The 103,369-nt window shown below is 45.4% G+C and overlaps 6 protein-coding genes across 8 annotated transcripts; 4 read left to right on the plus strand and 2 right to left on the minus strand.

Annotated features, from left to right (window-relative positions):
* Positions 1 to 8,487: 8,487 nt before the first annotated feature.
* Positions 8,488 to 17,636, plus strand: CLEC18C (C-type lectin domain family 18 member C). The gene is made up of 12 exons (XM_016197753.2): positions 8,488 to 8,721; positions 9,325 to 9,416; positions 11,528 to 11,767; positions 12,819 to 12,916; positions 13,336 to 13,457; positions 13,637 to 13,744; positions 14,336 to 14,428; positions 14,799 to 14,905; positions 15,494 to 15,623; positions 15,971 to 16,067; positions 16,996 to 17,087; positions 17,599 to 17,636. The coding sequence occupies exons 1-12, from the start codon at positions 8,583 to 8,585 to the stop codon at positions 17,634 to 17,636; spliced, it is 1,356 nt and encodes a 451-aa protein (XP_016053239.2). The 5' UTR covers positions 8,488 to 8,582.
* Positions 17,637 to 22,233: 4,597 nt separating this feature from the next.
* On the plus strand, positions 22,234 to 26,929 carry LOC148091030 (uncharacterized). Its single transcript, XM_087827409.1, has 6 exons — positions 22,234 to 22,304; positions 25,692 to 25,745; positions 25,828 to 26,040; positions 26,072 to 26,202; positions 26,545 to 26,684; positions 26,867 to 26,929. The coding sequence occupies exons 1-6, from the start codon at positions 22,234 to 22,236 to the stop codon at positions 26,927 to 26,929; spliced, it is 672 nt and encodes a 223-aa protein (XP_087683535.1).
* Positions 26,930 to 29,504: 2,575 nt separating this feature from the next.
* Positions 29,505 to 30,518, minus strand: EXOSC6 (exosome component 6). Its single transcript, XM_087827140.1, has one exon. It carries the CDS (start codon positions 30,501 to 30,503, stop codon positions 29,685 to 29,687), a length of 819 nt encoding a protein of 272 aa, XP_087683266.1. The 5' UTR covers positions 30,504 to 30,518; the 3' UTR covers positions 29,505 to 29,684.
* A 1,141-nt stretch (positions 30,519 to 31,659) lies between these two features.
* Positions 31,660 to 56,981, minus strand: AARS1 (alanyl-tRNA synthetase 1). Of its 2 annotated transcripts, none has more exons than XM_016196500.2 (21): positions 56,823 to 56,981; positions 49,581 to 49,745; positions 46,507 to 46,695; positions 45,997 to 46,142; positions 44,083 to 44,274; positions 43,418 to 43,562; positions 42,928 to 43,073; positions 42,308 to 42,416; positions 42,005 to 42,155; positions 41,344 to 41,468; positions 40,765 to 40,909; positions 39,528 to 39,706; positions 38,799 to 38,912; positions 37,043 to 37,249; positions 36,333 to 36,517; positions 34,895 to 35,003; positions 34,115 to 34,228; positions 33,369 to 33,488; positions 33,161 to 33,247; positions 32,617 to 32,730; positions 31,660 to 32,207 (listed from the first exon to the last, which is right to left on the minus strand). In XM_016196500.2, the coding sequence occupies exons 2-21, from the start codon at positions 49,722 to 49,724 to the stop codon at positions 32,022 to 32,024; spliced, it is 2,907 nt and encodes a 968-aa protein (XP_016051986.2). In that variant the 5' UTR covers positions 49,725 to 49,745; positions 56,823 to 56,981; the 3' UTR covers positions 31,660 to 32,021. The 2 variants fall into 2 exon arrangements, with proteins under 2 accessions (XP_016051986.2, XP_016051979.2); XM_016196493.2 differs by lacking the exon at positions 56,823 to 56,981 and adding an exon at positions 53,312 to 53,348.
* Positions 56,982 to 58,837: 1,856 nt separating this feature from the next.
* On the plus strand, positions 58,838 to 78,046 carry LOC107524522 (ATP-dependent RNA helicase DDX19B). Of its 2 annotated transcripts, XM_087827362.1 has the most exons (13): positions 58,838 to 58,955; positions 65,570 to 65,653; positions 66,310 to 66,358; positions 67,248 to 67,301; positions 68,249 to 68,384; positions 68,715 to 68,807; positions 69,620 to 69,722; positions 70,586 to 70,700; positions 72,566 to 72,743; positions 73,120 to 73,357; positions 74,121 to 74,283; positions 74,774 to 74,965; positions 75,383 to 78,046. In XM_087827362.1, exons 1-13 carry the CDS (start codon positions 58,899 to 58,901, stop codon positions 75,442 to 75,444), a joined length of 1,524 nt encoding a protein of 507 aa, XP_087683488.1. In that variant the 5' UTR covers positions 58,838 to 58,898; the 3' UTR covers positions 75,445 to 78,046. The 2 variants fall into 2 exon arrangements, with proteins under 2 accessions (XP_087683488.1, XP_016051958.2); XM_016196472.2 differs by lacking the exon at positions 65,570 to 65,653.
* Positions 78,047 to 83,851: 5,805 nt separating this feature from the next.
* Positions 83,852 to 101,312, plus strand: LOC107524510 (ATP-dependent RNA helicase DDX19A). Its single transcript, XM_016196448.2, has 12 exons — positions 83,852 to 83,975; positions 86,223 to 86,271; positions 89,491 to 89,541; positions 90,240 to 90,375; positions 92,896 to 92,988; positions 93,797 to 93,899; positions 94,246 to 94,360; positions 95,512 to 95,689; positions 96,066 to 96,303; positions 97,960 to 98,122; positions 98,613 to 98,804; positions 99,221 to 101,312. Exons 1-12 carry the CDS (start codon positions 83,919 to 83,921, stop codon positions 99,280 to 99,282), a joined length of 1,437 nt encoding a protein of 478 aa, XP_016051934.2. The 5' UTR covers positions 83,852 to 83,918; the 3' UTR covers positions 99,283 to 101,312.
* Positions 101,313 to 103,369: the final 2,057 nt, after the last annotated feature.

The following is a 103,369-nucleotide window of genomic DNA, read 5'->3' on the forward strand; positions in this document are numbered from 1 at the left end:
GGCAGCAGCCCCGCGGGAGCGCGGGGGGCGCAGGGGTTCTCTCCACCGTCGAGGCGCGACGAGGGGCCGCAGCCCAGAGCCACTCTGTTCCAAGGCGTTAAAAGGCTTCTTGGCATAAAATAAATTCCTTCAAGAGCAAGACAACAAATAAACAAAAAGGCTTCTTGAACTCGCAGTGACTTTGTTTCTTGGAATCTTTCACGTCTTCCTGGGCTAGACTAACAGAGCCGGTTAGAAAGCCAGTCCGCTGCCCTGCGCCACCCGGGAGGCAGGGTCTTGCTCTGCACCTTTCCAGCCAGAGTAAGAGGAATCCTTCACTCCATCTTTCCAGAAGCCCCACCCCCACCCCTCCCTTACCATCACATCGCCCTGTTTTCTTTCCTTTACTGATCTCATCACTATGTAAAGCCTGTAAGTGTTTGTTGACTGACTCTCCAACTAGTTGCAAGCCCTGCCCTCCCACTACAGACTGTTAAATATATTGCATGGCTGTATTCCCTTCATTTGAGTGGACGGCGATCTAATGGTATAGCCACCCTGAGTGTTGGGCCGCACTCTTCTGTTCCCATTCTTTGGATTATAGCCCATCTCACCGCACAAGCCAATCTTGTTTTATCGGTGTCCTCTTGTGGCCAGGCGTTCTGGTTGGGTGATGGGATTCAGCAGTGCACAAGGAACAAAGGGCTTCTGCCTTTACAGGGTGTCAGTCAAGTTCCGGGGACCCCTGTGCCAGCATGCCAGCCCATAGCCGACACTGGCCAGTTAACTCACACAAGACAGCCCACGCAAGGTCGGGCTGCGTGAGAGCAGAAACCATGGCTCTTGTTAACTCTGCTTCATGAAAAGTTCAAGCCATTCTGGGCTCCTGCCCTAGATAAATACTTTAATATTTTAGCTAAAGGCTTAAGGCCCAAAAAAGAAGAGGGATAGACTAATGAATCTGAGGTATATTCTCCAGGAAGCATTTCCTGATGCCCAGAAGTGCACGCTTTTTTTTTTCAATCCTCACCCAAGGATATTTTTTCTATTGTTTTTCAGAGAGAGTAGAAGGGAGAGAGAAACATCGATGTGAGAGAGACACATCGACTGGTTGCCCCCCACACTCGGGGATCGAGCCTGCAACTGATATACCTGCCCTTGGCTGGAATCAAACCCGGGACCCTTCAGTCCTCAGGCCGATGCTCTAACCACGGAGCAAAACCGGCTAGGACCACAGATTTTTTTTTGATGAGCCATTTGACTCATGCTATTTCCAGACATATAAATTTGGGAGAAACCTAGTTGTCTTGTAGGAAAAGGTGAATGAAATGAAGTGATATTTAATGTGTTGATTACATTCTGTTTACACGCAGTAAGTTGTGAACAAGCTGTACAGATTTCTGCCTGCTTCCTCACCTGTCACCATTTTTGGCCTCCACTTTAAAATGCTAAGTCCTAAAGCTTCTTTCATTGTCAATGTTGACTTGTACTTTATAGGCTCTCATAACCACCAGTGCACTATTTTAAGAGCATTGAGTGTGTTTTTGGTTTTTCTTTTTTCATAAAATGTCAGTTATTCCTTGTGAGATTCTAGACTTCTCAGAACAGAATTATACATTTCTCCTGGGCCATTTTTCTCATGATATTTATTTATTTATTTAAAAAATATTTTTATTGATTTCAAAGAGAGGAAGGGAGAGGAAGTGAGAAAGAAATATCAATGATGAGAGAGTCACTGATCCACTGCCTCCTGCTGGGGATCGAGCCCACAACCTGGGCATGTGCCCTGACAGGGAATCGAACCTCAATCTCCTGAATCATAGCTCAGTGCTCAACTGCTGAGCCACACCGGCTGGGCTCTCATGATATTTAGCTGCAGCTATTTTTATCCTTTGCAAACCTTCTGCCTTCTCGTTTTTCTGTCTCTCAAGGACAGTAATTACAAGAGGTGGGAAGGATATTTTTAGCATCTGTTTCAGAAAATCTAAGCCAGGAATTCCTTTGCACATCAAGAACTGGGGCTTGGAGCACGTCTTTTCTCCACACCAGTTCTTGTGCCTTACACTCCAGTGTCCCATAGTGGGTGGAGAGAGGAAGGGTGAAAAAGTAACTCCATTTCAGGCTGAGGGTTCCCATCACCCGCTCACCTCTCCTTCCCCAGAACAGATGGTGTGGGGTAGAAGGCTGCCGCAGCCCATCTCAGTGAGGGGTTTTCTAACAGCACAGTTCACACTTTACTCTCTGGTGAACTCTCAGGATGTGTCAAAGCATCACTGTAATTATTGTAAAGTGCTATATTCATTATTCGCATCTGTAAATGTGCAGTTCTGTTCAGCCCCTTTCTGTCCCTGTGCAGCATTAGCATGTGGTCTTGAAGACATTCCAGGCACTTAGGTAAATGGGATACTCTCTCAAGAGCCCTGGTGACGTTAGGCCCACAAGGTGACCGAGCATTTCTGCCTCCCACGAAGACGGTATTAACATTGTACACTGTGTTTCTATCAAGCCAGCTTTCAATTAAGATTTTCTTTTCATGTTACTAGGTTTGTGAATGAATAAATAGACATTTTAATTACTCTTGTCATGTCTGCTTGAGAAATATTCTTCATCTGTAGTAAGTCAGCATATGTATTTGTCATCACAAAAGATAAACATCATACATAGCTGTTGATTTATGTCTTACCAAGTGTAAAACAGAATTTGGAAACCGAGGTAAAGTAGATACAGGCATTATGTTACCCTTCATGCAGTGGTGGCCTGGTTGGACAGAGAAAGTCTCCGTTCCTCCTTCTGAAGTTACTGTCACTGGGTTTGACATCCTGCCTTACAACTGACTTCATACTATAAACCTGGCACTTGATGTATCACTCACTTGTGTACCTGTGAGCCCATGTTTATGTGGGAAACAGGGTGGGTGTGTATTCTTAGTCACACCTGTGGGGAGATTTCAGAACATTATCTATGAGAAACAGCCAGCGGCAGCCAGTGCTCTCACTACACCAACTTCCATCCACAAATTGTGGTGTATTTATGCAGTAAAACACCTCCTAGGGACTCAGTACTGTGCTGGGCGCTGTAGAACTGTTTCCCAGAGTCCAAGTAAGACAGAGTAATACTGCAACTAACTACTGTGCCAGGCACTGCGCCAAGTGCTCTAACTGCATAACCTCATTGAAACTTCACCAAAGTCATAGAGATGAGAGTACCCCTGATTCACCCACAAGGAAAAGGAGGCTTAGAGAAGTACATTCTTGAGTTGCAGATAATAAAAACCAGGACTCACATCTAAGTCTTTAACACATGAAATAGTGAACTATTCAAGTAAGTGCTAAGTAATGAAGTAGAGACTTTAATGCATTAGAATCACCTGAGGAAATTTAAACCAAGAATCTCAGAGTGAAGTGAAATAAAAAAGGCTGAAGCACAGATCAGTACTTCTAAAGACCTTTCCAGGAGCTTCTCTTGTATATAGAAACCACTGGATGCCAACTATTTAGAAGAAGAAATGGTGGTCATTTAAAGTTATGTGGATAAGAGAGAACTTAAGCTGGTTCTTAATGTGTGCTTTACACAGGGCAAGGGTTTCTCTTATACAGCATCCCATTTAATCTTTATGACAATCTTAAGAGGTAAGTTTTTAGTGGATGACATAGACTCAGATGTAACATGACTTTTTCAAGATCACACAGCTAATGGGAAGATCTGAATATGGAGCCAAGGTTGTATATCTGAATCCAATGATCTTTGCAGGTTACCATAGAACAGGTGGCCAGGAGGGCATTTGAGGCTGAGATAATCCAATGACTGGAAACAGAGACAGAAAAGAGCAAACAATGTAATAACTCAACTAGTTGTGATACATTGGATATTGTTTTCAATTCCTCATTCCACCTACCACATGCATGCAGAGCTGTAGTATATTTTTGTCCCACTGACATCAGTTGGCTTCTGCCATATGACTTAAAAAAAATTTTTTTAATTGATTTGAGAGAGAGAGGAAGAGAGAGAGAGAGAAACATCAATGTTGAGAGAGTCATTGATCAACTGCCCCCTGCACCCCCCACACTGGGGATGGAGCCCGAAACCCGGGCATGTGCCCTGAATTATAGGTTGATGCTCAACCACTGAGCCATGCCAGCATATGACTTTAAAACTGGGCATAAACCATAGTGTGCAAGTATGGAGCTAAGCCTTAAGAAGGAATTGTGCATTTTCACTAGCCCTTGCAGACTCTTGCCATTCACCAAAAGAAGATCAGGGCATCATATTCAGGTCACTGTATCATGGAGGATGAGATGTGTGAAACTGACCTGAAATCTGCCTGAAGCCAAGCCCGCTGACCCACACCCTGAAACAGAGCTGCTCAGCGAAACTACAGTCACCTGCAGGCTCATAAGGATGAGACTAAATGCTTGTTGTAAGGCACCATGGTTTTGCCTGGTTTGTTATGCAGCCTTTTTACGGCTCACATAAAGGGTCTTTGAACAGTATCGTTATACAGGAATTACGAAACCAAGGCCTACCTCTCCTAAAGGAATTCTTCACTTACTGCAAAATTTGAAGTCAGTCATCTTTATTCTGCTACATGTGAGAGTCCCACAGGCTAACATGTCAAGAACAATCTCACCTTCCAAATCTGCTCCTTTATTATTTCCAGTATATGCATGGCCAAGAATCCTGGGAGTCACCTGGCCACTCCATTCATTTCTCCCTGCACCACCAGTTCCCCTAGCCAGACAGAATTGGTCTCCTCCATTTCTCCTGTCTCTTCTAACCTCTCTTTCCCCACTACCATTGCTGGAGTTCAGAGTTAGCATCCCTTTCTTTGATGACAATCTCTTAAATAATTTTCCTGATGCTCAGGTCACCCTGTCCTCACTCTGTGGGGTTATTTTTCTAAAACACAGCAGATAATTTACTAGCTTAATACCCTCATGTGACCCTTTGTTGGGGAGATAGTTTTCAGACTCCTTTTTATGGCAAACAACGGTCTTCACAGTGGGAAGGGAGGAGGCGCTCCAGAGTGATCATGGACCATGCTGTGAGCGGTGCTGGAGCCTGAATCCTAGGTCATTCTCCCCCCGGTGCAGCTGTATCTCCACTCACACTGAGATCTTTGCCATGCCCACCTTTTCTCACTCAGATGCCCTTCCTGGCACCTGTTGTGCTGTGCTTGTGGAACAATTCTGAATTTAGAATCAAATGACCCCCCGAAACCCTTCCAGGCAGTCTGGCAGACCCCTCTGGAATTTCAAAAACTCAGTCCAAGAAAACCACCACCTCCTCAGTGAAGCTTTTTCTTCCCCAAGATGGTTGGCCTCCCTCTGGTGTCCCCACTGTACCCTTTTCAGGGACGTATGTTGTTTTTCTCCCCTACTGGTTCTGTAAATCCTCTGATGAGAACTTGGCTTCTTCAAAACCCCAACACCTAACATTGTGCCTGGCATTTAAAAGATGATGAAATGAATTGGGAAAAGTAAAAAGCAAAAGCTCTGTTTGCCCTTCTGTGAAATGGGGCTAATGCTGTAGCCATCAGATGTGATTAGTTTGCTGCCTTTGGCCATATTAGCTGACCAGTAGGTGGCGCTGTGGCATATGAATTGAGGTTTCTTGGGTCACAGGGCCCTTCCTGCGCAGTGCACTCCGTCAGGATTAGTTAGAAACCTAGGTCAGACTAATAAAATCTCCCCTGAGAGGTGATAACCCAGCAGGGCCCTTGTACACAGGGCGGACTGAGAAGAAGCTCTTTTGGTGCAGCCTTGAAAAGAGGGATGTGCCTGTCCCCTCCCACTGTCCTTCCCATGAGAGGCTCTGTGGAGTTAGGGACCCTCAGGGACTTGGATCTGGGGCATCATTGGACTCAAGCCCCTCAGAGTCCAAGATGAAAGGGTTTGTCAAGTTTGGTCAAGAACATGAGTTTGGAGTTGAGCTGGCCTGGGTCTGAATGCTAGCACTCAAGTGTTCAGATATTCCCTACTGACCTGGAAGATGATTGAGCTCTCACACCACACATACCCTCATTCCCCCAACTTACCACCTACTTTTATTAACTTTGTTTTTATTTCCCTTTTTGGATTAAATCATTATTATTTACGTTGTTTGACCTTATAAAAGTTATTCTCTACTGAATCATGTCATGCACCGTAATTATATTTTTTCCCACTTTCTTTTTTAAAAATATATTTTTAATGATTTCAGAGAGAGGAAGGGAGAGGGAGAGGGAGATAGCAGCATCAATCATGAGAGAGAATCATCGATTGGCTGCCTCCTGCATGCCCCCTACTGGGGATGTACCCTGACCAGGAATCTAACCGTGCCCTCCTTCGGGTTCATGGGTCAACAATCAACCACTGAGCTACACCAGCTGGGCTCCCATTTTATTTTTAAAGATTTCAAATATACTGCAAATTTGTAAGAATTTTACAGTGAACATCTAAACATCTAATGCTAGATTCTACCATTTTACTAAATATCCTTTATCACAAATTTACTCATCTACTCACCCCTATATCCATTCATTAATCTATCTTGATTTTGGTCCATTTCAAAGTACATAGTAAACATCAGTACACTTCACCCTAAATACTTTTCTTATACTATTTTTGGTCTTGGTATCAGTGTACTGCTGGACTCATAAAATGAGTTGGTTAGTGTTTCCTGTGTTTGTTTTTAAACAGCTTCACTGGGATATATTTTACATGCCATGAAATTCACCCATTGTCTATGCATAGTTGAATGATTTGTAATCCATTTGTACAGTTGTGCAACCATCACCACAATTCAGGTTTATAACATTTTTATCACTGCAAAAAGTCCCCTCTGCATTTTTATAGTCAGTCCCTACTCCCAGTCCCAGCCCCGGACGAACACTGATCTACTTTCTGCCTCTAGAGATTTGCCTTTCTAGAAATGTCCAAGAAATCGAATCATACAATATATCATCTTTTGTGTCTGACTTCATTCCCTTGAGCTAAAATCATCTGAAGTTCATTCATGTTGTAGCATGAATCAAGTTTGTTTCTTTTTTGTCAATTATATCTGAATACAGCTGGGAGAAAAGTTTGTTCCTTTTTGTTGCTGAATGGTATTCTATTACATGGATATACCACAGTTTATCAGTTCAACTTTCTGATGGACACTGGAATTGTTTCCAGCTTTTGCTATTATGAATGATGCTGCTATGATCATATATGTACAGGTCTTTGTGTGGACTTATGTGTCTATTTCTCTTGGGCAGATCACTAAAAGTGGAATTTCTGGGTTTTGTATTAAGTACACATTTAACTTTTTAAAACACTGCCAAGCTGTTTTCCAAAGTGACTGTACAATTTCATATTGTCACCGGCAATATATGCAGGTTCCAGTTCCACATCTCACTAAAACATGGTGCTATTGGTCTCCTGAACTATAGTCATTCTACTAGTTATGTAATGGTATCTCATTGTGGTTTTAATTTTCATTTCCTTAGTGACTAATGACGTTTAGCACCTTTTCACGTGCTTATTCTCCATTCATGTACTTTTTGTGTGAAATGTCTAGACGGAGGAAGTAGTCAGCTTGCAAAGCTGTCCTTTGGCATGGCTGAATAACCTTTGATCTGCACTGTGGGGAATGTGGACATTTGCCTGTGGCCTTCAAGACAGCCTTTAATTTTCTAAGAAATGTGAGCCATTGTGTAGATCTGCTTCAACTTACTCCGGTGAGATTGTGTAGGCCATGGCCAGACCCCGAGCATCATGGCAATTCGCTGCCCCCTAACTATACTGCCTGTTTGTCTAGGGTCCAACTTGTTCCCAGCAGGACTCAAGTCAGCCAAGGGTGTCACGTGCTCTCCTCCAGCTTTCGTGGCCCTATCCAGGCCAGTAGTCACATGAGAGGCGGAAGGGGGGAAGGGATGGAGTGGGGGTGGGGGGTGGGAGGGGAAGCCCTCCACACTGCCCAGACAGGCTGTCCACAGCACTCTTTTCCTCCCAAGGTGCAGCCCCAGGCCACTTCCCTTAAGCCTATAGCCCCAGTGCCCCCACCCACCAATGGCACCTGTCTGGTGTACAGTTACCACCTGCCCATGTTTAATTCATGGCTGGGGGTTGGGACCAGCTTCCCAAGAAAAGAAAGAACTCCCTTGGGGTCTTGCCCAGTTCCTGCCCTCACGCAGGGCACATGGCTGAGGCCCCAACCTCCTGCCTGGGCTTGGAGCTGGGAGTGGAAGCCACTGATGAAGGACACTGTCCCAGCCAGGGCACCGCCATCATTTGTTAATCCGCAGCCCTGGAATGTCTGTGGGCCAATCAGCAAGGGCTCCAAGGGCTCCCTGAGGGCTCTAATAATCCTGCAATGATTAGCAGGGGCCACGGGGGTCAGTGCACACCACTTGGTTGGTAGGTCGGCTGTTGGAGGGGCGGCTGGGATTGCAGCTATCTGTCTTTTTTCATGCCAGCCCGGATGGGAGGCTGTTTGGACACAATGATTACTCACCAGACTCCTCCTTTTGTCTGCCAGCCCAGCCTGACTCCTCAAGATTGTGAATAGCTCCATCCAGCCTGTGAAGCAAGCTGGACACTGGACGGCTGAACCAGGCCGCTCCCGGATCGCCCTACAGACCCATGCTACTGCTGGAGCCCTCCTCTGGGGCGGGGGGCCGCTGGCCTGGCCTCCTGCCCATGCTCGTGGCTCTCCTTTGCATGGCCTGGGCAGAGGTACGGCCACTCCAGCTGCAGGAGAAGCAGGCTCCAATGCCCGGAGGTAAGGGGCCCGGGGTGAGGAAAGGTGGAGGAGCTATGACCACCACAGAGGAGTGCTAGTGGCTTCTGGAAGCTGGTTCAAGGCCTGAGCCCTGGCCATGGTGGTATGGTTTAAAGAGCAACACACAGTCAGTCCCGGAGCAGAGATGCATGGGGTGGGGAGGAGGAAGAATGAAGGGGAGTAGGCCCAGGCTTGGGGGTCAAGGAGGAATAGGGTCTAGAGTTTGCAGTTGGGGCCCTAGGAGAGACAAAGTGGCCAAGAGGAGCTCCAGCCAGGGGTCTTCTGAGAGCCCAGTGCTGGCCCCTTCTCACACCCAACCCCAAGTCCCTATTCCCCTCTATCTCGCCCACCCCCCAGCTCTCAACCCAAGCGCTCCTTTACACCTCTCTCTCTCACCCTGACTCTTCTCCACCTCTTAGTCTCCCCCATCTCTCTGCTCCAGGTCCTCCCACATACGTGCACCATCCTCCTGTCCCACTTTAGGCCTTGTTTCCTAAGGGCAGGATTGCATTCTCATCTTGACATGGTGACCCCCCACCCAAACCCAATCACCCAGGAGGCGGGCCCAAGCACAGGTGGGCCTGACCTTGTCTCCCATCCCAGCCCTGAGCACAAAGGAGAGTTTCCTGCTTCTCTCCCTGCACAACCGCCTGCGGAGCCAGGTGCACCCCCCTGCAGCCAACATGCAGAGAATGGTGAGTACCCCGGCCTGGGCCCACAGTTGGGGTGGCTGGAGGGGCAGCCATGAAGAGGGCTCAGAAGGCCATGCCGGCACCAGGTGCCCTTCCACCTGGGCAGGGCAGAAGGGGCAGCCAGTCACCTTGCCTGCAGTGGGGACCCAGCCTGGTTGCCGGGGGCTCCACAGCTTCCTGCTTCCCAGAAGGGCAGTCCTTTGGCCTTCCCTCGCATCCCATCCCGTTGTCCTGGAGACCAGGAGGCATGGAAGGAGGAGCTTCACAAAGAAGTCCCAGCAGGATGGAGGGGTTGGGGAGGGGAGGGAGAAGCATCTTGCTCAGGGGAGGGGGCTTGTGTGGGACTAGGACCCAGTGTTTCTTCATGGGTTTGTCTGGGCAGCTAGGAGGGGCCCCTCCAAGTTCCCTGCTCGTCACTCACTGGGGCTGGGGTAGGTGGCGTAGGGTTTCCCATCACCCCTGATTGGGGCTTTGGGGTTGGAGGTGTCTTCCTGAGCCCAGAAACTCTGCCCCAATAGTGTAGGACCTCAGCTGCCCCAGCCCCTGTTAACAGGCCAGAGAGCAAGGGAGGGACTGGGTGGGGGCAGGCACGGGTTCCCCATGGCTGCCTCCCACAAACTCCTCCTCCGTGGCTGAGCAGTGGTGACCTTGAGAGCTCCTGGGTCAGTTTCCCAGGAGGTGGGGGTGGAACAGGCAGATGGGAGGGGGTCACTTCTTCCCCTTTCTCTGCTCTGCAGAGGGTCTGCCCCTCCTTCAGGCCCAGGTCCTGGTTCCCATCCCCACTCCCCACATTCCCAGCCCTCAGCAGTTTCTACACTTTTCATGCCCCTTTAGCCAAAGTCTTAGAAAACAGTATTTCATAAAAGGTGCAAATGAAGTCCCCACTCAGTTTCCATCACACCTATGGCTTTGGCCCTCTGGCGGGCTTGTAAGGCTTTTGTCCACTGGGGCTGAGGCCCTTGCTCCCAGCTCCAGCCACATCAGCAGTAAAATCACTGTGGCCCCCTGCCCAGGGCCTGCTGTGGGTCAGGCCCTCAGCACAGCACTCTCCTCCCTGCATCCATTTAATCCTCATGACAATCTCAGCCTATAGGTACCGTTAGTGTCCCCATTTTACAGAGAGGACGTTGAGTCTCATGGAGGATTAGGGGGCAGCTGTAATGAGGTGGCTAGGCTGGACCAGGGCATGGTGACTGGGTGATGCATATTATCCTGACTACAGAGGACCTTGTTTCATGGGAGGGGGTCCTGCTGGGTGGGGGGTGGGGGAAGGTCACCCAGTGCCTGGGTAGGGAAAGCAGATTACACCTGCTCCAGAAAACTCTGCTCTCTGGGACCAAAGCACTGGGGCCCAGGAAGCTTCTAACACCCTTGCTGGTCCTCTTTCCCTGTTGGTGTCCTACCCACTCCAAGGCCGGGTGGGGGAATAGGACCCAGAGGTATGGCTGCTACAGCGTTTGGCATCACAGAAGGGAAGCCATGTGGGAGCAGCTGAGCCTTTCTGACAATGGCCAAGGCCAGGTGTCCCTAAGGGCAAACACAGAACCCGTGTGAAAGGCTTGGAGCACTGCCCAGGGCTCACATTACCAGGTGGGAAGAATTACTGCAGAGCCCATCCCATCGCCTAGGCTGGCACGTCTCCCTCCAGAGCACCCACCCCTCAGGGTGGTGGTGCCATGGTCTGGGCCTAAGGGTGCCCACATGAGAGTCAGGAGGGTGGAGGCTCAAAGTCCTGGGTAGAGCAGGCTCTGGGTTGGGGATCCAGACAGCACTGGGGCTTCTTCCAACACACCTTGGAGAACTCCATGCAGGTCCTGTCTGACCTTCCCTGGCCCCAGAGAAGTGGGTAAAACCCGCTCAGAGCAGTCAGGCAGCCAAGCAGGACAGAAGAGAGGACCTCCAAACAAACACTGGGAAATCCCCTGAAAGAGGTGTGCTTCGAGGAAGAGGTGTCTGAGGAGACTCCACATTCTGCATGGCCAGGATCGTGGGTGCTGCCACATCTGCACCAGATCCCTCACCCGCTCTCTTCTCCTCAGGTCTAGCCACTGGGAATGAGTGGGAGATGGCAAGGGAGGGTCCCCTGCTGATGTCTCTGTTTGTACCGCATCCAGGATTGGAGTGAGAGCTTAGCCCGACAGGCTCAGGCAAGGGCGGCCCTCTGTGGTGCCCCTGCCCCAAGCCTGGCACCCACCCACCAGGCCACTTCACATGTGGGCTGGAATGTGCAGCTGCTGCCTGTGGGCTCGGCATCCTTTCTCCACGTGGTGGGCCTGTGGTTCGCAGAGGGCCAGAGGTACAGCCATGCTGCGGCCGAGTGTGCCCACAATGCCACCTGCACCCACTACACTCAGGTGAGGCCAGGGTACTGGCTCCGAGGCCCCTGAGCTGTGGGGGTCAGCTCAGAAGGGCTAGAGTTTGTCCTAAAATTAGTGGTTGCTTTTCCTCCCATTTGTGTGGTTTTACTTTTTGCAGGGCACATACCTAGGTTGTGGGTTCGATCCCCGGTCGGGGCATGAACAGGAGGCAACTGGTCAATGTTTCTCTCACATCAGTGCCCCCCCCCTCTAAAAATCAATAAGAACATATCCTCAGGTGAGGATTAAAAGAGAATGAATGCTGGGCACAGTAGGGGGCTAAGGAATTCTGCTCCTGCCCAGCATCTGTTTTGATTGGCAAGTACCTATGCCTACTGTTTGTTAAATACTTTGAGTATCTGCCTACTTTGCATGTCATGTGATGTGAAATGATGTGATGGAGTGGGCATTGTTTTTTTTAAATTCATTGCTGGATTTGGTTTGCTAAATATTATTTGATAGTGAAATTGTCTTCTGATTTTCTTTTACTGCCCTTACCAGGGTTATAGCAATGTGATACTGACCTCATAAAATGAGTTGGAAGCTTTGCCTCATTTTCTATTTCCTGGAATAATTTCTATAATATTTGCTGTAACTCTTGAAAAACTATTTGGGCCTTGTTCTATTTTTTGGTTGGTTGTTTTGTGCATGTGTGTGTATGTATGTGTGGATTTATAACTACTGATTCAACTTTTAGAAGTGGTCACAGATCATTTCAGATTTTCTGTTTCTTCTTGAGAGAAGGTCAGGGTTAGATTCCCGGTCAGGGCACATGCCTAGGCTGCAGGCTCGATCCCCAGTAGGGGGCGTGCAGGAGGCGGCCGATTAATGACTCTCATTATTGATGTTTCTATCTCTCCCTCTCCCTCTCCCTTCCTCTCTCTGAAATCAATAAAAACATTTTTTTAAAAAATTTTTAAATAAAAATAAAAATTGTGTTGCAAAGTTTATATTATGAGTTAGTTATAAAGAAAATGGCCATTCATTATCTGGTTGGCTTCAGGTTGGGGGTGGCACAATAGGATTTTTGAGATACTGTCTCCCACAGCTCGTGTGGGCCACCTCAAGCCAGCTAGGCTGTGGGCAACATCCCTGCTCTGGGGACCAGGCCGAGATGGAAGCCTTTGTCTGTGCCTACTCTCCTGGGTAAGCCCCCACCACTGCTGGGCTGTTGGGGCTGGGGTGGGGAGGATACTTTCACCCTTGGAGAGATGCCTACCCACTCACCCAAAAGACATTTACGTCTAGGTCTATACCCTTGTGGGAAAGGGAAGAAGGGGGTGAGGGATCTGGTGCAGATGTGGCAGCACCCACGATTCTGGCCATGCAGAATGTGGAGTCTCCTCAGACACCTCTTCCTCGAAGCACACCTCTTTCAGGGGATTTCCCAGTGTTCGTTTGGAGGTCCTCTCTTCTTTCCTAGGAAATCTCCCAGTCTCACCCAGCTCCCTGACTCTCTGGCTGAGCCAGAAGGAGCTGAAGGGGCGGGTGAGGCAGGCAGCAAGGCTCACCCTGGCCTTGCCCAAAACCAAGCCCTTCCAGCCCTCTGATGCTTGCTCTCACAGAGGCAACTGGGAGGTCAACGGGAAGACAATCGCCCCCTATAAGAAAGGCGCCTGGTGTTCGCTTTGCACAGCCAGCGTCTCAGGCTGCTTCAAAGCCTGGGACCATGCAGGGGGGCTCTGTGGTAAGCGCCCACCTTGCCTGCTTCCTCCTGGGGGAATGGGTATGTGAGAACTCGATCTGGTGATTAGAGGAAGGTGGCAGCATCCTGAGGGGCTGTCCCAGAAGTCCTGGGCCTCAGCACCCTAGAAAGCACCTGCCTGGAGGAGGTCCCCTTTCAGAGTTCCCTCCTTATGTGACCAGAGGTCCCCAGGAATCCATGTCGCATGAGCTGCCGGAACCATGGACATCTCAACATCAGCACCTGCCACTGCCACTGTCCCCCTGGCTACACGGGCAGATTTTGCCAAGGTGAGGAGCACCTGGAATTCCAGATCACAACGGCCTGAGAGACCCAATGAGTGGAGTCACTCACTAGGCCAGGCACACATGCAGGTATCCCCCATCCTGGGGGAGTGTCCAGGGGCTGCTTTGCACTCACTGAATTTCAAGGGAGTATTAAGTGTGCTAGGGGTGCTGACCATGTACCTGCTGATCTGCAAACTGCATGTAATCATTCAACAAGCATTCATTGAGCTCTGACTGTCTGCCAGACTCTAAGCTGTGCAGAAGATTCTAAATGGAGTCAGATATGGCCCCATAGGCCCTAAGGTGGTGGAAGACAGAATTAGGACTCAGATGTAGATCCTTCTCTCATTGTCCCTCCTCCCCAGCTCTGTGACCATGGGCAGGTCACCTCCCCAAATCCCAATTTGCTTTTCTCTACAAGATCAAACCAAAGATGCCAAGTGTGGCAGCAGTTGGAAGCCCTGTGGCTTCCATCCCTGAGAGGTGTGATCTCTCTGTGGTTGGCCAGTCCCTGCATGTCCACAGCCTGTGAGGGGCAGCATGGGGTCCAGGGGCTGCGGCTGAGCACGGTCCTCTCCTGCACCATCTTGGCAGTGCGGTGCAGCGTGCAGTGTGTGCACGGCAGGTTCCGGGAAGAGGAGTGCTCCTGCATCTGTGACATTGGCTACGGGGGAGCCCAGTGTGCCAGTGAGTCCTGACTCAAGGCCCTCAACAAGCCAGGCCCCTCCCAGGACCCCCTCGATAGGGTGTTGGATCTGGCTCAGACCACCTCACAGTTGCCCATTGTATACATCTCTTCCCAATTCCAATGTTCAGTGACATTGGTAGCTTGAAATGGGCCATGGTATGGGTATTTACACCACAGAAATTGGCAAATGCTATAAATTACAGATTTTTTTTAAGCAGAGAGCTGGTTGTTACACATTTACCAGCACATCACTGACTCCACCCACTCTTCAGTGGGTGGTACCTTGAGATCAGCTCCCTAGCAGGGTGGGAGGGGTAACAATTCTGACAGGAGATCCCCACACACAAACTCATGCTCCCCTCTCCCCAGCCAAGGTGCACTTTCCCTTCCACACCTGTGACCTGAGGATCGATGGAGACTGTTTCATGGTGTCTTCAGAGGCAGACACCTATTATGGAGCCAAGATGAAATGCCAGGTGACAGTTGACCCCTGCCTTCCCAGGGACACCTCTAGGGTCTCAAGTGAGAGTCTTAATGGAGGGACCATGGACTAAGAGATGGTTCCTTCAACATCTTCTGACCTGATTGTCCTCATTAGCATAAAGCAGGGGGTCCACTCAGCGGCCCATGGAAACCAAGAGGTTATTTAATGAGCTGAGGGACCAGGGACAAGGTCCCACTCAACCATCATCTAAGGAGCTGTCTTGACTCAGCTCCAGCTGCTGGCTGCCAGCAGGAATATGAGTTCTGGGAGGCCAGAACTCAGGATTTTTCAGGAGAACCAGAAATCCAGATGTTCATTGGCACCTCTAGACTTATTAATGTTGGAGGCCAACCCAAATATACTTAAGGCACTGATCAGATAAAACAAAACCCTTCTAGTGGTAGGGCCCTGCCAGTCTGGGTCCATGTGCAGGCAGGGGAGAGGTAGAAGGCTGTGGGGTGGGGAATGACAACAGCACAACCAGCACACATATTTGTTATTCATGGCCATGGTGGGGTGGCAGGAAGGACTGGCCTGAGCTCTGGGTCTCTGCCAGCATGACCCAGAGTGGGGGTTACAGGGAAAGGGCGGGGTCCTAGCCCAGATCAAGAGCCAGAAAGTACAGGACATCCTCGCCTTTTACCTGAGCCACTTGGAGACTACCAACGAGGTGACCGACAGGGATTTTGAGACCAGGAACTTCTGGATCGGTGAGTGTGGGGGCTGGGATGCCACACAGTGCTCCAGGAATCTGGGCCGTGGAAACCCAGAGCACCTACCAGCAGATAGTAAGGGTGTGGTGAGGGCTCAGAGCCTGAATGGGGCCAGTAGTCAGACTGGCAACCTCCTTCCCTGGGGAGAGGGCTGAAGTGAGAGAGAACCATCAGGCAGATGGGAGAGCTGGGAAGGGGGTGTAAGGGCTGGGACCAGAGAGGGATGAGGCAGCAGGCTCCCAGAAGCCCCATATACAGGATAGAGGCTCTGAGGCCTCTTAGATGCAGGGCTCAGGGCCTTCCTTTCTTGGGTCATGGGGCCAACTTTGACTGCCCCGGACCAGGGCTCACCTACAAGACCGCTAAGGACTCCTTCCGCTGGGCCACTGGGGAGCACCATTCCTTCACCAGTTTTGCCTTTGGGCAGCCTGACAACCAGGGGTGAGTCTGGGGTGCCTGCTTTCTCCCTTGGGCCCACCTTCTCCCTGGGGCTTGCTTGCTAAGTCTTTAGACGCCAGTGAAGAACCTCTACCCAGCCTGCTGCCTGGCTGAGCCCTCTGAGGGTCTGAACCTCACCTGATACCCAGGTGCCCAGGAAGTCAGAGCACAGCTGGGTGTGGGCACCGTGCTGAGGTGAGGCATGTCTCAGACCTCCAAGTGTTCATATAAGGAAAGGGAACCCAAAAAGGCTTTGTCCATCCACCTGTCCCCATGGTTCCCTCCATCTGTTATCCATTCCCCCTCCCCAACCCTCTTCTTGTATCAATACACTAAATCCTGAATTCTGTAGCTATCCACCCACCTGCATCCATTCACACAGCATCCACCCACCAGCCAGCCTGCACTGAGGGCCTTGTGGTTATGTGGCCCTGCCCTGGTCTTCATAGCCCAGGAATACCCAGGGCAGTGGTGATGGGGTGGAGGTAGTCAGGTTGTGTGGCCATCCAGGGCTCCAACTATCTCGCCCAGCCCTCCCTCGACCTCCTTCACGACAGCCAGGCTTGTGCCCCTGGCCCATCACCCAGAGGAAGTCAGCCTGGTTGGGCTCCCAGGCACACCTCTCCCTGCTGAGAGGGAAGACACGGGCCTGTCTGTTCCAGGCTGGTGTGGCTGAGTGCCGGCAGTGGGTATGCGGAGTTGCTACCCCAGGTAGGGGGTGTGCCAGGACCTCCCGGCTCCCCTAAGAGCTGCAGAGGTCTGGGCAGCAGGGGTGGGAGGTTGGGTTGGACCTGACTCCCAGAAGCCCCACATACAGGAGAGAGGCTCTGAGGCCTCTTAGACGCAGGTGGCCAGCTGGGAAGGAAGATTTAAGCCTCTCCCAGACCCCTAATGTCATTTCTCCTGAGCACCTGACATCGCGGCCCAGCAGGTTTGGCAACTGCGTGGAGCTGCAGGCCTCATCCGCCTTCAACTGGAATGACCAACGCTGTAAAACCCGAAACCGCTACATCTGCCAGTTTGGTGAGGACCCTCCCACAGCTCCCCTCCTGTGGTCCCTGTCCCCTGGGTAGCTGCTGGTCCAATCCAGGCTGCCAGGATATCCAGATCACAGGCCTAGAGAGTGTCCGATCACACGGGGCCTTCGAGAATGCTCTGCTCAAGGTGGGCATCTGAGAGGCCCAGAAGGGAAGATGGGCCCAGCCTCACACAGCACATCCACACAGCGGCAGGACTGAAAGTAAAGCCTGGTCGGGGATTTCTCCAAGGTCCCTTCCTCCTGTCACTAAAGTTGCTATTTGGGGATCTGTTGGGTTCCTCAATGTTACCTGATTCTCTAGAGCCCAATGAACTCTGGTGGGGGGCAGAGGTGAAGCCTAGCCCAGAACTGGCTCCCAGCAGCACCTGCTAGAAGAGTCTAGAGCTACACATGGGACCATGGCCATGGGTACTTCTGGACCAAGTGCAACAGGGTCCCCATCCCAGGACTTGCTGGACTGCCATTGACCCTCACTCTGTTCTGCTTCCTTTTCAGCTCAGGAGCACATTTCCCGGTGGGACCCAGGGCCCTGAGACAGGGCCATGCCTCTCTCCTGCCACTGCTTTGGTACACCAGCCCTGCTTGCCTGTCTGCTCGTCTGCCCATCAGTCTGGAACAAGGGCCAGGCCAGAACCCCAAGCCCAGCATCCAAAGAGGTCCCAGACCTTGCAGGAAGTTGGGCAGGGCCAACAGGAAGCCTGGCATAGGGAGAGGGGAGCCTGGGGCTCCTCAGCCTGCTTTTGATTGGGAAGATGGGCCTCAATTAGGTGCTGAAACAGGAGCCAAGGCCAGGGGTCAGACAAGACCCCCTCCTCCATCTGGGCTGGACCTTCTGGGGCAGATGGAGGTTCCTTGCTGCCCAGGATACAACCCACAAAAGATTAAACTAAGTTATGAAACAGCTAAACCTGTGAATGCTCATTTTGAAGGGGAATTCAGATGAGCCAGGAGGACCCTGGGAGACCAGAGAGTGCCTGAGGCTCCACTGCAGTTGCCTCCTGCCCACCCTGGTCCTTTCCCTGCTCCCCAAGTGACCCAGGCCACCCTCTGTATGTTTTCAGGTTCTTAGTCCCTGAATAATGCATAGATTTAGAAGCCTCATTTGCATCCCTAATTTCCTGCTCCAGCTCCTCTCATCACGGCCTCTGTCGTCTTTATGTTTCTGTTCACACCCTCTCCCTTTATGCTTTGTCTCTGCTCCACGTGCTTCTTCTTTCTTTGTGATTATTTACACTGAGGTCTGTTATGGCCCCCTATCCCTCCTCTTCCCACAGTGGTGAGAGGACCCAGGCAAGCACTATCATTAGTGTCCAGAATGTACTGTGGCCCACTTGCACACAGTTGTGTGCCCAGGCAAGTTGCTTTGCTGGTTAGAGGTGGAAGTGTGGCCTGGGACCATGGGATGGGGAGAAGTGTATCAATCACAATTCTTAGTTGCAACCAATAGAAAAAGCTCTGGCTCATCATGGCAGAAAAAGAATTTATCCTAAGGACAACGATTTAAAAACTGGCAAAGGACTTGAATAGATAGTTCTCCAAAATGACACACAAATGGCCAACAAGCACATGAAAAGATGCTCAACATCACTAGTCCTCAGGAAAATGAAGATCAAAATCACGATGAGCTACACCTCACACCCATTAGGACGGCTGTTTTCAAAGAAACAGGCAACAAGGGCTGATGAAGATGTCGACCAACTGAAAGCCTCATATGCTGCTGGTAGGAATGTGCCACGGTGCAGCCACTGTGAAAGATACTTTTAGCAGTTCCTCAAAAAGTTAAACACAATTACCATATGACCCAGCAATTCCACTCATAGGTATGTACCCAAGAGAACTGAAAACAAGAACTCAAACAAACCCCTACACACAAAGTTCACAGCAGCGTTATTCACGATAGCCAAAAGGCATGATTCCATTTATATGAAATATTCAGGACAGGAAAATTCATTGAAGTAAAGCATATTGGTGGTTGCCAGGGGCAAGAGAATGGGCAATAGCTGCTTAATGGGTACAGGTTTGATTTTGGAATGATAAAATGTTGTAGAACTTAGATAAATCGCCACACTGTGAATGTACTAAATGCCACCACATTGACATCATGCTCTGAAAATTTCACCTCAATTTAAAAAGAAAAAAGGATAATGGTTGGTCAAAGGATCCCGGGGAGAGTCAGAAGCCAGGCTGAGCGCCTATGTGGCCAGAAATAGTGGCCCAAATTCTGCTGCAAAGCCAGTCTGGGTGGACTTCCATGTCACTGGTGGATTCCCATTCAGCTGCTGCCTCTCTGGTCAGCATTCCTGCCACTACCACATGTCTCTCATCAGTGTATTTCTTTTTTTCTTTTAAATATGTTTTTATTGATTTTTAGAGAGAGGGGAAGGTAAAGAGAGGAAGAAACATCAATCTGCTGCCTCCTGCATGCCCCCTACTGGGGATGGAGACTGCAGTCCTGGGGAGAGCGTGCCCTGACTGGGAATCTAACCAGTGACCTCTTGCTGCATGGGTCGATGCTCAGCCACTGAGCAACACCAGCTGGGCTCATCAGTGTATTTCTCAAGGCCATAGCAAAGGACACGCCTCTGGGGCTGTCTCAGGATTCATGGGTGGAGGTGGCAGTTAACAGGTCTTACCCGATATGTCCATTGCAACCTTCTTGTCTAGAGGCAAGTTAGCATAATGTCTTGGTTCTCCATGGTGGTCTGCCGACCAGTAGCCCTGGCATCACCTAGGAATCTGTGAGAAAAGCAAATTCTCAGCTGCCCCAAATCTAGCTTTGTCCAGGGAAAATTCTGAAGGTGAGACGGGTTATATGGGTTTTAATAAGACCTCTAGCTGCATCAAATGCAGGCTCTGGTTTGAGAACCACTGGCAGAGAGAGTCAAAGAGTTTCAGTCTATAGTCAGATGACCTGAATTTGACGCCAGGCTCTGACACTTACTACTGTGTAACTTTTGGCAAGTTGTTAAATAATGAGGGGGACCAGTTTTTCCTGGAACTCTCCCAGTTTTAGTATTCAAAGTCCCACATGCTGGGAAACCCCTTCTTGCCAAGCAAACCAGGGCAGTTGGTCACCCTAAAACACCTCCCCATCCCACCTAGCAAGAGTGTGAAGCCACAAATGGTGTCATTTTATAACCATTGGTCAAGCTTTAAGTTCGGTTTACTCTCTCAGCCCTGTAGTTGCAAGTTATAAAAATTTCCTGGTTTTCTAACCATGCCTTGAGCTGAGAATTTGGACTCAGCGTTCTTTCCTTCATTTGAGCTGTGTGGTGCCATTAGCACAACACCCTGCCCAACAGCCCTTGACTTCAGGGTTATCTTTATACTCTTCTACGGCAGGAGCACCAGGCCCCCAAAGCCATGCCTTTGATGGGTACTTTGTTCTGGGGGATCGTAGGATTAACTGCCTCACCATGCATGCCATGGGCTGCTGGTGTCCTGTCCCTTAATATGAGCTGGATTTTCACTGTCCTCTGACCACTTGCCAGCCTTACATCATCCCCTCTTTCCCTCAGGGCTTCTTGCTCCATCCACTCCTAGTTCTATTTTTGTATCAATCAAGATTCTTAGTTTTAAGCAACAGAAACAGATTCTGGAGACTCTAAGTAGAAAAGGAATGTGTTGAAGATATTGGTTAGTTCCCAGGAGATCCAGAACGTTGGAGGGTCAGATCTAAGAGAGACCTAATGCTCCTGCTGGGAACCGATGCCACAGTCAGAACCACCAATGAGGAATGGAGGTCCCAGCACCTTTGAAAGCTGGATGTAGCTGCTGTCACTGCCACCATCAATTCCTGAGATGTGCTTCTTCACATCAGCAGCTTTAATTCAAAGCTGGGCATGCGGGCCTGATTAGAGAGGCCAAGCAATGTGCCCAGGCCCTAGCTGCAAGGGAGGGAGGCAGAAAGGGGCATTTTCAGCTTGTTTCATGGGAGGCAGGTTCTGCTTCAAAGCTGGGGATACCTCTAACACAGGAGGGGGGGTCAGATGTGGAGTGGACAAAAGAATGACTCATGTATACTGCGAGAAGTCACCTGGTGCAGCCAGGACTCCAGCCTACAGCGCTGGCCTTGTCAGCCCCATGCTCTAACAAGGGGCCGCACCAGCCACTGGGTTCTGTACAGGGTAGAGCAGGTAACGGAGCAGCCCTGTGCAATGGCAGCATGAGCGTGACCTGGCGGCACCAACAGAACCAGGCTCTGCCTGTGGCCGAGTATCTTTGAGTAAGTCCTCTAACTTCTAAGAGCACTGCAGTGGTTGTGAGGCAGGGGGCTGAGATCTCATCGGTCTCCTAACTTGCTCTCCACGTGATCCTGGACGCGTACAGGAGCCTTTCTACAAGATGGGGGTACTGTTAGCATCTACCCTGGGAGGTTGCTGTGAGGATTTAATGAGATGACAGATGTAAAGTCAATCATGAGACCAGCATTTGGGTTGAATGGGAAAAATCACTCATGGCCATTGGGTTGCCAATCAAGGCTGGCTGCTCACTTGGTTTCTCACTCGGAGCACCCAGCCATTTCAGACGCAGCCGGCCCAGGGGTTTATTTAGCCCAGAGGCAGCTGTGGGGTGTGGCCCTGGCAGCGGAGCAGGCAAGTGTGTGGGCAGACAGGCAGCAGGAGGACACTCAAGAATTAACGTGGACCAAGGCTAGGCGTCTCCTCGGAGGACGTGAGGATCGCAGACATTACCCCTCCTGCCTTTTGATGATACCACCCCTAAATTCCAGGGCCTGGGAGATGGGGGTGATACCCACGGTGTGGGGTCTCTTTTGTAATTATCTGTCTGGTGGGAGGTAAGTGGTTCTCTCCCATGGTTCTCTCACGTGGTTGATACCCAAGGGTGGGGTTTCATCTCAGCACCATGGTCCTCTGAGGATGAAGGTGGTCCCTCTTAAGCCCAAGCCCAGCCCTGGGTAGGCGGACCCAGGGTCCACAGGAGGCCAGGCCATGCTACCCATTACTGTCTTTCAGGGTGCACTGCCCACCTCAGAGCTGAAGTGCAGGGAAGGGCCAGCCCAGGAAGCAAGCTGGAGCCCACGTGCACTTGGCCCTTCCTCCTGTACCCCTCCCTCTCTCCCTCTTCTCATGCTCTGCCTACTCTCTTGTTCTCTCTTCAGATTTAGACATGGCTCGAGAGCCCACACTCAGCCCTGCCCAGCCAGGCCAGAAGAGGCAGTGGGACACAGCCATCTCCTGGTGAGTCTGCCTGCCAGGGGAAGGAGGCTTGTTTGGGGCTCTGGGTTCCCCTGGGATGGAACAAGGACCCCAGTTCAGGCTGCCTGTCCTAGCCACTGTGGCACCCGAGGAGGTCCTTTCTCCCTAGGCCTCAGGTTCTGTCTGTACATTCAGGGAGTCAACCCAGCTCATTCCAAGGCCCCTTCTCACTGATGTAACCCAGCCACCATTCTGCTGGCAGACGAGGGTGCCCCCTCCTCCCAGGGGAGCCTCACCTGTGGGGTACTTGGGGGCTTTTCCCAGATAGATATGTTTGAGAAGTAACAAATAAGACTTTTCTGGATGAAATCTTGACTGTAATTTGGGAAGCTTACAGAAATCTTCAAGAAACCTTTACACGTTTTCAGAAAGGTCACCAACCTCTGGCAGCCAACGTGCCATTTTCACAGGCATAAGGAGGATACGTGTGAACACGGTGTCCGCTTTGTCCCTTGGCTGGGCATTTGTGTTGGCCGCGCTGAGCTCCGGACCCTTTAGTGGGCAAGTGGGTGCTTTCCGCGCGGCGGGAGAGGCGGAAGGCCGTGGGCAGGTGGCTGCTCTTGGGAACAGCATCCGTGTACAACCCCGGTGCCAGCCAAAGGTTCCGGCTTCTTTTGGGTTTTGCTTGGCTCATATCTTGGGAAGTGGGATGGCAGGGCTGGCCTGGGGCTGCTCGGACAAGTCTCTGCACCTCCAGGTTGACCAAGAGAGAACAGGCCAAATCTGTCCCTGCCGGTGGCAGGCTGAGGGTCTGAGGCACCCTGCGAGTAGTGCCAGTGTGGGCAGCTTTTTCACTACGTTTGTTTGGGCTATGAGTAGATGCGTACTTGTGGGTCACCTGGTTTTTTAAACTTGCGCTTCTCCAATGATACAGAAATGCATATGTGATGTGTTGGTTAGCTGCGTCATGTGGGAGACTTTTATCTAGGGGTGTTTGTTGATACGGTTTTGTAATTATCTGTGATGGAAGGTAAGTGGTTCCCTCCCACAGGTCTCTCATGTGTTTTTTAACATGGCCCTTTGGAGGCTGAGCGAACCCCTTACTCAGTTCTTCAGTCCCAGTTGCTGTCTTCAGATTTCATATTTTCCCACCACCACCCCCTTGCCCAGCAGGCTTGGACCCAGTCCTGTTGGCCCTCTGAGGGGTGCGGGGGCAGGTGCAGCAACAGGGAAGCAATGGGAAGCAATGACAGCTGTCCCGTAGGGGCTCAGACTCCATTTAGAAGTGCCCCAGCATTCAAGGTCAAGGCCTGGGATGGGTGACCTCCTTCAGACCCATAGGTCCCCAGGGGACTCTAGTGGGGAAAATGAAGCACTTCCCCAGGGTTTGGGGCAGCAGTGGAGTGGGTGGCTATGACTCTGGCCTCTTGAGATACTGCCCAGAGGAGGCACAGGTTCAGGATGGGGTTTGGTGGCCACTGAGCTGCTGGATGACCTCTTCATGAGAGCTGGTCAAGTCCTGGCCACGTGATCGGGGGCCTTAAAAGGGAGCTTGTCAACCTGGAGAGAAAGGTTTGTGGTAGAAGAATTGCCCCAGTTCCCCTCCAGTACCCCGCCTACCCCCAGCCCACCCCTACCCTTGCCTCTGACCCTGAGGACACTTGAGCAGGTGGCTTGACCTCTGCCCACTGCACCATTCTGAAGGTGCATTTCATTTATCTTGTGGGAAGCCCGGGCTTGCAGACTGCAACCATTAGCCCAGGCCAGGGGGACTGATGCAGCCACTACCCCTTAGGGAGAAAGGGGCAAGGCCAAAAGCCCAGGGCACAGTCCTCAGCCCTGGCTGATGACTGAGTGAAGGTGAGGAGGTAGGCAGAGCAGGGAGACCCCCAGGTCTGGAGGGACAACCCCTGTCTGCAGCAGATGCTGCTGTAACAGTGCACGTGCCTAACCCCTAACTCTGAAACCCATCCTGTCAGTTTCAATTTGGGTAGTTCCCAAGTCTATGCTCAGCGGTCAGTGAAATACCATTCCTTTACCACTCAATTAAAATGTCACTTTAGGAAAAATGTAATAAAGGGGGGAGAAAAGAACTAACCTTTGCATTGGCCAGGGATCGAATCCGGGCCTCCCGCATGACCGGAGAGAATTCTACCACTGAGCCACCATTGCTACTACGAGGTGAATTTTGCGTGGCGATTCAGGTGGTGGGCCACAGGCCCCACGCCATGTCTGACCCAGTCCAAGGAAGGGAGCCCCAGTCAGCCCAAGGAGGCCCGGACAAGCCAGAATTTTCCCCGAAAGATGGTGCTCTGCTGAAACTTGTCACCCTGAGTTCTGTCCCAGCTGGGTTGTTCCTAGCTGTCAGGGGGCTGCCTGTTTCCTGCACCACTCCCAGGACCCAGGTCTTGACCCCGCAGCCTACCCCGAACTCAGCTGGCTCTGGCTCACTTTCCTTCCTCCAAGGACCGGACTTCCCACCGCAGGAAACAGCATCCCTGCAGTTCTGGGGCCGCCCACCCTGACTGCTGGAAGCCAGAAAGCAGGAGCAAGGGTGACCGGAAATCTCACCCGCAGGCCTGAGGACCCTGCGGGATGAAAGGGAAGGCCCACTTCACCCCCAATGTCCTCCATTCCACCTCAGTGACTGCCACAGGCATTGCCCCTCGTGGGCTAGGCCTAAGCTGGGTCATGGGGCATAGGACCAGAAAGTTATTTCAGAAACTGCTGCCTCCACACTTCCCTAATTCATCACCCACCCCAGCTTCAGGTGCAGGCAACTCCTGCAGCTGTGTCCCCACTGGGCCTTTTTGCCCAGGCCAGGATCCCAGTTGTCCCTCTCCACCAATTTCCCCATCCCTCCTGGGGACCAGTTCCCTGAAGGTCATTGAGAGAAGAGGGTGAGGTCAGGCAGTGAAAGCCTGGGACCTTCCAGGCTCATCCTCTCTCCCAGGACCTGGAGTAAAGGACAAAGTGGCCTGGCCACACCCCCATCCTGCCTGGATTGCCTTGCCCATGCTTGGCCCAGCATCCTGGCTGCCCCCGCAAGGATTAAAGGCTCTCACACCCCCACCATGGCTGTGGGCCCCGACTTAACTTTTTCCTTTCATCCCTCGCCAGACTAAGATCCAGGCTGTCAGCAGTGCCCAGAGGAGCTTTTCGAGGGCCTAGCTCTGGCCAGCCAGAAGCCTACAGGCAATTGTCCCCTTTTGCCACCTGGAAGGTCCCGCTTAGCAGAGGCCAGTCATGGGGATGCTGATTTGCTATGGTCTCCCAAAGTGACCTTGATCAAGTTCCTAGTGGCTCCTCCAGTGGAGAATCCTGGGATTCTAAGGAAAAGTTTCATACCTATTTCCCCAATTAAACTGTGGTCTGGGCAAGGACTCTGGCCCAGGACAGTGACCCCTTCCCCATTTGTCTCTGCCACAGCAGCAGTAACTATGATCTGGACTATGAGCTGTACAGGGAAGATGTTCCCTACAGGTGAGTGGGTCCTGCCTCCTTGGTCCTCTGGGCAAACAGGTGGGACTGGTTGGCCTGACTCCCTCTCTTTCCTATCTCATAGGATGTATAAATACCAAAGGATCCCTCCACTAGTCAACCCCGTGCCTACCAAGATCAGGAGGACCCACATGGGCATGGGGGTCAAGAGAAGCTTTAGTCCCCACAAGGGCCCCAGGAAGAGCCACCTGCCCCCAGGGCAGATAAAGAGTGAGTGTAAGGGCACAGCCCTCATCTGCAAGGCTAGGGAGGTGAGGGCAGGCCCGGGAGCCCTGGCAGCACTACCTCCTGCCTCCTGGGCCTGGTGGTGCACCAATTCTGGGCCCTCTACCAACAGTGCAGGCTGAGGAGCTGCACTCCATTAGGGTGGAGCTGAGCCAGATCAAAGCCCAGGTGGACCGCCTATTGGAGAGCCTGGAGCACATGGACCAGCTTCCAGGTGAGACCACCCACACCCTTAGCAGTGTCCAGCTTTTCCCACTCCTGAAGCTGCTGGGGGCACCTGGTATCCTGCCTTGGGCTCTCCCTATCTGCATGGGTCCTCCCGCCCCCACTCCCTCTGGCTATTCCCATGGCTATAGGATCCTGTGGCTTCTAGGTTGCCCTATGATTCCCCCCTCTTCACTCAGTAGATACCTGGGGCCAGAAGAATGTCCTAGCCCAAACCCATTTGTCCTCTCAAGCCCTAGACACTCTAGATCAGTGCTGGGCATCGAGGGGCCTTCTGGGGTCAGCCGGGGCCTCCAAACCCAGCCATTAACTGGTGACTCTCCCTGCACAGGGACAGAGGACAGTGAAGAAAACAAAGGCCCTGAAATTAAGGGTTCTTCATGCAGAACCACTGAACCCCAGCAGGAGCCCAGGGGCCAGAGGGCCCATCCAGAGGCAGGCAGCTCCAAGAAGAGCAGAGACCCAGAGGAGGCAGTGAGTGACCTGGTGCCTCGTCCTTCCTCTTTCTCGTGTTTAGGTCGTGAGGCCTCTCTGTGAGCAAGGGAGGGACTAGGGTTTGTGTGGGAGCCCACAGTGGTGGTTGGAGGCATATCATCCACCACAGGCATTGCCTAGAAAATGGCCTGTGCCCTGCTTATCCCCTCTCAACTCAGGCTTGGTTGCTCAGCTGGGCCAGTTCTGGGCTGAAATACTGTCTCCTCCTGGAAGGGGGTTAAGGGTGGGGTGCGGGTGGAGCTTTGAGTATTGTAGAGAGAACGTCACAGGTATCTCTCATGGTCCCAGACCCCTCACCTAAGAACCACCTGGTAAGCTTGTTAAAACCCAGATTTCTGCCCTTTTCCTGCCCCCGCCCCCACTTGCTGCCCCCATCTTTAGGCTATCTTCATGATACCATGCTCCCCAGGAACGCTGTGGAAAACATACCTTCCTGGATGGAGAATACCCAAGCCTAGATCTAATAACCACCCTTTGTGCAGCATTAGAGAGCCCGAATGTTCCCTGCCCTATCATACCCTCCTCCCATATTGGTGGTCCCTGAAGTGCGCCAAGCCCCCACCACTATTTGAGTCACCTCGGCAAGACTGGGGCTGCTCAAGAGGCGAGAGTGCCAAGCCTCCCTTCTTCCACCTGCTCAGCTCTACTCTATGGCCTGCTGGGCTCCAGAGGGCCCTTTGCTGCTGCCCAGGCTGGGTTGCATCTGGGAGGACTGGGCTAGATGGAGAGGATGCTTTTTTTTGTCTGGTGGTCCTCAGTTCCCAGGACTCAGGAAGAATCTGAGCTGCCAAAGCTGCCAAAAAAGGGAGGTGGGGGTGGGAGATTGAGATGTTAGCAGACGGCCCCCCCTTTCCTAGCCATACCATGCGTGTCAGCCCTCTGGGCCAGAGTCCTGCTTGTTTTTCCTACAGGTGAAGAACCATGCATCGGTCCAGGAGGGCAGCCAGTAGGTTAAAACCCCTCCAAAGCTCATCTGCTCCAGGAACCTTCCCAGATGGCTCCCCTTCCTTGCCTTGTATTTTTAAGGCCTCCTAGTGGCACCTTGTATTTTTAAGGCACCTAGAGGCACCCATTCTGGAGCGAGAACAAAGTGGAGGCAGAGCTCCACCAGACCGGCAGGGAAGCCTCTCCATAACAGTGTCTTCAGCTTTGGAGGTCATGCTTCCAGATGATAGTCCAGGAGCTGGCAAGCATGGGATGGGGAACTGCCCAGCACCACCTCACCATCCTCATGAAGCTGAGGCCATCTTGCAAGGGGCAGCTGGACAAGGCCCCCCTGGAAGCACCACCATCAGCCCTCTCTGACTGCAGGTACTGCTTCAGATGCTCCTCCCCTCAAAGCCTATCAGTCCTATCTGGATGTGGAGCATCCCACAGCAGTGGGCCCAGACAGCTTTCTCCAGCCACAGTGTACAGGAAATATCCTACAGTATCCCTTCATCTGAAACTGGGCTTTAAGGTCCTCAGCATGTGCCCCACATAACCCCTTCTGGTTCCGGATGCCCCATCCATCTTAACCCATCCTTCAGAATAGGGGTGTTATTTTATGTCCTGTTTTTATTTTATCTCTTGCTGGTGTGTCACTTTTATTTCAAATCTGCTCTGGACATGTCAGAAGGGGAAAAATAAATTTGTATTTTTCCCTGGTCACAGGTTCTTGGTGTGGTCTCTGAGTCTCATTCTAGTCCTTGGGCTGCTCTAGGCCAGCCCTTCCTAGAGAAGGTAAGCAGACCCAAGACACTCAATTTCAGAAGCTCAAACCAAACCATGGCAGAGAGGGGACCAGGCTGCCTTCCCTTCCTCCAATCCAGACCTGAGCACAAACCTATGGGGCTCAGGAACCACCCACGGAAGATCCCACCCTTGTGGTCAGTCAGCCAGGCTGGCTTTGCCCTACGGAATGGCCAGGGTGCATCTGGATTCCCAACATCCAGCTTTCCTGGCAGTTCATATGCCCTTTCCCAGGACTGGGACTGGATAAGGGACACCAGCTAATGAAGCCAGTCCAGGCCCCCACTTCCTATCAGCAAGCAAGGAGGCCTCTGGCTGTGCTGCTCTGAACAAGGCCAAGGAAGGGTGGGAACTGGCTTCTACTGAGAGCCAAACTGTTTCCAGCTACCCAACCCTGAGCTGAGGTCTTGCCCAGCACCAAACCGGAGGCTTGGGGTGCACCCAGAATGCTCCTGGGGCCACACAACCCTCTCCATACTCATCAAACCTCAGCATTGGCCCTGACTTTGGTACCTGAGGGGTAGCTCCTCTCCCAAAGCTTACATTTCCCTACATGAACCCCTGCACCTCCTTCGTTTCAGCCTGTCTCTTCTGCTCATGTTACACTAAGGGAAAGAACACATTTTAGAAAATGTTGTCCCTAGCCCTTGACACCAGGAGTCTAAGAACACACTACCCAGCTCAGGAGAGCCTTACTCCTTTAAATCCTGTACCAAGAAGAACCACAACAGAAGGCTTTTTCAGATATAAAAGAGGCTTTGTTTTAGCTTAGCTGTAAGTGAGAAGGCACAGTCCCCTTGTCCATTTTCTCAAAGGCAGCCCAGTTACACAGAAGGGAGTCACTGGCTGGCCTGCACAGGGTCCGTCCCTCACAAGACAGGAGGAGCTTCAGGTCCCACTTCCCACATAAGCCCAGCTGAAGTCCTTGCTTTCTAACTTGGGAGTCAGACAGCTTCAGGTCCCGTTTTCCAGGTAAACCTGGCTGAAGTCCTTTCCAACTTGGGTTGGAACTAGGAGCTCGTTCAAGTAGAAAAGTATCTTTAACAGAACAGTTAGTAAAAAAAAAAAAAAAAATTGTTCCAACATAGCTGTCCAGTGCATGTTCTGTGCGCGCCTCCCCGGATCCTCTCACGTGCTTTGAGTTCTCAGGGTGGCAGTTTGAAAGCCAACGGTGCGGGTCCTTTCAGGGGTCGGCGGCAGCAGCAGCACGGGTCCTGGGCGTCAGTCATTCCTCTGGCTTCCGGTTCAGGGCGGGGTAGCAGCGCCCCTCCGGCGGGCAGCCCGCACCAGGCACTGCTGCAGTACAGGGTAGAGGCGCTGGCAGCCCTCGAGACCCATGCGCACGGCCTCGACCCAGCTCTCGGTCGGGCCTCCCTCCCCACTGCCCAGCAGCCCCGCCACCTGGTTTAGCACCGGCATGAGCGCCACAGTGAGGCCGGCGGCGGCGCGCTCCTCCTCGAGTCGCGTGGGGTCCAGCAGCCAGGTGGGCGCGGGCCCCGGCGCGCGGCTCAGGCCACAGCCCACCACCAAGTCGTACATCTCAATGCCCGCGTCCGCCAGCGCGAGTGCGGCGGCCGTGAGCGCGGCGGCCAGAGCGGAGCCACCATCCTCCAGCAGCAGAGCTGACACCTCGAGCTGCGCGCGCGGGTAGAGGCCCAGGCGCACGGCCGGCTCAAGAGCCTCCTGCAGGGCCAACGACAGCTCGCGTTCCTCGCTGCCGCCCTGGGGCGCGCGGCGCCGGCGGCCCGCGAAGGGCGCGCGGCGGAAGTCACAGAGCAGGCGTCCCCGCAGCGCGGCCGGGGTCTCGCCTCCCGCTCCCGCCGGGCCGCCGCCGCGCTCGCCGCCCTCAACCTGGCGCGGGCCGGACACGGCGCACAGCACCTTAGTGCCTCCCGCCTCCAGGTAGGCCGAGCCCTTGGCCTGGCTCAGCAGCCCGGCGCGCGCGTACACTGGCCGCAGCCGCGCGGGGTCGCGGGCGTCGGGCACTTCCTCCTCGTCTGCCGCGTACAGCTGCGGCGGCTGAGACTCCTCTGGCCCGCGGATGCGGCGGTGATCCCCGGGCATGGCGGCGCTTGGCGTGCGAGCCGCTTCCGCCGTGCGCCCTCGCGAGGGCTGTCGGGATAGTGGCGAGCGGCGCCGCCCCGCCCCCTACCCTCCTGGAGGGCGAACGGTGAGCTCTGCACAGCCCTGGGGCCTCAGCAGAGGCTGTCCAAGGCTCCATGGGTGGACTCACCTGGCAGGCCTCCGTAAATGGGACGTGAGCTAGCCCCGCTAATTTCCAGACAAAGGCAATCCCAGGGCGTATGTCTCCTTCCTTTCACTTGTGAAGATTGTAATTATTTTAATTCTACACTTATTACTGTGACTGTTTATGTGTTCCCCACTGCCTTACCCAAGAGAGCAATGATTTTGTCTTGGTCAGTCCTGTACCCTCAGAATTCTGGCTGCCATAAACGCTTGTTGAATGACTAGAATTATCTTTCTGCTGCCCTGGATTGTGTAAACTCTTTGTATTCCCAACACTCCTCACCTGGTATGTGCTTCAATTCAAGGCTTCAGCACCCTCTCTCTCCCTGACAGTTGGCCTCTGCTGCTCTTCTAAGCACAGACCTGCTTTTTCTCCTTCCTCCCTGTCAGCCAGTCTGCTATACCCAGGGGGCACGAAATCAGCTGAAGCCACCATAGGTAAGCAGTACCTTTAACCTCCCAGCACACTAGTTTCCAGACCCAGCTGTCTTCATCAAGGCTTGGGTGAACTGGTTCAGGGCCAGGTAGGGTCTCCATGCTCATTGTCCACCTTTGGGTCAAGGAAACAGGAATGATGGGGCAAAGGAAGGAGGCAACTGATATACCCTAAATACCTCCTGTATCAGAGAACACCTCAAAGGGGAAGGAAAGAGGGACATGAGACAAAGAAGTAGGGAGTTTCTCCCACAAGAGGCCCCAAGGAAGGAGCTTCTCTCTGCTTCCAGTACCTGTGATCTTCTATTGATTAATGCCTCTCCATCTCACTCCTGCTCTGTTCTGTGGGCAACCTCCACAAACATCTGAGGCTGTCCTAGGGGTCCATTCCCAAAATTCAGGAGTCTGGGGCTGGACTCTGCAAGGGCTGTAACCAGAGCCACAGTATTTATTCTTCACCAGGGAGCCTTAGGCTGTCACACAGGGTGCACATATTGTGGGGGAGAGGTAGTAATAGAAATCACAGGGTATCATCATCAAGTATTGCACATGGTCCTTTTATTCTCTGCAGCAAAAATGATTCCTTCCTGCTGACCCAGAGCCTTAGGTCCGCAGAGAACTATCTATAGACATGAGCATGACGATGATAAATAGCAATCCTGGGATAGTGGTTCTATACAGATAGTGCTGTGGTGTAGGGCTCCAGGCAGAAATGTAACGTGGGCATTGAGTCACAGACTGGCACCCAAGTGAGTTCCAGTTACTGCTGGGTTAGAAGGAGAGATGGGGTTATTTAAAGGTCCCAAGATTCAAATGTCCGTGTGGCAGATGGCGACCTCCTGGCTAGACAGATACATCCGGGTATGGGGAGATGCTTCTGAGTGGAAGCCACCCCTCCCCTCAATTCTTCACATCTCCCAGGCGGAGCTGGGCAAAGGAAGTGGCCAGCTGCAGGGCCTCCTGCAGGCAGCCCACGTTCTTGCCTGTGGCCTGAGCAGACACATCTTTGCCACCACCTTTGCCATCCATCAGGCCTGACACCTGCTGCACCCACTCACTGGCTTTCAGGCCCCGGTTGGCTGCATTCTGGAAGACAGGAAGGTGAAGTGGGAATCAGGACAGAGGATGGGACTGAGGGAGGCATGGAGAGGGGAGGGAAAGAAAAAGGATGGGGGAACCACAGATACCCACTCCTGCCCTGGGTGATGCTGCCAGAGGCTGAGGCAGACCCTACACCTGGTACCATGGTTAGGACAAGGCATACTGAGTGAGAAAGCCAGGTATCAGGCAGCACAGTTAAACACATCCACCAAGGAGAGGGCCTGAGGGTAAGGGGTGCTGGAGGTGACGAACAGGTGGGCAGAAGTGCCATTTCTAAAGGGGGTTGCACAAACACACATGGGGGTTGGGCAAACAACTGTAAGAAGACCTGGGCTCCCTCAGAAAAGCTACAGACACCAGTTCCCACTGGCACAGGGCTGCAGGGTATTCTGACCTGGGGAACTTGACACAAACATGTGATCTTGCCAGCCTCATTATCCACTGTGAAGAGCATGGCCGATGTCTGTGGGGAATGTGTCTTGAAGAGCTTCAAGGCTTCATTCAGGGCCTGTGGGAGAACCTGGTATCAGGTCATGGCCCTGGGGGAGGGACCATGCTCTCCATAAGTGCAGTGAGTTTGCAGAGCTCAGTTCTCAGAGTACTCCCTGTCCCCCACCCCTACCCCCCTTCTTAGAAAGCTGGTTCTAGGAGCCTGCACGAAAAAGGACACAAGCACAGGGCCCGATCACACTCTGCTTCTCTAAGGTTTGCCTCCCATCTCCAGGAGCCACAGCTCTCCAGCCACTAGATCTCTCCATGGCTCAGCCTAACCTCAATCCCAGAGAGTGGGCCCTCAGGTGACCACTCCACTCAAAGCCACAAAGCTCAGACTTCAGCCACCAGAGGGCTGATGAGCCTCCGAGACACCTCTCAAGCAGCAGAGAGGCCCAGAGCAATGCCTGGAGCCCTAGCCCCTGGAGCCCCAGCCCCTGGGTTGCCTTGGCTGATGCACCACTCTCCATCTCCAGGATGACAAGGGGCTGGTTGGGGTTGCTGTCAATGAGCTGCTTTGTCTTCTCCAACACCTGCAAGGAAGGAAGTCCAGAAGAGAGGTCTCAGGTCCAAGGCCCAGCTGAAAACCAAACAGCAGTCTGCAGATTTTTCTGGGTAAATCCTCTTGGTTCCCTTCCAACCACCAACACTCACTCGCTTCTGGACATCAGCTTTGCTAGCCCGGTCTAGGTCATCCATGATCTTCTTCAGGGACTTGAGATTCTCCCGGAATTCATCCTTTTGCCACTGGGGGATGACTGCAGTGGCCAGGGCCTGAAACCAGAACCAAAAAACCATTCAGATATGGACCACAAGGAGCTAGGATGTGAGGCTCTAGCCCAGTTCAGCCCACCCCGCTCTTCTGGCATTGAACACTAAAGTCCTCCCTGATTAGTGTCCAGAAGGAGAGAAAAAACAAAAAGGTATCCACTGGCCTTGAGACCAGTCATTTTATGAGTAACTACAGCAGTTTTAATGAGCAGGGCTGGAGAGAAAGAGGTAGAATAAAAAGATGGGAACCCTGTGAGATATGGTCCCTTACCAGGCAGTGAACACAGCCTGTGAAGGGCTTACTGGAAGTCCCTGAATATTAACAAACACCACAAGGCCTAGAAACTGGGAACCCACAGCAACTCCCTCAACACCAGTACCCACTTATGCTTGGGACGGGCTCCCCTGCTACTGGGAATGGGGGCAGCAGGCAGGTTCCAGGGGTCGGTGGGCCAGGATCCATGGACTCCCTATTGCAAAGCTGCATGGCAACAACAGTTAGTCCAAAGGCCCACTGCACTGAGAACCAAGACTTGAGGGTTCTTCAAGAGCAGGGTGTGTCTGATTCATCAGGCCTAGCTGGGATCCAGCACTGAGCAGGTCCTTAGGAGAAAGGGAAGCCACCCTACCTCACCGAGGTCAGCGATCTCCCTCTGCACATCCTTGTTTGGAGCAGTCTGGGCCTTCACTTTGGCCTCCATGACAGAGAGAGATTTCTTCAAGCTCTCTGCTTTCCTGAGGGCCTGGGAGGGGGACAATCAGAGTTATAAACTCCAGGTAACTTTCAGCTTCACTATTCTGTCTGTAAACTGTGGCCCAAACTGATGGCAGGCTCTGGAACAACACATTCCTAGGATACCGGAAGCTTCTCTTCCTTCAGGGAGCAAGTGTTTGCAGCCTCTTGACCCAAAAAGGAGCACCGTTCTTAAATGCCTGGCTGAAAGAAAGGCTGCACTAACTCAGGTTCAGGGGTAACCAAGAACTCACGAGTCAGAGCCTTTCTCACCCCATCAGGCTTCAGCACACATCAGGCACAAGCTACAGTCCCCCACCCAAGCAGCTGTTCCCATCTCAAACTAGGCACATACCCCCAGGGAGACATGGGTAAATGCTGGGGGCACTGGAAGTCACAGCAAAACTATGGCTTACCCTCCTAGACACAGATATATTAGTAGGTAAAAAGCAGGACTTACATATATTTTTAAAGATTAAACATAAGATAGCTATAAAGTATTCTGCACTGGAGGCTTTCTTCTGCCATATAGGGGTAGCTGGGGGACATTTGGGGGGCAGCCCTGTACTTCTGCTTCTGACTACAGCAGCCACATAACCATCTGCAGTATGGATTTGCAGATCAAGCGCCTCTTGCCTTGTTCAAATTAAGCTGTGAACCAGCCTGATCTGCTCACCTTGTGGGCTTCAGTGCCTGTGACAGCCACAATCCTCCGGATGCCCTTGGCGATAGCTTCTTCACTCACAATCACAAAAGCTCCCGCATGACTTGAATTCTGCAGGTGACTGATGGCAAAACACAAAGTCCATGGTCGTGAGGAATCCCAGGTGCCCTGGTCCCCACTGCACCCCAGGAACCCTTGGCTCAACAGCCCTGAGCCCTCTGAGGTAGTTGCTCTCAGGGAAGCTCCCTCAAGGGGACACTGGGAAAAGGCCCTTCATGTTTAAGGGAATTTCAGAATCCAGCTCTGGCCAAAAAGGGGACGAGAAGACCTGGGGCTGAAAGCATTGTTGACACTGAGCAAGATGCCATGTTTCTGAGACTGTTTTCTCATGTATGAATGGGTGTTATGCTCCCTCTCACAGGGCTGTTGTGAAAATCAAATGAGATCAAATGAAAGTGTTTGTAGTATCTAATACCCAATACAATATTACTGCATGCAGGCTCTACATTCATTCAAGTTTTTGGTTCTCTCTGGTGGAACGTAAGTTATTCTTCTATCTCAGCTCACTAGCTGAGAATATTGGAGATTACCTTTAAAACCCTACCACAACCTTTTAACAAACAGGTTTTATTCCCCAGTTGCTCAGAGAACCTCAAATGCTCATCATCTCTCAGTCATTCTGTGAAGGTGGCATAGCCATTGAAAGCCGTTTTCTGTGCTCTAATGTGCAAAGTATGAAGGCAGAAGTAGGCCTGGATCCTGGTACCCATATCCCTACCCCACCCTCCACACGCCCTCCTGCTCCATCTGCCTAAGACCTGCAGAAGGCCCTGGGTAGGCTCTACCATGGCCCTAAGAATGTTTTCACCAGGCTTCCTTCGAGAGCAGGGATTTCCCAGGTCACTATAGCCATCCCCAGAAAACCCCATGGAGGTTCCAAGTGCTATAGAGGAATTCAAGTTGGCGGAAATAAGTGGCTGTCCCAAGCCAAAGTGAGCTGGATCTACCATGGGGCCTGACTCACGCTCTGAGACAATGGGGTTAATTGCTCAGATGATGTTCAAAGTGGCAAAGGGAGTTAAGTGAAGCCCCAGGAAGGGAAAGGGGCTGGGACCAGATCAGGAGCTCGATGAGCACTCCATGGCCTTGCTGAATCCTGAATTGATAGGTCAAGAATCCCAACTGCTGTTAGGATCAGCTCAGGAAAAAAGAGCTAACAGTTGTGTGGTAAGTGCTTCCTTCTCCCAGGAAAAACATTTCATCACAACCCCAGGGAATGTTAATGTCAGACACAGAGCACTAGGATGCTAAGTTCCTAGGAATGCTGTTTGCCAGCTGCACTTCTGAGGACTGCATTTCAACCTCAGATGATAAACAAGAGTTGGTCTAGGACCCACATCCTCCAAGGGTAATGCCATGACCCCATTACTGCTCCCCCTGAGGTACTCACGTTCCCCCACAGAACTCAACAGAAGTGAGTGAGCCAGCAGGACCGGAGGGGTCGTCCAATAATTTGGACACTGGGATCCCAATGGAGACGACGCGCACAGGGTCAGGATAAGTTTCATCAAACACAGCCCGCAAGCCCTGGATGGCTTTAGCTGCTGCCAGGGGACAATCCTGGGTATACACGGGCTGCATGGAAAGAAGACAGAAGAAAAGCTGGGAAAGGTCTCTGGAGGTGCAGCAGAAAGCACTAGGGAGAGTGTGAACTTACAGGCAGGACTCTGGGTTTCTAATCCTAGCTCTGCCTGTCATGTGCCCAGAGCCTCTTGAAAGAAGGCACCATGTATAGTTGAGGGGATCAAAATAGGAATTTCCAACAAATATTTGGTTAAACTGTGAATCAAATCTTATGTGAAAGTGCTATATGTAAAACAGACATAACTAGAAGAGCTCTGGTTGTCCTAAGCAGGGAGTGGCGCAAAGACCTCTCTCTGCCCGCTCCCCAGAGGCCCTAAGGCCCCTCCACTGAACACCATCACTGCCCCCTACCCAGCACAGTCTGAGAATCACTGCTTTAAGCAAATCTGTGTGTAGGACAGAATGTGGTATGAGAGAGTGACAGCATTTGGGCTGCTGATGCTCTGGGGACAGAAAGTGATGGTGCGGGAAGGAGTAAGGTTCATGACCCAAGAGCTTACATATAATCCAACCTACCTTGGCTGCCTCAATCATCTCGTTAACAATCTGCTCAGCCTTCTTGATCTGTTGGGTAGACATGGCTCCCTTGGCAGTGAAGTCAAACCGAAGGCGGTCAGGTGCAACCAGGGAGCCTCTCTGGTCAGCTTCCCCAAGCACAGAGCGTAGGGCAAAGTTCAGAATGTGGGTAGCTGTATGGTTGCTCATAACAGGTCTCCGTCGGGGCTGTAAAGAGAGTCAGCTGGTGGAGGGGTCTGCAACAGATTGCTAGCTGCCCCCCAATACTTGCTCTCCTCTTCTTCCCAAATACTAGAATTTTTAGTTGGACACATGGCTGTCCAGAATAAAGACATTTCCTAGCTTCCCTTGCAACTAAGTGTAGCCATGTGACTAAGTTCTGAACAATGGGTTGTAAGCATACCCTTAAAGAGAAAGAGCATGCTTAACCCTTCTTCCCCCCTGCCTAGAGTAGGAGTTGGCAAACTATGGCCTATGAGCCAAATCTGGACTGTCATACATTTTAATAAATAGGTTTATTTGGACACAACCACATCCACGTGTGTACATATTGTCTATAGTGCTTTTGTGCCACAATGGCAGAGCTGAGTAGTCGTGATAGAGACCGTATGTTCCAAAGTGCCAAAAATATTTACGATCTGGCCCTTTCCAAAATAGTGCCCATCCTTGACCTAGAAAATAAATCTGACAGCTACCTTTTTGGACCATGAAATCAAGGGCAACACCCCAGAAATGATGGCAGAACAACAAAGGAAAAGCTGGGCCCAATGACTGTGGGGCACAACCTCCGCATCAGCTTGGACTTTTAGGTGAGAAACACATTTCTATCTTGTTTTAAGCTACTGTTATTTTGGAGCTCTGTCACATGCAATAGAATCTGTTTTTTAATTAATACGGAATCCTTGGCTCCTGAAGACATATTTGAGGTTAACCTGGAGAAAGGCAATCCATGAAAACAATTCTGTAGGATCTCAACTGAAATCACTGTGGTCTAACATGGGAATATATAGATTTAACTTTCAGATACATCCCTCATAAAACTTACTCTACTTATAATAATCTAATTATAATTTTACTTAGGCGTGACAATAATGATGGACCAATTTAAAGCCAAGGAGGAGATGGATGCTTTTCACAATGTATTGTAAGTACGTCAAATCACCATGATGTACGGTAATGTGCTGCACAATGTTCTGGTCAATGACAGAAGGCACATACAACGGTGATATACCATGTAGCCTAGGTGTATGTATAGTGGGCTGTACCATCTAGGCTTGTGCCCTCCATGATGTTCACACAGTGATGAAATCACATAACGACCTATATTCATTTCCCAGAATATATCCCATTATTAAATGGCATATGACTGCTACTTTAAATATTACCATTTTTTTTGGTTAATCTTCACCGAGGATATTTTTTCCACTGATTTTTAGAGAGAGTGGAAGGGAAGGAGGGAAACAGAGAGGAAGAAACATCAATGTGAGAGAGACACATCAATCAACTGCCTCCAGCACGCACCCTGACCGGGGCCGGGGATCGAACCGGCAACCCAGGTACATGCCCTTCACTAGGAATCAAACCCGTGACCCTTCAGTGCTCGGGCCAACGCTCTAACCACTGAGCACACCGGCCGGGCAATATCTTATAATTTTATATGCCAATCGTACCTCAATAAAGCTGAAATTAAAAAAAAAAAAAAAAAAAGAGGTGGTTACTAACCAGATCCAGTGCTCACCAGCATAATTCTACTCACCTCATCAATAAAGAGTCGGACCCGATCCCCAACTTTCAGGTTGCCATAGATTGTCCCTATGTGTAGCACATACCCTCCTCGCACCTGAGTATTCTTCACTGTCAACTCAGTTTTCTAAAAGGAGTTGAGGAGGAGACCAATAAATAAACCAATAAATGTATATACATAAATTCTCTTTACACATAAAATTACACATACACACATTCTCTAAGATGTTCCTTACTGGCACGTGTATATATATATACATATACACCATTAATACCTCTATCCATAATATATATATACACATGCACCATTATGTACATATTTACTGTTATACAGACACACACACCACTTTATATATGTACACACATATTTGACTAGGTCACTCATCCAAGACCACAGAGTCAACAGTGGCAGAGCTAGAGGCTGAGCCTTGAAAAGGATGTCTGTCCTTCAGAGAGGTGCCTCTCCCTATTTATGAGGAAAGCATGGAGGAACTGAGGATCAGCCCATGGAACCTGGCTGCAAAGATCCTGCTACAAGGGGTCCAAATGGCCGTGAAAGCAACATGGTGCAATAAGCAGCTCCCTTGGCTTCAGAAACACAACCATGGAACACAGCCCAAAGATCAGTTGTGTCTGCTCCCCAAGGCCCGGAGTGCTGAGGAGCCAGGAAAGCTACCCCAGACCAAGCCTGGCCCCTTGTCAGAGCCCCCTCTCTGGATAACAATGAAGAATGTTGGCTCACATCTTCACTGCTGTCATCAACCTTCACCAGATAGCCTTCGTCATAGATCTGCCCTCCTTGCTCAGCATAGAAACAGGTCTTGTCCAGCACCACTCCACACTCCTGGCCTGTGGACACTTCCTCCACGAACATCTTATCCCTGCGCAGAGCCATCACTGTAGCCACTGTGCTCTCGAATGCTGCATACAACGGGGGTACAGGGTCAATGACTTCAGTCACACACTCTTACCTGGCTGTTGCTGCATTCTATTTCTCAAACTCCCTTTAGGGCATAATTATCTAATTTTGTTTTGGAAACAAACTCACTAGACTCCATGAAAGGGCTTAACACGCTGGCTTTCCACCAGAGAATGCAATACTCAGCAGGGTGTCCAAACTGTCCTGGTTTGCTTAGATCCAAGGGTTTCCCAGGATGCAAGACTTTCAGTGTCAACACTAGGACAGTTCTGGGAAAACTGGGACAGTTGGTCACCCTAACTCTGAGCTACTGAGCACAAACTTGATGAATCTGATTAGTTAATTCACAAAGAATATACTTTCCTGTGGGCTTGCTTGGATAGATTTAGGTATCTCTGCTGGAGCAAAAGAGCAAAAACATGTAGTGCCTGTTTATTTCTTTTGATTCTTCCTAACTTTATTTATTTTTAACTTTTTTTTTAATCCTCAACCAAGGATATTTTTTCCATTGCTTTTGAGAAAGAGTGGAGGAGGGGGGGGAGAAACACTGATGTGAGAGAGACACATCAATTGGTTGCCTCCCACACACATCCCAACCAGGGCGGGGGATGGAGCCTGCAACCGAGGTACATGCCCTTGACCGGAATTGAACCTGGGGCCCTTTAGTCCACGGGCTGATGCTCTAACCACTGAGCCAAACCAGCTAGGGCTGATTGTTCATAACTTTAGAATGTTACTATCCCCAAAGCAAAATTCAACAGCCACTGCTGAATTATAAAATGTCTGTTTCCTGATTTCCTGTAAGATGTTATAATGAGAGGCAACTGGGTGAAGAGTATAAGGAATCTCCCTGTAAACTTAAACACCCCCCCACACACACACCAAAAAACTCCCTGTGAATCTATAATTATTTCAAAATAAAGAGTTAAGAAAATCAACCAACACGAGTCTCTATGAAATTACACAACATACAGCACTAACGGAGAGGCTACCATAGCTACCCCAGGTACTTAATCTTGACAGTCTCTTGAAAACCCCCCAGATGAGCACAGTAACATACCATAGCTCCCACTGGAGTCCGAAAGGTAATTATACTTTGGAGAATCATCTGTTGCCTCCAGACTCTTTCCCCGGAGCTCTTCAATAGCATAAATGTCCAGCATAATGTGGTCTTCCCCACCAGCTCCCTTGCCCTGCGATTTCAGCTGCCAGTAAGAGAAACAAGTATAGTTACCCTGATGTAGAAGAAACAGAACTCTGAAGAACTCCAAACTGCTAATCTATGTCCAAGGTAAAGCTCTAGAACAGGATTTTTCAAGCTCAGCATTACTGACATTTAGGGGCAGGTAATTCTTTGTTGTGGGGGCTGCCCTGTGTATTGTAGGATGTTGAGCAGCATCCCTGGCCTCTACCCAATAGGTGCCAGTAGCATCCTGCCCCCAGTTGTGAAAACCAAAAATATCATCAGACATTATTGCCATATGCCCCCTGGGGTGCCAAAATGCTCCCAGTTGAGACCCACTGGTCTAGGGAAAGCAGGATTTCAAAGACTTTAATGACAGGAAAGTCTTGCTTGCTTTGCAGTCAAGTCCTGCCTTTGTAGGTGTTGGGTCTGCTGTTCACTCCCCAAACTCTTTACCTGGGCCAGTTTCCTCTCCTCTTCAAAGCCATCCATATCTACCACCAGGCCCTTCTCTTCAGCAATCAGTCCAGTGAGATCCACTGGAAAGCCATAGGTGTCATAGAGGAGCCAAGCAGTGTCCCCTATACAGCACAAAGGAATTATGTCATGTAACATGGATGGACCCCTTCTATTCCACCCAAAGTCCTTCCCAGGAAGAAAATGACAGTGACAGAAGGGATTAAAGAGACAAGGTAAGTCAATATTGGTTCTATGCGCTTGTCAGAAAATCCATCAAATCTTTGGGGAATGACTTGGAGGAAGCAGGAGAGGTCTTTCAGAATCAATTAATTAAATTTTCAGAATTAATTTGTCCTGTCTGGTAAAAAATAAAGCAGTTTCAAAAATCAGTATATACTATATGTTCCCATTTTTGCTTGAAAACACACACACACACAAATTTGTATGCAAATAGAGCACTTTTACTTCTATGTTGTTTAAATACTTTACCATAATAATGTATTTTATAATTTTAATATAAACCCCATTTTACACCACAAGCCAAGCTATGCTCAGCCTTTGGAGGCATGGGAATCCACTGTCACTGGTGAAAAAAGGGCTTGCCTCTTCCAGAAAGATGTAACAGCCTAGATGGAGAAAGGAAGAAACTGGTCCTTACCAGGAATGGTCTTGCTATCTCCCAGGCTCTGAATTTTCCTGTCCAGGATGCGACGTCCTCTGCTGAGAGTCTTGAGAAATTGCACTTCTTCTTCATTAATGATGTCCTTCACCATATCTGGGTCCTTCTTTAGCTCAGGAAATGCATCTCCCTGGCAAAGGAGAAACAGACATATGGGCCCAATGAAACCAGGGACTATTCCACGAACCCTCTAAAACTTTTCATTAACAGTATGCTACCTCCCACCCAAGCCCTCTTAAGGTGTATGCTTTAGTACAGAAGAAAGCAGGGAAATAGACCTACCAGGGACTGGACGACAACATCTACTAATGTAGCAAAGAAACCCTTGCTGGCATTGAGTTTCTCATGGGAGTATCGCACAGCCCGGCGGAGAATCCGTCTCAACACATACCTGTTAAGAGGCAGAACCCAGTCCCCATTAGACACGTTCCTAGCTCAATATTTTGCAGTAGTTCTTTGGAATTCAACCCAAAGCAAGATGACCAACTTTTGTCTTTCTCTTTCAAAAACTTTTTATTATCCTATGACTGCTTCTTTTTGCATTCCCCAAGGATGACCAGGGGTAATCATGGTTTGTTTTCCAGACCCCAGAGATAGAGGCAAGAAGTACAGACCAAATAATGGACTTGATGCCCACGATCTGATCTCAGGCCCTGACTGTCAGTAATGAAGCTGCCTGGAGCTAGTCAAGACCTACCCCTACCCTACCGCTGCCAATATTCTATCAGTCCTTATCATCTTAGCAGCAAAGAATTAATATAGTGACATCTCTTTAGTGTGAGCTGAAACTCCCTTCATCCCTAAAAAAATAAAGCTTCCCTCCAAATACCCAGACAAAGAAAACAATAATGAAGCACAGCTTTAAGATCCAGAGTCCTAACATTGCCCCATATGTAACATACCCCCGCCCTGTGTTGTCAGGCCGGCCGCCATCGGCGAGTGCTACAGTGATGGTCCGAGCATGGTCAGCCAGCACCCGGTAGGCCATGTCAATCCCATCAGCATCATCAGCACCAACTTTCCCAGTGTATGGCCGGGCACCTGTGCCCTACAGATAAAATCCAGGAGGCAGAGCATGAGAAAACCACCTTTCTGGCATTGCCTTGCCCTAGGAGGTCCCGAGAGGACTGAGGCGCATTGGGAGAAAGAACGGTCCTACTGCCAAAAAAGGTGAGAATAGTGGGAGTCAAGAGCCTTCAGCCAGCCCTTTGCCCTCCACAAATTATAGTGCCTTGTGCCTAGAGACTTATGTTATTAACAGTAAAGTTAGCAGATGGTCACAGGTACCCTCAGCTGGCAGAGCATCTAATTATTCTACTTTTTACAGCACTGCTAAGAATCCAGCCTGGAAACTTCCACAGAAGTTGGCAGTGTTTGCAAAAGAACCAGTACCTTCTGAATGGCTTCAAAGTAAGGGACAAAAAGGTCAGTGTCATAGTTGGACATCTTATTCTGCAGCACAGACACCAGTCGCTCCAGGCCCATCCCTGTGTCAATACTTTTCTTAGGAAGAGGTTTCAGAATTCCATCGGTTTCCCTGCATGATCCAGAGAAAAAGGAAGTTGAAGCGAGGACTCAGGCTGCTATCTCTCCCTACTGATTAAAACTCATTTACACAGCAGTTTGCAGACTGTGAATTCTTGCCATTTGCCCTACCTGGTTTGGTGGGAGGAGGGGAGTGAAAGGAGAAAGATTAGGAGAAGTACTTTGGGGTCCATTTAGAAGTGGAGCAAAACTTCAAAAAGCGAGGCTTTAAAATAACAGTCCAAATCATAGCAAAAACGACATTACAGAAATAGCCCTTAAGAAAGTATTATGGGGAATAAAACTAATTTATAAAAGAACAGCCCCAGTCCTGACCAGAGATCGGAGGGAAAACTTGAGAAATAAAAGGTGCCACAAGATCCCCTGATGCCTTTAGTGCCTGCTTTAGTGCAGCCCCACTGTCCCCAAAGACCAGGATAAAAAGACAGCTATGTGCCCTAGTTCCTCTCTCTCTGTGCAGCTCGAGGACAGGTACTGCTCTCAGCAGGAATGGTTCAGGACCCCAAGGCGACCTGTTATATTGGATGAACACAAGGTTCCAGATCTCCAGCACGTTGGGGTCATCCTGGTTGACGAGATGTGCAGCATCCCGACCACCGATCCGATCATAGTGGATCTCACTGCAGGGACCGCATGGGCCTGTGTCACCCATCTCCCAGAAGTTATCCTTCATGTTGCCGGGGAGGATTTTGCTGTCATCCATCCTGCACACAGCGGGGATCATAAGCTGTTATAGCCACTGACAAGGATTTAGCACAGACTTGCATCCACCACAAAAAGAGATCTTTGGAAGTTTCTACAGATGGTCACTCTTTGGCAATTAGTAATGCTAAACCTGCATACAGACCCTGCTAAAGAGGCAGAACGTGATTCTTCTCAAGGGCGATAACAGGAGAATACAAAATATACATGAGCTCCAATCATAACTAAATAAAGACATGCAAAGACATGATAAAGCCTAGAAAGGAATACATTAAAAATGAAAATGCTTATGCTGAATATGACCAAAATTTAAGCAAATATTTTCTTGGCAAATGGTCCTTAATTTTAAAAAATGACTATATGACAGTATGTGTTATTAAAAAACTGCTGATTAAAGTCACCTCTCAATACTCCAATCTAGTCAGTTATCTTTTACCTTAAAATGATACCAAAAATAATTTAATCAGATTAAAACATTTCCAAAAGAACTGGCTGCAGAAAGCTGCTAGATAATAAAGCACAAAAAAGACTGTGTTTACTTAATAAACAAAGCACAGATACCGATGAAGCCAAGCAAAACAGAACTCAAGGCATCAAGATAAGTATTTAAGTTTCACATATGTTACTCCCCAAAATGTCCAAGTACATTTAGACTATAGTCTAACCAAGTAGGGGTCTCAGGCCAAGTATAAGGGGAAGCTGGATTGGAATAATATACTAGAAGTTAAAATAAAAATTTAAAAAAAGGAAGGCAGCATTGCTTAAGTGTATACTAAAAAGCTACCAACTAAAGGACAAGAGAGTTCAGTAAAAAGAACAAGAGGGTGGGTGGGACAAGACGTCACGGGCATCCTAGCTGTCTACAGGGTACAGCTCCCTATAGTCAGGTTTTTCTTGATGCGGTGCTTCACAAATTCTATTCAGTCTAAACACAGAACACATACAGCTCATCATAATGTCACCTTTTATGCTACATGATTTTACTTTAGAATTATATTTTTTAAAAAAACCCAAGTGGCTTTTACTACTCCTCTCCCAGCTCCCTCACCCAGCTCGTCCCCTCCCCTCATTCCCACAGCCCCCAAGTAAAAAAGACAAAAACCCAAACTTCCTTTGTCCTAGACCTGTTTGACATCATTACATTTCCATAAAAAATAAACTGGGTGGGGAGAGATTAACCAAAGAATTTATATGTATATATGCATAACCCGTAGACACCCACGTGAGTGTGGTGAAGGCCTGGGAGGGGGGCGCGGGGTAGAAGGGGCCAATGGAAGAAAAAGGAGTCATCTGTAATACTTTCAACAATAAAGATTTTTTTAAAAAGATACAGGGCTACAGAAATATGAAAAAGGCCTGGAAGACTGTATATGGGGTATCAAACTATTAACCATGATTAATCTTAGAGATCTTCTACTTCCTATTTTTACATTTCTATGTAGTTTGGGTTTTTACAGCGTATACATTATATGCACAATTTCTAAAATATACAAATATCAAAAAATATGAGAGATTCTTTATGTTGGCTTTCCAAAACAGAATGACCAATCAAACCTACTAAGGAACAATGTGCATACCAAAGGATAATTACTCCAAGTCACTCCGCCTCCATCACAAAAAATGGGAAATGGCAATGCACTCCAAGTCCTGAGGGCCCACTCTGGCACCAAAGTTAGGAATGATTTTATTCCCCCATACTCTCCAAATGTGAGCAGCATTCTTACCCCAAGTTTTGCCAGATCTGTTTACACTCCAAGTCTGGTTCTAAACCAGCTGCTTCATCCCCACCAAAGTAAGTAACGTAAAGTCTTTCAACAGGAATGCCAAACTCTTGGGTGAGAAGTTCCAGAGCCATCTTACATGCCAATTCCTACAAAAATAAACAACAACAAAAAAAGATGTGGAACATGGCAAAATCAGTGTTTGGTTTATTCTACTATTTAGTATGAGGACAAAAATTCCAGATCCTGGGAACATGGATATAAAACTACAATATCTTCACCATAAACTCAGCGGAATTCAGGACTGATTATCGATTTATGCAAGAAATCCAAATGTGAACTGAAATCATCAAATTATAGGTATTGCTTCCAGGAAGTCTTAAAATATCATCATTTAGAAGATTCACTCCTAAGTGGTATTTCATACTTTAAAACAAGCAAAATTAGAACCCACTTCCCTCATCGGTAATGACTGTTTTGCTCAAAGCCCCAACAGATCTGCTCTGATCTTACCTTAAAGTAATCTCCAAAAGACCAGGAGCCTAACATCTCAAAGAAGGTGTGATGATAGACATCCTTGCCCACGTCATCCAGGTCATTGTGTTTGCCCCCAGCCCGGATGCATTTCTGGGTATTGGCAGCTCTGCTCAGTTTTGCCATAGGGTGAGATGGGTCAATAGTGTTCAGGAAGATGGGTTTGAACTAAAAAAGGGAAGAGCACATTTCAACTTTCAAACAGCTGTAGGTATATCAGGTGGCCACACACTGGCAGGAAAAGAGCACACACAAGCTGTTCAAGTGGTGATTTAATTAGCCTGGAATACAGAAACTTCTCAGAGGCAGGTGGCCCTACAGGGCTGCAGCTGAGGGCAGCCTATCTTGGAGCAGCTTCTCCCTGGTCCTAGTTCTTTAAAGGTCCCCACCAGTGACAGCACCTGTGCAGGGGAAAGGCCTGCCAGGTCTAAGGTAATAGCCAAAGGTGGATGCGCCGAAATGTGTGCCTCGTCACAAATTTGACAGTCAGGGCTTATATCATCTTTCTGAAAGAACTTACTCTAAAACTGATGTGCCGGTCTGGTAGTAAAGGTGATAAGGAAGAAAAAACTTGAGACCTTCATTAAGGAAGTAAAATCAGCATGGCTGGATGTGTAGGGAGACAGTATTACCTTGCTTTGGTGCATCACTGTTAGATGTGTAACTTTGCCTTATTTTTCCCACTAGACCTGTACAATTTGGTAACCGCTAGTCACTTGTGAATATGTAAAATTAAATTAATTAAAATGAAATAATCAGTAATTAATTATATTTTTTATTGTTGTTGTTGATCCTCACCAAGGACATTTTTTCCATTGCTTTTTAGAGAGTGGAAGGGAGGGAGAGAGGGGCAGAGAAGGGGAGAAAGAGAGAGAGAAACATCGATGTGAGAGAGACACATTGACCAGCTGCCTCCTACACTCACACCAGCTGGGGCTGGGATCGAATCTGCAACCCAGGTACGTGCCCTTGACCAGGAATCGAACCCAAGAGCCTTTGGTGCTCGGGCCAACGCTCCAACCACTGAGCCACAACAGCCAGGGCAATTATAATTTTTTAAAAATGAAAAATTCTTTTCCTTGGTCAGCTCAATAATTACACATGGCTGGTGGCTGCCATATTGGGCAGCACAGATACAGAACATTTCCATCATTGCACAAAGTTCCATCAGACAATCCTATGCTAGACCATAATTCCTTAAAAACGAAAGCTATCTTAATTATCTATGTATATTCAGCACCTAGCATAGTACCTAAACAAAAAAGAGCAGATGCCTAATAAATACTATTTCTGAAAAAAGCAGACAAAAAAGTCAAAGAATTTCTGATTAAGAGGTAATATAACACAAAAGTTAAGCAAATGAGAGCCTGGGTTCAAATCCACACTCCAGCATTTACCAGCTATGTGAGCTGGGGCAATTTACTTGAGCTTTCAATATCTCAGTAGGATGGTATAGCGTAAGGATTAAATGAGTTAATACATGTAAAAGACATAGAACAGTGCCTGGCATATAGTAAGTGCTACATGTAGGGTAACAGCTAATGCTATTCAGAGATGTCTATAAACATTGGACTCCCATGGTTCTTCTACCAAGTATAGTCAGTATTGCGGGAGAAGACAAGCCTGTGCCTAGGCATACCTATATGGAATAGAACCTTTCCAGTACCCAAAACTCCATCACCTAAAATTAGTGCTCCCAATTCCAGGCGTATGCATAGGACTCACAAATGTAACTGAAAACATTTTCCTTTTTATAATTCCACAGTTAATGCTATGCAAGATGGAAAATGTTCCTACTGCCTCTAATTGAGATAAAAAAATGTCAACTTATCCCAGAGTAACATGCCTCCCTAGGGCTAGTGGGTCTGCTGGGCTAAGCAGGGCTCCAAGAGAACCACCAAAGGAAAGCCCTGAGGGTGCCACCAAACCTGAATCCACTTCCAGTCTTGGACCAGCCTGCATAAGTAGTTTTCAGCACCACAGGCATACTGAAAACTTCTTTTAAACTCCTTTATAAGGTTGTAATGCTCCCATTATTTCAAGAAAAAACCTGTTTTTTCTAGCAATAACATTTTCAAATATATTTTATAGTTCAACTGCCTCAAACACAAATCCTACTTCTAATAAAGTTTCTCCAGCAGTGGATCCAGATTGGCATTGGTGGCAACAGCTTCAAGAAAGAGGCTAAAAATAACCCTCAATAAGCCTGGCTGGTGTGTCTCAGTGATTGAGTATCCACCTATGAACCAGGAGGTCATGGTTAGATTCCAGTCAGGGCACATGCCCAGGTTGCAGGCTCGATTCCCGGTTGGGGGCGTGCAGGAGGCAGCCGATCAATGACTCTCTCATCATTGATGTTTCTATCTCTCTCTCCCTCTCCCTTCTTCTCTCTGAAATCAATAAAAACATATTTTAAAAAAAACAACCAATAAAGCTGTGCATGTCCTAGAACGAGAATCAAAGCAAAGTTTTGAAAGAATCCTGAAGAACTAACTTGTTTTATAAAGAAAAAGCAAAGATAATGAAGATATGAAGGAGAATAGTTAACAAGTCTCCTCAGGGCTCAGCAAAATTAACCCAGCTTCTGATTCTAACAAAACAGGTTTTACCTTAGAGGGGTAAAAGGCAAAACTTTACAGATTAGACACAGGATCAAACTGCTTACCCATGTCCTGCTTTGACTCGGCCTGACATTATTTTTATTTGCATTTTTCTTGAGAGGCATACAAGTCTTATCTGTGGATATCAGGGTCTCTCATGACAACTAAAAATAATAATAGCTAATGTTTGAGTACCTACTTGAATACTGTGCTAAACATTTTTAATGCATTAACTTTACTTACTCCTCACTGCAATCTAAAGGTAAGCACTATTATTATTCCTCAATTCATAGATAAAGAAACAGAGGTTCAATGACAGACAGTAGGTTGCACAAGACCACAGAGTGAGTGGCAGACCCAGGATTCTGTCTGACCCTGAGAGCTTTGCTTTTATCACTGCTCTGCTGCCTCCTATGTGAACAAATAGCCAAGAGGAAGGAGAAAAAGCCTTACCTGGTTCATGCCAGCGTTGGCAAAGAGCAAAGTGGGATCATCCAATGGGATGGTAGCAGATGAGTGAACATAGGTGTGCCCATTTCTCTTGAAGAAATCTATAAATCGCTGCCGGATTTCACTTGCTGTGAGGGTTGAGTCCATTTTGAAAGTAACCCTACAGAACTAACCAAAGAAAAAAAATGAGGAAAAATTAGGGGAATTGAAACTAAGAGATAAGTAGGCCTTACACAAGACTCCTGGCTTCTCAGGCCAAGTCAAAGCAGGACATGGGTAAGCGGTATGATCTAAAACCTCTATGTTGTAACGTCCAAGGCTAAAATCATCATCAAAGCAAAACGTGCTGTACCAGCAGACAGTTGCCCCATCTGTTCTTCCTTCCCATGCCAACCTCAATAGTCAATACACCATCACACTAACTAGGGCAGGAGGTGGTTTCTTCCTATATTCATTCACTCCAAAACAGGTAAGGTGCATCCATTCTGTGCCAGGACCTAGGCCAGGAATTAGGAAATGGGAATAAAAACACTCATAATTTATAGTCCAGCAGAGATGCCCACTGCGGGGGAGGGGGCTCAGGGTACGGGGTTCCAATCCTAGCTCCAAGTCCTTGAACTACTTCACTTCACCAACAAAGGAAGGGTCCACACTAGATGAAGTCTAAGGACCTTTCCAGCTGTGTTAATCTCATGTTAATTCACATTCTGTGAGAAGTTCCATTATCTCCAAAGCCAGGATCTCTAGAAGAGGCTTGATATCTTGGGGAGGCTGCTGTCAGCAGCAGTGGACCTGCGGGTGGGTTTATCTGCACAAGGCACTGCCTGCAAGTAGCAGCATGCACCTACCTCCACCTAGCCTGAGCACCCCCAGAATCACAACTGGTAAACTGCTGTTTCCCCAGCTATTAGACTACTAGGGAGTGAGAATGTTGTAGCCATAGTGAGAAGGTAGAGAGTTCAGAGTCAGTGAAAGAGAGTCAGAAGAGAGGGAAATTAGGAAATAAAACAGCTTTACAATTTCAAGTTCTTCCATATATATTATGATTTCCCTGAGAGACAGATTGGGGAGAAGTGACAGGACTTAGTGGAGAGTAACAACCACTAGCATAGGGTTGCAGTACCATGTAGCACTGGGTGTCTAAAAAAAATGAGAACCATCTTATTCAATACATTATTTAAAGTCTCTAGAATTTTTGACCCAACTCTAAACCTTAAATAAGTCACTTTGTTGTTTCTTTTTTTGTAAAAAAGTAACATCTACTCTGCGTACTCCACCTGGGGGGTAGGGGTGGGGGTGTGAGGATCAAAAGCCATCCTGTATTAGGAAGTAATTTGTAAACTAGAAAGCCCTAAAGAAATAGAGTGAATGCTATTAAGTCATGTAGCTCCAAGTTTTCTTCCTTCTGATAAGTGACAAGAAAAAAAAAAATCTGAGTTATACTAAATTAAATCACAGCAGGCCAGAGTGTGAGAGAAAGCAGGGAGCAGTTAGGCTGTTAATAGCTGGGGGCCAGCTCACAGGACTGCTCACATTCCTGAGTGTATGTTGGAACTCTGAATTAACCAATCCAAAGGAGCAAACACTTTTTCCTTTTGGACTCTTCCCCTATCCCAGAACTAGCCCCCTTTCACCTTCTGGCACCCCCTTTACCTACAGCCAATGTAAATTCTTCCATAACAACTAATCTTTCTCTCCCCATCCTTTCTCCCTCACCACTCCAGGACAGCAGGCATGTTGTCTTTTCCACCTGACACTGATGCTGGTAGTTTAGACTTCATGCCCCAGGACCTGGTCTCTTTTCTTGCTAGCAATGGTCCAATAAACCCTCCCTCCCTCCCTCTCTCTCTCTTTCTTTCTTTAATAGAAATTTGTGTCTTTTTAAAAAAAAAAATAAAAAAATATGACTTTATTGATTTCAGAGAGGAAGGGAGAGGGAGAGAGAGAAACATCAATGATGAGAGTCATTGACGGGCTGCCTCCTGCACGCCCCGACTGGGGATTGAGCCCGCAACCCCGGGCATGTGCCCTGCCTGGGAATCGAACCATGATCTTGGGATCCTAGGTCGAAAAGACGTTCAGCCATGGGTGTTAAATGTTTTGTTTAATATCAGGAAGATAAATAAAGATGTATACAGTGAACATGAAACTCTGACTCTGATTTTGTTTTAACCAAAACTGCAATTGATTTATTCACAACTCAACCAACTCATTATTCAAACAAAAACCCTCTGAGCAAAAAGATGGTGAAACACTGGCTGATAGAGCCAAATAAATAGCTGACTGAAATTCCCACAGACGAGGACTTTGTGTCCATGGTAAGGAGTCAAGGCTAGGGTTTTCAGAAACTTTGTCACACCATACATCCTTCCGTATCCCTTCTCACTGTGGCCCTCGGTCAATTTCAATAATGGTGACAAAAATGAATTTACGGTGGTAATTCTGAGCAGCACCATTTTAGCTGTTTTACAATGTTTCCACTGCTCCTCCTCTATGTGGGTTACCTCAGGCAAATAAGCAGTTAATTCTGAGACACACAAACTTTCCACTTATTGAATGCATCCTATGGTTACTAGAAACCAAGGTGAATGGGTCTATGTCCTTAACGGGGAGACAGTCATATAAGAAATAACTGCAGCATGATGTAAAAGAATCTAATATATTGACAATAACAAGCCCATTGAAGGCTGGGGCTATTAAAAACTGTGTCACCACCACCACTCATTCCTCCGCTCAATATAAATAAACTGGCAGGCTGTATGGGGGAACCTGGAGCAGCACAAAGGAGGGCCCTCAGGTGCCACTTCCCAGCATGAGCTGCTGGTCTTGAGTACCCTAAGTCACAATGGCCTTTCGGGTTTCAGGACTTTTCAACAAGCTCTTCGTTTGCCAGGTAAGCTGTCTACCCTGCTCCCACATTTCCCCTCTTCCTAGTTAATTCCTCATTCTTGCTATCTCAGTTTCAAAGAGTCTTATTTAAGGAAGCCTTCTCCTTCTTGATCAGCTTCTATTTTCTTCTCAAAGCCCCGGGTGGTGCCTTTCTTCACAACTGCATGCATTTGATGGCTGGTGTAACGCCATCTCCCCATCAGGCTGTAAGTTCCACACCAGTGGAAACCGTGACTGTTGTTTTTTTTTTGCTCACCTTTAGGGAGACATCCTCAGCAGCTAGTACACTGGCTGCTAACCATTTCATGACTGGGTATTAATAATTCTATAAGAGCAAAACCTGAGTGAACTTAAAAGTACACCGGGAAATGCAGACCGAGAAAGTAATAGTTGAACATGATGGGGCCTGGACCCGTATCAGTTATTTAGCTAATTTTAAGATTCAGAGAACGGCTCACAGAGATGCCACCCTTGACCACCCCACGTTCCGTCCACCCCGAGGAGATAAAAACCTGGGTTAATAAAACCTCAGCTTTGGGAGGGTAGTCCCTGGCAACCGTGATCCTCCCAGGGCCTCGGTCCTCATTAAGGTCACCGGAGGCCGCTCCACTCCCAGCGCTCGGCTCCCGCGTCCGCCGGCGGCTGCGCTCGCCCCGGCTCCTCCAGCCCAAGGTCCAATTCCAGAGGCCTCGCGAGGCCCGGCCCAAGGGCCCGCTGCGGCCACTGCTTGCAGACCCCGGGCCCTGCCGCTCCGCCCGTCAGAGCTTCGGAGGCCCGCCTACTTCCCCCGAGGGTCGCCGTCCCTCGCTCGCTCCCGCGACCCACCGCCAGCAGCCCGCGGTTACCTGTCCCCGCAGACGCGCAGATGCACCGGCCCCGAGCCGCCGCCCGCCGCGACGCGCACAGCCCCGCCAATAAGAGCGCGCCGACCGAGAGTGCCCCGCGGGGCCTTTACCTCTGCGAGAGTTTATTGGTCGAGAAACATGCCAATCAACCCGGGCTTCCAAGTTGGTTTCGGAAAACGCCGCTCGAAGTTGGCTGATGCAATGGCCGGGAAAGAGGAAAAGGGCGCGTCATGTGACGGAGTAGGATGTGGACCCCTGGAGCCCAACATTCGGGTGTACATAAGAAAAGTCCTAATAACTGACATGGTTAATAAGGGCAAACGGGGACATGTTTCGGCAGAGGTCACACAGCTCTTGATACATAGTTTTGTTCATTTTAGTTACAGAATAGTATGCAGACCTGAAAGACTCTCTGATGTAATGTGCCTATGGATACGCTTGTCCTCGTCAGACCTTGGGTTTAGTTGTAGAAGAAATAATTTAGTAGTTGAATTTGACATCTGGCCCTTGATTTGCCTTTGAAAAGCAATAGTTAATATTTATATGCGAGGTATTGTATTAAAAATTTCAGACATTATTTATTTTTTTTTTATTTTAAATACGTTTTTATTGATTTTAGAGAGCGAGACAGAGGGAGAGGGAGAGAGAGAAACATCAACCAGCTGCCTCCTGCACACCCTCTACTGGGGATGGAGCCCGCAACCTGGGTATGTGCCCCGATTCCGAACCAGCGCATGGGGCGATGTTCAACCAACTGAGCCACGCCAGCCAGGGCTTCATTTACTTTTTAAACTGTATGAGGCTGGTCAACTGGCATGACCTTTTTAATGATGAGATAGCTGCCTTGTCCAAGTTCACACTGAAAAGTAAGGTGCAGGGCCAGGATCTAAACCGACGTCTGATTCCAAAGCCCATACTCTATGCCTACATCATCTGAAATATCGAAATAAATTGTGCTATTATTCATAACAAGGTTAAGGATATTGAAGAAAATGTTTACTTTTTAATGTAAAATAGCATCCTATACAAATAGATGAAACTCAAAAGCCAGTAAAAAATAAGTCACACACTTCCCAGTACACAGTAACTAAATAATCATCACATCTAACATTTGTTGAGCACCCACTGATCTAAGCTTTTGCTCCTCATAACAACCTTATAATGAGTTACTATTATTATCTGCTTTTAACCAAGGTACTAAGAGGTTAAGACAGCCAAGGGCAAAACCAAGAATGACAAGTGTTTGTTCTGACCCAAATGGACCCAAAAAGATTAGGCATATTTAACCTAAACAATCTGAGAAATGGGGCAGATTTACATGCCGCCACAATATGAAAGCCAAAACTATACAAATTGCACTTTCAAAATAAAATAAAGTAATATAGGTTGTAGTCTCAATAACTTTGCTATGTTGCCAGAGTTGTTATTGTTACGATAGCACCTTCACTGATGAAAGAATTAGAGGCAGATTTTTAATGTTGTTTTTTAATTTCAGAGAGAGGAAGGGAGAGGGAGAGATAGAAACATCAATGATGAGAGTCATTGATCCACTGCCTCCTGCACGCCCCCTACTGGGGATCCAGCCCACAACCTGGGCATGTGCCCTGACCAGGAATTGAACTGCGACCTCCTGGTTCATAGGTCGACACTCAACCACTTAGCCACACCAGCAGGCCAAGACATTTTTATTTTATTTTATTTTATTTTATTTTATTTTATTTTATTTATTTTATTTTATTCACTTAATATAAGAGAAGGGCATGAGAACTAAATAAAGTCAAACAAAGTTAAGTCAGGGGCCTGCTATGTGTTGCCTATCAGGGAACTTGACTGACCAGAGATGCAAGCAGACCATGAGGAGCCTCCAGAACAAAGAAAATCCCTGAAAAGATTGATTAATAGCTATTCACTCATACCTTATCGTTTACCCGTAACCATAAAAAGAAAACTCAAGGACACAAAATATACCTTGTAAAAGTTAATGTTAATCCCAACTTATTTTTCCACTCTCTTATTTCCCCATACCAACAATTTTCCATAGAAACAACAAACAGCTATAAACTCAACCTCTAGAGACAAGTTAGGGTCTCTCTTCCTTCTCTTGTGAGGAGAATCCAATACTCTGTCTGTGGAGTGGCTTTTCTTGCTTATCCTCTCTGATCAATAAACTTGCTTCCGTTTTAACGGCCTGCTTCTTGAATTCTTTCCTGCTTGAAGCCTAGAACCCTCCTGGCTCGGGGTTTGAGTCTCCCTTAGGGTCTTGCCCCTCTGGTATCACATCCAGTGGCAATGAGGAGAAATTGTAATTGAGGTTCCGAAGTCACATTCTTCTAAACATGAGTTTTCTACATGAATTATGCAGATGATTACCCACTTCTCTATGATAATTTTCTCTTGTAGATGTCAAGCACATAATAGAAGGAAAGCTATCTCAATGCAATGTTCAAATTGTGTATTTTAGGAAACTTCTTATTTTGAGCTAAGCAAATAGGCCTATTGGTGGCAGTAAGCACTATACACATGGCTTGCTCTGCAACAGGACATTGGTCGACCCTCCCCTTGGGGCATGAGGAAGATGACAGAGGCTCAAGGTAGTTCAACTAAAATACTTAGTTTTGTAAAGACTAGTCCTTGATTTTGACCCTGCCATGGCACCTAAGCTACTTTTAGCACCTATAAAATGAACTTAGAATGTTCATTTATTTGCTGTCAGATCAAATGGGAGTGCTTGAATAGTTGTTTTCAGACCTTAAGATGCTATAGGGATCAGCTGGGATCTTAAAATGTAGATCCTGATTTAGTAGATCTGAAGAGGGGCCTAGCGTCTACATTTCTAATAGGCTCCCAGGTGATATCTATACTGCTGGGGGATCACACTTGGAATAGCAAGGGCCTAAAGTCCATAATGCACTTTTTCACCTGTTCCCTCAAAGATGAAAGTTTGATCTCCCCAGGGGGTGTGCATTCCTCATCGATTTATTTACCAAATGAGTGTCTATTACACACTAGTCCCTTAAGATCAACATTAAAGAAAACATACTGTCCTGCCCTGGGGCGTTCCCGGGCCTCCCTGGCAGGGGTACGTTTAGCAAAAAGTGACAGAGCTCCCGCAAAGGCGCCCCCTGCAGGAGCCTGGGCTGGGCCAATGGCCTCGAGGGCGCGGGGGCGCTGATTGGCTGGCGGCCGGTCCCGCCTCGGCCAGCGAGGCTCGGGAGGCCGTTGGTGCAGGTAACAGCCATGCTGCCGCGCGATGGCCGCGGCTGCTGCCCTGCGCCCAGGCCCCGCTCTGCGGCGCCTTCTGCCTCCCTGCCCGTGGGGGACGTGAGTATTTCAGAGGGTAGAAGCGAGCCCCTTCCCCCCACATTTGGGTGTCTTCCTTGCCACTGGGGGTAGGGCATGGATAATAATGGCAGCCAGTGCTTATTGAGCCTTCGCGGTAGGCCAGGCGCTGGACCGATGGCCTTGACCTTGTGATCTCGTTGAACGCTCGGACTGTGAGACAGGTACTCACCGTGATTTCAGAGGAGAAGAGGCTGCCCCGGGTCACGTGGGACTAAAGGCAGGAGACTGAGTTCAAATCCAGATGCTCTTTATTCCTCTGAGCCCTCTCTCCGCTTGGGAAGCCAGATTCCTCCTTAGCAGGAGGCTCACGTTGTGCAGGTGTCTAGAATCCTGATGCTTATTTTTAAGTTTTTGTGTGTTGTGCTTTGTTGTGGTGGTTGTTGTTGTTTTTTTAATAGAAAAAACAACGTATGCTAAAAGCGCGTATGGGAAGGATGAGCTCCAAATTCAGGAGAGCTGCTGTCTCTTGGGAGGGCTACGCAGGGGACTTCAATTGAGTCTTAAATTGTTTCATTTCTTAAGCCCCGAGGGGGGAACCTAGATGTTTGTTATATTATTCCCTTTCTTGTTTGTCTGAGATACAAATTTAAAAGGAAAACAGGCACACGGAAAATAAATCTCAGAGGATCAAATGTACATAACGGAAAGGAAGTCTCTCCCACCCCAGATTTCTAGAGTCCCTCACTAGAAGCAGCCCCTGATACCAGTTCTGTGCGCCTTAAACATTTTGTGTAGTAGGGACTGGAGGGTATTCGAGTTTGTTTTGCTTCGGGGTGTGTTTTTGTTTTTTTTGCACAAGTGTATCCTGTTATATACAGTCAGCACCTTAAGATGACTTAATTTTTACCTCATTAAACTTTTTTTTAAAAAGTTCATTAACCTCCTTTAGCCCTATGATCATTATAATTTCTCTGGTAAAATATTCCCAGGGTTGCTCCTAACATGATGAAGGTCATGGCTTCCTGGGCTGTGTGTTTGCCTTTTTCTTTCTTTCTTTCTTTCTTTTTTTTTTTTACATCCTCATGTGTAGGATGAAAAAACAAAACAAAACACCTTCTCCAATTAACCCCCTAAAGGTTGCAGGAGAAAAGGAATCCTGGCAGGTCCAGGATTGCTGGGAACTGCGTTATCCTTTCCCAAACATTTTTACTCATTCTCTCCATCCACAGAGAGTCCACTGCTGCTTGAAATTAATTTATTGTGGTGGAATACTGGCAAAGCGAAAGAAGTGGGGACTCATTTTCTCAGGTTGCAGGATAATGCCCGGCTTCTTTCTAGTGAAGTAACAAGGGCAGAAAGGCTTGTGACTCTAGTTAGCAGAAAGCATCTGTCACACTTAATCCTTGTTTTTACCTCTTCTAAAAGCACAAGGTATTTTTAAAAATTCCCTCGGTCCCACAGTCCTTACGTGGGAGAGCTGGGGTCCCGACCCAAGCGCAGTTAACTTCGGAGGCGAGCCAGATGGGAGGGGTCCCCTGGAGTGGACTCTCTGGTTCATGAAGCTGCTCTGCCCTGTAATCGACCTCCCACCAACCTCTTCTTCCTGGGCTCTTGTCAGTCCCCACAGAAACATTGTGTCTGTTCAGCTCCACAAAGTCTTGCGCTTTCCTGTCTCTGATGCTCTATCTGAAGCACGTTGCCCTAGCACCTGTTCCTTGAGTATTTTTCAAGGTGAAATTCCTGTGGGTGGTGTTGCCCCGGGACAAATTTTTAACCTGAGGGTGTTTGAGAGAGCTGGTTCCCAGCACCCTGGCTAACACACCTGGACATTTGCAATTACCAACCTGACTAGCGAGAGGAAAGCTCTGCTTGTTTCGGCGCGCACGGTGGTGACTCTCCGTAACGGTTTTGTGTTTCACTACCTTCCGTCTGTGTGGGCTTCTTCCGAGCCACTGTCCTGAGCGGCAAAGTGGTTTTGCTCTTCGGTTGGACAGCCAGTTGTCAAGGGCTTGGGCACTTTCAGATAACGACCTCAGCCTGCGGTTCTGGATGTTAAACACGAGAGCGTGCGCTAAGCTGGAGCGGGAGCGGGGGTCTGAAGGCGACGCAGGGGCGGCCCCCGGGCCAGGGCCGGCGCGGGCTCCGACGTCACTGCGGCGCGCCGCTTCCGGTCCCCGGCGCCCGGGCGAATGACTTACCCGGCTGTGGGGCCGGAGCCGGGCGCGCCGCCACCCCGGCCGCCCGCGATCGCGCCGCGCCAGCCCCGGGGTCCGCCAGCGCCAGCGTCCCTCCCGCGCCCGGGACCATGGCTACTGACTCGTGGGCCCTGGCGGTGGATGAGCAGGAAGCGGCGGCCGAGTCGGTGAGTTGGCTTCAGCCGTAAAAGGGTCCGAGGGTCAGTTTCGGCCGGGGATCGGATCCTGGGAGCGGACGCTCCCGGGGTTGGTGAGGGCCGGCAGGGTGCGGGCAGGGACGGACCCTGAGCTGGCTTTGTTTACCGGCCCACCTCCCGTGTTGCGTAAGCGCAGGTGAGCGCTCCCGTCTCTGAAGAGCCCAGCCACCTGCCTGTCTTCCTGGAATCAGGATTGATCCGAGATCAGTCAACACCTTGGATCGTAATCGCGTTTGTTGGTGTTATCTTCCACTCCCGATTCTGAGCTTTTTGGGCGTAAGGACCATGGGTTACTCGTACCTGTAGGCTCCCTCACCTTGCTTAGTGACGATGAATGAGCCACTCGGTAGGCCTGGCAGTCAGTAAATCCTCTCCTGATCTGCTTAACTTTATTCTGGGCCTGACACCCAGGAAGCAAGATGATATGTGTTAAACGTTAACATGTAGAATTAATTTCTCTCACCTAGACATTCTTAAGTTCTGATACTGCTTTGAACCTACTTCTGTTAGTACTTATTTCCGTGAATTTGAGAACAAGGACTTTGTCTTATTTTTTATAACTGATAAGTAATATGCACATAGTTCAAAGAGTCAAATAATTTTAAACACTGGTTCCCACCACCACCACTTTCAGTTTCTCTTGAAACTGATTTACCATATTGACCTCCTTGTGCCCTAAATAACATGTTTGTTTTCCTACTTCTTAAATTTGCAGTCTTAGGTATTTATTGATCTTGACTTTTTCCTCCACCCTCCTTTCCCCACCACACATGCACACCCTTTCATTCCCTAGCTTTTCATTATCATAATGTAATTTTAGTTAGATCATCAGTATTTTAAGTTTATATTATTAGTAACATGAATACTTTTACTTTCATATAAAACTTTGTTTTTCCTTGGAATTTATAATTGCTTTGTGTTTTTGCTTTGTATTCTTTGTACTTATCACCAATTCAACCCCAACTCTTTGCTAGTTGTCTATCTCAGGATGTGCAGACACATCAAGTATTATCAATTCCATTTTTGCTGGGTCTTTTAGCCTGATTCATACTGAACTAGTTCCCCCTATGTTTAGAGTACAACTGATTTGGGGGGATGGAGGGGAACAGGGCAGATTTCCCTTTGCCTCCATTCTGGGGATTTTCTCTTCTCTTGTATTGGATCCTGTCCTTTCTGTATCCCCTCCCTTCATCTTTCTTCATTTAGTGGAGCTATCCATCAGCTTTCTGGAGGTACATGGGAAGTAAAGTTTTTTTTATTGCATTTCCAAAAATATCTTACTTTGCCCTATCATTAGGTCAACAACAGTATGGCTGGGCGTAGGATTGTGGTTGGAAATTACCTTCCTGCTCAATTTTAAAGGCATTTTTCCCCCTTGCCTTTTAGATTTCTGTATTTGTTGTTGAGATGTCTGAGACCATTCTGACTCCTGATGTGACCTGTTTTTCCCTTTCTAAGCTTGGAGAATCTTCTGTTTATCTCAAATATTAGAAAATTCATTATGATGTATCTTGGTATGGGTCTGTTTTCATCCATTTTACTGGGCACTGGATGGGTCTCTTTCAATCTCGCAAATTCTGTCCTTCAATTGAAGTCAAGTTTATTGAGGTATAATTTATATATAGTAAAACTTTCCCTTGTTCTGTTGTGTAACCACCAGTTGTGTAACCACCACCACAATCAAAATATGGAACATTTCCATCACTCCCCAAAAGTTCCCTTAAACTCCCTTCTCCCTACCCTTCTCTGGCAATTGCTCATTTGTTTCCTGTCACTATAGTTTTACCTTTTCCAAAATGTCATATATATGGAAGCATACAATATGTGACTTTTTGAAAAATCTGGCTTCGTTCACTTAGCATAATGTATTTGGGATTTAGCCATGTTGTTGTATGTATCAATAGTTTGTTCCTTTTTATTGCTGAGTAGTATTCCATTGTATGGATGTACCACAATTTGCTTATTCTTCTGTTGATGGGACATTTGTGTATTTTCCAGTTTTTGGCAATTATGAATAAAGCTACTTTGTATTAGGATACAGATATTTGTATGAAGTTATGTTTACATGTCTTTGGGGTAAATACCTAATAATGGGATTTGGTGGATTATATATTAAGACTATCATTAACTTTATAAATTAGTATGTGCCAAACTTTTTTCCAAAGTGGCTGTACCATTTTGTGTTCTCATCAGCAATGTATTAGAACTATAGTTGCCTCACATCTTCACCAGCACAGCATAGCCAGTTTCTTCTCTATTCCAATAGGTATCTAGTGGTATCTCATTGTGATTTTAATTTACATTTTCCCTAATGACTAAGATGTTTAGAATATTTTTAAATGCTTATTTGCCATCCATGTAACTTCTTTGAAGTGGCTTTTCAGATCTTTTGCCCATTTAAAAAATAAGATTGTTTTCTTGCCCTTTCCAGTGTGGCTCAGTTGGTTGGCACCATCCGTGCACTGAAAGGTTGCTGGTTCAATTCCTGGTCAGGGCACATGCCTGGATTGTGGGCTCGATCCCCAGTAGGGGATGTGCAGGAGGCAGTAGATGGATGTTCCACTCTCACATTGATGTTTTTCTCTCTCTCCTTCTCTCTTCCTCTCTCTCTCAAAATCAATTAAAAGATACTTTTTTAAAAAAATAAAAATCATATTGTTTTCTTATTATTGAGTTGGGAAAGTTCTTTATATATTCTGGATACAAGTCCTTTAATGGATGTGTATTTTGCATATATCATAGTTCCCCCATATCCAAGCGGCATACTTTCCAATACCCCAGTGGATGCCTGAAACCACAGATACTACCAGACCTATATATACTGTTTTTTCCTGTACATACATACCTATAATAAAGTTTAATTTATAAATTAGGCACAGTAAGAGACTAACAATAACTAATAATAAAGTAGAACAATTATAACAATATACTGTAATAAAAGTTACATGAATATGGTATCATTCTGTCTCAAAATATCTTATTATACTGTATGTACGGCATGGACATGCTGGACAAAGGGATGTTTTGAGGGACAGAGCGGGATGGTATGAGACTTCATCATGCTACTCAGAATGGCATACAGTTTAAAACTTACAAATTATTTCTCTAACTTCCCATTTAATATTTTCAGACCACAGTTGACTGTAACTGAATTCTTGGAAAGCAAAACTGTGGATAAGCAAAACCGTATATTCTTCCAGATTGCAACAATTTTCCCCCCACTGCTTTTCAGAGAGAGTGGAAGGGAGGGAGGGAGAGAGAGAGAGAGAAACATTGATGTGAGAGAGACACATCAATTGGTTGCTTCCCACACATACTTGACGGGAGCCTGCAACCGATGCTCGATTTGGCCGGAATTGAAGCCAGGACCCTTCAGTCTGCAGGCCAGCTCTCTAACCATTGAGCCAAACAGGCTAGGACCTTTTTTTTAAAAACAGTTTTATTGAGATATTTACATACCATATATTTTATCCATTGAAAACATACAGTTCTCTGGTTTCTAGTATATCCATAGAGTTGTGCAGCCATCACCACAATTTTAGAACTTTCTATCACCCCGAAAGAGACTCTGTATGCCTTAGCTGTCACTCCCATTTCCCTCCAACCTCCCATCCCTAGACAACCACTAATCTATTTTCTGTCTGTTGAGATTTGCCTATTGACATGTCATATAAATGGAATCATACAATATGTGGTTTTTTTTTTTTTAAAATACATCTTTATTGATTTCAGAGAGAGGAAGGGAGAGGGAGAGAGAGAGAGAAACATTAATGATGAGAGAGTCATTGATCGGCTGCTTCCTGCACACCCCCGACTGGGGATCGAACCTGCAACTCGGGCATGTGCCCTGACCGGGAATTGAACCCCAATTGCCTGAATCCTAGGTCGAGTATCAACTGCTGAGCCACACCCAGCCAGACAATATGTGGTCTTTTGTGCCTGGCTTCTTTCACTTAGCATAATGTCAAGTTTCATCCATGTTGCAGCAGGTATCTGTATTCATTCCTTTTATTGCCAAATAATATTTCATTGTATAGCTATACCACATTTTATTTATCCACTCATCATGTCCACTGATGGCATTTGGATTCTTTTACTTTTTGGCTGTTATGAATAATGTTGCTATGATCATTTCATGTACAAGTTTTTGTGTGACCATATTTTCAATTTTCTTGAGTGTGTATCTAGAAGTGGCATTGCTGCATCGTATAGTAACTGTATGTTTAACTTCTGAGGAACTGCCAGGCTGTTTTCCAAAGCAGCTGCCCCTTTGTATCATCCTTATATTATTATTTTCGTTGAGATTAGTATTATCTATGAGAGGCACTATTGTATAGAGATTAAGACCTCAGACTTTGTAGCAGGACTTGCATTTGTATTCCAGGTCCCTCACTTACTAGTTATATAACCATGGGCAAACTGCTTAACTTTTCTGTGCCTTGGTTTTGGTATCTATAAAATGGGGATAATCACAGTACCTACCTCATTGAGTTATAGACATGCCCGATATAAGTGCTATGTAAATGATAGCTATTGTTGTATTGTTGTTATCTATAATTGACAGTTTCTTTGCAGGAACATTTTAAATTACTTGTCTGTATTGTATGGATTAGTTAGTTGACCCCAGATAAGATTTGTGAATCTACTTAACCATGCACTGGTAAATTATAATAGATCACAATATTCTAAAACTGAACAAATGATAAAAACACCTTTGTTACCCTCTGCCTTTATGGAACTCTCACTGAGGATCCCCACAGGCATCGCATGACCATAGGTGACTATGACACGCACAGTGCTAGGTTACTGTATTTTAAATATTCATTAAGCTTCATTTCTTATTCATTTTATATAAGAAAATATTAGATTCTATTTATATTTATTTCCTCATTCCCCAGTGGCTCCTGTGTTCCCCTTTGTTCCATTGGATAATTCTTTTCCATTAGAGGAGGGCAAACGGGTTAGAGAACTGATGTGTAAGACTCCTCCTTCACCATTTTGCCTAAGGCCCTTCCTATTCACTTTCCATTAAATCTTCCTTCTTATTTCTCAAGAATCCTTTCTCAGAAAGCTTTTGAATAAAATACAATGTGTAACTATAGTTTTCAGTGATCTTAATGTACCTTAAAAACTAAAATATTAATTAAAGGCATTGAAAAAATGTGGATATTATAAAGTGGGTGTTTTTGCTCTTTTGGTTTATTTTCTGAATTTTAAAGTAGTTTCTGATGAAGACACAAGAGAAACTGGTTTTTCATTTTTGGTCCAAATAGAGCAAAGGAAGGTATCTGAACTAATTGCTTTCACCATAAGCTTCAGTGTTCAGTTAACTCACACTGCAGTGGATAATACAAACTTTACTGTCCTGCTGCTTTTACCTTATGGGCTTTGAGATCCTTATAGCCAAATGAGGGCTGAGTGTGTTTTTAGATTCTGCTGGAACTTCTCCAGAATTCTGACACATTGTATTAAAACATGTTTCATTTACATTGTTGCTGCCAACTTTTCCTACACATTGTATTTTCTTTTATTTTTGTCACCCCTACACACTGTATTTTAGTTATTTTAACTACTTACTCTTAACTTGGATTTGAAAAATCTATCAACAAATAAATGGCTTGTCCTCTTGCCATTGAATATTAAAATACTTTACAGTAATGGATATTTCTAACTCTTTTATACCTCATTAACTTATTTAGACCTCAGCCCTAACATATTATTTTAAGTAGCACTTATGACCCTAGGAGTGAATACTATTAACCTTACTCTTATAAATATTGCCAATAAGTCAGTCTCTCTCTTTTTTAACAGCCCTGAATACTATTGGACTTAAACTAGGTTCACTGGCAGGATGTGGAGGAGGAATACTTTAGTGAAGACTAAAATCATTGAACAACTAAACTACTTACATATCATATACTGTGCTGGTTGCTTCATACTCATTATGTGTTAGTGTGGCCCCTATTCTTTAGAATAATGAAGATTTTTACTGCTTTATGATGATTTTTATTTATTTATTTATTTTTGGCCAATTTCCTTTCTTGCTATTCTCTCCAGTGTGTCCCTCTGGCTCAACACCAAAGTAGACAGACACCAGAAACCCCCTTTTCAGTTTCCATCAGTAGAAGTTCCTCCACTCCTAACCAACCACCCATTAAAACAAACAACTTTTTCATTCCTTCCTCCTCTTTCTCCCTCCTGAGAAGTAGAGGAAAGACAGAAATGAACCTCAAGACATTAAGAACCTATGTGGGTGGTGCTTTAAGAAATACCTATTTATTATGATTTTCATACTTTTACTCTGGACTAGATTGTGCGTGGTACCACTTAGTATTTTAAGATTACAGTACTTGCTTTTTGCTCCATCCAAAGATTAAAAATAAAAATATCTCCTGTCTTTAAGGTATTTTCTTTTTTTTCAGCTTATTGAGGTATGATTGACAACTAAAGGGGTATTTTCATTCTAATAGGGGAGATAAATCCTGCCAGGATATCCCTAATTTACAGTGTTTGATCTAAATCCTGATAATTCTTTCTTTGAAATGTCTCTTTGTTCTGTCCCTTCCTATCTATTCCCACTTCAGCCTGCTGAGTATTTTGATTACATAGCCTGCAACAATCCTCCAATCTGTTCCAAGTTTAAAATATCAGACATCCAGCCCGGCCGGGCTTGGCTCAGCAGTTGAGCATCGACCTAGGATACAGGCGATCGGGGTTCGGTTCCCGGTGAGGGCACATGCCCGGGTTGTGGGCTGCAGCCGATCAATGGTTCTCTCATCGTTGATGTTTCTATCTCTCTCCCTCTCCCTTCCTCTCTCTGAAATCAATAAAGATATATTTTAAAAATATCTATCATCTATCTATCTACCTACCTACCTACCTACCTACCTACCTACCTACCTACCTGTCAGACATCCAGCACAAGAAGCTGCATATCGGTGTGCTGTGGTCCTGTGGCTCAAACATATCCTGTAACATAACTAATTCCTACTTATAGATACATTTTCCAATATCTCTTTAAATTTCCTCCTTTTTGGAATATGAGAGCATGACAACTCAAATGATATTCTATTGAGAGGTCTTTGTAATCAGAGAATTAAGCAAACTCATAAATTATAATTTTCTCTAGGGATTGTAATTAGGAATTTATGGATTGTAATTAGGGATTACAAAAGGAGCCCAGCAGAACAATCTAATGAATTATCTAATGAGTAAGTCTTGAGAGTGGCTCATGTGTCCCCAGCTTCACTGGGAAGGCTCTGTTGATTCAAAATCTTTTAAGTGATTTTCCTGACACTTTCCCTCCCCCCCATTCTCCATTTAGTTGAGCAACTTGCATCTTAAGGAAGAGAAAATCAAACCAGATGCCAATGGTGAGTAACTAAAAGCTAGTTTGAAAACAAAGGTGATTTACTTTAGTATTCCTGTTTTGACATAACTATCTGCAAAAATATTATATATGTAACCAGACAGGAGACTGGCAGTCATTTGGTTTGGAAATCAATAAACTGGATTGTTTTGTTTTATATTGTGTTTAATATAAGCATGAGGATGCCTAATTGGCTTATACATTATTAAATTTATTACTAACCATGAGACTATACTGCCAAAGATTGCTGTTTTTAAAAATAATCCTCAGTTTGAGATGAACTAGACAAAGTGTGAGCAATCTGAGAGTTAACCTATGGTAATTATTCTGAAATCATGTACCAAAAATCTTAAGATTTCTATTAAATTTTTGTTGATATACTTAATATTATAGGCAGGAAATTGTAACATTTGCCTCACTGAATTCACTTATAATCTGTTTTCTGTATATTTTTACATAATTACAACATTGAGTATACATTTCTATTAATCAACAGTTTATATACATAGACTCTTAATGGCATTATTGTATTCATGTACTGATGAAATTTGATTTGCATAGGTGTTGAGCATCAAGGTGATTTCTGATCACCGACTTCTTTAACCATCTTTCTGTAACATTTCATAAATGTTGATGCTATGAGGGAAATTAACATTAGTTTTGAGGTATGGTGAGAGGCCTCGGAATAGGAAAGGATTAAAATATAAGCTACAGTGTTTCATACCTTTGTTTATTTAGGAACAGTAAAATGTTTTTATCTGTGGCTTGGTTTCCTCATTGTTTTTTTTGCTCCTCAGGCCTTTACATTTCTAGTGTCTCGTAGAATTTGAATTGTCTCAGCTGTTGGGTATGGGATGTGATTTTGAATGACAGCCACTTTATGTCTGATAAAGGTGCTGTCGTCAAGACCAATGCTAATGCAGAGAAGACAGATGAAGAAGAGAAAGGTAACACAGTCTTAAGAGCTATATACTAAGGTTCTACAGCATAAGAGAATGCGTTGTTAAGAGGCTTCATTTTTACACCCAACTTGGCTTGACTTTAATGGGAGTCATAGTGCTAATTAAAGTTCAACATAGTCGTTGATGAGGGAATTCTAATTGTTTACATTTTAGAGAAATTTTACTTTGAACAACTGATGAACTTCAGCAGCAGCAGGAAATACTCCCTGAGTGATTATTTTTTACAGGGCATTATAAAAGAAATTTTAAGTTGCATCCCCATTGTCTAATAAAATTAAACTTAATATTTTGACACATTCAACGTAGATAACAAGATGCAAGCCGCTTATATGTTATCAAGATATAGACTTCAACATTTGTTTTTTTCATTGTTGTGATATATTTATTAAGTTAATCATTTTAAGTTTATATTAAGTGCAAATTGGGGAGTAGATATGTGGGTCTAGATAGGAAGAATAGATAAACTCAGAAAAGGACAGTTGTTAGAAATAGAGTTCTGAGGAAGAATATGAGGCCCAAATGGATGCTATGAGTATCATAACCTTTCTCTTTAATAAAACAAATTAAATTATACGTCAAAACTGTGATATACCTTGAATTAGAAGTCCCAGTACAGCCCTGGCCAGTGTGGCTCACTTGGTTGGGCATCGTCCTGTACACCAAAAGGTTGCTGGTGCAATTCCCAGTCAGGGCACATGCCCAGGTTGCGGGCTCAATTCTCGGTGGGAGGGGTGCAGGAGGTTTCTTCCTCTCTCTCCCTGTCCTTTTCCCTTCCTCTCTAAAAGTCAATAAGCTGTTCTTTGAAAAAAAGAAAGGAAAAAAAGTCCCAGTGTAAATATTACTGTTTAAAATACCAATGGCAGTTAAATTCAGATGAGCTCATGGTAGATTTCATGGACTTTTAAAATTCTTTGCTCTCTTTTTCCTGACAGAGGACAGAGCTGCCCAGTCCTTACTCAACAAGCTCATCAGAAACAACCTTGTCGATAATACAAACCAAGTGGAAGTCTTGCAACGGGATCCAAACTCCCCTCTCTACTCAGTGAAGTCTTTTGAGGAGCTTCGGTTGTGAGTATTTGTTTGCTTTCTTACTCTCCCTTTTGTGTTTAGATAGATCCTAGGCTGTTAGATATATATTTTTTCATCACAATGGAACACTTTTAGCTAACTCAAGTTTAATTTTAAAAATGTAGTTGCTTTGAGCTATTAAGTAAAATTTCCAGGTAATGTATAAAAATTTTATCTGCACTTACGCATTGAACTCAGTTCAGCACAGTTCAAGTACTATTAGTTATAAGCTGTGGGTAACAGCAGTTAAAAAAGAGAAAAATTCTCCCACATATTTGGCTTCTTTCCTGAATCAAAGAGACTGACTTGCATCATTAACTGTTTTTCTAGGAAACCACAGCTTCTCCAGGGAGTCTATGCCATGGGTTTCAACCGTCCATCCAAGATACAAGAGAATGCATTGCCTTTGATGCTTGCTGAGCCGTATGTGTCCTGACAACCCTATCCCATTTTTAATTTTCTACTTTTTAAAAAATGTTCATTATTTTAAAAAACTATACTACTAATACATGCTCATTTTAGAAATGTTAGAACAAATCATTCATAATCTCCCTCCCCCACATACTATTAATATTTGAAGTGGAGACTTCTAAAATTTTTTTTTCTCTTAGAGAGAGAGGGGACGAGAAAAAACATCGATTGGTGGCCTCCCACACACACCCCAACGAGGAATTGAACCCAAAACCTGGGTATGTGCCCTGACCTGGAATCGAACCCATGGTCCTTTGGTGCACCGTTCGACGCTCTAACCAACTGAGCCACTCTGGCCAGGGCAGAGGTTTTTCTGTATAAATTTACATATGTGTGTGTATATATATATTTTTAAATGGATATAAAATTTTATATGCTTTTAAATTTTTATTTATGTGATCATCTTTGTATTTGGTAAACATATATGTATATCATTCACACACCATGATTTCATTAGATGGATATATACAATTTATTGTGTCAAATATAGTATGCAAAAACCAAACAGTGTTCTAGGAGACTAGAATGGTACAATTACTAAGGTGGTTTTCTGGTGCAGTGCTTCTCACACTTCCATAGTCTATCAGTCTCAAAGGAATTTATTAAAATGCAAATTCTGATTTCAGTAGATTTGAGGTGGGGATGGAGGGTCACTATTTCTAGTAAGCTTCCAGGTAATGCTGATTCTGCTGGAGTCAGACCACTTTTTGAGTAACAAGGCTCTAGATTTAAGCTCCTAAACTTTTTTTTTTTTTCTTGTTTAGCCCACAGAACTTAATTGCCCAGTCTCAGTCTGGTACTGGTAAAACAGCTGCCTTTGTATTGGCCATGCTCAGCCATGTAGAACCGGCAAACAGATACCCCCAGGTGAGAGCTTTTGGTGAATTTGGGTTTTCTGCTAATGCATAACTAGAAGGGAAATGCCATTTGATGGATTAAAAGTCATGTCATGTATTACTTTTTACATAAACTAGAGCCCCTGAAGTTGGGCACAAACAACATAGTTGATCTAGTAACAACAAAAATCCTGTTGCCCTAGCCACTTTGGCTCAGTGGCTAGAGCGTCCACCTGCAGACTGAAGGGTCCCAAGTTTGCTTTCAGCCAAGGGCACATACCTCGGTTGCAGGCTCCATCCCTGGCCCTAGGCAGGGTGCATGCGGGAGGCAACCGATCAATGTGTCTCTCTCGCATTGATCTCTCTCTCTCTCTCTCTCTCTCTTCCTCTTCCTCTCTCTTCCCCCTCCCTCCCTCCCTCCCTTCCACTCTCTCTGAAAAGTACTGGAAAAAATATCCTCAGGTGAGGATTAAAAAAAATAATAAATCCTGTTCCCTTCCATGGTTTGCCAGTTCTGGGATACTGCTGATAGCCTTGACTCCTTAACTGCAGGAAAAACCTCCTTCATCTACAACTACTCATCCATTTGAAAGTTGAGAACTTTCTGAGAAAGTGAAAAGGAAGCTTATCTCAAATTTGAATTTCAGATCCTTGCTCACATGTAGGTTTTCGTACTCCACTGGCCAGTAGCTGTTTTCAAGTGTCTTTACCCAGCCACAGTTCTGACCCCTAAGAACTCTACCTTATGACTCTGCAGCTTAAAGAATCAAATGTTGTACACTTTACATATTCTTTCCTTCAGCCTTAGCTGGAAGAATAACTAAATCCTGATGGTAATTCCCCATTGCAAAAGAGCTATTGTCTTGAATTCTCACTCTGCACTCTTCCTACCAGTGTCTGTGCCTTTCCCCAACATATGAGCTTGCCCTTCAAACGGGAAAAGTGATTGAGCAGATGGGCAAATTTTACCCTGAGCTGAAGCTAGCTTATGCTGTTCGAGGCAATAAATGTGAGTATGAATACATGATCCTAATTCATTAAGCTGATAACTTCTTTGTATTTTGAAAAATTTTACACAGTAGTTGAAATAATACAATGAACACCTAGATTCGAAAACTTAACATTTTGCCATATTTGCTTTATATATATGTGGATGTTTCTGGTGAACCATTTGAAAGGAAATTGCAGACATTGTGGCTTTTTATTCCTAATACTTTAATATGCATTTCATGATGAGGACATTCTTCAGCATACCCACAATACCCTTATCACAACCAAGAAAATTAATAGGTTCTCTAATAAATAACACCTAGTCATTTTAATTTTCCCCTAATTGTCCCAAGTGTTTCTTTATTGCTCTTTTGTTTTTGAACCAAGATCGAGTCAATGTATATGCACTGCATTTGTTATTGTACCTCTTTAAGTCTCTTTTAATCTAGAACAGTCCCCTCATATTCCCCCCAACCATTATATTTGACTTTTTGAACATACCTATTTTCTTATAAAATGTTCCAAGTTCTGGATTTAATTCCCTAGAATGTTCATGGCAATTAACTCTGGGAGCTTATTTTTATTCTTTCTTCTTTATTCATATTTTCTACTCTTGTTTTACAGCAAACTGATAATATTTAAGTAATTTAAATTTTCTTAGAAGTTTGGTTGAGTCCTATGGATCTTTAACACAAACCTATGACTTTATGACTCGCAGAAATCTACTCTGCGTACAATGCCCTAATGTGAGGTCAGTTCTGAAGAGAAGAGTAAGGTAATAAAACTTAGTGAAAAATTATCATAAGACCTTTAAAATGTTGCAGTTTGGATTTGAGTTAGAATGGCAGAGAATTCTGAATAATTGTTTTATGAGGGGCAGTAATTGTTAACTGAAATAAGCAGCAGCATTTGTTAGCTTTGAATTGACTCAACATTCACATTTGGGCGAAATTTTGGCTGTGACTAGAGGGAGCTTGTATATGTCTTGTCAAGAGTATAATTAAAGTACTAAAATTTGAATCAGTAAGTACCATCTAATTGAAAATGAAGAACCAAATTCTCAACTTCAGACTTCGCAGGGCCAAGAATGTGTCATGGTCTGCCAGGCCTAGTCTGGGAAGCACTTTAAGAGAGGTAGATTGTGCCCTACCCAGTTTTGCTCAGTGGTTAGAGCATTGGCCCATGAACTGAAGGGTCCAGGGTTCAGTTCCAGCCAAGGGCATGTACCTTGGTTGCAGGATGGATCCCCAGCCCCAGTCGGGGCACATGCAGAAGGCAACCAGTCATTGTGTCTGTCTCATATTGATGTTTTTCTCTCTCTCTCCCCCTTCCACTCTCTCTGAAAAGCAATGGAAAAAATATTGTCAGGTGAGGATTAAAAAAAAAAAGAGAGAGAGAGGTAGATTGTGTTTGAAAAAACAAAGCCTTTCGTAATGAACCCTGTTTGTTGACCTGGGTATGGGGCATGTAAAGGCAACTGACTTGTTTGATGTAGATGCTGGGAGAACTGAGGGGCAGAGTGTACTGGAGTGAGAACTTTGGAAAAGTCTACTTGTAAAGAAATGCAGTCCTGGTCTAGGGAGAATGATGTTGACAGAGAAGAAATAAAGATAACAGATCCTTGAAAGAGAATACAGAATGAAAAAGAATACTACTGAAGAGGTTTTGTTTTTTTTTAATCTTGCTTATATCCTTAATATATCTTTTTATTGTCTTTTCTGTGTGTTTCCATTAAATACTGTAGTGAAATCCTAACCTTTCCTTAAAATATTAATGCAAACATCAAAACAATTGCATTAAAATACATCACAGCTTTAGAATTTCTCAGAGAGGAGAGCCAGGTTTGCTATGGACATACCCATGAAAAACATCTTGTCTCCACAGTGGAAAGAGGTCAGAAGATCAGTGAGCACATTGTCATTGGCACCCCTGGGACTGTCTTAGACTGGTGTGCCAAGCTCAAGTTCATTGACCCCAAGAAGATCAAGGTGTTTGTTCTGGATGAGGCTGATGTGATGATAGCTACTCAGGGCCACCAAGATCAGAGTATCCGCATCCAAAGGTAAGACTCTGGATCCGGGAGGAACTTCCCAGCCTCCTGATCTACAAATAAAACTCTTCCTCTCTATGTCTACACCTGTTATATCCAATTCCTCTCTCATGCTGGCTTCTTTGCTTCAGAACCTTCAGAAGCATGTGTTTGATGGGCCATGTCAGCAATGACCATACTCCCAGCCTGGGTTGAGGAAAAAGACTTAGGGAATCTAACACCACCCTTTCTCTGCCCCATGTCTGCTCCTGCCCCTTCCCCACAGTGCTCCTCCACCTCTGCCACCTTCCTAGGGATATAGACCATCCACGCCCGCGGAGGCTGTGCTTGTTTGTTCCAGTGTGAAACTCAGGGTCATGCCAAACACCACCTGGGCCTTGCCTTGCAGGATGCTGCCCAGGAACTGCCAGATGCTGCTTTTCTCTGCCACTTTTGAAGACTCTGTCTGGAAATTTGCCCAGAAAGTGGTTCCAGACCCAAACATTATCAAACTGAAACGTGAGGAGGAGACATTGGACACCATCAAGCAGTATTACGTCCTGTGCAATAACAGAGACGAGAAGTTCCAGGCCTTGTGTAACCTCTACGGGGCCATCACCATTGCTCAAGCCATGATCTTCTGCCATGTGAGTAGCAGCAGGAGCAGGCCTGCCCTAGGAGGAGCTCCATGGAAAGGTGTTGCCCATTCCCCTCCCTCTCAGCTGGCTCTACCTTAGTGCTGAGGAGGACCAGGTTCCCTCCATAGAACTAGAAAGAAACTGAATCACTTCCACCTGCCCTAGGGCATATTCTCCTCTTAATATAATGAGTTACAAGGGGAAGACTCTGAAAATCCGAACTCTCTTGAATCCCATTTCTTAGAGATAACTTGAAAAGAACTCCAGCACTGGCTGGTATGGCTCAGTTGGTTGGGTGTAGTCCTGTGCATTGAAGGGTTGCCATTTTGATTCCTGGCCAGGGAACAGTCCTGGGTTGTGGGCTAGATGCCCAATAGGGGGCATGCAGGAGGCAGCCAATTTATGTTTCTCTCTCTCTCCCTTTCTTTTTAAAAAATCAATTTAAAAAATCTCAAAAAAGAAAAAACTCCAAATAACACCCAATGAAATAATGCTAAAACATTAAGGAGATAAGACTTTTTAATGAAAACCTTTGGTTGAAACCACACACTTCCTAGATGAACAATAAGATCACTTAAGTATTTCATAAAAAATTTTTAAAAATTTTTAAAAATCATGTGGCTAAAATTCTATTTGAAAACTTTTAAGCCTAACCTCCTGACTGAATGCCACAGGGTCTTCATGAATATAAATGGCGAAAAGCCATTTTTCTGCAGGTGTTTTCATTTTTTTTTACAGGTATCTTCATTTAAAACAATTCTTTTCACTCCAGACCCGCAAAACAGCCAGTTGGCTGGCAGCAGAGCTCTCAAAAGAAGGCCACCAGGTGGCTCTGCTGAGTGGTGAAATGATGGTGGAGCAGAGGGCTGCGGTGATTGAGCGCTTCCGAGAGGGCAAAGAGAAGGTTCTGGTGACCACCAACGTGTGTGCCCGTGGTGAGCAGAGATTTGCCCTGGTCTGCCAGACTCAGAGTAGTGAGAAAAATCCTCATATATGAAAAACTCGGATGGTTTGGGAGAGATCAGCAGGGTTGGTGATGACATTTTTTTCTAGGCGGCTGGATTCCCTCAGCAGATAAGAACTTTCACAGAAGCCCGAGTCCTGACTTGGTGGAAGGAAATGTACAGGCTTCTGACTGGTCTAGAACAGCACCTGCTCTTCTTGGGGCATCCATTGAGGTTTCAGTTGCATCTCCAGGCACTTGTGTCTAGCAGAGGCTCTCTTACTGACTTCATAATTTTGTTAGCACCTGCCAAAGTCTTATGGTTTTCCTCTGGGTTCTGCTGTGTGCTGCTTGTCTGTGAATGCCAGAGCTGGCCCACCCTGACTCCCTCCACCCAAAGTTGGTGCACCAGGCTGACTGTGGGCAAGTGACAGTGACTTCTGTCTCTCATCCTTACTCTTCTCCAACTCTCCTTCATGCAGGTATCGATGTTGAACAGGTTTCTGTTGTCATCAACTTTGACCTTCCCGTGGACAAGGATGGGAACCCAGACAATGAGACTTACCTGCACCGGATCGGGCGCACTGGCCGCTTTGGCAAGAGGGGCCTAGCAGTGAACATGGTTGACAGCAAGCACAGCATGAACATCCTCAACAGAATCCAGGAGCATTTTAGTGAGTCCCTGGGACTGTCCTCTGCCGGGGCCCTTTCCTTATAGGGCCAAATCCAAGGGTGGGTGGAAGAGTAGGTTTTCCCGTGGCCCCTAGGGAGGCTTTATCCCTGTCCCCATTCCCCTCCTTCCCTACAATATGGAAGCTCTCAGAGAGCACACCTGGAGAGTTCAGTGTCAGGGACGTGAATGACAGTTCCCCCTTGGCCAGGCTGGGGGTCTTGGCCTCTGACTGTTGCTGTGAGTGTCTATTTCTCAGGCATCAGAAGCCTTTGGGGATAAATGAAGGATGAATGTGGCCAGAGGCAGACGTGTTCCTACCCAGTGTGTTTCATCTCCCTGCTGTGCTGCCCCTTCCCTAGGTGTGTGTCTCCACAGTAACCCCATGTTGATTTCTCTTTGATTCTTTTTTTTCCCTCAGATAAGAAAATAGAAAGATTGGACACGGATGATTTGGATGAGATTGAGAAAATAGCCAACTGAAAAGCTCCACCAGTCACTGGTGCCCAACTTTTGAAGCTCCCCCTACCTGGGAGAATAGTGCTTTCAAGTACAGGCCTCAACAGTCGCCACAAAGATGAAGGCATGAGTAGAGAGAAACTACCTACCTCATTTTAAATTACGTTTGGACTTGACAAAAATTGTGCAAATGATGGGGGAAGGTAGAAAAATTTGTTTACACAACTTTTGGAAGATTAGGCGTGAATACACAGAAATTTACCTTTTGGAAATTCCGTCTTTTTTTTCCCCATTGTTACACTAATCTAGATGCTGTGGCTAAATATTCACTTGCTCAGGATGTATCTGGCAGCCCCTGCCTTTTTTCTGGATGGGAGTGTTCAGGCCAATCCCAGCCCTAGTAGAAGTGAAGAGGGAACAGAGAGAGAGAGGGGCCCCAAGTAGGATAGGTGTGTAAGCCACCCATCATGTTTGGAGTAAGAAGTGAGGCAGTAGAGGAGACCTGTGAGCTGCTGCTTTGGATTTAGGGTAGGACAGCTCATCTGAGTGTTGTCAGCCCACTCTGTCCTGATGCTCACAGCAGGAAGGGATTTGCTAAGCACAAACCAAAATGCTAAGCACCGACCAAAATGCCAACCTGGGATCTTTAGTGTATGCAAGTTTGTGTTGCAGGACCATGACCTGTTCTCTCAGCATGTGTAATCTGTGTGCTCTGCACTTCTGATTACTTGTAGGTTCATTGCTTATGCTTCAGCAAGTCCTGTGAAGTCATTGCAGAGAATTAGTGGTGGCTCTAGCTTGCCATAAAACCTGGTCTCGCAGGCACTTGCAGCATCTTTTTTACATCCTGAACCTCACCTTGACCCCTTAGTAGCCCAAGCAAATAAAAGATGATCCAAGGTTTGGATCCTCAATGAAAGATGTGGCTTCAAGTCACAAATGGCCAGCCTCAAGGCAGCTCCCGAAGTGATCCACAGTAGTCACAAATCCTTGCTTTGTCTTCATTTCCCAGAAGGCAAGTTTTATAAGAGCTGGTGAATGAGTTCAGATATTTAGCATCTTGATTGTAAAGGGATACTGAATATCTGCCTTCAGTGCTTGGAATACAAACAAGTACAACTAAGGGACTAGGTGGACTACAACCATTCATCTGTGCAAGGCAGGAGTAATTGCCAAGATCTTCACTCCATCCTTACTTGGCATCTTTGTGCAGAGTAGTCAGAGCAAATAATAATAATAAACATTTCCTCATACTTGGCCAAGGCTCTTGGTACCCATGAAGTGACAGAGCAAAGATGAGATAAAACTGAGTTGCAAGAGCAATAGGAGTCCAGCCAAAAGGGGTCCTCTTCTGCTCTTTGACTTTGATACAGAATGGCCATTTTACCTAGGACCAGGCTTGGAAGAGGGGTTTTCTGTGATGAGAACTACTCTAATCCCAGACCTTCCTTGTAGGTGTTTCTGTGTTTTAGGGCTACATCTGTCTCCTGGGAAAGGAAGGGGCCACTACCAGCTTCTAGGTGGTTACCTTAATCTGACATTACAGATAACTGCAGAGGGACTGACATGGTCAATCCTGCTACATTCCTCCAGTGGGTACTTGACTGTATAGAATCTTCTCTATGCTTCTGGCCAACTCTGACCCACCTTGGGAGTCTTACAACAGAAGAAATTTGAATCCTCCCTCCTGAAGTCCTGAGGACCAACCATGAAATAACTTAAAAACAAAGGCAATAATGAAAGGACTATAGACTCCTCACAAGGCTGCAGGCCAAGTACACCATCACCTTCTCACAACACATATAACCCATCTACTGAGTAGCCCTAAATCTGGGCAGGAAAATGGGAAGGAATGTGCTTCAGACTCTTCAGTAGTAGGAGTAAATGGGTATCTGGTAGAAATCTATATTAACAGTTCTCAATCTAGGGGCTTGGACCCCTAAGAATTCACTGGATGGGTTTTGTGGAGTCTGAAGTATATGCAGTATTTTGAGTTTAAGTGCATTTTCCAGGGAGAGACTCCCAAAGGAGTGTGTTTTAAAAAGGTAAGACTTGCTCTAGCCAGTTTGGTTTGGTGATTAGAGCGTTGGCCTGTGGACTGAAGGGTCCCGGGTTCCATTCCAGCCAAGGGCACTACCTCGGTTGCAGGCTGCACCCCAGTCAGGGCGAGAACGGGAGGCAACCAATTGATGTGTCTCTCTCACATCAGTGTTTCTCTCCTTTCCACTCTCTCTGAAAAGCAATGGAAAAAATATCCTTGGGTGAGGATTAAAAAAAAAAAGGTAAGACTCACTGTTATGGATGGCTCTGGAATGTCACCCAGTGTTACTACAGTCCATATTCCTTCATAGTCCACATTCATTGCTACCAGTGGTTGGCTCCCAGGGTTCAATGGACCACAGCTGCCTCTTGGACCTTGTTCAGTTTTGAGACATCAGTGATGTAAAAATGTATTGAGCCCTTGGTGAACTTCAGTCCTCAGAATTTCTTTTACTGTTTTTTAGTACGTTCCTATATATGGAATGATAAACTGTGCCCTAGAACAGAGCAATTCACTTGGGAAAAGGAGATGTTGATCTAATGGAAGATTCTGGATATGTTCATTATCCATAAATAATGGATTTTATTGGTTCTTTTGAGTGTCATTCATTGGCTGTATGCATAAGAACGAATCAACTATTGATGTTTACTAATATTAACTGAACTTAATTGTGATGTGTTCATGTTACTAAGATATCATTAATGACTATAAGAAGAAAACAGCATGTTTTGGTTGCTGATATTAGTACTCATACGTAAGTGAAGACTCAGATATTTTTCCATATGCCAGTCATCACCTTATATTACTGTTCCATTTCAAAGTTGATGTTGCTCCAATGTAAGTAGTTGGGATAGCTCCGTAGGCCAAGGACCCTACCCAGATGCCAGAGGGCTATTCACATTCCCTCTTTTTCCTGCTGGTAAACCAGAAACCAGTGCTAGCTAATCAGAAATAAGGTAGATGCCAGCAAATACAAAGTCCCTAAATTCTATTTTTCTAGTCCTAGGAAAGGAATAAAAATAGGACTCGGAAAGTGGTCTCCCTTTGCTGTTCCCATCTCTTGTTTATTATTTAACTTGAAGGCCATTTCATTCAAAGTGCCATTGGTATTCAGAAGATAAGGATTTCTGAGGTTAGAGAAGATTCATGAAGGAGTGGAGTTTGCTTATGAGAGAAAAGGGATTTCAAGTGACAAGAATAGTGCCTTACGTAGACTGGCCCTGTGAAGACTAAAGGAACTTCACCAGGATAAACACAGTATACAAAAAGGGTAGTAAGGTGAGGAGCCTAGCCACATGGGCAGAGTCTCAATAGGTAGAAAATGGAGATTTGATTGAATAGTATTTGGATTTACTAGTAAATTATAATTCTTAAAGCACAGGAAGTGATTAAATCGTTTTTGCGGGGGTGGGGGGCAGGTTGGGAAAATTGGTCTAGCAGGAGTATACAGGATGTACTGGATCTGGAAAAGGCTGGCATCTGATAAACCAGTTAGAAAATTATTCCATCAGTCCCATCACACAGCAAGTGCCAGGATGCCATTGAAAATGCAGAAGAAAGGGAATGGAGGCATATAGGGGAAGAATGCAGGCTTATATACCTATTTACTGTTTTTATTCCAAAGAGGATTTGTGACTCAATAATTAAATGCACTTTACAAAATAATTCTGGGGAGAAACCCAAGAGGAAGGTTTAGAAAGAACAGATGGCATCAGGGTGGACTCTCCTGCACAGCCTGTATGATGTCAGCTGAGCTTGTCACCTTTGCAAAAAGAGACTGACCCCTCTCCTTCACTAATACCACCCAAGCTGTTGTAGATTTCAGACTTTCTTCAGGTTTCTCCTGGTCTGGGACATAGATATCAGGTTCTTGGGAACCCCCTGCAGTTTTACCTGACTGGTTTTTTTTGTGACTGGCTTATTTCACTTAACCACAGTTTCCTCAAAGTCCACGCATTAATTTTCTTGGTGATATTTTAACATATCTCCTATAACCCTACCGCCTATTTAAAATCCAACCCTCCCTCTCCAGCCTTACATTTCTCCTTGATGACCAAAAATCTTGTAAGAGTTACTTCTACACACTAATTCCCACTCCTTGTCTCTCTGCAATCTGACTTCTGTCCCACTGTTCCTCGGAAATAGCTTTCACTAAGGACACCAATGACCTGCATGTAACTAATACAAAAAAAACCAAAACATTTTTTAAAATCATATTTGACTCCTCAGCAGTGTTTAATACTATGGATATCCCCTCTTCTAACCACTCTTCTGGTGACTAAAGTGACACACCACACCTACTGGTCTTCCTTCTCTCTGGCCACTTCTCAGTCTCCTTGGCAGGCTCCTCCTCTATTCACCTCTTAAATGTGACTGTTCCTTACAGCTCTTTTTTGGGCCATTTCTTCCTCTTTCTTTCCCATGGACAATCTTGTTCATTCTTGTGGCTTATTTCCTTCTGCTGGCAACTCCTGAATCTATACCAAGATCCAATTCTTGAGCTCTAGGGTTGTAGAAACACTGCCTACATGACACTTGTACTTGGGATGTCTTCAGGAATTCTGCACTCAACATATCCCAAACTGAACCCATCATCTATTACCACCACCAGAAACCACCACTCTAAAAAAATCCATGTTCTGCTCTTGGCTCTTCCCCTAACTTAAGCTCACAAAATGGCATTACAACTGCCTGTTGCTCAACCCAGAAACCTGGATTCATCATGTCTTCCTCCCTACCCCCAACCAATAATCACCAACTCCTTTTGTATCTATGATCCATTGCAGTATAACAAATCACCCAAAAACAATGACTTAAAATGACTTTTTCACAATTCTGAGGGTTATCTGGGTGGCTCTGCTGGTCTCTCCCAGGCTCACTCATGCAGCTACATTCCCCTAGCTGATGTCTAGGTTCTGCCAAGAAAATAACAGGATCACTCCGTGTGGTCTTTCATCTTCACAGCATGATAGTCTCCAGCTTCCAAGAAAGAGAGCAGAAGGTGCAAGTTCTCTTGAAGCTTTGGCTGAGAACTTCCCCAATGCACTTCTGTCACCTTTGGTCATAACAAATCACAAGAACAGCCTAGATATCATGGGTGGGGAAATAAACTTCATCTCCTAATGGGAGAAGCTATGAAGTACCTAGATATTTTAAAAAATTGATTTTAGAGAGAAAGAGAAGGGAGGGTGGGCAAAAGGAGAGAGAAACATCAATTTTATTGTTCCACTTATTTATGCATTCATTGGTTGATTCTTGTATGTGCCCTGACTAGAGATCAAACCTGCAACCTTAGCATATCAGGACAATGCTCAAACCAACTAAGCTACCCAGCCAGGACAAATAACAGGCCATTTTTAATCCACCCGCCTATCAACTCTACTTTGTGTTGGGTTGAACCTAATGAAATTGCCACTATTTGACCATTAATGACCTACAAAAGGGGCATTTTCATATGGTTCAATCTAGTATTTCTTCAATTCAGCCTGGTCTAGGTCACTATTGTCATCTGGTCTACTACACTAGCTCCTGCCTTCAATTGGGTAATCTTCCAGTTCATCATATAGCACCCTTGTGATTTTTGTAACATTTGAGTCTGATTATGAGAGGTATAATTTATATACAATAAAATGACATTTTAAATACAGGCATACCTCGGAGATATTGCACGTTTGGTTCCAGACCACCATAATAAAGCAAGCATTGCAATAAAGTGAGCTGTAATCTTTTTGCTGATGGAGGGCCTTGCCTTCAGATTGTAAAAAACGCAACACCTATGAAGGACAATAAAGCACAATAAAATGAGGTGTACAGTTCTACGAGTTTTAACAAATTCATACATCTATGTAACCCAATCAAGATCTAGAACATTTCTATCACCCCAGGAAGTTCCCTTGTCTCCTGCCCAACCTTCCCCCATCCAGAGGCAACCACTGTTCAATTGTTATCATTATAGATTTCACTTTTTTCCTATTCTTGAATCTCATATAAATGGATCATACAGTATGCATCTCTTGTGTCTGTCATCAATCTATTTCATCATGTGTATCAACAGTTTGTTCCTTTTTATTGCTCAGTAGTATTCCATTGAATAAATGTACTATAACTTATCTATTCTCCTGTTGATGGACATTTGGGTTGTTTCCAGTTTGGGGCTATGAGTAAATCTGCTATGAACATTTCTGTACAAGTCTATTTGTGGATATATGTTTCATGTTTCTTGGATAAAAACTAGGAGTAGGATATGTTTAACTTCTCAAGAAAGTGCCAGTTATACAAAACCACTGTGCCATTTTACATTCTTTCCAGAAGCCTATGAAAGTTCAGTTGATCTGACAAGGTTTCTTTGCATGACCAAACTTTACCCAGGGTCCTGAACCTTCTCCTAGGCCCATCTGTGCACTTTCTTGTTCAATCCAATTTTAGCAAGAACCTCCCACACCCTTGATATCTGATCACCCTCAGCACCTGATCAGGTTCTTCATCTTTCACCATTCCCCAGCTGATGCCTGATCAACCTTAGGTTGTCTTCAGCAAAAATTGTGTTTGGTTGGTTTAACCAGACAGAACTCCCATACCCCTAATGTCTCCTCTTAGGAATTTTCCACCCACTGACACAGCCCCTCCCCTGTTATAAATTCCCACTTGCCCATGCTGTATTTGGAGTTGAGCCCAATCTCTGTCCTGCACTGCAAAATCCCATTGTGGTGATCCCTACACCTACCTTAATGGTCCGTAACCAAGTCTGTCTTACCATCTTTAACAACTGTCACTGAATATTTTTTCCTTAACATTCTACATCCTTACCAATACATGGTGGGTCAATCTTTAATTTGATCCATGCAAATGGGCATGCAGTGTTATCTCATTGTGACTGATTTGCATTTCCTTAATAACCAATGACTTGAGCTCCTTTCCATGTACTTACTAACCATTTATTCTCTTTTGTAAAGTATTCATGTCATTCATACATTTTGACACAAATGTTGCAATGATTAGAAATGTGTCCTAGAGTATATACATTTTGAACTAAAATGTCTATTATATTCATCCATACACTAAAAAACTATTTGAGAGTCTATGTGCCATGAACTTTTCTAGTTCACTAATCAGCTGTTTGACTAAGACACCAGAGTTTTGCTCTTGTTTAAAAAGTTCATATTCTGCCTTTTGACCGAGTGATCCCACTTCTAGGAATGTATCCTAAGAATCCTGAAACACTAATCAGAAAGAATATATGCACCCCTATGTTCATAGCAGCGCAGTTTACAATAACTAAGATCTGGAAACAGCCCAAGTGCCCATCAGTAGATGAGTGGATAAAAAAGCCGTGGGACATTTACAACATGGAATACTACGCAGCTGTAAAGAAGAAAGATCTCGTACCATTTGGGACAGTATGGATGGACCTGGAGAATATTATGCTAAGTGAAATAAACCAGGCAGCAAAAGACAAACATCACATGATCTCACTTATATGTAGAATCTAAAGAACTTAATAAACTGATGAACAGAATAGATTCAATGACATGGAAACATGGATCAGACTGACGAATCTCAGAGAGATGGAGGAGGGCAGGTGGGTTGAGGGGGAGAGAGTAACCAAAGCACAAGCCAAGGACACGGACAGTGGTGGGGAGAGGGACTGGGGAGGGGGGTGGGACCGGGTGGAACGGGTCATTGGGGAGAAAAAGGGACATCTGTACTATTTTCAACAAAAATTTAAAAAAATAAAAAATGTTCTAGCGGGGAGAGACAAAAAAACTGGCGGCAAACAAATAGGATAAATTTTAATGGTGTATTGATGCTCACTGAAGTGTTACCAATTAATGATAAAACTGTGATACGAGCTTGATGGAGTATTATGTCATTGCATTGATAATTATGACATTAAACAAAGATAACGCTGTTGTATTTTTTGGAGTGGTGGGATTACAGGGCGGGGGGGGAGGGGGAGATTAAGGGCTTTTGGTTTCGTTTTGCTTTTGGTCGTTTTACCTGTTACCGCGTTTCTAACGGTAAGAATTGGCATCATGTAGTACTCTCAGAGAACTTTTCTTCGTGTAGTAAGGCTTTGGAGTTCAGAGATTTATAAATTTAATGAGACATGGCAGGCTTGAAAATAAAACCCGGGTTACTTCAGTATGAAGTAAGGCTAAGTGAGGGCTAAGTTTCACGTCAGGGACCTTAGCGATTTTAAGGCGCTAAGAGGCCGCGCCTGAGAAAACCCGCGGAAAACTCGGGCCGGCGCCAGACGGGAACGGGCGGGGCCCGAGGCCTGGCCTGCGCGGCGCGGAATGGTGACGTCTCGCGCCGGACAGGAACTGACGTCACTTTTCAGCACAGCCGCTTCCGGTCCGCGTGAGTGTAATTCTTGCGACTGCGGCGGGCTCCGGAACGGTGCTGGCTTGCGGTGCGGTGGTTTTTTTTCAAAAGTAGGCCTCCCTCTCTCCGGACCATGGCTACCGACTCGTGGGCCCTGGCAGTGGACGAGCAGGAAGCAGCTGTCAAGTCGGTCAGTGGCTTCAGCTCCAGGGGGGAAGGAAGTAGGAGGGCCCAGGCGGACCGTGCTTAGAAGGGAGTTCCACGGGTGGGGCAGGCCATCGGCCCACCCGGGAATCAGTACTGATTTGCGCTTTGATCAATTTCGAGCCTTTTTTTTCGTCTGGGCCAGTTAAAAGACTTAATCCTGTGGCAGATCTGCCCCCGCTACGTTTGCTGTCTTTCCTGTATTGCATCTTCCCAGCGGGCATATTAAGGAAAGGCAAATTTAGATGCTGATGCTCATCAAGAGTAGAATGATTATGTGCTCCTCTTATTTTAACATTTTTTTATTTTATTTTGAGAGTACGTATATTAAAGCTGGGGACAGTGAAACAAGGAAGTGTTTAGGATAGAAGAAGCAACAGGAGAGCTCAGGCCAGACTGCTTTGGCTCTCTGACAATGTTATAGGAAAGAACTGAGCCTTGGCGGGGTTGCTGTTGGCTCACTGGGAAGTCAGAGAAAAGGAGGCCTTGGAGACAGGTTCAGGGGTTTAGCCTGCGTAGAGCTGCCCCTGTCTATTGCTCCCCTAATTGCAAGTCTCATGGGGACCCTTAGAGTTTAGGAGATGCACACCTGAGAGGGAAGAAAGGCCTAGGCTTGCTCCCGGGAAGGAGAGCGTCTTATTTGAACATTTTTTAGATCCATGCTTAATATGGTTGGTAGTTTGTAGCTCTGCAGAATAACAGATTTAGGTTTTTATATATTTCAGTCTACTACAAATGTTGTCTGGAGGCAGTACAAATTGTTTCATTCATGTTTAAAGTGGCATTAAGTTTCATGTACTGGTTCTTCTTTGATTAATGACAATCCATTCAACTAGACAGTAATTATAGTGTAACTGACTTTCTGTTCTTATATCTAAATAGGTTTGTTTAGTGACAATGGAGTTGGCTTTAAGAAGATAGTTGGCTTTTTTGGTGGTTTGGGGGGGTTAACTTTTTAATGCGTAAATTACACTTCTTCTCTCACCCTTTATTGCTTTGGGAGGATTGTTATTTTGTCAGCGGATATTTGAAGTGGACTAAATTCGCTGGAAAATAGGAAGAAGCTTTACAATCTAGTTAGGAACGCTAGAATGTGAGAAGTGCTATGAAAATGGGAAGAATAATAACTGAACTCTGAGCAGGGAGAGGACATTTATGAGTAAGACAATGAGGGAAATTCCTTTTCAAGTAGCTTACATTTGAGCAGGATATTAGAGATTGAGTCATTTTAAGATAGAGGTGGAGGTGAAAGGCATTTTAGGAAAAAAGAATGCACAAAAGTTTTGGACTTGCCTAGAGAACAGGAATCAGAACTCATTTTTGCTGCAGCTTAAGGTTATTGGGTTGTAGGAGCAGTACAGAAAATATGTAGGGCATGTACTTTGGACCTTAACTAAGAACATAAAGAGGAGAGGCTTTATTTGGTTAATATGGGGATTTTTAAGGACACTGACAACATTAGATTGAGAGCTGGCAAGATTTATTGGACTGCAGAGATCTGAATATATTAGGAGTGATGGAGATTAGTGTGGAAATTCTCAGCAGTTCTGGGAATGGTAGGAACCCTCTCAAAATCCACCTTCCCAGATGCCAGCCAGTGGCCAACCTTCCAAGCTGGCTTTCCTAAGAATAGTAGTCAGGCCTGTTATGTTAACTCTTTTCTGCACAGAACCCATTAGACATTTGGCATTGTTACCCTGGAGTTCAGGAGAACAATCAGGTCAGAGGTGTAAAACTGGCAATTATCCACAAAGAAATAAAAAAGTGTGATATAGTACATGGTTCTGGCACTCTAGAGTTTACAATCTAGTGTTTAGCATTAGATCTTCCCTAAAAGACAGTTACTGAAAATAGGTTTCAAATTCTTTTTTAAACCTATGACCCTGATCTAGCTGTGATATTATATCACATAGGCCTAAACATACTTGGTATCTGGTTCTAAACAATTTGCTTATCAGGAAGCTAATGTCACTTAATGTTTTAAAACATTGCTTCCTAAAAGAAAAATCTCTTAACTTTTTAAATATAGGCAAGAATATAAACACTTTATGGTTTAAAATTTTTAAAGAATAAAAAAAATATTAAAAAAATAAAACGTTGCTTCCTAATAGTTGGTAGAAACCCTCTTTTCATTTTATCACATAGACTTGTGTACATTAGCTTAATAAATAATTCATGGTATTAGATTATCCTATGGCTCTGCTCTCAAATGTTTTCTTTTATTTCCATTCAGATCAGTAATTTGCAGATCAAGGAAGAGAAAGTCAAACCAGATACCAATGGTGAGTCACTACAAGCTGTAAGCTGGATACAAGTTTGCTTCTGTTTTGTATTCATAGCTGTAATGTGAAAAGGATCTTTCATTTAGCATGTTCAGCAAATGTCAGCACTGGATTTGACAGCCAGTAAAGTCAGTTTCACACTGAAGGGGATATATTATTTTTCCATAATTTAGCCTCTGGCTCCTTAAAATCAAGAATCACTATTGGGTTGTATCATCACTGTTTGCTTGATAATGTTTCTTTAAAATTTTTAAAGGTTAATCTGGGTTCAAAACTCAGTATAAACAAGTGAAGGCCTTCCCATGCTGGCCCACCATTTACCCTGTTCCCAATCTCCACCTTTATTAGTTTGCTAGGGCTGCCCTAACAAAGTATTACAAACTGGGTGGTTGAAGCAACAGAATTGTATTGTCTCACAGTTCTGGAGGCCAGAAGTTCAAGATCAAGGTGTCAGCAGGGTTGGTTCCTTCTGAGGGATATGAGGAAGGATCTGGCAAATTTTGGCGTTCCTTGGCTTATAGAAGCATCACCCTGATCTGTCTTCATCTTCACATGACATTCTCCCTATGTACATTTCTATGTTCAGATTTCCCCTTTTTATAAGAACATTGATCATATTGGATTAGGGCCCACCCTAATGACCTCATCTTAACTAATTACATCTGCAGTGACCCTATCTCAAAATAAGATCACATTCCCAGGTGCATTCTTAGGACTTCAGCTTATGAATTTGGGTGGGGGGGTATCCACAATTCACAATTCAACCCATAATACTATCCTGTCCCATAACTAACCACTTATTGGATTATTTGTATTCTTCCAAAGTTTCTTTATGCACAGGAAATACAAATACAGATTCCTTTTCTTTCTCTCTCACCAAAAGATGTCATGGTATACACAGTATACTTACATTATTTTATTCAACAACATATCTTGGCAAGTTTTTCCTATCAGTACAATGGAGTTTCCTCACTGTGTTTTATAATTGCATAGTATTATACTGCGTTGTTACACCATAATTTATTTAACCAATCATCTATTGATAGATACTTGGGCTGATAACATTCTTTTGCTGTTATAAACAGTCCTTCATGGAATAACCTTGAACTTAATTCTTTTTACATGTATGCAAATATGTTTATAGGATAAATTCCCCAAAATGGATTTGCTAGGTCAAAGGTATATGCATTTGCAATTTTTATCAGTATTTTCAAGGTACTTTTCATAAGTATTGTACCAATTTATATTTCTATTGGTAAAACATGAAAGTCTGTTTCCCTACAGCCTAACCACAGAATTTTTAGTAAAAATCTTGGAATTTCCCCAATCTGATAAGTAAAAATGGTGGACCAGCATAATGTATTTTAATTTGTGTTTCATCAGTAAGGTTGAATATTTTCATAAGTTGAAAAGAATTTATATTTCTTTTTCCTGAATTGATTGTGTCATTTGCCCATTTTTCTGTTGAGTTTTTTGTCTTTTTTCTAAATATAAAGAACTTTGTATTTTAAAGTTAACCCTTTAGCCCAGCCGGTATGGCTCAGTTGGTTGAGTGTTGACCTAGAAACCAAGAGGTCTTGGTTTGATTCCCGGTCAGGGCACATGCCCGGGTTTCGGGCTCGATCCCCACTAAGTAGGGTGTGTGAAGGAGGCAGCCGATGGACGATGTTTCTCTCTCATCAATGTTTCTATCTCTCTGTCCCTCTCCCTTCCTCTCTCTCTAAAATCAATAAAAACATTAAAGTTAACCCTTTAACTGTGATAGAAGTTGATAATACTTTTGCCAGTTTTATTTGTCTTTCGACTTTGTAGCATATGTATTCTGTAGTTATTGGGTATAGTATCCTATAAATGTCAATTAGGCCAATGTGGTTAATAGTGTTGTTCAGATCTTCTATGTTTTAATTGTTTTTTGTTTGTTGTTTGGTCTAATTCTTTTCATTTTTGAAAGAGGGGTGTTAAAACTTCCAACTACAATTGTGGAATAGTCTATTTCTCCCTTTAATTCTGTCTTTTTTGGCCTCCTGTGTTTTGCACATGTGTTTTCAGGTGTATACACATTTATGTCGTTCTCATGAATAGACCCTTTTATATCCCCTTTTATCTCTGGTGATGCTTTTTGTCTTGAATTCTGCCTTATGGGAGCCACTCCAGCCTTCTTATGCTTACTAGTTGCATAATAGATCTCTTTGTATCCCTTGACTTTCAACTTATCTGTGTCTATATTTAAAGTGTGCCTCTTGTAGATAACTGACAGTTGGATCTTGCTTTTTTTTAATCCATTCTAATAATCTCTGTGTTTTATCTATTTACATTTAAGGTAATTATTGATTGGGTGTAGGTTAGGAATTTTACTATTTGTTTTCTGTTTGTCCCCTCATATTTTGTTTCTCTGCCTCTTTTCCTGCCTTCTTGTGGGTTAAGTGAATATTTTAGAGTCTCGTTTTAATTTACTTATGGGCTTCTTAGCTGTACCTCTTTGCATTATTACTTTTTTTTTTTTTTAATATATCTTTATTGATTTCAGAGAGAGGAAAGGAGAGGGAGAGAGAGATAGAAACATCAATGATGAGCGAGTCATTGATCGGCTGCAGCCCGCAACCCAGGCATGTGCCCTGGCCGGGAATCGAACCCTGATCTCCTGGATCCTAGGTCGACGCTTAATCGCTGAGCCACACCCGGCCGGGCTCTTTGCATTTTATGAGTGTTTTAAAGTTTCCTTCATGTAAATCTCGCATATTTTTTGTTAACTTCATTTCTAGGTGCAGTATTTTGTCTTTTTAGTTGCTATTATAAATAGGATTTTTTATTTATATCTCTATTTGTATTTATGTAAGCTACTGACTTCTGTTTACTTAAGTTGAGACTTTGTCCTGCAAGTTTATAATCATACATTTTATAAAAACTGAACATTTTACCTCTGTCTTTTAATTTTTCTTTCTCATGTTTATGTTTGCTAATATAAAGCTATGTTTTATGATAGGATAAGTAAGTCAGAGGTGACATTCTGATCACTTTGAAGTCAGCCAAAATTTCTAGAAATTTGGAATTTTCTTATGCACTTAAAACCTTCCTAGGAATAAAAATTTATTAAATACAAAGAAATGCCAACTATTTACAGTTTGATCACTTAAATAAGTTTTAGTATTTACATTGTCCTACCTCCTGGGTGGGTTTGATATTTGCTGTTCTGATTATGACAACTGTTTTCTTGTGTAGGTGTTATAAAAACCACTGTTACTGCAGAGAAAACAGATGAAGAAGAGAAAGGTAACTACTCTTTGAAACCCTGTAGCAAGAGACAGAGTATGACCCACACTTGCCTTTCTGGAGCCAGAGGCACTCTGAGTTACAAGATGAAGGAGCAGAGGAGGAATCCACAAAGGAGACTGAGAAGGCGCAGTCAGTGATATAGAAGGACCAAAAGAGAGTGCTGTCCCAGAAATCCGAAGAAGGAACTTTTTCCAAAGTAGGGAGTCAAATATAGGTAACAAGTCGAATAGGAGAAGAATTAAAAATTGTCTGTTGAATTGATTTAGCAGTGTAGACATCATTGGTGGGCTTGACAGGGACTAAGGTCAAGTGTAGAGGTTAAGTAAACCTCTCTTCAGTGAACATGGAACAGAAGGGGAGGAGAGGAAGTGGAGATGAATATAGATACCCTTTTTAGGGAATGAACCATAAAGGGGAAGGGGAGGTGTCACAAGGATGGAGTTTGTCAGATGATTGTGAAAAAAATCTGGTGGCCCTAGCCAGGTAACTCTGTTGATTAGAGCGTTGTCCCCATATGCCAAGGTTGCAGGTTCGATCCCCAGTCAGGGCCCATACAAGAGTCAACAAGTGAATGCATAAATAAGTAGAACAGCAAGTCGATGTTTTTATTTCTCCCTCTCTCTAAAAATCAATAAAAATTTTAAAAAATTAAAAACAAAACAAAAAGAAAACCTACTGGTTTTTTTTCCTGACAGAGGACAGAGCTGCTCAGTCCTTACTCAACAAGCTGATCAGAAGCAACCTGGTTGATAACACAAACCAGGTGGAAGTCCTGCAGCGGGATCCAAAGTCCCCCCTCTACTCAGTGAAGTCTTTCGAGGAGCTTCGGCTGTGAGTATTTGTTCCTTTTAGCTGTTCTTACCTGTCCCTCTCTTATAAAACTTAGCATCTCAGAGATTCTTGTGGGAATTTTATTTTTTAAAATCCTAATGTATTTTATTTCTTTGACTAGTTAATAATTCACATGATTGAAAAGTCAAAAAGTATGAAAAAGGTAACAGTGATGGTCTCCCTCCCACCCTTGTTTCTTGGCTTCCCAGTTCTCCTCTTGATAGGGATTTTTAAATGCCACAAGTTTATTCATCATAGCTGAAAGTCTTTTTTCTTTTATGCTCTTAGAACTTTCAATAAAATATTGGCTGACAGGTGATTTCTGGATGTCAGGAACATTTCTTATTAGGTAAGCCCTTTTGCTAGACTATAGGGTTTATGGTCTTAAGAATAGTTTATCTGTTTTATAAAATCTGTCAAAAGAGCCTGTACAAGATTCCCAGGACCTATAGTGCAAAGCAGCCTTCAACATTCTGGAATTTTTTAAAAATCCAGAATTAAGTCTTAGGGGAGCACGTGTATGGCCTTGTACTTAGAATGACTTCTAATGTGTCATTATTTTAAAGAGATAATTATGAAAACTCATACGAAGTTTTTTGTTTCTTCAGTAAGTTAGTAAAGAGGTGTTTATGGATCATTGGTTTATGTGCATGCCACTGTGCTGGGTGTTATGAGTGACACAGGACTTAGACACCACTCTTGCTGCCTGCCAGGACCCAAATCATTGACCAGCTATTTTCTGCTGGTCAATAATAAAGTGATGGAATAAAGAGATTCTTTGCCTTTATTCAGCAAAATCTCTGGTATGCCTACTGCTGGAAAACAGGGGCCACATTTCTGCTAACTATTATCACAGCTTTAGAGTAAAAGACACTTAAAATGCTAGAGCAAACTAGAACTAAATCAAGTTGTTAATAAATGTTTTTTTTTCAAAGTGTGGCCTTTTTAAAAATGATTTCAGGAAATTATACTTTTCTGTGTCATTTCCTCTCAAGGGCTTCATTCAACAAATCTGTCATCTCTGCTTCTGTTCATAAACTGTATTAGGGAAGCTAGATGTGCTCTATTGTTTCCTGAACTGACAGTTTGCTTTTCCAAGTATCAGTGGGTTTTTTAAGTTCCTTTCATTTAAAGGACTGGAGCTCTCAGTTCAACCAGTGATGAATTGTCCTCTTTGAAAAGGCAAGTTTTCTCTGATTTAGCTGTTAGTAGCCAAAGGAAACAAAGAATGAAACCTAGGTCACCTAATATAGTTGGTCTGTTTCGTACTTAAAAGATTTGAATTAATCTGCAAAATAAAAGAAAAAAATTGAGCCACTGGAAGCTCTTAGATCAATTGAAAATCCTCATTCAGTAGTGACTTTGTTTCCTTGACAACCAAATCAGAATCTGCTGGCGTTACAGCCTTTTCTTCCAAATGGCAGACACCAAAGGTTATGTTTTCAAAGTTCTTTGTGTCTGAGAACCAACACAGACCAGAAGAATTTGCCTTCTAGAGATCCTGTTAAACTCCAAGGAAGGCCTAGAGAACAGAAGTATTGACTTGGTTTGACTTTTCTTTGGAAATAATCTAGTCTGATTTTTTAAAAATTTATTTATTGATTTTAGAGAGAGAGGAAAGGAGAGAGAGAAACATTGTCGATTTGTTGTTCCACTTATTTATGAATTCATTGGTTGATTCTTGTATGCCCTGACCAGGGATCAAACCCACAACCCTGGGATACTGGGACAACGCTCTAACCAAATGAGCTACCGGGCCAGGGCTCTAGTATGATTTTTGTTAAACACCCTGTTTAGAGGTAGCAGAGAGCTTATTGTAAATGTGATGTAAGAGCAACTTTAATTGGTATTTGTTGTGTAGCTGCTTATATAAAAAGTTTGTGCTTTCCTATTCTTGATTTTGATTAGACCTAAATAAATCTGAGCATTTGTAAAGGTCACTATGATAACTGAACCCCTCCTTACCTATGTACTATATAGATCAGCTACTAGAAACTGGCTGAATCAGTTTTCTTACTTCTTGATTTTTCCAAGTACTTAACGCTTGATTTTTCCAAGCTGGCTTTGGAAGGACTATTGAACACAAAATGACTGGTTCAATCTAATATCTGCACTAAGAAATTAAATCCCATTCTCCAAAGGGACTTCTGTGTCTTAGCAGCATAGTAAGCAGTGTTATTTTTAAATGTCTTTTATAATTTATTTTATACCATGAATTAATCCAGGGAACACTTGTAACCCAAGGTCAATCATATTTGTGGGTCTGCTGAAAGCATAAATTTCTCCAAAAAGGAAATTAGTCTATATTTTATGAATTGTATAATAGTTGCAGATTAAGATCTAGTAGGAAAAGATGGTTTTGTTTTGTTTTAGATAGTGTTTTTTTTAAGGCATAGGAAAATATGTCTGACAAAAATAGGAAGCATCATTCTTTGCTAGATATAGGGAAAGATAAAATTCTAGGACTTTAAAACAGTCTCAACAACTAGAAATCCATCTTCTCTCTCCCTGGCCTCCCAGGAAACCACAGCTTCTTCAGGGAGTCTATGCCATGGGCTTCAATCGACCATCCAAGATACAAGAGAACGCACTACCCATGATGCTTGCTGAGCCGTGAGTATGCACCTCTTCAGAATTTGGTTCAATGTCATCCACCAACAGCTGTTACTGTCTTGAGACTAAGACATTGATTTTTTTCGAGACAGTGGAAGAAGGCGGAGGTTGGGGGGAGACATCGATGTGAGAGAGACACACCAATTGGTTGCCTCTGGTACTTGCCCCGAACAGGGCCGGGGATTGAACTTGCAACCCAGGTGCATGCCCTTCACCGGGAATCAAACCCGCCACCCTTTGGTGCGTGGGCTGATGCTCTAACCACTTAGCAACACTGACCAGAGCTGTTTAACCCCCCCCCCCCTTTTAATGTCAAAAATGCCACTTATTTCCATGACAATGGGTTACTTGAAGTAAAATGTGAAAGTTCCCTCTAAAGCATCTGTCTGACTTGGTATCTCACATTTTCCATAAAGATGGGAAAAGGGAACACACAGAAGGACCCAGGGCCTAGAGGCACATTATGAAAATAATGTGCTCAGCAGATAATGTCCTCAGGGATTTGTCTTGGCACAGATCTTATTCTGTAGTCTTAATTTCCATGGGGCCCTTAAGGTACCTAACTAGGGCACTAGCTTTGCTAGAGCCTAGAATGAGGATTTCTTGGTGTGAACCCATCTAAAACAGTCATTATTTCCCATATATTTAAGCAGTTTTTTAACAACATATAAAAAATATATCATGGTGCTCAGTGCAGAAAATCTGGACTAAAGGGGAAATCTATATTCCAACCACCCAGAAAGAACATTTTGACACCTTTTTTGTGTTGAACCAATATTATTTTCATCTCTCTTCTTCCTTGATCAAGCCCACAGAACCTGATTGCCCAGTCTCAGTCTGGTACTGGTAAAACAGCTGCCTTTGTCCTGGCCATGCTCAGCCGAGTGGAACCAGCGGAGAGATACCCCCAGGTGAGGGCTGGGGAATCCTGAGGTTCTGACTTGCTTGTCCTGAGAAGGGCAGTGCCATCTGGTGGGGGATTGATAGGGGTGCCTCTGGAGGGTTCTCAGTGTTTCCTATGCTTCAAACTGTGGCTGAGGCAGAGCAGGATCTGGGTAGAATTCATTTGGAAACAGCCTTAAACCATAGCTTCCAAAGGCATCCACCCAGCCAAGCTGAAAGGTTGGCCTGGTTGAAGGGGATGTGGTTTCCTGAACGGTTCAAGTTGTAATAACATCAGCATACTTATTGCTTTAGAACCTGTTGTCTATTACTAAAAGGGTCTCCTAAAGTCATCCTTTATGATCTCCCTGTCAGTGCCTATGCCTCTCCCCAACTTACGAGTTGGCGCTTCAAACAGGAAAAGTGATTGAGCAGATGGGCAAATTTCATCCGGAACTAAAGCTTGCTTATGCTGTTCGAGGCAATAAATGTGAGTATAAAGGGGTGAGCCCTAAGCAGTGAGCAGGGTAGGGTGGTTGGGTGTTTGAATGTTGCAGATGTGGTAATGATTATTCAGCTCTCTGGTTCAATCTGACTTTAGAGCCCAAATGCATTGATTTTAGCAAATCTATTTAATTGTTAATTTCTTAACAGTTCTTTCCGCTCTTTTTTTTCTTTTTTTTTTTAAAAAAAAAATATCTTTATTGATTTCAGAGAGAGGAAAGGAGAGAGAGAGAGAGAGAGATGGAAACATCAATGATGCGAGAGTCACTGATCGAGCCCACAACCCAGGCATGTGCCCTGACCAGGAATCGAACCCCAATCGCCTGGATCCTAGGTCAATGCTCAACCGCTGAGCCATGCCTGGCCGAGCTCTTTTTGCTCTTAAAATAAGATTTTGCATTGTTAGAAAATCCCTGAGTCCTGGAGTTCTTCACTGAGAAGACAGGGTTTTGAATTTGGCATCCAGAATTTTGGAAGCTGCTTACTAGAGAGGGATGGCAGCACTGAGGATGCAAGGTAGAGGTCAGATACCTTTTTTAAAAGTAAGCACAGCTTTAGTAAGAGTAAGAGCATGGATAGCTCACTTGGTCTTACCAAAATCAGAAATCCTCCAGAAGTTCTTTCTTCTGTGTGTTCTGCAGAGTATAATACAGAGAATATGGGTTAAAATGGGGAAGAGGGTCATTAGAAAGTTATCAGAATATTAAAAAGCTACAAGTCATTGAGAAAAAAGGAAGCAGTCTAATAGGAGAATAGATAAAAGAGGCCTAGTTGAACAGACACTTCATAAAAAAGAGAATTCAGATGGCCAGTGAGCATGAAAAGATGAGCCTCATTAGTCAACACAAAAATGCAGGTGGGCAAAAATGAAAAAATCTGACAATTACCAGTATTACTGAAGACACAGAACGTGAACACTCACACTCCTGGCAGGGAGTATACACTGATATAGTCACGGTAGGAGACAGTTTCGGTATTACCTAGAAAAGTTGAAGAGATATCCCTGGCCCCAGTTGGGGTGCATGTAGGAGGCAATAATTAACTTGTTCTGTTAGCTCTAGAAGGATGGGCAAGGCTTTGATTTCCAGAGCTGGTTTTGCCATGGAAATACCCACAGAACACATCTTGTCTCCACAGTGGAAAGAGGTCAGAAGATCAGTGAGCACATTGTCATTGGCACCCCTGGGACTGTCTTAGACTGGTGTGCCAAGCTCAAGTTCATTGACCCCAAGAAGATCAAGGTGTTTGTTCTGGATGAGGCTGATGTGATGATAGCTACTCAGGGCCACCAAGATCAGAGTATCCGCATCCAAAGGTAAGACTCTGGATCCGGGAGGAACTTCCCAGCCTCCTGATCTGCAAATAAAAATCTTCTTCTCTATGTCTACACCTGTTATATCCAATTCCTCTCTCATGCTGGCTTCTTTGCTTCAGAACCTTCAGAAGCATGTGTTTGATGGGCCATGTCAGCAATGACCATACTCCCAGCCTGGGTTGAGGAAAAAGACTTAGGGAATCTAACACCACCCTTTCTCTGCCCCATGTCTGCTCCTGCCCCTTCCCCACAGTGCTCCTCCACCTCTGCCACCTTCCTAGGGATATAGACCATCCACGCCTGGGGAGGCTGTGCTTGTTTGTTCCAGTGTGAAACTCAGGGTCATGCCAAACACCACCTGGGCCTTGCCTTGCAGGATGCTGCCCAGGAACTGCCAGATGCTGCTTTTCTCTGCCACTTTTGAAGACTCTGTCTGGAAATTTGCCCAGAAAGTGGTTCCAGACCCAAACATTATCAAACTGAAACGTGAGGAGGAGACATTGGACACCATCAAGCAGTATTACGTCCTGTGCAATAACAGAGACGAGAAGTTCCAGGCCTTGTGTAACCTCTACGGGGCCATCACCATTGCTCAAGCCATGATCTTCTGCCATGTGAGTAGCAGCAGGAGCAGGCCTGCCCTAGGAGGAGCTCCATGGAAAGGTGTTGCCCATTCCCCTCCCTCTCAGCTGGCTCTACCTTAGTGCTGAGGAGGACCAGGTTTCCTCTGTGGAGCCAGGAAAGAAACAGTTTGTGAAGATGTAAGAGGCAGTTTCTTCTTGGTGTCCTGAGGTATACATAGTCAAAGCATAGAGCCCCTTCAATTTTACATTACTTGTATGTGATGTATTATTAAAAAACCCAAGAGAATCAACTGATATAAGAAATTAAGATGGTTTGTTACAAAGTCAGTATAAAATAATGCTTTCTAGTCTTAAATGCAAACACTTAGAAAATGGAAGGATAGATTCCTGTTTATAATAACAAAAAAAACACTTTTTTTCCCCAGGAGTAAATATTTAAGATTTCTGAAGAAAATTTCAAAATGTTATTTAAAGGATATAAGAATAAGACAACTCTTACTCTGTTGTTGGAAGACATATAATTTAGAGTGGCATCCCTCTCCCAAGCTCATATCTAAACTTTCAAACCTATAGAAAAGAAAAAATGAACACTTGTGCCCATCACCTGTTGTCAACAGTTAGCCACATTTGCTTCATCCATATCTATGTGTGACATATCTGTACTTTTTCTTTTTTGCTGAATCATTTTAAAGGTAGTTGTAGACATCATGAAAATTCACACCTAAATACTTCCTAAGAGCCCAGCCAGGCATGGCTCAGCAGTTGAGCATCGACCTAGGATCCAGGAGATAGAGGTTCGATTACTGGTCAGGGCACATGCGGGCGTTGTGGACTCCCTTGCAGGTGGCAGCCGATCAATGACTCTCTCATAATTGATGTTTCTGTCTCTCTCTCCCTCTTTCTTCCTCTCTCTGAAATCAATGAAGATATATTTAAAAATAAATACTTCCTAAGAATGACCTTAGTAATACCATTACTACACCTTAAACAGTGATACAGTGATAGTGATATTATCCCCTAAACAGTTCATCCATATTCCATTTCCCCACTTGGCATGCAAAGGTTCTTTATTGCTTTTGGTGGCTATTGTTAAACCTAAGAGCCAATCAGAGATTGTTGCATTTAGTTGTGTCCCTTGAGACTCCCTTAATCTACAACAGTTTCCAACAGTTTCCCTACCTTTCATGACATGGATATCTTAGAGTCCAGGCTAGTAAGTAGATTTTCTCTGACTTTTCCCCCTTGTGATTATATTTAGGTTAAATTTTTTTGTAAAATTACTACCCAGGTAATGTCGTTTCTTTTTTTTCTTTTTTTTATAAATTTGTTTTTTAAAATATGTTTTCATTGATTTTTAGAGAGAGGAAGGGAGAGGAATAGAGAAATAGAAACGTCAGTGAGAGAGAAATATCCTCGATTGGCTGCCTCCTACACGCACCATACTGGGGATGGAGCCTGCAACCCAGGCATGTGCCTTTACCGGGAATCTAACCAGTGACCTCTTGATTCATGGGTTGACATTCAGCCACTGTGCAACGCTAGCTGGGCACATTGTTACTTCTTGGTATACCATCATGTTAACAATTTTAGGAAATTTAACCCTTTGCTGGTAAGTTTCAGGTAGAATCTTCCAGATCAAAAATATTTTTTTCAGGGACTGATTTCTCAAATGTTTTCATCCTTCAGACCCGCAAAACAGCCAGTTGGCTGGCAGCAGAGCTCTCAAAAGAAGGCCACCAGGTGGCTCTGCTGAGTGGTGAAATGATGGTGGAGCAGAGGGCTGCGGTGATTGAGCGCTTCCGAGAGGGCAAAGAGAAGGTTCTGGTGACCACCAACGTGTGTGCCCGTGGTGAGCAGAGATTTGTCCTGGTCTGCCAGACTCAGAGTAGTGAGAAAAATCCTCATATATGAAAAACTCGGATGGTTTGGGAGAGATCAGCAGGGTTGGTGATGACATTTTTTTCTAGGCGGCTGGATTCCCTCAGCAGATAAGAACTTTCACAGAAGCCCGAGTCCTGACTTGGTGGAAGGAAATGTACAGGCTTCTGACTGGTCTAGAACAGCACCTGCTCTTCTTGGGGCATCCATTGAGGTTTCAGTTGCATCTCCAGGCACTTGTGTCTAGCAGAGGCTCTCTTACTGACTTCATAATTTTGTTAGCACCTGCCAAAGTCTTATGGTTTTCCTCTGGGTTCTGCTGTGTGCTGCTTGTCTGTGAATGCCAGAGCTGGCCCACCCTGACTCCCTCCACCCAAAGTTGGTGCACCAGGCTGACTGTGGGCAAGTGACAGTGACTTCTGTCTCTCATCCTTACTCTTCTCCAACTCTCCTTCATGCAGGTATCGATGTTGAACAGGTTTCTGTTGTCATCAACTTTGACCTTCCCGTGGACAAGGATGGGAACCCAGACAATGAGACTTACCTGCACCGGATCGGGCGCACTGGCCGCTTTGGCAAGAGGGGCCTAGCAGTGAACATGGTTGACAGCAAGCACAGCATGAACATCCTCAACAGAATCCAGGAGCATTTTAGTGAGTCCCTGGGACTGTCCTCTGCCGGGGCCCTTTCCTTATAGGGCCAAATCCAAGGGTGGGTGGAAGAGTAGGTTTTCCCATGGCCCCTAGGGAGGCTTTGTCCCTGTCCCCATTCCCCTCCTTCCCTACAATATGGAAGCTCTCAGAGAGCACACCTGGAGAGTTCAGTGTCAGGGATGTGAATGACAGTTCCCCCTTGGCCAGGCTGGGGGTCTCGGCCTCTGACTGTTGCTGTGAGTGTCTGTTTCTCAGGCACCAGAAGCCTTTGGGGATAAATGAAGGATGAATGTGGCCAGAGGCAGACGTGTTCCTACCCAGTGTGCTTCATCTCCCTGCTGTGCTGCCCCTTCCCTAGGTGTGTGTCTCCACAGTAACCCCATGTTGATTTCTCTTTGATTCTTTTTTTCCCTCAGATAAGAAAATAGAAAGATTGGACACGGATGATTTGGATGAGATTGAGAAAATAGCCAACTGAAAAGCTCCACCAGTCCCTGCACAGGAACCTAGTGCTTTCATAGCATAGATCTGGACAGTCACCGAAAGACAAAGGCACCTACCTCATTTTAAATTACATTTGGACTTGACAAAAATTATGCAAATGATTGAAAAAGGTTAAAGGAAAATTTACATTTTGGAAAATTTCGTCCTTTTCCCCCATTTTTTTAAGCTACGGTTTCCCCCATCTTTGTAATATTCTGGTCACTGTTGGTATCACTGGCCCCAGGATCCCATTCCTGTTTTCCAGCTGGGGGTGCTGGGACCATCCTCCACCCCTGTGCGAGAGGCCCGCTGCCTGGATGGAGCATGGGGAGCGGCAGCAGAGAGGCCTGCGAGCTGTCCCCCTCCTCTGTCCCTGAGACCAGTCACAAATGTCTCCTGCACTTGGGGCTATCTTCCTTCTCCTAAAATCCAGAGGTGTCCAGTTAATCTCTTTAACCTCTGTTCTGTGTGCCAGAGGGTATCTTTGTTTCTCCCTGAGTAAGCATCTTGGCTGCTTTGTAAACCTCGGTTTGGGGAGAAACACGGAAGTTAGTGAATCTTCAGATGGGTTCGTTTTGCAAGGGTAGGTGACTCCTTTGAGGATCCAGGCCTGACTTGCCTCTTGGCATTTGCTCTATCTGCTCGGCACCTGGTAGTCAGTCATGGTAGCCAGGAGACACTGGGCAATTTTCTGACACATGCCTGGCGGAGCGAGTTGGTTCTTATCCATGGGGTGTCACACTATGCCTGGAGGTGAGCGGCACAGTTTGGAAAGGAAGTTATGACTAAGTGAAAACTTGGATTATGCTGTTCATCTGTAATAGTGGACCTATTGGTTACTTTAATTCATATGTGGTATGACTATGGACACATAAATTAGAGCTATGCCCATCATTCATTATGTTAAGAAATTTTAAAATAATTATGAAACATTTTACTAATCTCGGTATGTGTTTATTTCTATTTTTCTGGTTATTAGACTAATACATGTTCATTAAAAAATGTATTTGGGTGTGTACCTATATAAAAGTGCAAGTGCTCTCTATCCCCACCTCTGGGGTCACCATTGCTAGCAGCTTGGTGAACATTCAATATATTGCCTTCTATTTGCATACATCAATCTACTTTGCTTTTTAAAAATGTGAACATTCTATTTACACTCTTGTGTAACCCGCCATTTCACCTACCAGCATATTTTGTTGATCTTTTATTTTTGTCTTTGTGAATCTCTTACCAGCATATTTTGGACCTGTGACACATAGATCTGTGTCACTGTTGACAATGGCATCATTCCAGTGTGTAGCTGCTCAGCATTTATTTCATGGCTCCTCTAGTCATAGGCATGTGGGGGTTTCCACTGTGTTGTGTTGCCACAGTGCCACATGAATATCCTCACTCATCTCTGTGCCCTGCTGAGACTCCCTCTAAGACGTATTCCTGGAAGTAGAGTTGTTGGGTCAAAGAGCAGGGACATTTAAACTTTTAATACATTGCTAACTTAGTTTGCCAAAAGAGTTTTACCAATTTTATGTTATTGCAATTATACAAAAATACTATTTTCTTACCTGTTTGCTAATCCTGTACATTAATTTTTAAACCTTTGCCAGTCTGTATAGCAAAAATAGATTACAGCATTGCTTTTTTGTTTTGTATTTAGTGAGGTTTGGCAAATTTTCAGTTTATTGGATATTTGTATTTTCTCTTGGAATACTGGCCATTCTTGTCTCACATTTTACTATTGAATTGTCAATCTTTAATGATTTTTGGCCACCTTTCTATTTTAGGGAAATTAAACTTTGTTTTAGAGTGGTAGATGCTTTTCTAGTTTATCTTTACAAACTCATTTTTCCTTACTGCTATACAAAAGTTTGATCTTAATGTTAAATTTCATTTTTATTTTAAGAGATCCGGATTTTATGTCACGGCTAGAAAAGCTTTTCTCATCCCATTATTATAAATTATTTACTCTTGTTTCCTGTAGTGGCAGTTCTTGGGCAGTAAATTTTCTAAATTCTTGTATCAAAATGTTTTGCCCTGCTCATTGGCTGTGAGTGATTCTGGTTACCTTAAGTGAGCAGTGACAGGGCTGTGGTGTGTGGGCTAGAGCCATGAAGACTGAGTGAATGGGGAGATACAAAGGGTCCAGATCGGAACAGATATGAATGAGTGAAAGTGAAAGACTGAGTGTATGGGGGAAATCAGGTACGATAGAGAGGGACTGTGCAGGTGTATGTGTGAGGGGCAGATGCAGGCTATAGCTGGAGATGGGGGAAAGGGTTCTGAAAAGAAAGGTTGTGGTTGAAAGGGGAGCAGCTTCCAGAAAGGCAGGAGACCAGGTGAGGGGGGTGGGTGCTCCTACAGGAAGGAGACAGGCAGGGCATGAGGATAGGAGATGGATTCCCAGTACTCTAGTTAAGCAATGCCCACTCTGACCCCAAAACAACAGGGATACAAAAAACTATAAAATAGAAAACACTATCTGAGCCAAAAACAAGATGAATATTTCTGTGGACTAGCAATGGGGCAGAAATGCAAAGTGGTGAGCGCAGCTGAAGCCAAATGCTTGTTGGGCTCCAGTCCAGAAATGGAGTAGCTACAGGCTATTAGGTCCTGTGGAGTAGAGGGGTCTGGAAGCTTCCAGTACAGCCAGGCTTGCTGCAGGGTGGGAACTGGACTGAACTTGGCCTGCACCATGGCTGGGCATGAGAGTTATGTTAAAACTTGGGGCCCAGAAAGGTGGTAGGAGGACTTGGCCCCCCCCATTCCCTTGTCACCGGTAACTGACACACAGTTCTGTTTACTCTGCCCGCCTGGTCTGTGACATCCCCAGATCAGTGGATGTCAGCAGGCCTGGTTCTAGAATAAGGGCCAAATGAGTGGGGAGCCAGATAGAATCAACTGCTAAACCCATATGTGGACTGCGGGGAGAGAAGAAATCTAACGCTAAGAAATAAATACTGTAAACATCAAAATTAATTCACCCCAGATAAAGTTCATTTTATGGAATGGCCTGATGAGAACTTTATATATGTTTGGATGCTCAAGGAGAAAGAAAATACATTTCACTAAAAAAGGGCAAGAGCCTTGACCTATATGGCTCTGTTGAGCATCATGCTGTGTACCAGAAGGCTGCCAATTCAATTCCAGGTCAGGGCACTTGCCCAGGTTGCAGGTTCCGTCCCTGGTCGGGGTGTGTATGGGAGGGAACGATCGATGTTTTTCACGTTGATGTTTTTTTCTCCCTCTCCCTCTCTAAAAATCAGTGAACTATTCTTTTAAATATATATAAAGTCAACACCACATCCCCGCAGGATTTGCAGACAATGGTGCTTCCATCAAACTTGAATTATGCAGGGGTGGGTATTTTCTTCCTAATCCCCTTTACTCAGCATCTGACTCAGGAGAATGAGTTTATTGCAAATGTGATCAAGTGGTAATGCCAACCCATGTTTCCTGATGTGGTATCTTTGCTGGATCAAAGCAACATAGTCCTTGGCCAACATGGGGGTGGGGAACACAATTTGGTGAAGCTCCCGATTCTGGAGGCAAGTGACAACATTTGAGAGTGCTGCTGCAACCAATTATGACACACAATGCAACAGGCTTTGAGTAGGGGACCAGGACAAGAAATGGTTCTCAGCAGTCCAGGCTGTGCTTGCCCCGTCCTACCACCAGGCCTTATGATTCAGCCCACCAAATGCTACAAGGAGTATCTAACAACTCCAAACAGGAGAATTATAGCCCCGAGACCTAGGGTTTTAGATAAAGACCAGTGCCCTCCACAAAAAGTATTCTTCACTTGAAAAGCAGTTCTTGGGCACTGGCAGAAACTGAATCTTAGGACACCAAGTGACTATGGACCCTAAGTAGTCCATCATAAGATCCATGTTATCTGACCCACTAAATTATAACTAAATTATAAAACCGTTTCAGTGGCATTCCATAGCATGATGGAAGTACGCTTGTTGGTCCAGATTGTCCAAGGAAAGAGCATGAGCAGGTTCCTCAGAAGCCTGGGGCACCTGCTACCATTCTGATTTCCTGCCAACCCACACCTATGGCTTCATGGGTCGTCCCACAGA

The sequence above is a fragment of the Miniopterus natalensis genome, chromosome 18 (assembly GCF_054644295.1).
Source record: "Miniopterus natalensis isolate mMinNat1 chromosome 18, mMinNat1.hap1, whole genome shotgun sequence".
Lineage (NCBI taxonomy): Eukaryota > Metazoa > Chordata > Mammalia > Chiroptera > Miniopteridae > Miniopterus > Miniopterus natalensis.

Bases quoted from the DNA above. Each gene is read 5' to 3' on its own strand.
- CLEC18C (XM_016197753.2), top strand. From the start codon at position 8,583: ATGCTACTGCTGGAGCCCTCCTCTGGGGCGGGGGGCCGCTGGCCTGGC. The intron at 9,417-11,527 runs GTGAGTACCCCG...TACCGCATCCAG, and splicing joins CAGCCAACATGCAGAGAATG to GATTGGAGTGAGAGCTTAGC. The intron at 11,768-12,818 runs GTGAGGCCAGGG...TGTCTCCCACAG, and splicing joins CCTGCACCCACTACACTCAG to CTCGTGTGGGCCACCTCAAG.
- LOC148091030 (XM_087827409.1), top strand. From the start codon at position 22,234: ATGGCTCGAGAGCCCACACTCAGCCCTGCCCAGCCAGGCCAGAAGAGG. The intron at 22,305-25,691 runs GTGAGTCTGCCT...TCTCTGCCACAG, and splicing joins TGGGACACAGCCATCTCCTG to CAGCAGTAACTATGATCTGG. The intron at 26,041-26,071 runs AGCACTACCTCC...TGGGCCTGGTGG, and splicing joins GCAGGCCCGGGAGCCCTGGC to TGCACCAATTCTGGGCCCTC.
- EXOSC6 (XM_087827140.1), bottom strand. From the start codon at position 30,503: ATGCCCGGGGATCACCGCCGCATCCGCGGGCCAGAGGAGTCTCAGCCG.
- AARS1 (XM_016196500.2), bottom strand. From the start codon at position 49,724: ATGGACTCAACCCTCACAGCAAGTGAAATCCGGCAGCGATTTATAGAT. The intron at 42,156-42,307 runs GTAGGTCTATTT...CTCCTTTGCCAG, and splicing joins ATGTTGTCGTCCAGTCCCTG to GGAGATGCATTTCCTGAGCT. The intron at 36,518-37,042 runs GTAGGTTGGATT...CTTTCCATGCAG, and splicing joins AGATGATTGAGGCAGCCAAG to CCCGTGTATACCCAGGATTG.
- LOC107524522 (XM_087827362.1), top strand. From the start codon at position 58,899: ATGGCTACTGACTCGTGGGCCCTGGCGGTGGATGAGCAGGAAGCGGCG. The intron at 67,302-68,248 runs GTAACACAGTCT...TTTTCCTGACAG, and splicing joins GACAGATGAAGAAGAGAAAG to AGGACAGAGCTGCCCAGTCC. The intron at 68,808-69,619 runs GTATGTGTCCTG...TTTCTTGTTTAG, and splicing joins CCTTTGATGCTTGCTGAGCC to CCCACAGAACTTAATTGCCC.
- LOC107524510 (XM_016196448.2), top strand. From the start codon at position 83,919: ATGGCTACCGACTCGTGGGCCCTGGCAGTGGACGAGCAGGAAGCAGCT. The intron at 86,272-89,490 runs GTGAGTCACTAC...TTTCTTGTGTAG, and splicing joins AGTCAAACCAGATACCAATG to GTGTTATAAAAACCACTGTT. The intron at 98,123-98,612 runs GTGAGCAGAGAT...TCCTTCATGCAG, and splicing joins CACCAACGTGTGTGCCCGTG to GTATCGATGTTGAACAGGTT.